At 43.9% G+C, this 139,825-nt stretch overlaps 5 protein-coding genes, 1 non-coding gene and 1 pseudogene across 14 annotated transcripts; 3 read left to right on the top strand and 4 right to left on the bottom strand.

Moving 5' to 3' along the window:
• Nucleotides 1-10,585: 10,585 nt before the first annotated feature.
• Ihh (Indian hedgehog signaling molecule) lies at nucleotides 10,586-16,601 on the bottom strand. Its single transcript, XM_027941956.2, has 3 exons — nucleotides 16,290-16,601; nucleotides 13,726-13,987; nucleotides 10,586-12,064 (listed from the first exon to the last, which is right to left on the bottom strand). The coding sequence occupies exons 1-3, from the start codon at nucleotides 16,599-16,601 to the stop codon at nucleotides 11,406-11,408; spliced, it is 1,233 nt and encodes a 410-aa protein (XP_027797757.1). The 3' UTR covers nucleotides 10,586-11,405.
• A 6,115-nt stretch (nucleotides 16,602-22,716) lies between these two features.
• Nhej1 (non-homologous end joining factor 1) lies at nucleotides 22,717-111,086 on the bottom strand. Of its 3 annotated transcripts, none has more exons than XM_027942000.2 (8): nucleotides 110,997-111,086; nucleotides 108,013-108,189; nucleotides 107,073-107,285; nucleotides 98,873-99,011; nucleotides 98,208-98,266; nucleotides 32,585-32,702; nucleotides 31,759-31,883; nucleotides 22,717-31,304 (listed from the first exon to the last, which is right to left on the bottom strand). In XM_027942000.2, exons 2-8 carry the CDS (start codon nucleotides 108,187-108,189, stop codon nucleotides 31,230-31,232), a joined length of 906 nt encoding a protein of 301 aa, XP_027797801.2. In that variant the 5' UTR covers nucleotides 110,997-111,086; the 3' UTR covers nucleotides 22,717-31,229. The 3 variants fall into 3 exon arrangements, with proteins under 3 accessions (XP_027797801.2, XP_071475708.1, XP_071475709.1); XM_071619607.1 differs by lacking the exon at nucleotides 110,997-111,086 and adding an exon at nucleotides 110,713-110,781; XM_071619608.1 differs by lacking the exon at nucleotides 107,073-107,285.
• LOC114097981 (U6 spliceosomal RNA) lies at nucleotides 85,539-85,642 on the top strand. The gene has a single exon (XR_003583647.1). It is a non-coding gene; the product is annotated as a U6 spliceosomal RNA (small nuclear RNA).
• Nucleotides 111,087-112,148: 1,062 nt separating the features above from the next.
• Slc23a3 (solute carrier family 23 member 3) lies at nucleotides 112,149-120,211 on the bottom strand. Of its 5 annotated transcripts, none has more exons than XM_027941810.3 (12): nucleotides 118,427-120,211; nucleotides 118,144-118,301; nucleotides 117,900-118,030; nucleotides 117,650-117,723; nucleotides 117,281-117,462; nucleotides 116,809-116,932; nucleotides 116,547-116,661; nucleotides 114,925-115,178; nucleotides 114,328-114,433; nucleotides 113,914-114,081; nucleotides 112,794-112,889; nucleotides 112,149-112,692 (listed from the first exon to the last, which is right to left on the bottom strand). In XM_027941810.3, the coding sequence occupies exons 1-12, from the start codon at nucleotides 118,760-118,762 to the stop codon at nucleotides 112,400-112,402; spliced, it is 2,037 nt and encodes a 678-aa protein (XP_027797611.2). In that variant the 5' UTR covers nucleotides 118,763-120,211; the 3' UTR covers nucleotides 112,149-112,399. The 5 variants fall into 5 exon arrangements, with proteins under 5 accessions (XP_027797611.2, XP_027797610.2, XP_027797612.2 ...); XM_027941809.3 differs by having other exon boundaries at nucleotides 117,933-118,030; XM_027941811.3 differs by lacking the exon at nucleotides 114,925-115,178 and having other exon boundaries at nucleotides 116,547-116,592; nucleotides 116,809-116,901; nucleotides 117,933-118,030.
• A 95-nt stretch (nucleotides 120,212-120,306) lies between these two features.
• Nucleotides 120,307-125,676, bottom strand: Cnppd1 (cyclin Pas1/PHO80 domain containing 1). Of its 3 annotated transcripts, none has more exons than XM_027941820.3 (9): nucleotides 125,569-125,676; nucleotides 124,694-124,780; nucleotides 124,146-124,254; nucleotides 123,356-123,437; nucleotides 123,078-123,198; nucleotides 122,865-122,993; nucleotides 122,245-122,306; nucleotides 121,752-121,869; nucleotides 120,307-121,531 (listed from the first exon to the last, which is right to left on the bottom strand). In XM_027941820.3, exons 2-9 carry the CDS (start codon nucleotides 124,760-124,762, stop codon nucleotides 120,986-120,988), a joined length of 1,236 nt encoding a protein of 411 aa, XP_027797621.2. In that variant the 5' UTR covers nucleotides 124,763-124,780; nucleotides 125,569-125,676; the 3' UTR covers nucleotides 120,307-120,985. The 3 variants fall into 3 exon arrangements, with proteins under 3 accessions (XP_027797621.2, XP_027797623.2, XP_027797622.2); XM_027941822.2 differs by having other exon boundaries at nucleotides 125,573-125,658; XM_027941821.2 differs by lacking the exon at nucleotides 125,569-125,676 and adding an exon at nucleotides 125,010-125,078.
• A 442-nt stretch (nucleotides 125,677-126,118) lies between these two features.
• Nucleotides 126,119-131,061, top strand: Retreg2 (reticulophagy regulator family member 2). The gene is made up of 9 exons (XM_027941818.2): nucleotides 126,119-126,467; nucleotides 126,757-126,863; nucleotides 127,474-127,504; nucleotides 127,882-128,017; nucleotides 128,266-128,350; nucleotides 128,660-128,803; nucleotides 128,956-129,050; nucleotides 129,201-129,336; nucleotides 129,574-131,061. The coding sequence occupies exons 1-9, from the start codon at nucleotides 126,199-126,201 to the stop codon at nucleotides 130,203-130,205; spliced, it is 1,635 nt and encodes a 544-aa protein (XP_027797619.1). The 5' UTR covers nucleotides 126,119-126,198; the 3' UTR covers nucleotides 130,206-131,061.
• Nucleotides 131,062-138,291: 7,230 nt separating this feature from the next.
• LOC114097746 (actin-related protein 2/3 complex subunit 5 pseudogene) lies at nucleotides 138,292-138,939 on the top strand (annotated as a pseudogene).
• The last annotated feature ends 886 nt before the right edge of the window (nucleotides 138,940-139,825 follow it).

Raw genomic sequence — 139,825 nt, 5'->3', positions numbered from 1 at the left:
TCTCTCTCTCTCTCTCTCTCTCACACACACACACACACACACACCACTCCTTAAATGGGAGGTCCCCCAAAATAAGTCAGTCAGTTTTCTGTGCACCTTTGCTTCCTACAGCTCCCAGCCTCTCTGCTGCACATTTAGAGGGTGTTTTCCTCACCACTCTCTCCTCTTTTGTTTCTCTGAGAAGGAGGCTACCCTGCTGCTCCAGGTGGAAAAAGACAAAAGCCGTCAGCAGAGTGCTCAACTCTCCTCTTAACAAGTCCTCTAGCACTTGTCACTGCCCTCCTTCGGTCTTCCTTCACACTGCAACAATGGCTGTAGTCTGATTGTTGGATCTGGAATCAGGTCCACATCCAAGGTGTATTTGGAGGAAGGAGGTGGGGTGGTGGGCTCTCTCACAGAAGCTCCTGGTCTCAGAAATGAGTGGGGCGTGTCTTCTCAGTCCAGCCTTGGAGGTGGAAAGTGACAGGGCCATCAGCGTATTCAGGGGTGGATCTAGGAGCATGCACGGGGCAAGGTCCCTGTAGCTGTTGGAATAGGAAGGCATCGAGAGATTGGCAGCATCACCAGCCTGAATGCACTTTTGGGGCACAAAATGAGCAGGAGTTTGCACGTAGATTGCCATATGGCAAGAGAATTCAAAGGAAAGAGCTCCAACCTGCCTGGGGCCACCATAGGGTTTTCTAACTCTCTGAACAAACCCAGCCTCCCTAGATAACTCTACACCTCTATTCATTGTCCTTATAACAGGGTAGAAAGATACAGGTCAACAGTAAGGGAATAGTTTGGAATAAATTAGTGACCATTTTACATATGATCTCTGCATGATTAGTACAAATTAGTTTTTGTTTGAATCATCTCAGCATAGTAACTAAATTGAAAGGATCTGTCTCCAAGGTGGTGCGTTTTTCCCTTAGAATGGACTGACAGATTCTTCTTGAATTTTTTTTTAATAAAGTCCAGATGAGTACTTTAGACACAGCTTCCTACCATTCATATAATTTGCCGTTGAGTTTTGGAAAATTATTAATTTGACTTCACTAAAACTTTGATTCTTCAAGATGATTTAAATATTTAGTTTATCATAATGAAAAAAGTTTATGATTAAACATATGAAAAATTAAGAATAAAAACGGAGAGAAAAAAACGGTACGGGAAAAGGACATGAAATTTGATCTCAGAAGACTCAAGTTCAAGTTCTGGTTCTCGTTTATTTCCCCCATCTTTTTTTTTTTCTTCCAACTTTTAGTATTTGAACAACGTCAGACAAATTGTTCAACCTCCTAAACCCTCCCTTTCCTTATTTGTAAAATGGGGATAAAGGGGGACAGAATTCAAAATGCTTGACAACTAGCCTATGAGAATGATGTCATCTGGTCTTAGAGCCAGAGAAGTGTCCTGTCTACATTATGCTGGATGCCCTCTCAGGCTTTGTCCCTTTACTTCTTGGACTATGGGAAAGCCTGGGTGCAGGGAGGGGACTGAGAAGGCAGCCATGGCAGTGGAGGTCTCAGCCAGTGACTGCTTACCAAATGGTGCCAAGGAATTTCCAGATATTAACAACCAACATAGCTATACTATATTGGTTGCAAGTCAGACTTGAAGACAAATCCCTTCCTCACTGGCTACTGTACACACAATTATTTATTTCCATATGAAGTCCTCCAAACTTGAAGTCTCACCCTTTTGATTATTTCTCATTGGTGCCACCACATCTGACAGCTCAGGCTCATTTCCTTTTAATTTGAGCAGGGCTTTGTCTCTCCAGTAGCTCTCCCTGCTTCTCCTATACCGCCTCCTTCCAGCCTTCCCGCCTCACCCGTGACAGAGAGGTACCAGCACCATGGACAGCTCCAGCTGCCCAGCCCATCCTCGCCCATACCCTTCCTCCTTCCTTTTGCTGGCAATCTCCTCTTCCCCAACACCGCCCAGATGGGAAACCCTGAGATATAAACTGACTGAGGGTGTCCCTGAGAAGACAGTAGAGTGAAGTGGTTAGGAAAGAGGTCTGGAGCCATCAAACTGGATTTGAATCCCAGCCCCCCCACTGGCTACATGATTCTGTTCCAGCTATTCAGAAGGTTGAGGCAGGTGTATTGTAAGTTCAAGACCAGTCTTTATGATTTAGCAAGACCCTGTCTCAAAATAAAAAATAAAAAAAGATGGAGTATAGCTCAGTGGTAGAACATCCCTGGGCTTAATCCCCAGAACATGAAAGCAAAAGAAAAACCCACTCTTCTCATCTGTCAATAGTGGAAACTTTAACAGCTACCACAAAAGTTGTGAGGTTTAAGTGAAATAAGAGACTTAAAGAACTTAGCATAATGTGCGGCTCATTGTAAATTTTGAATAAAAGAAGAACACCAGTATTCTGTGACTTTTCACCCTACTCAATCCCTCCAACCCTCTTCATTCCATTTCTGGTCAAGGCTCTCTTTCAAGTAAAGGTGTTGCATGGTCACCAGCTAGAACAGCTGGCCTCTTTGGACATAGAAGTCACCTTAGACTCAGGTATGGCAAGGGAGCCCACCTTTGACTACTCCATGAGATTGTCTTCAGCAGATATTTTTTCCCACATTTTAAAATTTTTAGTTAATTTTATTTATTTATTTTTATTTATATATGGCAGCAGGATGCATTACAATTCTTATTACACATATAGAGCACAATTTTTCATATATCTGGTTGTATACAAAGTATATTCACATTAATTCATGTCTTCATACATGTACTTTGGATAATAATGATCATCACATTCCACCATCATTAATAACTTCATGAGTTAATTTTAACTGTACAGAAAAGTCACAAAAATGGTGTTCTTTCTTCTCCCATCTTCCCCTTACATTAATCTCTTACATGATCACAGAATGTTTACCAAGGCTAAGGAGTTAACCTTGGTACTTGAAATACTATTAACAAAAGTTACAGAACTTAAAGTTTGACAAATTTTATCATTAATGTCCTTTTTCTCCCAAGTATCTGGCACTTAGTTGTCATTCCTTCTTGGAATCCTCCACTTTGGGGCACTTCCTGAGTCTTTTCTCACCTATCAGCACCTTGACTCTTTTAAACAGTACTGTCAGTAATTTCTTAGAATATTCCACAGCCTGCATTTGTCTCCATGTGATTAAGATAAGGTTTGCATATTGGGAAGGATAACACAGAATTGATAAGTCCTTTTCAGAGTGTCGCATATGAGAGCACATAGTGTCACCATGTGTTGTTGGTGATATTAACCTTGACCACTTGGCTAAAGTGGTGTCTTTCACGATTCTCCACTATATTGTTATTTCCCTCTATGTGATAGATTTTCATCATGCCCATCTTTTGCTAGGATTAAGATCTTGAAACCTTTCCTCTAAACTTTCCTTCATCACACTCCCAAATATTCTCCCAAGCCACATTCATTCCCTATTATCTATGTGGTTGCTTTCCTCTGACTTTTCCTAAATCTAGCATTCAGAGTTTTGTGCATAAGCTAGATACAGAAGCAGAAGGACTTGCAGGTTTATTTGCTTGTTTTGGGTACTGAGGACTGAACTTTCACTGCTGAGCAATATCCCCAGCACTTTTTTTTTAAGGCAAGTTCTTGGTAAGTTGCCAAGGCTGGCTTGAATTTACAATCCTCCTGCCTCTGCCTCCTGAGTCACCAAGATTATAATACCTGGAGTTTCTTAGGGCAACAAGGTGCTTTCTGGGTCATCTTCATAGACCTTCTTAATGAGATCCTACATTTTCTGCCTGTAGGGCACTCTGTGCAAATGTGGCTAGCAATTGTTCTAAGGAATGGCCATCCCCTTTCCCAGGTCTAGCCCCAAACTTTGAGCACTTTCTTCAACACTTGTTGGGTTTAAAAAATCTCTAATTACATTCATTTCCTTTTGGTGATGGATAACTCCTTAATACCCACTAATCCACATCCATGATATCCTTGCTTCCAAAACCACCTGAAGGCTCTTCATTTCCGCTCAAAAATTGATCATTGTAAATCTATATTTCTTTCTTTCTTTCTTTTTTTTTTTTTGGTACCAAGGATTGAACTCAGGGGTATTTAACTACTGAGCCACATACCAACCCTTTTTATTTTTTATTTAGAGAGAGGGTCTAAGTTAATGAAGCTAGCTTTGAATTTGTAATCCTCCTGTTTCAGCCTCTCAAGTCACTGGGATTACATGCATATGCCACCATGCCCAGCAGAAATATATTTTCCGATCTATTGAGTGTGGAGAGATGCGCTCATCTAGCTCTCCCCTTTGCCTCCATCTCTGTCTGCCCCATTTTTTTCCATTGCAGTGCTTTCTCAGGCTGCCCTTTTAGATGTTGAAGGGTATCACACATCCTCCAGCCTCACGAAGCCTCCATTTCTAAAAGTCTTTGTGTCAAATTGTGTTAAAGGCTTCTGGAGAGCCTCAGGAGATGACCTCCTCAGTCCCCATTCCCTCTTCACTGTTTGTCTGGTTATTCATTCCCCCAAAACGTCAAGTTTCTAAGTAACCATTTTATTTTGCTTACGGTTTTGTGGATCTAGAATTCAGAGCATGGCCAGACAGTTCTAGCTGGAGGATCTTTTCCAAATCAGACTTTGGCCAAAACTTCAGCCGTTCGAAGGCTCCACTGATCTGGGTGTCCAAGATGGTACTCCTATGGTTGACATTGATGCTGCCTATTGACTGGGGGCTCAACTAGGTCAGGAACCAGAACACCTATCTATATAGGCCAAGTGCAGTCTTGGGTAGAACAGACAGAAGCTGCATGGCTGTTTCTGACCTAGCCATAGACTGAATTCAAGGCACACCCAGCCTCTCCAGAGTAGGAGTCACCAAGGAATTTGTGGGCCTTTTTTAACTATCCTCACACCCAATTCTGGGTTCCCTGACAGCACCTAGAACCATTATTCCAGGACCACCTTCTCTAACAGAGATCTGGCCTCTCTCAGCCCATCAGATCTTGCATGCCTTCCTGCAGTTCCCCTGGAATGGGAACTGTGTCTGCTGCTGCAGGAGACCTAGGTTCTGATCTGGACTCCACTAATATGTAATTTGGGGAAAAAGACTTCATCTCTCTGGGCCTCAGTTTCTTCATGTGCAAAGTAGAAATTAGAAGCAACCCCACTTTCCAACTTTTTAGGACTAAAAAGGAGTTCCTGACTGTGCAAGAAGTGAACGTGGTCAAGTTGTCTCCCCTCTTGGAGCACAGTTTAATCATCTCTGAAATGGGAATAATAATTCTATCCTACTTCCCTAAGGGATGAAAGAGGTCTTAAATGGGCCACAGAGAGGCCTGTTCTGGAGACCAAACCCTGCCCCCACCTGGTTGAGAAGGCCCTGTGTCTGTATCAGTTGGGGTGGATGCTGCTTGCGTGCGAGGCCAAGGGGTATGGCTCAGGGTACCAGTGAGGGCAGGACTGCTGTCTACCCAGTACAATGCGGCCTTATCAGATTCAGGCCTGGCCTGTTGAACAAAGAGGCTTTGAGAACCAGACTGGGGTGTGGGACTTGCAGCTGAGCCGGAGAGGTACTGACACCCAGGAGCCAGAGGACACCAGGTGGGAAAGCTACCACTGCCAGGAAGGTTTGCCCAGAGGAGGCACCCTCTGAGGTAGGAAGCAGGGCCTTCACTCTGCTTTTAAAGGTCTCCATTGCTGATGTCTGATCTCTTTGAGAGAATTCCTGTTGGAGGCACTTCCTACAAGGCCCTCAGTCCAGTTGGCACTAAGTGCAGTGTCCTTCCTCCTCAGTGTCTCCATGTCTTAGCCTCCCCTTTTGCTACTTCTAGCCCCAGTTACATGGGCTCCAGTCCCTGAGCATGGCCTAAACTTCCCCTCCCTGCATTTGCTCCTGATGATCCATTCAACTACCCTTGCTCAAGTTACTTAGCCCCTCAAAGTCCACCCCTAAATATTTCAATGGATTCCTATGTCCAGTTTCCTCACAGGGGTGGCAAGTGCCTAGCAGGAGGTAGGAAGGCTGAAGGACAGTCACTCTGGGTTCAGCTTTTTCTAACCCAGGGCCTCCACTTGCTTCCAGAAGCCCTCAAGCAAATAGCACCCTAATGAGCTTATGTTGGGGGAGAGGGTGCAGGTTCACATAGCTCTTTGGCAAAGAGCAGTGCTTGGCCATGACTGGAGGAGAGAGAGAGAGAGAGAGAGAGAGAGAGAGAGAGAGAGAGAGAGAGAGAGACTGACTCTCCAAGGACAGCTTGGAGGAGGTTAGCTGCCAGAGGTCCTGGTGCAATCAGGTAGGGGAGTGAAGGTGAACTGGGGCTCTCTTGGGAGGGCAGAGCACCCAGGCTGTTACAGAGACCTCACAACTAAGAAGTTCCCCCACTTTGTATCTGGGACCCAAAACTCTAGTATCAGTATCTTCCAGTCTTCTCCAGGACCTGAGGCCTTAGGTGTAGGTCTTGTAATTTGCCTAGGCCCAGCCATCAGGGGCTACTCTTTAAGTTTTTTCTCTACACAATTGTGAGATATGTGGTGGGGGTGGGGTGCTGTGGTTTGAATGTGTCTATCAAAGCTTATGTGTGAGAAACTTCATCCCCAATGCAACAGTGGGACTTTAAGAGGTGATTAGGACTCGAGGGCTCTGTCCTCAGGAGTGGATTAATGCCTGTATCCTGGGAGTGGGCTTGTTGCAGGAGTGGGTTCTGATGAAAAGACAAGTTTGACCCCCTTCCTTTTGCCATTTCCTGCTCTCTTGCCATTTTTCCTTCCACCATGGGATGAGGCAGCAGAAAGGCCCTCATCTGATGTTTAAATGAGGATGTCGGATACCTCAGCCTCCAGGACTGTGAGAAATAAATGTATTTTTCTTACAAAAGACCCAGGATATACAATTATGTTAAAGCAGCACTAAATGGACTAAGAGGGGAGACAGAAAAAGAGCAGGAGGCTGGAGAGTCCCATAAACCCAGGTAGACCAGCCTTAAGCAATGAGAGAGGATATCTATATGGAAAAGTCCTGGGCATCACTCTTGCAGGTGCAGTTACTAAGGCCAAAGAAGAACCCAAGTCAAGTGTACTGGGGATGGGAGAGCTGAAAGGTGGGAGCTGGGGATGAGAGAGTGGAGTCTCATACTTTAAAACCCTGAAGTTTGCCGGGCTTGAGATTACACCTATAATCTCAGCAACTTGGGAAACTGAGGCAGGAGGATTGCAAGTTGGAGGCCAGCATGGGCAACTTATGGAGACTTTATATCAAAATAAAAAATAAAAGCTAGGCACAGTGGTGCACGCCTACAATCCCAGCAGCTTGAGAGGCTGAAGCAGGAGGATCGTGAGTTCAAAGCCAATCTCAGAAAAATGAGGTGCTAAGCAACTCAGTGAGACCCTGTCTCTAAATAAAATACAAAATATGGCTGTGGATGTGGCTCATTGGTTGAGTGCCCCTGAGTTCAAACCCCAGTACCAAAAATATAAAAGTAAAAAAATAAAAAGGTCTGGGGAGGTTGCTCAGTGGTAAAGTGCCCTTGGGTTCAATCCTCAATACCACCCTCCCACGCCATGAAAAAAATAAAATTAAAAAAAAAAAACACTTATGTTGAATTGGACCCTTTTTACCCTGCTGTTCATCCAACCTGAGCTTCACTGCTGGCCGAATATTCTATTCCCTAGATGTAAATATCTGTCACCTTGTTTCTGACCCCATGGCCATCTCCCCAATCCAGGTCACCTGCTTCTCTGCCCAATTAATGGACTCCCCATTCCACTATTGTGTCTTCTAATCTATCTTCCACTGTAGCCAGGGGAGCTTTCAGAATCCGTCTGGTCACAAACCTGCCCCCCTTCAAACCTTCCACGTACTCCTGGGTGCTGGGGATCCAGGCCAAATCCGTGGAACCCAGGCTCTGGGTCACCTTACTTCTGCCACTGCTTTACCTCAGTTTTTGCCAAGCCGTGCATGCCCCCATGGTGTGGCCACACTGGCCTGATGGTGGTTCCTCCAAGCCTCCAGGCTCACTCCAGCCTCCACGCCTTGAACTTATGAAGTTGTCCCCTCTTTCCGCTCGCCTGACAGCCAACTCCTTCTTGCCCAAATTGTAGCCTCCTCACCTTCAGGAAGACTTCTTAGCTTCCAGCTTCTTCATGGCACTCCCGAAGCCCCTGTGAAGATGCCACTCATGGCACTTAGCACAGGATATGGCCATCCTTGTCTCCCATGCTTCATCGCTGAGGGCAGGCACTGCCTCTTCCTGCATGGGACCTGACACAGAGGTGGCCAGAAAACATTGACTGGGAGTGAGGACCATAGTGGTGGTTGCAGCAGCCTTGGGGCTGGGCTTGTGCCCACGAGGAGAGGACAGGCTGCCTGCTGTGCTTGTGCCTTTGGGATGGGAGGGAATGGAGCCATCACACAGCAGATGTGAAGAAGGACTTTCCAAGCTGTCTCTCCTTGTACCTCTGTTCCCCTCTCACCTCAGATTGGGACCTGGGATCCCTGAAACAGATGTAGGCCCAGGCCCCACACCCCTAAAATAAGTTTGGTCTTTTAAAAAATTTTTTTCTAAGTTTGTTCTTTTGAAAGTCTGAATTCAAACAGTACCTCCCACACATACACCAAATCTTTTTAGCCTTCTCTGTCTGAATAATGGATGTTTTCCCTGAGGAGGTCTCCTTTGCAGAAAGATCCAGGGATGCTGAATGACCCTGTGTCTGCTGGACTCCCATAGAGGAGAGATTTGCTCTCTCTCTCCTTCTTATCTCCCTCTTTCCTTGCTCCATGACCTGAGAACCATCCACCCTATGCATCTGTACTCATCACCTGTCATCATAATCTAATCTCCCAAGCCGAAAGTCTACATGGAGAAGATGTACACATGAGCAGACAAGAACATCTTGATCTTCACCTCGTATTTCCCACCACAAGGGTTCATAGGCATTTTGATATGGTCAGTGAAAATCTGCTGCAGAGATAGGCCCACTCTAGATGTGCTGACAAAGCAGATTTCCAGAACTGAAATGCTGGGAATGACTTTCCAGAAAGGGACCAAGTATACCAAATCATGGCCTTGTAGCAAAACAACAGACCCAGGAGACAAATGGAAGGCTTCAAATCCTGTTTCTGTCACTTGCTGTATAATCTTGGGTATGTTCTCATCTGGAAAATTATAGTATTAAAGTATACACCACATAGAGTTAAATGGGCTACTGAGGATATAGATCTAGAATAATTTATTTATTTATCTTGCCAATAAATAAGGTGGGGGAGACTTGACGGAAAGGGGGGGGGTGGGGTCATAGTTCAGAAGAAGGGACATGGAGGTGTTACTGCAGGGGAACTTGGACTCCCAGGCATACATCCCTCCCCTAGCCACCCTAGCCCAGTGATTAGTCATCATTAAATGAGAGCAGTTATCATTATAGCCTGTGGGAACCTGTTTCCCAAGGAAATGTTTTTTCTCCTGGAGCTTTCCTCTGAGGAATTCATCCCTACCATTTCCAACATAGTAATCTCCGTAAGAGGACAGAACCTGGGCAGTGGCCTGCTTTAACAACTGGCTTTCTGCAATAGGGGAACCTTGATTGCAGCATTTGCCAATTTCCATGGTGTTCCAATGGCCACCATCACCTATTTCTACTGGCCGGACCTAGGATGTCAGCTGATCTATGGTAGTGTATATATATATATACATATATATATATATATATATATATATATATATATTTTTTTTTTTTTTTTTTTTTTTTTTTTTTTTTGCCTTGGATAGAGTAGAGAAAATGAAGGGGGTCATCTCTAGATTTAACAGTGCTTCTCAAAATGTGATACATGTTTGAAATATTTATAAAGTTCCTGGGTCTCACAATGGATGTAGTAAAGCAGAATCCGGAAGACCAGGTCAGGAATATCTTTGAATCAACTGCCGAGTTCATTCTTAGGTTTGACAACTACTTGGTTAAAGGGTCTCTGACGTGGTTAAAAGATCTACTGGCAGGTGCAGTATCACATGCCTGTAATCCCAGCGGCTCGGGAGGCTGAGGCAGGAGGATCATAAGTTCAAAGCCAGCCTCAGCAATAGTGAGATGCTAAGCAACTCAGTGAGACCCTGTCACTAAATAAAATACAAAATAGGGCTGGGGATGTGGCTCAATAGTTGAGTGCTTGAGTTTAATCCCTGGTAAAAAAAAAAAAAAAACAACAAAAAAAAAAACACCCAAATTCTGACTTGTCCAAGAAGTTAGAATGGGCCACAAGATAAATGTGAATTCTACACTCCATTACCAACAGCAGAGTCAGAAAGCCAGGTTCCAAGAAGGACCGCAGCGCATACAAAATGACTTTGATCAGAGCGCAATGAAATAGATCTAGATGTGAAGTAACCGTGGATTAGATACCCCTGTTATTTCTCTGATCCAACCATGTTTAGGGCAAAATTTGGGGGTCAGTATGCAAAGGCCCTGCCCAGTGTGGAGCACAGCTTTCTGCTGAACTTTGCAGAGTTACTGGGCAAGAAAGAGCTTGCAGAGTGGGTGGGAGCTTTGGATGTCTGTTCTTGGAGGAGGAAAGCAAACCCCTAAACAGATCCATCTGTGACTCCAAACTCTGTGTATTGACTCTATTCAGCATCCTGGACTCCATGACTCTAACAACTTAAATAATTTTTATTACAAAAGAAAGAAAAGACCAAAACATCCCCCAAGTTCTCCTGTGGATTTCCCTCTCTTGCCAATAAATAAAATGGGGGAGACTTGACGGAAAGGGGGTGGGGTCATGGTTCAGCAGAAAAAGGAGCTTAGCCTGGGCAGGGTTAGCAAGGACATCCAGCCCCTCTCCCTGAGTCCCAGGTACTATGGTCACATTGGCCAGAACACAGAACTCTGCCCACTGACAGCAACAGTTTCAGGATTTGTCTGGAGGAGTGTGGCCAGTGGAAGGTCACGCCTCAGGATGGCCAGGATGGCTGCCCCACCCCTGTGGCCCTTTAGGTTCTGGGTAGCAATGAGTCCAACCAGCTCCCTGCTGGCTCCCAGGGAATCTAGCAGCATCAACTGAGGTGCAAGCCCGCCTATGGGCAGAATCTTTTCATACTGTGGTCTATTACCAACAATGAAGTTGGAAACCAGGCTGGAGAAAGACTGGAGTAAGCATCCAAAGACAGATGGAATGGTCCTCTGATGGAGAGAGGCAGGGTGTGAAAAATCATAGTGAGAGCTGGCTGGGTGTCAAGGTCTCTAGGGTAGAGGGCTAGCCCACTGCACCTTGCCAGCTCAGCATTCAGCTCTATCACTACATTGGGGGACTTTGGCGGACATTAGCATTGCCCAGTCAAGTCTCAATGGTGTGTCTCCTGTGGAGGAAATAGCAGGGACTAGTCCTCCAGCTTAGGTCCCTTCCAGAGCCACAGCCCTCCTGGCAGGAAGACCTTTGGGTCCAGCATGGCAGTTCCTGGAAGGCAGTGGTGGGGGTTTTTCAGCTCCCTGCTCCAGACACACCCAGTGGGTGGAAACTACCCTCTTCTAGCAAGAGACGCCCCAAGCGGTAAAGCAGCTGAGGGTACCAGTGCACGCCCTCGCCTGAGGTCCAGCTGCCCCATGCCAAGCTGGGAAACAGTCGCAGGGGCCAGAAGGCCAATTGAGCCAGACGGTGGTCAGCCACAGCTGCAAAGCAGGAAGCTACCACATCCTCTACCACCAGTGTCCCGTGCCTTGTGAGTGGAGCATAGGCCCCGAGGGCCACATGTGTGGAGACAGCTGCCACCCGGGCAGGCTGAAGGCCAGGGACCCCCGCTACCAGCACGTACTGGCCAGGTTGCACGTGGCTGGCAAATGTGGCCCGAAACCGGGCTACTGGTTCTGTGTGGTTGTCAGCAGTGAAGAGCAGGTGGGCGGGAGTGAGTGCCAGGCGACGTGGGGGGTCCTGGGTCTCGATGACCTGGAAAGCCCTCAGCCTGTTTGGCTCACGGTCCAGGAAAATGAGCACGTCGCTGAAGGTGGGGTTCCCATCCTCCCCCATAGCCAGCACCCGGTCTCCTGGCTTCACAGCTGACAGGGCCACACGTGCCCCACTCTCTAGGCGCACTTGGGCTCCAGCAGGAAAGCAGCCACCTGTCTTGGCTGCCGCCGAGTGCTCTGTGGGAAGAAGGGACATGGAGGTGTTACTGCAGGGGAACTTGGACTCCTATGCATAGCATCCCTCCCCTAGCCACCCTAGCCCAGTCAGAGCTCCTCTTGTTCCCAGGGAGCCCCCATCTGTATCCCAACCCCTGCAGGTAAGAGCCTACCCCCAACCCACAATGTGATCTTCAGACCCCCTTCTCCCCAGCCTTTGCCAATGAGAGGAGCATACTGGGGCTCCAAGATCCAATGGGTGAGGAAAAGGGCCCTCCCAAAGCCCAGGTGATATCGTCCATATTGGCAGCTTGCCAATGCTGTGAAGGAGTCAGAGAACAGAGGTCAGCTGAGCCAGGCATTGGTCATTTGTGACTTGACCCTAGGAAAGCTGTAGCCTCATAGAGAAGGAAAGTCACTTAGCTCCTCTGAGGTCTAGATATCCTGTTAATTCTCACCCCTTGCTCAGATACTTTCAAAAAATTGCCCCCCCTGTGACAGAGTTGGTTCTTTGAGTCTATGGAAGGGAGAGGAGGGCCACCCATAGGGCAAACACAGACTCCTGGGGCAGCCTCTTAGTAAATGGTCAGGGATGGTCATGGGCAAGAACAAAATCACCACCGTTAGTTCATGTACAGGGTGCTTGTAAGGGCATAGGACTTAGCAACATCAGCAGGTGGGATGAAGAATAGTATCTGGGGGTCAGGAGTAATGATGGAAGTGGCCACTTGGGGAGCTGACCCTGGGCCAGTGTTTGCAGGTGAAGGTGGATATGACTTGAAGTAGACACAGGTGGTCGGGGAGGTGCAGAGCAGAAGAGTCAGGCCGTGGCTGGGGTCAGGGTGAGATCACTGCTGTGAGCCTCAGTAGGGTCAGGAATACTAAAAAAGCAGGCTCCATCTGTGTGCCGGGTCTGTGAGTGCAATTACTACATTGTGCTGGTGTGGAGGGCGGAGCCTGCAGCCAGGGGGTGCAGGCTGGGACTCACACAGGAGCCATGTGAAGCATCCATGACTGGGTTCAATGTAGGTAACAGGGACGCTGGTGAGACTCTGGTGAGGGAGAGGGCAAGGCTCCAATGCATGCCAATTTTGATCAACAAGGCGGCCAATCTGGGAAAATCCACTTTATTGAGTCTACTTTGTTTATTTTGGCACTCACAGCTGGCTTTGCCCCAAAATGTCCAGCTTCGGGGCTCTGGGAGAGAGGTTGGGGATGCCTGCACCCTCCACCCTGGGAGGCCTGACCTGTAGCTGGGTGGTGGGTTCTGAACCTTAGGGCTTCTGGTCAGGCATACTTAATGTTTGGGCCCTTTCTGACCCCAAGCCCCACCACTTCTCCTGCACCGAGGGGGCACATGCCAGCCTGGCTTCCTCCATCTGTCCAGTTTGCTCTGTCTTGTACGTCCTGTGGTAGGCTCTGGACTGTGGACCAGCAGGTCAGCACCCAGCAACACTGGGACAGGCCCTGTCAACCTAGGCTTCTGCCATGACACTACCAGGCATACAAGGGACAGGCAGTCATGAGCAGCTGCAGGGAACGCCGCCGACGTCCTCTTCCCCCAGTTCCCAGCCTCCATCCCCTGGTGGGCATCTTCACCTTCTTGGCCCCAGAGGGTACTGTGCTGTCTGCCCATGCCCTGCGGCCCCGGCCCCGGGTCCAGCCCCCCGGCATTGGCTCACCCGACTTGACAGAGCAATGCACGTGAGCCTTGGATTCGTAATACACCCAGTCGAAGCCAGCCTCCACTGCCAAGCGTGCCAACAGTCCGTACTTATTGCGGTCACGATCTGAGGTGGTTATGTCCACTGCACGGCCCTCGTAGTGCAAGGACTCCTCTGAGTGGTGGCCATCCTCATCCCAGCCTTCAGTCACACGCAGCTTTACACCCGGCCACTGGTTCATAACAGAGATGGCTAGTGAGTTCAGGCGGTCCTTGCAGCGCTGAGAGAGGAAGGCAGAGGAGTTAGCTGGAGGAGCAGGAGGTGGCCAACCTTGTCCCATACTCTCCTACTACACCCGGAGTTGGAAAAGCCAGAAAGATGTCTGTCCTCCTTAGGAAGAGACGGTCCTAAAGTGCTCCCTCCCAGTCTAGCATCCAGGTGCCCCCAGGGAACTGAGACACATTGTGGTACCACAAATATGGGGGATGCAGGATGTATGTGCCTTCAAGGTGCCCTTCTCTGTTAGGTGGAGCTACCCTTCCCTCCAGTATTGTCTCTCCCCTGTTCTGGGTTTGGTCCCTAGAGGTGCCAGAGGAAGAAGTACTAGTGGAGTCTACTGCCTGAGGCTGGCCTGCTAGGCATGCAAAGCCTGAGGTGCCCAGTAGGTGTCACCGCAGCCTCAGGGCTGAGGTCTTGGGATGATTAGCCTGGAGGAACAGCAGGTGCAGAGCGCCCGGTGGGCATAGGGCAGGGGATGTGTTGAAGGGGAATCCCAAGCTTGCCTGGATCCCTCCAGTACCACTGAGCAGTCCTGCTGGGACCCTCTTAAGATTTCAAGCCCACCAGCACCCTCCAAAAAGACAGAGGGGCAGAGAACTAGCAGCTGGTGGGCTAGTGCCCCCCCTGGCCTGATAGGGGGCAATAGGGACTGTCTCGCTCTGCAAGCATCGAGTGAGGTTGACTCCTCTGCATCTTCCCATTGGTACACTGCTTCTGTTTGGAAAAGGGACCCCAAAAAACTGAGCCATTGCTCTCAAGGATCTGGCTCCATATCTTCAGGATCCTCCTCAAATGGGGTGAAGCCCCGCTGAGGAAAGACCAGGAGAAAACTTCCACTGTTGCTACCTCCCTGTTAGGGTCCTTAGAGCAAAAGGGACCATGCAGCTGACTGAGGGAAGAGGGCAAAGGAGCCCAGGCCTCCACCTGTAGGGAAAAGGGCCTTCCAACAGGCCTTGAATCAGAGTTGTGAGGCCCCCACCAAGTGTGGGCCACTCATGCCTCAACCTATCCCCACTCCAGGGGCCCCATAGACCCTTGGACTTGGCCTCCCAGGAGCCAACGGCTACAAACCAAAGTCAGACCCAGCCTTCCCGGCAGGCAGCCTGGCTTGGGACGCTCACTGCTCAAAGAGGTAGCTTTAAGTGTTCCCTTCCTGGCCCATGCCGCCTGGCTTTTAGCCCCCCACCTATGTCCACCCGAGGACACAGCTCCCAGCCTCTCTTTCCCCCAGTCCCCCCTCCCTCGGGTGCAGAGCCTGGGCTCTCGCTGTCAATGATTGCCCAGCCTGTGGCCCGGATCCTTATCTGCATTCCTCGGCGCCCGGCCCGTCCCGGCCACCAGCCAACCTTCGGCCCCGACATCGGCCGACCGGCCCCGGCGCCAGGGTGCATGCTGAAAGCCGTGCTTTAGCTGCTTTCCCTAAAGGATTTAGAAAGCCAGTGCCTGCTAGCGGAGGAAGATCCCGGGACCCTAGAGGAGGTCTCTCCCTTGGCCTCACCCTGCTGCAGGGAAGGGAAGTTTGCACCCCTGCACTGGGTTGGAGCGTGGATCCTGTTCCGAGGACGCTGAGACTTCAGTCATTTCTGTTCCCCGTCTCCCTCGGCATCCCTGCTCCTCTCTTCCATCTCCGCCAATTCTCGTTCCCGCCACCAAGCCCAGGGATTCCCCAAGTTCGGTCCAAGAGCCCAAAGGCCCTGGCACCCCACCCTTTAAGCGCAGCAGCGCCGCTCAGCTATCGGGACAAACACGTGGGGCGCAGCGGGCTCCCTATCCCACCTCCGCCTCCCTACTCAGCTCTTCCCTGCTGTTCCTCAACCCCAGACCCAGCCGGAATAGTGCTCCAGGAGGGGGCAGCGCAGCGAACTAAGAGCACGCGGGGAGGAAAGGCCAGGGGGCCCCTAGCGCCCGGAGCTTCTTCGCCTCAGGGGTACCAAATGGCTTCGAAATGAAAAGGGCGCCGCCGTGAGGAATGTTAGGCCGGGAGGAACTGCGTGGGCCCGGGAGGCAGCAGGGTCGAGGTACTTCCAGGTGCGGCGTCTAGCCTGAGCTGCCAGCGCTCTCGGGCAGAGGGGCCGCCGCCAACCTGCCGGGGAATCTCTTCGCATAGACTCCGCGCGGCTCGAGGATGCCGACACTCCTGCCGGGACCCTGGCCGGCCGGTCTTAGGCAGAAAGCAGACGGGCTTGGTGAGAGGGGCAGGTGCCAGGGGGCGTGCCAGGCAGTCGAGAAAAGGTGCCAGGGGGCGGGTAGACCGGGCAGGTGGCTGAGTTCCGCGGCGCGCTAGGAGGGCGGATCGCGCTCACCTGGGTCATGAGGCGGTCGGCACCCGTGTTCTCCTCGTCCTTAAAGATGATGTCGGGATTGTAGTTGGGGGTGAGTTCCTTGAAGCGCTCCGAGCTGCGTGCGATCTTGCCTTCGTAGCGCCCGCTGGCGCCCAGGGTCTTCTCTGGCACGTTGGGGCTGAACTGCTTGTAAGCCAGCGGCACGAGTTTGCGCGGCGGTCGCCGGCGACTGCCCACCACCCGGCCCGGCCCGCAGCCCCGCGCCGCCGGCACCACCAGCAGCAGCAGGAGCAGGCAGAACCGCAGGCAGGGCCGGAGCCGGGCGGGAGACATGGCCGAGGAGCCCGGTAGAGCAGCGGGCAAGGGAGCCTTGTGGGTTGATGGGGTGGGCGGGTCGGCGGGAGTGCTGTGGGGGCTCAGGCGACCAGGTGGCTCCTGGGGGCTCCAGGCGGGGGCGCCATGGGCGGCGTGGCACGGCTCAAGGCCCGCGGGACTCAGGTGCGGGGCGGGGGCCCAGGGCCCTGGCTGGTGGCGGCGCGCTGTCCCCCTCGGCGCCTCGACTCTGAGCTGCCCAGCTCGCCGGCCGCCAATAAATAGGCCGGCCCGTTTGTTTTGGCAACGCGGCGGCGGCGGGGGGCGGCGGGCGGCGGGGCTGCGGGCCGCCGGGCTGGGCTGGGCTGGCCGGGCCGGCGGGGCTGAAGGGACCCGCGGTTAGCACCCCGGCCCGGTGGTCAGGCGGCTCGGGCGGAGAGGGAGCTGCTGCCGTCTGCGGCGCAGCCCCGGGCCGAATGAGAGGGGAAATGGAAGAGATCCGGGCTCGGGCCCCGTGCAGACCGCACCCTACCCATGTCCCTGCCTCCTGCGCTCTCGACAGCGAACCTGTAGCAAGGGCAGCACAGCCTCCTCCCCCTCGGGCGGGCGGCCCCGACACTAGCCAGCCCTCGTCCCGCGCGCTTCTCGGCAGCGCGTCAGCCTGCCTGCTGCCCTCTGCGCCCCCTGCACTGCCTGCGTTTGCCCTCCCCGCCCGGACGCGCCCCACCCCGCCCTGGCCTCGCCTCCCGGCTCCTCGCGGCTCCGGGGTGCCCCGCCAGGCGCAAACCTCCCGGACAGGAGGTGCCACCCCCACAGAGACCGCAACCCACGGCGCGGCCGGACGCGAGGGGCGGGGGTCACTGGCCGAACCGCACAGCCGCCTACGGTGTCCCCTGCGGGAAAGCAAACCTAAAAGGCAGGAGGCTGCTCATAACCTGGTGCCCCACCCTGGCCCAAGCGGCGCGCCCTCTCAGCTTAGTGGAGCTGGGTTCTGTATCAACCCAAGGAACATCCCACGGCCTGCCGGTGTGAAACTGGGAGTGGGCAGTTCAGCCTTTTGAAGAGGCAAATAGGGGCTTCTGAGTTGGAAACACTGAAAAAAAAAAAAAACACTGTTAAAACAAGCAAGACGAAGTTGCAGATAGGCCGACACCAAGAGCAGAGCAGCTAAAATGAGGACATCCACAAAACAATGAGCCCAACTGCCCAGAGACGCAGCGAGCCACCTCTCAGGAAGAGCAGCTTGTTAAGAATGCCAAAAGGATCCAAAGTTCCTACAAGTACTCTTGGCTCTACTTTAGAAATGAAAAAGGACAGAATATGTAGAGGAAGCTAGAAAAGTGATCATGGGTTATGTATTTTAATAGGACATTCAGGAAAATGTAATGAATTAGGATTTATTCTGCCCAAACAAGAAAGGTAAGTGTTAAAAAACAAAAAACCCATTGCCATCACAATATTAAACTATATGATTTTTTTGCAATTCAATAAAGAGAAATAAAAGGGTAAGAAATAAAATGATTTAAAAACTCTTATTCCAATATTAATACATTTATTGGTACTTGTGTGTCTGAGATACAGGAGCTATTAGATATTATTATACTGCATTCATCTTGCAAATCTAATTTAAACTCACAACAAGCAGATGAGCTATTGCTATCCTTATTTTACAAATAGGGATATCTAAGTTAAGAGAAGATAAGCAACTTACCCATGGCTCAGGAGCAGAGGTTCCACCCCATGTGGATGCAGGGGCCAGCCCTCACCTAGGCAGACATTGATCCCTTTCTCTGTGCAGGTCTCACACATCCAGCACACCTGGGTTGTAGTAGGAAACAGCTTTTCATAGATTCATTCACATTTTCTGGATCAGTTTTGTGAACACAAATTCAGGATTGGAAGGGATTCAAGAGGGCTTAATCCAAGCACTTGATATTACAGAAAGGAAACTGAGGCCCACAGAAGGAAATTTTGGATGATTCCACCAGGAGTGGAATGGTGCCTGTGAATTGAAAACGAAATGGATTACCTCCTTTTCTCCCCTTTGTTGGCACCCCCCACCCCGCCCCAGCGGTGCCATGCTCTTTAGCACTCAGATTCTGTTTCCTAGTCACAGAATGAATGTTGCCTCTTGCCCTTGAAAGTTTTCCAAAGGCTTTAACTTGCATTTTCCAGGGTTCAAGAACCATTCATGCAATATCTTCATCTTTTCCTACGCTCTCCACACCTCTCAGGTTTCTGGGGTAGAGTACTCAGCAGGTCAGTACCTCCTAACCAAAAGGGGCTCTGTTTTTATGAAGCTCCAAAAACAAGCCTCCCTCAGAAGAAACCCCCCCCCTTTACCTATTGCAATGTTTAATAATAATCTAGAGACATTTTGCCTTAAATACATTTGTCTTCCCCGCTCCCTCTCCAATGCAAAATGAACTCTTTTCCTCTTTTTCATGCCTTAGCAATCAAGGCTATTTTCCTGCTTAGTATCCCATATGCATGGTCTTGAAGTTCACTTTCAATCTGCTGTTCTCCAAGTGAAAGACCATTTCTTTAAGATTATCTCAGAGGTTCTAATTTATGATTATTTATTTACAAGCTTTTCCATTTGTCCTCTCTTAAATTGTGATTCTTATCCAGTTGAACACAAATCTGTAAAGATCTGATCAGACAAATGAAATTATTCAGTGGCTACAGCTGGGTGCCAAGAGTGCATCTGCAGCAGCACCGCCTCCTTGGCAGAGATTGGGACTTGCTAAGATCAGACCCTCCTCACTCAGGCCTATCACTAAGAAGCAGTGATGGGGTGTGTACTGGAAATGAAATGAAAAAGGAAAAATATGTAGAGGCAGCTAGATATTCTATACTACATTCTATACTATATAGAAAAGCTATACTCTTTTTTTCTCAGGACACAATTTGTGTTTCAAGATCTGAATCTCAAAAGTAGATTAGTTCAGTCTCTTCTGGTGGAGGAGTAACATGATTGGAAGTATCATGATTTCTATAGCAGTGACCACAAGCACTTTTAATCCAAATAAGGACTAAAGAATCCGGGTCATTGCTTGTATGCCTATGTTCTTAGGTTCAGTAGATGTGGGGTGGCTGTTGAACTGGGCCAGTGCCTTAGACTTTTCAAACAAAGCCTGACTCCTTCTGATCATGCCAGGCTCTGCCAGCAGTAGACCTGGAGAACTAAGGTGACCATTCTGGAGGCATCAACAGTCTGGGACAGCTCCTGACCTAATTGTCATGAGTGAGCAGAGAAGACAGAGCCTCATCAGCCTCATCAGAGCCTCATGTCTGAGTCCTGTACCTATTGGTAAAAATCACTTTCTTCTCTCACCTTTAGATCTCTTCTACCCCTCAGGCATCTCTATTTTGAAAAGAACAAAGAAAAATCTGTTGCTTTGGACAATACAATTAATCTTTGTCTAAAAGCCAAAGTTAGAAAAATAGGCTGTTAAAGGAGGAACATATATTATAGGGTCTGATAATTTAAACATCTGCATAGTAGAGTCTAAGGTGTTATTTTATTATAATTATTTTTGGGGGGATACCAGGAGTTGAACTCTGGGGCACTCAACCATTGAGCCACATCCCCAGTCCTATTTTGTATTTTATTTAGAGAAAGGGTCTCACTGAATTGCTTAGTGCCTTGCCATTGCTGAGACTGGCTTTGAACTCACAATCCTCCTGTCTCAGCCTCCTGGGCGGCTGGGATTACAGGTGTGCACCATCACCCCTGGCTGTACCATGTTATTATTTTTAGTCAGTACAAATTTAACATTACAGTACAAACTTAGAGTACTTGTACTATATAAGTGATATACTCAGATACATTTAAGTGTGTATAAAATATATATAATACATAATATTCACACACACACACACAAACACACACGTGCTACATAGATCTATACTTCCATAGCCAACTAGTCTTTTTCTCCTAATCCTGCCTCTTGACCAGATCAATCCAGCCTAAACCAAAGGGTGCTGCACCATAACTGGACAAGTTTCAGGAATGCAGTTAGTCAAATGTCCCCGAGTGACACAGTGTATGGCAGCCTTGATGCAATAGAAAGAACACTAGAGCTGGAGGTAGCAGATTCATGCCTGAACACTATCTTTGCTACCTTTTATCTGTGTGACCTTAGGCAAGGTATACAAACCTTCTGAGTCTCAGTTTTCTCATCTATGATAACATTTATCTCATAGGGATGTTGACAGTGTTTAAAAATACAAGCTGTCAAGTCCAAATGTTGTATATAAATTTCTTTTATCCTCTGTTGGATTCATTAGGGGTGGTGGCAGTCCTCTGATTCCTATACCTGTCTGGAGGGTATAGGGTGCACAGGTATGTGTGTGCCCTCAGGCAGCACTGGAGATCAGGAGGTTCTACATCTTTCTGTAAGGAGTCTCTACCTTGCTACAGTAGCATAATGGGCACACAGAAAAAGAGAATGCCAACAGCAAAATAGAAGATTTTGTTGTTGTCCTCAAAGAATTTATTATTTAACCTAACAAATATATCATTAAAATAAAGGCAATTACAAAGCCACAAATGCCACTCTAAATGAGTACAGAGTGTGTTAGAAATTAGATAGGTTAACAGATTAGGTGAATTTATTCTGGGAGAATATGGAATTAAGAAACAATTAGCCCAGAGTTAGAAACTTCTTGGATGATATCAGTTTTGAAGGAGGGGGAAAAATGGCTGCAAAAAATGAAAAGGAAACTGAGGGAGAGGGTGTGGGACAAGCCAAGATGAGGAGGCAATGGGGATGAGGGGCTCTAATACCGTCCCACAAACCTTCACAAAAGCCTTCAAAAGTTGATGCCATTATCTCAGTTTTACAAATGAAGAAATGGAGGCTCAGAGCTTGCACATGAGGGAGGAGGAGCTGGAATCCAGGCCAGTGTGACCGTACAATGGCACAGTTTCTCGGTGAATGACTCCTAGTGCAAGAATGCTGGGTTGCTGACCTGTGTTTGAGTCAATCATTTTCTCTTCAAAATCTAGGAAATTGTTTTTGTCTTCAAGAGTTGTTACCTTCTTAGGCTTTTAAGCCTTCATGCTCTGACTGACCACTTCTCCACCTGGTTGGGATCACTGAACTACTGTTGACTTTTGGAAGAGGTTGGTAATTCCACCAAATTTGGCCCATATAGAAGCATGCTTATCTTTCAAGTCTCAGATCTGTCCAGAATACATTTAGAGGTCCAATTAGAGCTACTCAAAAGTAACAATGCTTTGAAAGCTAGCTATTGATCAGAAATGGGAATGTTGAGTTACCTTTGTCCAAACAATAAGCTCATTACAAGGCACTTCAGAGAGGCTCAGGCATTAAAGACCTTGCTTTGATGACTTTGAAAAGGTAGGAAAAGGCAACAAAATTAGTTACAAAAAGAGCATTTGCCCCTCCTGTAAGAGACCAAAGATGGTGGGAAACTCTTACCTTGTAGGCGGATAGTTGCATACGGAAAGACATGTACAGAATTGTATTTTTATGCATTATAACATGTTTACTAAATAATGAGCTTCATTTCTTCCCTAGTACCTCTATTTGAAAAGAAAGTATTTGCTTAGCAGAAAATCTTGGAAACTATTAGTTTAGTGAATTTTCAATAAGGCAAGAGGCTACTATTCTTTTAATAGCCAAATGCCTGACAACATTCTTTGACTGAATTTGTTCTAATCCACTGAGACTCTCACCAGTCCCTTTTGGTAAACGCAACACCCTAAAGATTATGGGATCTGAAGCCAAAGAAAGCAAAAAAGTATAGAGACACCTGCTTTTTAACAACTTGTATTCTTAGTTTCCACAAATAACAAATCCATTCCATTATAATTATTGATAACAAAATGGTATTTAAATCCTATTCCCACCCTATGACAGGTTCTCCCCTTCCTAAAACACTACTTTGGCTTATAACCACAAATTTTTAAAACTACCCCAAGATACTGTGGTATGAGAAGGTGTGTGTGTGTGATTGCATATTAACATTTCTTCATATTTTTACTCCACAAAAACAAAAATTTTGAGCGCCTACTAAATGCCACACATCATTCCAGATGCTTGGGATGTAAGAAGACAAAAAACCAACCAACAAAAAAAAAATTAATAACAAAAGAACAAAGATCTCTGACTTCATGAAGCTTTACTCTGGTGGGGAGGAGTTGGGGAGATTAACAATTAAAAACAAAAATACAATAAATAAAACATAGAATGCATTAAAAGGCAATAAGGGGGGACCATGAGAAAAACACATGAAACAAGATAACAGGATGGAGGGGGTCAGCCAGCTTGTGGGGAGCAAGGAGGTCAGCAGGCAGCTTGCTCCATGGAGTAGTCAATGTAGAACTCTTTGAAAGGGTATAGTTTCAACAAAGACCTGAAAGAGGTGAAGGTTTTGCCTAAGCAGGTATCTAGGGAAAGAAACTTTTAGGCAGACAACTGCGTAGATCAAAGAGACCCTGACATGCTTGGCATGTTACAGAAAGACAAAGAGATCATTTCGATGGAAGAAGATAAAGTTAAGAGAAAAACTGGAGCAAGTGACCTTGACTTTCTACTTCCTGATCACAAGGGTGTTTTCCAAACTTTTTTTTTTTTTTTTTAGTTGTTGATAGGCCTTTATTTTATTTATTTACATGTGGTGCTGAGAATCGAACCCATTGCCTCATTCATGCCAGGCAAGTGTGCTACCGCTGAGCCCCAGCCCCAGCCCCAGCCCCATTTCCAAGCTTTTATAAAACTCCAGTTAAAGAAAATTTAGTCCTCTCCTTTTTGGGGGGCTATGGAGGATTAAACCCAGGGGTGCTTTACCACTGAGCTACATCCCCAGTTCTTTTATTTTTCATCTTGAGACAGGGTCTTGCCAAGTTCCTGAGACTGGCCTAGAACTTAAGATCCTCCTGCCTCAGCCTCCCGAGTTGCTAGGATTACAGGTGTATGATTCCAACCTCGCAAAATAATATACTCTTTAAAGAAATGTATGTTGGGCTGGGGATGTGGCTCAAGCGGTAGCGCGCTTGCCTGGTATGCGTGCGGCCCGGGTTCGATCCTCAGCACCACATACAAACAAAGATGTTGTGTCTGCCGAAAACTAAAAAATAAATATTAAAATTCTCTCTCCCTCTCTTTTTTTTAAAAAAATGAAATGTATGTACTGATGTGTAAATATGGACAAACAGCATAGTTCAGTAAGAGTAGGTAACAAAAGAGTACTTACATATAGGATTCTTTTAAACTTAAAAAAAAAGATGTATTATCATGGCTCTCACTTTCTATTTCATAAACTTAAAATTTGGGGCAAAAATTCTATTCTTTAAATATCAATTTTGTATTGTGTAGGCTTGTGGAACGCGGGGAGTATGTCCCTGTGGCCATTTAGAAAGCAGCAGAGCACCCCTGTTGGTGAGAATGCCAGGGAATAAGCACTCAATCAACAGGATTAAAATTAACGCATGTTTAATTATTCCTGTATCTTGTTGAATATAGGTTTTTAAAAATCTATTACAACAATGCCTACAAACTGGTGCCATTCTTTGGAAATTCATTGTAGTGATGTTTTCAGTTTAGATTTTCCCATTTGCAATTCAAGTGTATGAATAGCATGAGGTTTAACCAACCAACTTGGCTTCTTATATTCTTCTTCTCCTTCAGAAATACAGCCCATCCTCTGGGGCTTCTGTGGGAATCTTTCTTCTCATTGAATTCTTCCCACTCATTACCCAATTGCTTACATTTTGAAATATTTTCCATCATTTTTAGATCATTTGGTATCAGGTTCTCTACCTGCTTCAGTCCCGGTCAACAACCACCATGAAGTTACTTCTGGGATTCCGGTCCAGAATCATGCATATGTCTTAGATTCTCATTTCTCAGAACAGCTTCCCAGATGTACTGCAGGTGGAAAGTTCAGTCCCTGCTTCACCCTGGCTTTGATGAATGACCACACCAGTCCCTGGATCATCACAGAGCACCCTAGTGAGAACATCTGCCAGGGTTTTCTGCTGTAGTGCCACCCCCACGCTCTGGAGACAGATTAATGCAGTTTCATTTGGCACTGTTCTGCGATTTTCATTCTTCAAATCCTAAAAACGCACATACACTTTGACCGTTCAATAGTCCAGAGTGCTGGAGCTGGGGCCTCACTGTACTTCACCTTCTTGACTAGTGACGCCTCCAAAACAGCGTGGCTGCAAGCCATGTCCCTGTGTCTTGGGTTTGAACAGCCAAGTTCAAACTCAAGTTGGCCACTTCATAGTCGGGTGAAGCATCTGCAGGAGGAACTCTCCCAGCCTCTTGCTTAACACGTCACTGTGTTCAATCTCCCCATTCGCAAAATCCAGACACTGCATCTTTTCCATTTTTGATTCAAAATTAACCTATCTTCTCAAACAACCTATCCCTTTTGTCCTGCTATTCCATTTTAAAAATTATTTTGCCATATTTAATTTGTACTTATTAAACACAATGGACATCACCACCATCAGAAAAGCATTCAGGTTGTCTTATCAGTATCACCTTTATATATCATCAGAGTATCAGTAGTAATATTGCTGTTATTGGATTACTGATGACACAAAAAATTCCATCTCACCCAACCAGTGCCTTCCCATTCCTCCCATGGGTGACACAGGACCAACTAGTATTGCTTTGTGCCTTGGAAGCATCAGACACCAGTAATAAATGAAACTGACAATCTCTCCTTCTCACTTGGCAGAGGTCTTTTTCTGTCTTGAATAAAAGATCTCTTTGTCACCAATGATTCCCAGCAGTACTATTCTTGACCCCTGAGCTAAGACTCACACCTGTAGGGCTTCCCTACCAGCTTGAACCCAGTTTATCATCCTCTATCCACCCTTCAAGGCCTTGGAAGAGAGGGAGAAGGCAGGATGGAGTGCCAGTCAAGGGGATCGCTCTTCCCCTACTCCATTCCTGTCTCCTGTCCCGATTTCTGACCAGCTGTCGATCCTATCAGGGGTCCATAAAGCTGGGAGGACTCTGGCCCTAGAGAGGGGGGTAGGGGTTAGGCAAACAGGCCAGGGAGGCAGTTGGTTGAAATTTAACTACAATATTCTTGGTCTCTATTGTTTTGAGTGAGGCCCAATATTTCCACAGCAGGATTATAGGATCTGATTAACCACGTTAGACAACAATGCCAAGCTGGGATGGGCTTCCCCTTCCAGCTGCCAATATGAAAAAGTAAATACAACACCCAGATTTCAGAAGGGACTCCCAGCAGCCCCCATGCCCTACTTCCCTATTCTAACCTTGCTACTATTTTGGACCCCAAAGTGAAGAGGAGAGTGTGGCATTGCATGTTCCTTTAACTGCTGGCCCTTGGCCCAGCAGGACAAGTAATCCTGGCACAATCTTCCCAGGTGAGTCAAAGGCTGTGTGCTCCCCACACCCTGGAGTTCTTTCAATGCCTCTTCCGGGTTCCCCTGGTAGGCTGGTCCAGATTCTTAGGAATCCATGAGAGTTGGGTGCTTAGGGACCAGCACTTATTCAAAGGGGTCCAAGGGTGTAAATAGTGGCAAAAGATCTGTTGAGTTCCAGATAAGAAAACTGAGTGGGGGTGGGAATTACCAGCTCAGAAGAGTGAGCATTTGCTAGAATACTTTGGTGCTATCTAATGACATCCCAGGTACCAGAGTACGGAAAGGAGACCCCTAAAACTGAGGGGATGCATAAAGGATGACCATAGAGAAATTCTCAGGAGATGGAAAGTATACATAAAAGGGTTCTGGGATAAAAGACTGAGAGATGTATTACTTTCCAGCTCCTCAAATACAGAACGAATCCTCAGGGTCCCTGTCCCTAACACACAGACAGGCTACCTGGTACCTTCCTTGCTGGTACACTCCCATAGGGTGGGATCATCTGTGACCCTGGCCACAGATAAGGATCACAGAGGAGACAAGAAAGGGACCTAAAGCAATAGGGAACCCTGGACAGGAATATCCTCTAGAAGCTTCCTAAGGGTTACAGCAATAGGGAAACACCCCTTTAAAGTGTGAGCTTTCTCCTTTTCCCACATTTTTCTCTGTATGTAAGGGCCCAGTATCACCCAGTACAATTTTGTCAGCTCATACATATATGAATGTTGGTAACAGGAATTAGTGACCATGGTTTTTGAGCACTGAGTTTGGTGGCTTCCTTGCAGTATGTTATTTACTCCTTTTGAACACTTTCTTCTTCGGGACAATTAGAAGACAGAAACTACTCCAGGGCAAAGTGTAGAAAAACATATCTGGCACAATCTTCCTAGGTGAGTCAAAGTGTTTGAAAACTCAGCTAACACTTCGTTGTACTATACTGGAATACCATCACAGTATATTTTCTGAGTTAGGTTAAAAACTTACTCTCTTCTCATGGAGTATAAGCTAATGAAAGAAGAAAAACAAAAAAAAATCACAAATGTGCCTGCTAATACAGATTACATTAATAGCACAACAGAGAGGGGTAAGCAAGACAGATCAGAGTGAGCTCACCACATGGGGGTTACTATGAGGATTTAGGCTTCCCTAAACTCTTTGGAGCAAATCTTCCCAGTTAAAAAAGTAAGAGAACGTGAGGGACAAAATAGGAGAAGAAACTATCCCTGGTGACACTGTCAGGAATGAGAAAGTGTTGCCCTACTCCTGCTACCATCTTTGCACAGAGTACACAAGGGCTCCTGAATATCTCCCAACAGAGCTGGACTAGGGAGAAGGGAAGGACTTAGGAAAGGAAGGTTTAAATGAACAGGAAGGAAAGCAAAGGAGTCCAAATGTACCACAGGATAAAAGCAAGAAGCAGTAGGGTTGAGTATCAGAAGAGGTGGCATCTTTCCTTCCCCCAGTGTCCTGCAGCCAATCATGGTAGGTGCCCCATAGCAGGCTGATGGAAGGATCCTGGTCTGACTGGGATAGACTCTGCCATCCAGAGCACAGGAGCACAGATTTTACTCCCTGTTACCTTATGCCCTAGCAATTCTGGGGCTAGTTCCTCAGGTCTCAGGGGAAGATGGTGACTAGAAGCTTCCTTCCTCCATCTCAGTAACTTTACCATACCCTGGAACCCTGATCTGGGAGAAAAGCACTGGCAGGATTATACAGAACCCAATCTGGACTGTGCTTTTAAGGGTTGATGAGAAAGAAGCCTCATGAGGTATGAAATAAGGTGGAGCTACCCAGCTGGGGCATAGAGATGAGGATTTCTCTCCCAGAAAGGAGAATGCGAGTCTTAGCTGACTGCCCTGGGACCAGCCAGCAAGGCCAAGTAGACCCTACAACCTAGGTGGCGCTATTTCTCTACTTTTTAGATCAAGTTGCTGCAGGAACTTCCTCGAGGTCCCAAGTCCTGCTCCTGGTTTGCTGGCTTGCTCATGTAAACCACCTTATATTATTTTTTTTTCTAAAAATACTCCAAAGCAATTGAAAGAGTCCCTTCTCCCACCAGCCAGCCCTGGCCCCAGCCCCGGCCCCGGGGAGCGGGCGGGTAGGCGGGGAGGTGGGCCACTGCTTTATTAAACACAGGGAAAACTAATATTTACGGAATAAAATTTATGGAGCAGCCACGAGAATTCGACCCTTTTATGTGCATTTGGAGTGGGGGTTGGGCCAGGCTGGGGGCCTCAGGGAGGGGCCCAAGCCAGGGGGCAGGGCTGGAATACAGCCTGGCTGGGCCAATTTGTCAAAGCAGTGATTTCCTTGGAAGAATAATTCTCAACCACTACCCCCAGCTTGGGTAAGGGCTCAAGGATACCCAAGGCAAGGCCTCTAGCAGGGATGTTTCCCTGAGGATGCATTTAAGAAATGCCCTTAAGGAGGGAGCAACCTTTGAGAATGCAGGGGTAGTGGACAGGAAGGTTCTCAGGCATAAACTTACTTAACTTTTAAAGTCATGTCATCTTATAAGAAATGAAGAAAGTTATACTCTAAGGATTTTTCTTACAATTTTAGGAAAGTCATAGGCCCCTTGTCCCCCTGATTAAAAATGCCTGCTTGAGACTTTGCTCTTAGGCAGAGGGATTTATCCAGAGTGAAAGAACTCCTATTTTTTCCCCAAGCTTGCTGGGAAAGCCTCCCTTTTTTATGTGGTCTTATATCATGAAAACTCCAAAATCTGGCTACCTGATTTATGCTAAAAGGAAAGTACAGAACAAGGTGACCCAGCTGATACGCTGTTTTCACATAGGTTCCAAATTGCTTTGATGATAGTCATTACTAGTGGGCACGCACTGGGGTGCTATGGTCTGGAGGTAAAGAGAAGTTATCACTAGCAACTGGGATGCTTGGTGGCCCTCTCAAAAGCTGTTGGCAGGAAAAGACAAGGGCATGAGTTCTGGAGTGCGCTCAAAGCTTCCTGCCTTGAAGAACCCACATGGAGGGGAGCATCCCTTGGAAGGAGGCAGGGTCATAGGATAAAGGTGGGTGCTATACAAGATTGGAAGAAGACCCAACAGCACTCCTGGAAAAAGTGTTTCCAGAGCTGGGTGTGATCCCAGCAACTACATCTGTGATCCCAGCAACTACACCTGTGATCCCAGCAACTTGGGAGACTGAAGTAGGAGGATCAGAAGTTCAAGGATAGCCTTGGCAACTTAAGATTGTCTCAAAAAGGACTGGGAATCTAGCTCAGTGGTAGAGCCTCCTTGGGCTCAATCCTAGTACTGCAAAAAAAAAAAGAAAACCAAAAAGACAAGTGTCTTCAGTGTATCTGTAATAATGCTGTTAAGAATTCAGTAGTCCTAGTTCAAATTCTTTTTTTTTTTTAAAGAGAGAGAGAGAATTTTAATATTTATTTAGTTTTCAACAGACACAACATCTTTGTCTGTATGTGTGCTGAGGATCGAACCCGGGCTGCACGCATGCCAGGCGAGCGCGCTACCGCTTGAGCCACGTCCCCAGCCTCTAGTTCAAATTCTTGCTGTCACTTATTAGCTGCATGACCTTCGCTAAGTCACTCAATCACTTAAAGACTCAATTTCCTACTGAGTGAACAGTATCTTCCTCAGATGTTGTGAGGCTTCAATGTCAGGCACTTATTAGACAGACTACTTGATATACTTTAATGGCTTAATAAATGGTAGCTGATGTTCTTATTATAATAACTAGTACTTTATTATTCTTTGAATGGTCCTCCTTCCGTGGGCTACATCAATGCAGAAACATTAACCCAGCTAGAGAGGAAACACAGACAAGGAGGCCAGCAAAAGTAAACACACCAGAAAAGGCCTCTGCATTCTCCCACCTGCTACTGCAGGGTTCCCAGTGAACATCTGAGTTCTACTATGTGTATGTGTGTGTGTGTTTCACTGGGGGAGGCACTGGAGATTGAACCCAGGGCCTTGTGCTTGCTAGGCAAGTGCTCTCTCCTGAGCTACATCTTCAATCCTTTTTACTTCTTATTTTGAGACAGGGTCTCACTCAGTTGCCCAGGCAGGCCATGAACTGATGGTCCTTGAACTTATGATTCTCTTGCTTCAGTCTCTCAAGAAGCTGGGATTCCCAGTCTAAGGCTGACTTTCATTCCTCTGCCTTCAAGGTGAAGTTTAAGATAATGTTACAATTGAGAAAGACCTGGCAGAGAAGGTCAAGGGACTGTGGCAGTCCTGGGGTGTTCAAGAGGTGACTGTCTCAGACTTTGCCTGTTTCCTATGCCTTCACACTCTTTCCTGGTAGGAAAGTTCTACAGGCCAATTCTGTTGTCCTTGGGAACTCTTGGGTCACTTCCTATTCTCTGTTATCCTAGTTCTCTACTTAGTATGTTATCTAAAGTGGAATGAAGAATGAAGAAGTCAAATTCATTTTTCTCCCACCCATGAGAACCTACCTTGGCCCTAGTGTTCAAAGTTCTTTGTAATTTCAACATTGCACTGTGGTTTAACCTGTTGTTTAGATCTTGTAGGCAGGCAGAAAACACATCCAATTGGCAAAGGAGAGCAGTAGCGTATTTTTTTTTTTTTTGGGGGGGGGGTGGTGGTGCTAGGGATTGAACCCAGGGCTTTGTGCATGCTAGGCAAGCACTCTACCAACTGAGCTATTTCCCCAGCCCAGCAGTGTATCTTATCTTGTGCTTATGGAAAGAATTCTGGAGATCAAAACCTCTGAAATGGAGTCTTAGCTCAGACTACAACAGAGAAGCTTAAGATAAATTTGAAGGATTGGACTGAGGACACAGACTTCACCCAGAGAGGACAACAGGTGAGGTGAGGTGAGGTGAGGTGGGTTGAGTTCCACAGATACATATCTCAAACACAAGGGACTGTGCTTTTAATTCTATGCTAAAGAGAGAAGTGGGTCTCTGGGGAGCATCTGGGACTGGCTAGGGACTCAGAAGAGGAATACACAGGCTTCCTGGACACACCGTTCCTTTTTGAAGACTTGCTCTATATCCTAAAGTCTAAAGAACCTCCACCAAAAGAGACTGGCTTCCACTGTACCAGGGAAGGCCAATGCTCTATGGGATGGCACCAAGCTTTTCTTGTTTAACAGTAACCCATTCAGGAAACATGTCGCCATGAGCTTAGTTCTCTTGCTCTGAGAGTGGACCTTTGATTGTAACTCTGTTTGAGAGAAACTGTCATGTGAGCTCCTTTCCATGTGATGTTTGGGAGTTGTTCTTCTGGTGCATCCTCAGCAGCTGAGCTCATGACTGGTTAACTAAAGAGGCCCCGCGGCTTCTTCCTCTTGACCTTTGACAGCTGAGTTCTCTGCACAGGGCCTGAAGTATCCTAGATAAAAAGGAACCCAAGTTAATAGAGGCTTTGAGACAGACCCACTGACATCGGAAAAGGGACTTTCTTCCTCTCCCGGCTCCTGGTTAGGATGAGGCCTCCTTGAAATGTCTGACATGGGTATTTTGAAATCTGTGTCAGGCACTAAATGTGATATAAGACATGTTCTTTCTCCTCCAGGAACAACCTCACAGACCATTACCTAAAGTGGGTTAAGGTGAAAAGGAGTCAAGGTTCATCACTCAGCACAAGAATGGCAGAGAGGAGACAGCAAGGGAAGATGTGAAAGACAAGAACTCTCCATTATTTGGAAGTCTGCTCACAAATATCCCTTAATAATATAGAAACAGCATCAATGAGGCAGCAATTGTAAGGACCACTGGTTCGAGGGCTACAGGGGCCAATTCCTTCAGTGCATGGAATGCCATCCAAGAAGCTACTTGCCACTCACCAGGGGCTCTTTTTCAAGCATTGAGAGGGCTGGTGCTGAAGAGACTGGCTGTTCTGGCTGACTTGGAAGCTGGTTATCAGTAGCTTGAAGGAAGGTGCTGCTTGAGGTATGAGCATCTCCTGAAACTAGAAGGATCAAGAAAGGATAGTGAGAAATGCCGTCTTACTAGAAGGACATTAGCATTTACCAAACATTCAGATAAAGGCCAGAGTTTGGTACTATCAATTAACAGAGAAGCCACAATCCAATTTTCAGCTGACTTTCAGAAGATTCTGTTCTGTTTCTACAAAGATTTCTCAGGCCCACTCTCAGCAGGCAGGATAAGAGTACTCCTAACACGAAAGAGCCAACTGTTTCTCTCTATGTTACCTGATGTCTCTTACTAGGGAAACTAACCTTTCCACTGATTCTCTTGCTCACTCCTAAGCATCTACGCCAGTGCCACCTAAGAGAACTTTCTGCAGTGAGGGAAGTGTTCTGTATCTGCACTATCCAACTTGGTAGCCACATATGGCTACTGAGCACTTGAAATGTAGCTAGAGCATAGGAGGAAATGAAACTTAATTTATTTTATTTTTAATTTTTTAATCATACATGGGCACACTATCTTTATTTTGTTTATTTATTCGTATGTGGTGCTGAGGATCAAACCCAGTTACTTACATGTGGGAGGCAAGTGCTCTGCCACTGAACCACAACCTCAGCCCCTATTTTTATTAAATAAAATTTTAAAAGCCACATGTAACTAGAGCTATCATACTGGGCAACACAAACTTTCACCCCAGCTCTAACCCTAGGCAGACCAGGTATGTCTGAGGCTACTCACCAGTGTCTTGATGCTTCTGTCCCATTTGGACCTCCTGTTTGGTGACTGCCACATACAGACTCTGCAGATGCATGACAAAGGGCCTGCCATTACCAACTCTGCATGCCTCTGGTAGCTTCTACAAGAGGAGAGGAGACACTGTCACTGTATGGCCAGAGAAAAGGAATCTGACATCCAGATGACAGAACTCACATCAACCCTCCCTGAATGAATTTAAATAAAATTGTTAGATCCAATATAGCACATCCATATCAAGCCTACTGATAAGAATTCTTGGGAGACCTTCTCCTCTGAAAGGCAACTCTAGGCATTTATTTCCTCCATTCATTAGGTTTATTATGTTTTTTCCATGAATATTCCAAAGATCTTTAGAATCTTTCTTCCAAAGGAATGACCTCTCAGCTGTTTTAGGAAATCACCTTCCTTAAGTTGTCTCTGAATTCTACAAATCACTATCTTACCTAAATTTACAACCACACTTTCTACGCTAGAAAGAGAAAAAGGACTAAATCCAGGAGAAGGGAGAGGGAGCAAAATGGATTGACGAACTGAGAAATAAGAAAAAATTATGGAGCCATGATGCCAGTTAGAGGAGATGGGAAACGAAGCCGGCACAGCTTTGGAGGGCTGCTTGCTGTTTTATATAATCTATGCACCCTCAGTGGGGGGAAATATTATTTTCATGGTCTGAATTGAATCCAGGGCCTCATACATGCCAGGCGAACACTTTATCACTGAAGTACATCTTCAGCCTGAAGACGAAAAAATTGTTTTTGAGGGATGAAAAAAAGTTACTCTTTTAAGGGATCTTACAAAGGTATATATACGGTAGAATTACAGAGTTTTGGTATAACTGACATTATAATTTCCTGAGAGGGGGTTATTAGGGAAAAAATGTCTTAAAAGGGAGGTGATAAAGAGGAAAAAAAAAGTGGAGAAACACTGATATAAATATATTATCTTTACTTCTCTATGTAATGAACTAGGGATGTACATCCACGGCAAAATGCTTTGCCTAGTTCTAGTTTCATATACTAAGGTGAACTGAGTTGAAGTAATGGCTAAAGACTGAACAAAGTATAATATAAATGAGATGAAAGAGAATGGTATCCAGTGGTTCCAAACCTGGCTGCACTTCAGAATCTTGGAATGGGCCCAGAACTACTTCATCTGTCCCTGTGTACGCCAATTGTCATGGTTCCCAGCCAAGGGAGCAGGTCCCTAAGAGCAGCCATGCCAGCGACTCACATGGGAACCAACCCAAGACTCCTTGGCCCATGAGATTGGCCCATATCTCATGTCAAGACACCTTTTCTGTGCTATAAAGGCATTCATTTCTGAAAATCCCCTGTGGGAAAAGAATGGAAAAAGGGAAGTATGAGAAGCAGTGAACAGGTGCTGACCCATGGTCAGGACTGTAGTGATCTTTCCCAGAGTGGGGTGTAGCTAAAGAAATAGTACGCTCATTTCCATTCCAACCCTACCTCCATAAAGACTATCTCAGACTTGGACTTTCTTTCTTTCTTTTTATTGCAATGTAACATCAGGTTTCAGTAAGGCTTGGACTTTCACTGGAAACCACAGACAATGAATCAGTATCCTTGGGTCTAAACTTTGCCTCTAGCAATAATCACACTATGAGTTGTCACACTAGACATCTTCAGCAGCATTCCTTGAGGAATAATGACCTGAAATGGGAGGAAAACTATCAGGGCTTGCCACCTCTGTCCCACCTCACTCTCCTTCTCAGGTTCAGCTCTCTAACCCCCAAGTCACTTCCTCCTCCAAAACAAGGTCCTCTATTCTATAGGCAGAGAATCCTGGGAGTGGAGAGGCAAACAGCTGCTCTCCTGCCTCCAGTCTCTAGGCTCTCCATCACATTGTTCAAGAAGCCTAGCCTCTCTCAGGGCTGTTCATACACCATTGGGTGGGCATATGTGTCCATACAAATGGACTAGGCAGAATCTAGGAGTCCAGGGCCATTTCCTCCTGCCCTTTCTATAGAACTAATCAGACTCATAAAATTTCCAGGAATATCTTTACCCAGTTCATGTATTTAACCTTAAAATGAAATGCCAGAAGAAATAAAAAATGGCCATTCAAGCCAGTGCTGCCCTGGACCTAAGTTCAAATCTAGAACCTAACTTAGCCCTTCCTGTATCTCTCCTCTTCTCAGAGAGATCTGGTCCTTCAGTTGCTCCCAAAGGTTATCCCAACCAAGCATCTGTTCTAAGTACTAGGAACAGAATATTACTATATCTGCTGAGTACTTACAACATGTTAGGGACTGTTCTAAGTAATTTAAATGTATTAACTCATTTTCATCTTTTCACTACTATTTTCCTAGCATCCAGAGCAACCTTGGAGTGGGGGGTGTCAATAACTATTTATGAATGAATGGGGTCACTAGTATGACCCCATTTGGCTGAGTTGTGATTACAACTAGTAAGTGGTAGAGCAGGATTAGAATCCAGGCAGACTGGCTTCAGGGCACATATACAATCACTCCCCTATTTACTTCTCTTAACAGAAGGATTTTCGTCAAAATGGCAATCCAAGTTCTCCCAGGATCACAACTGGAAACCCTTCACATCACAGTTTATACCATCCCTAAGTTGACAAGAAAAAAAGTGAGCAGATAAAAAGGAGAGAGCTGGTCCAAACTAGAACTCTTGGGGGCTGACAGGCCATACCCTGAAACCCACTGCAGCTACTCCCCAGCCTAACTAATTTCTTGATGTCATCTTAGAATGTGTCATGGAAAAGATGTGGGGAGGTCTGAGCTTGGGAATGAGAAACATTAGTTCCCAGGGCAGGACAATGGTGGGGGCAAGGTGGGGCAGGCGGCAGAGATCAAAGGGACAATGCTGAAGTCAAGACTAAGCCAAGCAAACAGTGTCCCCTGTGGTAAGTATGACTGAGCCAGGAGCACGGTGTACCAGCCACAAGCGGGTCACTGCCCAGAGTGGGAGGGGAAGAAGAGTCAGGTTAGTCTACTGTGTAACCCATTCATTTGATTAAACCAGAGTCAATTTTAGCCAGCAAAAAAAAAAAAAAAAAGTCACTGGATTCTATGTGTGAGGCACTACAGGAGCAGGGGGAGAGGGAATGAATGCATCAGCTGGTCGTTGCTCAGAAAGGTTTGGGTCAATACAAGGATAAATAAGAGTCCGGCCTCTAAGAGCTCATGTTCGCACTCAGGAGATAGGCAGATACATGCTGCTTGGTCTGGTTTTTCAAATAATTTGCTGTAACAAACAAAGGGCAAGAGAAACCCAGGGAAGAAAGTGATAATTTCTGACTGAGAGGCCTGCGAAAAGCTTCAGAGGTGGTCACATCAAGGTAAGCCTTGCAAAGTTAGACTCTGAGTGATGATAGAGGTGTGAAAAGATAGGACATGGATTAGTCTCCTGGAAATGCGACTAGAAGGCTGAGATTGCAAAGGACTTTGTTTTCTAAATTAAGGTTACACCAGGGAATTTCCTTTTATTTTGCAAAGTGACTTTCTCTACCACACAACTGTTTTGCTTAAGATTTTTGGCTCCAAAATAAGTGAAACTATAATGAGGAATCAGGAGCTTCCTCAAGGTTTCCCTTTTTAGACTCTTGGCTACATTTGCTTAAACTCAGTACTTCTTCAATACTGACTTGTGGTATCATGACTTCTCAAAAGCCATAAGGGCTATATTCTGTGCACATCTCTATGACCTATTTTACTCTCCTGTCTCCAGCTCACTGCTGTTCAGGCATATCAGAAACTTTTAGGAAAACCAGAGTTATAGAAATCCTGCAGGGCACTATTTCCTCTTCTTGTCCCTACTGCAATCCATCTTCAACAAGTCAGTCCAGAGGAGTCCCAATGACCACTTTCAACTAATCTGGGGGGGGGGGGGGTTCTGTCTCTCACCCCATGTCTTATCTCTTCTTTCCTCTGAGAATGTTTCAGAAAAGAAACCTTTAGAATCCTGGCTAAGGAAAAGTTCAACATGATATACTGCTCACCTTATGAATATGGGTCTCAATCTGGGAACAGATTTAAGAGACCAAGGGCAAGGGAAAGCAAGTGACCACTGAGTAGGTAATTGGTTCTGGCACAGATCAAGGCCCTGGCACTGACAGTCACAGTATCATGACTTCCAGGACAGGGCCCCAGACACATCGCTTCCCTAAAGGTAAGAAGTCCTCTCTTCCCTCTTGCAAATATGCTGGTCTGGATTCAAACATCCCTCCTTAGAGAGTCCACATATTAGGGTATCATGGTAATATTCATTATTGCTTCTCTTAGGATAGAAAACTCTTCTATGGTCTCAATTGCCAAAGGATTTGCCAAAATAAATAGAAAGGAATAAGAAAAACAATTTAGGAAAAGACTGTTCAAGAAACATGTCCTCCCCTCTGACAACCTATTCAAATTCAACATACATGCACTGATCATTTATTATGGTGTTCAAGACTATGTGGAGACCGGAGGTATCATATAGAGAACCAAAGATAAAAATCCCTGCAGGGAATTGAGGTTTGCATTCTAGAGGGGAGGTCAACAAAAACATACAGCTGATCAAAACTCAATCTCTGTCAGACTGATAGTGCCATGAGGAAAAAATAAATCAGTGAGGGCATTGTAGATTAGGGACAGGAATGTGACTCATTCATTCAATCATTCATTCATTCTGCAGTACTGGGAACTGAACCTAGGACTTTGTGCATGCAAGGCAACTGCTCTACCACTGAGTCACACTCCCCACACCCTGTAATGCAATTTTTAATGGAGGTCAAGCCCTCACCAAGAGAGTGGCATTTCATAAAGACCTAAATGAAAATGAGAGAATGATCCATGAGACTGAGTCAAGTGACCAGATTTCTAGTGTGCTTGAGAAAGTTCCTGTTTATGCTTATTGTTCCCCAATTTAATTATCAATAAAGCTTTTTTTAAATCTCTTAGAAGTTCCTCAATCTGAACAATAAATTAGGTGGTTATCCTGTCAGAGGAAGAGCATGGCAGGCATATGAAAGTGCATCTGTGTGTTTATTTAACATTGTGAGGTAATGTAGCATATTATCTTTTACTCTATAAGACAGGAGGCCATTAGTGCTGATGAGCAGAAGGGTGAAATTATCTGATTTACATTTCAAAAGGATGGCTCAGTGTAAAAGGGCAAGAAAGGCAGCAGGCGAACCTGGCAGGAGGAACCTGGCTACAACAAAAAGGCAGCTGGGACCACAGTGGTAGCAGAGGAGGCAGTGAGGATGGTGAGATTCTGAATGGATCCTAAGGGATTGACAACATACCTTCAAGCTGATGGACTGAGTATAGGACAGGAGAGGAGTCAGGCACAGGTAGATAGTAAAAAGGGATAATCTAGAAACCTAAACAAAATCCTTAAATCAAAGATAGTCTCATGGCCCTGTTCCACAACACAGACCCAGCTTCCTAGTGAAAGGGTGAGAGTCAGAAGGAAACCGAACCAATACTGGGAGAGAGCAAAGAGAAAGGAGAAGCAATATCCAGGAACTGGGAGAGAAATTCTTTGCAAAGAACCAAACAGCCAGGTACAGTGGTGCATGCCTGTAATCCCAGTGGCTTGGGAGGCTGAGGCAGGAGGATAGCGAGTTCAAAGCCAGCCTCAGCAAAGGCGAGACACTAAGCAACTCAATGAGACCCTGTCTCTAAATACAATACAAAATAGGGCTTGGGACTGGCTCAGTGGTCAAGCGCCCTTGAGTTCAATATCTAGTTAACCCCCACACACCAAAAAAAGAACCAAACAAGCTTTAAGTTCTGGCTTTAGAGTCTCAAAAAAATGTGGATTTATAACTAAGGCCTTCTATCTGCTAGCTATGACACTTTGGGCAAGTTATATACGTAATGTCTTATTTTTTGAGAGAGGAGAGGAGAGAAAAGAGGGAGTGGGGAAGGAGGAAGGAGAAGACTGAGACTAATAAGAGGTACATCCCAAAGAGTCTGTGAAAAGATTAAATGAGAGAGTGGGCTATGTATCCAGGAAAGAGATCTTCCTTCCCTTTGCAAGGCATGCCGATACTTTTCTTGCTCGGCCCTAGTCCTGCACCAAGTTGGATCAAGAAATGCCCCAATGACTACATACATAGAGAAACCAGCGGGAGGTCCCAGTGTCAACTTTTCTCCACTGGCATCCCAAAGAATATGATCTTGGAACAATTCATGGACTAATCCAGGCCCGGATCAGATTGGCAGTCAGGAAAAACCTACCTAGTAACTATCACCACTCAAGCTTACCCTCCATCTCCAGCAGAGAGCAGCAAGGCTGCTGTATCAGAAGGCCTGGGTTTAAGTCCTGGTTTTGTCAGTTACCAGCTGTGTTACTAACCTTTTCTAGAATTTGTATGTGTGTTGGTGGTGCTGGGGATTGAACCCAGAGCCTTGTGCATGCATTCTACCAACAAAGCTATATCCCCAGCTATTACTAACATTTTTTAGGCCCTGTTATATCATCAGAAAAATGAAAGGACCAATACCTACTTTCATGACACTGAAGGTTTCATGAGACATTTGTTAAGGGTGCTGTTCAGTGTATGTTATGTCTCCTTACCTCCCCACATCAGTTCCTGTTGCTTCTCCAAGATCTCCTTATTCTCCCACTTCCTTTTTTTTTGACCAGGGATTGAACTCAGGGGTGCTTAAACACTGAGTAACATTTCCAGATCCTTTTTTGTATTTTATTTTGAGACAAGGTCTCGCTAAGTTGCTTAGGGCCTTGTTAAGTTGCTGAGACTTTCTTTGAACTCACAATCCTCCTGCCTCAGCCTCCTGAATTGCTGGGATAGCAGGTGTGTGCCACTGCGCTCAGCTTATTCTCCCACTTCTTAGGACCTGCCCAAGAGGTCGAGGTTTCTCCTTCATTCTCTTCACCCTCCTATGGGGAGAGGGTCAATAGTAAAGAGTAAAGCTACAACTCTTTCCAGAGCACACAAAGCACAGACAGCCTGCTTTCCACAAATTTTCAGCAGAAGTATTCTATGTAGCCCAACTTATCCAACAGTGCTCAACCAGGGTCCTTTCTTACCACCATTTCCAGCTTCCTGCTGTAGCCTGTGGAATGGCTCTGCTGTGTTAGTCCCACTTGTAAATCATATGCACTCTGTAAGAGATATTTGGAGTGTTTGTTTGTTTGTTTTTGGTGTGTGTAGGGGGTTGTTTTTATGTGTGGTACTGGGTGTAAAACCCATGGCCTTCCACATGCTAGGCAAGCACTCTTCCACTGAGCTACATCCTCAGCCCTGGGCTCTTTGAAAAATAGAAAAAACATAACCAGCAGATATATTCTACAAAGAGTTAACAGTCAAATGGTGTTTGATAGAATTAATCTCACAGTGTCCTCGGAGTCTGAGAGAAAAACATAAATAGGACAAAGGACAGTGATATGGCGGTGACATCTAGATTTTTAGAAGATAACACGCTTACTCTCCTTTCTCCTTACTCCGGTTTCCATAGCAGCTCATTGGATGAGCAATTTCTGAGTCTCAGGCAAGGTCCAACTATGAGGGGTCCCTCTGTTTTGTCCCTCTCAGAGTACCCCACTATCAGCTCACTGATAGAAACCTTGGTGATGTGGACGAGAACACAGCATCCTAAGCACACAAGCCATATGCCCTTGAAGGTCTGCATGAAACCCTTGAGACAGCTGACACTGCTCTGTGTTGGGTCTGACTTAGCTTTGTTTGGGTCTGTGCCTGCAATAAGGCCTTCCTGACCACTCTGGCCTGCCACCACTGACCTCCATAATTAGCCAGAATTCCTGAGCATTCACTCAGAGCTGAGATAGAACAAAAAAGAACAAAGAGAAGCCTGAATGTAATCTGTGTTTAGAGAACTTGCAAATTAATGACAATTTAGGGACCTTACAAATTAATTAAATGATGGCCCACCTTGCTCCCCCCAATCTAGAATAAAGTAGGAGAATGGAGGAAAGCTGAATTGTCCATGTAAGTGGGTGTGTCAACAAATCTAAGAAAGTCAACAAATCACTTTCTTTGTGGCCTCCCTTCAGAGTGAGATAATTTTGCTGTCCTGTCTCTCTCTCATAAGGCTGGAAATAGAAGGTTAACTCAGGCAAAGAGTTCAAAATGGTCTGAATGCAGCCCACGTTATTCAGATTTTTCTGGTTCAGTTTGAGGCCTAGCTAGCTCCCAAGATGTACAGCCAGAAGAGCGGGGAAAAGGGAAGATACTATAAAAGGAGTGGACCCAAACAGAAGGCTTAAATAATACTAAAAAAATTACAATTTTTAAAAAATGTGGTGCTAGGGATTTAATCCAGGGCCTCACACATGTTAAGCAGGATCTCTACCACTAAGTTCACCCCCAGTCCCATGATTAACTCATTTTTTTTAATGCTTTCTATGTGCTGGGTACTAGGCTAAGCATTTTAGTTCATTATCATTATTATTAATCTCCATAGTTATTCTACCCCCTAGGCACTAAAATCATCCTCATTTAAACCTGAGAAGACAAAACTCAAAGAGTTAAGTAACTCCACCAAGGTCACAGCAGAATGGAAAAGTTGAAGACCCAGGAAGATGAATTCCAGAACCTCCACTTGAACCACTGACTAGACTGCCTCTCAGAACCACCCCATGACATGTCCATTTCTCCTTCCTGCCACTAGGCTCATAAAGAGGTCAGTCCCTGTTGTGAGGTCTAATAGTACTCCAAAATAGCTCTCACCTCCTTTTGTACATCTCCGAATGGCCTAAGAAGCTGAGAGAGGGAAAAGACAAAACTGCTTCTGGAGAAGGGAAGACTTTCTTAACTCCTGTGTAGCCTCCAAGGGTACCAGAAAATCCAAAATGAATCTCTGGTACAGGGAAGCTCTAGACTCTGAATCTCCTTTTAAAAGAAGCACAGCCCCTCAGAGTCATTGCAGGAAGGCCCCTCAGCTCTGCCCCCAAAGAAAAATAATGGTGAAGGGAGTGGAAGTGGAGGTGGGGGCAGGGGCAGCTGCTCTCATAAGAGCCCTTTGTGGTGGCTGCCTCTGAAAGGAGGTTTTGCTAGACAAGGTGGAACTTCTCAAGGTGACAAGCAAATGGTACAGACTGAGCTGTGACCCTCTGCTCGCTCCATAACCACCCCCCTCCCCTTTGGAGGGCCAGAGCCCAAACTGTCCCCAGAGCCCCACCCAGCCCCAGCACAAACCATGGCTTTCTAGTCTGGAGAGCAGCTAATGAGCGGCAAGGGGCTCGCGGGACGAAAGTGGTTTCCTGGGGGGGATGAGTCTTCAGAACCCCTCAGAATGAGTAGTAGCAAGTCTCATTTCTTCTTTTCTTTGCTCCCACTCCTTCCCTCAGAACAAGCAGCTCCTGTCCCTGTGGCTCAGGGAGTGAACTCTGGCCAACCTAGCAAGGGGATAGCCAGTCTGAACATTAGTTTAGCACCTCTCTCAAATCCTGCCACCTTAACAGCCTTTCCCCAAATGGAAACGAAACAATGTGGTAGACTCAAAAAGAAAAAAAGCATCAGGGTTTTTTTTGTTGTTATATTGTTTTGCTTTTTGGTGCTGGGGATTGAATCCAGGGGCACTTAACAAGTAAACTATATCCTTTTTTTTTTTTTTTTTTTAATTTTGAGATGGGTCTCACTAAGTTGCTCAGGGCCTTGCTAAGTTGCTGAAGCTAGCTTTGAACTTATGATCCTCTTGCCTCAGCCTTCAGAGTCGCTTGGATTATAGGTGTGTGCCGCTGCACCTGGCCATGCATCAGGTTTAATGACAAAAAGAAAACTGCAGCTATGAGGCAGGCATTGTGGCTCTGAAGGCTCTCGTGGTTCCTCCCTGTGCTATCAGCTCTGTGCAGATTTCAATTTTTTCCTGGTTTAATGGAGAAGAGAGGACAGTCAGCTGGGCCTATAGGCACAGAGGTGATTTAGAGGACCTCCACACCAAGGAGATTCTCTTTCACTCCAGATTACACGCTTGACAGCTGGGAACACAGCCAATGGCAGGGTTCAAGGGCTCCCTTCCCCCATGGCTTGCTGCCTGCTTTCTGTAGGGTAACACAGTATCCTCTAGGCCCTGAGAAATCTTGCTCCATAGGGTGACACATCACTTCCCCAAACACAGACAAATATATGCATGCATGCATGCACAATAAGGACCTGATCTTTATGACTGTGGGTCAATAAAGAATTCTGAAAAGGACACAAACCATAAAGGAAAAAACTGATAAATTGGACTATGTTAGAATTAGGAAACTCTATTCATCAAAATCACACAATTAAGAGAGCAAAAGGTAACTTACAGTGTAGGAAAATACAAATAACCAATGAAAGGACTTACTTCCAAAATATATTTTAAAAAACTCTAAAAATCAAGAAGAAAAAGTCAGACATTGTGGCATATACCTGTAATCCCAGTTACTCCAGGGACTGAGGCCAGCCTCAACAACTTAATGAGACCCTGGCTCAAAAACAACAACAAAAAAAAAAAAAAAAAAAAGAAAAGAGAAAGGAAGGAAGGAAGGAAGGAAGGAAGGAAGGAAGGAAGGAAGGAAGGAAGGGCTAAAGCACCCCAGAGTTCAATACCCATTTCTGAAAAAAAGACAAAGAACGTAAGTAACCTAATAAAACACTGGCAAAAGACTTAGTTGTATCTATATTACATCAATTACTTGAAAATGAGTCATTAAGAAAATTAAAACCACAATAGAATATCACTATACAGTCACCATAATAACTAAACAGAAAAAGCAAATAATATCAAATGTTGGAAAAGATGTGGTACAACCCAAACACTTCTATATTGCTTGTGTGAGTATAAATTGACATGTCACTCTGGAAAGTGGTCTGACAGTCTCAACTAAATCTAAAGATCACATATCTGTGACCCTGTCATTCCATTCATTATGCCCATTCCTACACAAATGGACAAACCATGAGATAGTATACAGAAATGAAAATTAATAAATACTGTTACACACAGTGACATGGATAAATTTCATAAACATTTTGTTGAGTGCAAGAAGTCACACACAAAAGAATGTATATCATATGATTCCATTTATATAAAATTCAAAAATAAGCAAAACTAATGATCTTACTAGAAGTCAGGATAGTGTTTACCCTTGGGATGTAGTAGGTACTGGGAGGGAATAGTTTGCTTCTGAGCACTGGAAATTTTTTAGTTCTTGGTTTGGATAGTTACAAAACTATAGTTCTTCAAACAGGACACTTATAATATGAGTATTTTCCTATAGTGTCTTGTATTTTGATTTTATAAGTCTATTAATAAAAGGACTGAGGATGTGGCTTAGGGGTAGAGCACTTGTCTAGTATGGACATGGCCCTGCGTTCAATTCTCCAGCACTGCCTAAAAAGAAAAAAAAATATTAACAAAAGATAGCAGGGTATGATGGCACACTCCTGTAATCCCAGAGACTCAGGAGGTTGAGGTAGGAGAATTGCAAGTTTGAAGCTGGCCTCTGTCTCAAAAAATAAATCACTATAGAAAACAGGCAGTTACTCAAAAAGTTAAACTCAAAAGTTACTACATGACTCAGAAATCCTACTCTTAAGTATATACCCAAGAGAAGTAAAATCATGTATTCACACAAAAATGTGTACACATGGGCTGAGGGTGCAGCTCAGTGGTAGAGCACTTGCCTAGCATATGTTAGGCCCTGAGTTTAATCCCCAATACAGGAAAAAAAAGTGTATGCAAATGTTCATAGCAGCATTATTCATAAAAGCCAAAAAAGTGGAGAGAACCCAAATGTCCATCAACAGATAAATGAATAAACAAAAATGCTGAATATCAAAATGGTATATTGTTCTGCCATGAAAAGGAATGAAGTACTGATATTTGCTTTAATAGCTGGAAAGCATAGTGCTATGTAAAAGAAGCAAGACATAGAAGACTATGTAATAATGTAGGATTCCATTTGTATGAAATACACAAAAAAGGCAAATCTACAGCAACAGAAGATAGATTAGTGATTTCCACAGGCTAGGGAAAGGTGTGAATGCAGAATGACTGCAAATGGGCACAGGGCTTCCTGTTAGGGTGTTCAAATGTTCTGGAATTAGATAAGTGGTTATTGTTGCACAGACTCATAAATATATTAAAACCCCAGAATTGTATACTCTTGATGTATAGTTTTAATTGTACTTTATGGCATGTGGATTATAGCTCAAATTTTAAAAGGATTTTTAAAAAGTCTCTACTCTCCCATTTTCCTTTGCCTATTCTCCTTGCTGTTTGCTCTTAGGAATAGACCCTCAGGCTCTCAAAAGGCCTGAAAAGCTTTTAAAGGATCCTCAGCACCGCATAACAATAAAAAATGAAGATGTTGTGTCTACCTATAACTAAAAAATAAATATTTTTTTTAAAAAAAGCACTGTTTTGTGCTCACCTTAATCTCAGCTACTTGGGAGCCTGAGGCAAGAGAATCACAAGTTCAAGGCCAGTCTCTGAAACTTAGTGAGACCCTGTCTCAAAATTAAATAAAAAAATCAAAAATCAAATAAACAAATAAATAAATACATAAACAAAAAGGGCTAGTGATATACCTCAGTGGTAAAGAACCCTTGGGTTCAATCCCCAGTGTCAAAAAATAAAAATAAAAGGACTGTTTATCTTGTCCATTCAGTGGAGCCTGCCCAGTGACTGAACAGCTGGAGTTAGCATGGAGTGGTGAAAGACCACAGCACCTAGAATCAGACAGACCTAATTTTGAAAATAAATCCACCACCTAACATATTTATTTTATGATCTTGGGCAAGTAACTTAATTTCTTTGGGCCTCAATTTTCTCACTATAAAACTAGTGAAATAATTTCTATGCATTAAGGCTGTCACAAGGGATTAAATGAGATAATATAAGTAACATATTCATTCTACTCCCTTGAGAATCCCAAGCAATCTCAAGTATTTAAAGGCAACTGAGCTCTGCAGTTAAATGGCTAATTCTCAAATCCCCAGGTCTATTACTTCACATCTATAAGCCTTAGTTTCCCCAACTGTATAATGGGAATAATAGTACTACCTGCATAATGCAGTTATTATCAGGATTAATGAAATAATGCACACACTATCATGCCTGGCATATAGGAAGTACTCAATAAATATTAACTATTATTATTCATTCAATCATTAAACAAAATTGTCAAGTATGTCAGATAACATGTTGTGTCCTAAGGATAAAACAGTGTTCACTGCCCTCGAGGAGCTCATAGTCTGGCTAGCGAGTCAGACACATAAACAATCAATTGTTCTTCATGGCCAGCCACACACTACGGTCTTTGATTCCCAGTCAACAGCACCAGGTCTGAGGTATTATGAGACGAAGCTGGATATGTAAACAACAGAGTAGGGTGGGGGTGGCAGAGAAAAGACTAACTCTGATTTGACAGTAGCCCTTCTTTTTCCACAAATCTCCTATAAAAGTCTAGATGAAAAGGCATTCAGACTTCCTCCTTGGCATTACTACTAACGGTCCAGGAACTCAAGGGCATCTCTTTTATCTTTCTCTCTCTACTCTCCAAGTGGTGGGCTTCCTCCCTTCTTTCAGGTCTCCATTTAAATGTTACTTCCTGGGCTGGGGATGTGGCTCAAGCGGTAGCGTGCTCGCCTGGCATGCGTACAGCCCGGGTTCGATCCTCAGCACCACATACAAACAAAGATGTTGTGTCCGCCGAAAACTAAAAAATAAATATTAAAAAATAAATAAATAAATAAAATAAATGTTACTTCCTCTAGCCCAGACCATATGATCTGTAGTATTTGCTCTTATGGTGTTCTACTCTTTCCTCTCAAAACAATTATAACATTTTCAATTAATTATTTTTTTACTCACTTCCTATCTCCCCACTAGGCTGAATGTTCCTGGAGCCCAGGAACCATTGATCCAGCAAATATGTGCTGAGTATCTATCATGTGGTAGGCCTTGAAGTAGGTGCTGGAATTCAGAATGGAGAGACATGGTCACAGCCCTCACAAAGCTTATAGCCAATATTCATGGGACAGCTTTGGGAAGGACATTTATCCAGATCCTGGCTGAGGACCCTATTCTGATCAACCAGACAGATATGAGCCCTTGGCTGCCCATCTCTTCCCAAGTCCAAAAAAAAAAAAAAAAAAAAAGCAAGAAGTTGGAACTCTGGGGACTTCTCAGTTCCTCTTCCTGTTGCCCTGGATGCCCATATTCTCAGCTCAGTGGGGTTTAAGCTAGGGCAGACAATGCAACCTCACAGCCATTTCTTCAAGTTCTTGCCTTATAAATCCATTCATATCAGCATTCTAAGGACACGTATGGTGGGTATCAGGCAAGGAACATACGGGCTGGGGATGAAAGTGGGGTATCAAGAAAGAGCCCCTTTAGTTCTGTAGAGATGAAATATATGAACCTGGAAGGGCTGACCCCTCAGCACCTTTTAACTTCAATGCCCTGAGATTCCCAGATGGTCATTTCCCATAGTTTGAGCTTCTCCATCTTCAAGTCTGACCTCATCCTAAGGCTGCTTCCTGCTAAGCCAACCTGAAGTCTAGGGATGGTGAATTAGAATCTAGTAAATATATTCTGCTACCAACTCTCTGGAGATAGGCTAAGGGAACACTTTTCCAGGGCTGGGAGATAATAAAATTCCAAGAGTTATTGAAAAAGGCTGTTTCAAATTCTTTATTAAGTGAACAAGGGTGTTTGTATGTATGTATGAATGTGTGTGTGTAAAATTAGTGAATAAATCCTTGCTTGCAGGAAATAATGTCCTGAAAGCAGAATCAGAGACAAAGTCTCAAGCCACAGAAACAAACACATTTATTCATTCAAGAAGCACTGACTTGGCACCTTCTCTAAGCCAAATTGTTCTAGGCACAAAGAAATACATGAATGATTATGAGTTCAGCAAACTATGTTCAGTTCTATGATACAGGTCTATATGTAGCCTGCTTTAAGAGAAGAATAGAAAGCAGACAGAATTCTTCATTCATATCAGAAATTTTCTAGCCTTTGACTCCCTACTTTTAACTTGCACCAAAGGGGAACAGAAGCAATGCCATCAAGTAGTTCTGCAGAGTGAGATGAGTTAAAGACTTGAGTAAAAATCAGAGCATACTGAGTTAAGATGGGAGGGAAATCCACAGGAACCAGTCAATCAATATCCCTGTCCATACCACTACTGCCAATGACCTACTAGAATTAATAAAGCGACTAAGAAAGCTGGTGAGGAGACACAGCATCATGTGGGAAGTAATGTTTTATAGGTATGAACTTGCCCCAGGAAAATTACATTCTCTGGCAATCTCTTCACTTGAATTCCTAACTCATCTCCAGGTTAGAAGAATGCATGTCCTCAGCATTAATCTCCCTTGCTTCTCTTTGAACAGGTATTAAACATGCTTCAGTCTACCAGAAGTGATTTGGGTTTCAGATTTTTTTCCAGATTTCAGAATATTTGAATATACATAATAGATATCTTGGGATGGGACCCAAGTCTAAGCACAAAGTTCATTTATGTTTCATATATACCTGATGTGCACTGCCTGAAGACAACTTCAGGCACTATTTTTAGTGTGCCTCTCTGTGTTGGCTAGAACATGTCATATGAGGTCAAGTGTGGAATTTTCTAGATGTATACTGTGTCAGTGTTCAAAAAGTTTCGGGATTTTGGAGAATTTTGAATTTTCACATTAGAGAAGTTCAACCTACATTAATGTTCTACCAGATTATAAATTATTTATTTCAGAGTATTTATCCTCTTAATCTGTAAAGCCTTTGCTGTGATTTCCATAAACCTGCTGTAGAAGATACTAAGAATGTCAAATACCTCAGGGGAGGAAGAAAAGCTGTCCTACCTCTGCCTATATGGCAACACATGACAGGCAGAGTAGTTTATAGGGAGATAAATTAATCTCATAGAAGCCAGACAAATGGTACAGGATGAACAATCAATCATGAAGCCACGGTAATATCTAAATCACTATAGATCTTTAGGTTTAGGCAAAGCAAGGACAAGAGGGTAAGAATAGCAAGGGCCAGACGAAGAAACCAAAGCTGTCAGAAATTTTCCACTTAAAAAATTCATATTAAGTAGATCTTTAAAATTTCATTAATGATGGAAAAACTATGGAGGATAAACTGTGACTGAATACTTTCTTGTCACAAAAATAACTCAGGATGGTTGATGCCTAAATTCTCACTGGATAGATATCAATCTGGAGCCAATTCCGAGGAGAAGGGAACAGAATAACTCTCAGGATTCTCCAGCTGCTCTCTCTACTATGTTTAATCCCCCTAGGGGCAAACAGGAAAGGGACTGAATATTTAAAGATGCACTGAGTGGTGGGCATACAGTGTTTATTATTCTTATACCTTATATATGCTATGTCTTGTCTTTTGTATGTATTAAATACTTTAAAGCCAGGTGCAGTGTATGTGCCTATAGTCCCAACTTGTCAAAAGGTTGAAGCAGATGGAGCTCTTGAGCCCAGTCATTTAAGACAAGCCTGAGCAAGATAGCAAGACCCTGTCTTTAAAAAGTGAAAGAGGAAAAAAAAATGTAGGTTAAAAATATTTTAAAAGACAGTAAAAACCAAATCAATTCAAACATCCAAATAAAAAAATGAAACTGTTTAATACATCAGCAATGACTCCGAAAGTCTAGGTATTAAAAAGTCTGGTGAGGAACATAGTCTCCAGATTCATACCACTGCCTGGGACCACTGGACTCCAAGTTTAAAGACAGGCAAGGTTTCTGAGGAGTCTGAGGTTCTAGGAAAAAATATTTGGATACAAAGTCACTTTCCTGAAGATCCAGAAGACTGGCAGGTTATGAGGTAGGAAGCTGAAGTGACAGAAGGTCTGAGTTATCTGCCACCAGTTTAACTCAAAATGCTCATTCTCAGCAGGGCCTAACCTATGGCTGGGTTAGGAAGACACAACCTAAAATTGATCAATGATGACCCTAACTCCAGTGCCTAGAGAAAATTAAACAGGTCTAACTAAGCATTAAAGAGATCCCAGAAAAAGAGTATAGGGAGAAATAAAGTGGAGGTTAAAACATATAGACATGTGTTGCTTAACCATAAGGACACATTCTGAGAAATGTATCATTAGGTGAGTTCATCTTCTGTGAACATCATAGAGTATACTCACAAACTAAGATGGCTGCAATGTCACTAGGTGATATGATTTTATGGGACCATTGTTTATGTGGACCAATGCTGACTGAAATGTTATGCAGAGCTTGACTATACTTCAGTTCAGACCTCAGTTCAGGACAGTAGTGTGGTGGTACTATGGGAGAATTGTGGGTGGGTGCTGGGAGAAGGAGGCTGAAGAAAGAATATGAATCTGCAGAGGAGTCAAGACAAACCTGATGAGGAGGAAATTCTCTGAAAGAGATGTGATCAGGCTTAAGGCTAAGAGCAATTTCCTGGGACTTCTAGTTCTCTGGTTCAGAATTTTTGCATCCCTGTCCACACATCTGGCTACAGTCCAGGTATTCTCGAATGCCTAGATCACCTCTGCTCTGGACAGTACATCTCACACTCTTCTGGATCCAGGTTTCACTGAGGAGGAGAGAATGCCCTGGTTACTTAATTTAGCATTTCCTGATAAGCTCTCCACTTCCTTTCAGGAAGCCATAGGCCTGTGGGTGTAGGATTCCCACTGAGTTTGCTAAACCCCTATCCTCAGGGTCACTTCAGAGGCAAGAACAGGCAGCTCTGACACCAGGCTGACCCTAGGCAACAGAGCTGCTCCCCGAGGGTTCATCCCCAGGTGAGGGGCTGAAGGAAGGACCAAGTCTAGGCTCTAGTTACAGGGCATCTAGAACACCTGCTGATAATAAAACACTATCTGTCAAGGCTTTGGCCCTCCCACCCACCAAAACAGAGGGAGAGGGTGGGAGGGAAAAGTTATGCCCTCTGATTTCTACCCCAGGGACTCCAGACCCACTCTACCCCAAAGGCCACTAGCCAGAGTAGAAGAGCACCTAAGGAAGCATGCAAGAAAAGGCTGCCCATGAGGTGTGAGCAACTGTGCCACACACCCTTTCAGAAAGGCAGGATGAGCAGCAGACATGGGAGAAAGGCAAAGGATCCGCTGCCAAATCAGCCATCTTCCCACTTCCATTGAGCTTATCTACTGAGGTATCTTTTGTATGATCTATGGGAGAATAAGGCAGGGAAGAGAATGAAAATAAAAGCCCATCTTGATAAAGAGACTGATGCAGAGTGTGCAGAGCCAAGATGCCAGTTCTTGTGTTGAGGTGTATATCTTTTACTGGTGATTGGTTATTTGCTCACCAGTAGTCCTGACTGTTGAAAGATCTCAACACCAGTTCTTGACATGTGTTTCTGGACGATATAAGTGCAGTATTTTACAACTAATGGTCACTTAACAGCTGTTCCCTCCCCACCTTGTGTCCCCTACAATCTAAACCTTAAATAATTAAACCCCTTAAACTCTTGCCAACTCCTTGTGCCCAGGCCTGATCTGGTTCAAGAACACCCTTACTACAGGGATGAGATCTAACGCCCCATGGGGATGGCACTGTCTACAGCAGGGATCAGTTAGTTCCTTGACCAAATTCTTAATGATCTGGAATCTGATTCAGAGAGAAGGAATATGGGCTGTATGATAAATGCAATCAGAGAACTAATGGGCAGGTTTCAAGGTAGACAGGAAATAAGAACATTTTCAATGTGGTAATGGGGATTAAAAGCCACGGCTACACACACGCACACACACACACACATTAAGCTATATAGAAAATTCTAGTAGAATTTTATAAGATTAATCAGAAGCAGAATACCTAAGTAACCAGGTGAAAAAGAGTTTGTAATGACTGGGGAAAGATCCCACAGGTATAAGGTGCTATGGAGATTTACGAAATGACCACTCTATGGACTCAAGTTTTCATACATGCTCCGTAACCATGCCTAAAACTAGGTGAGTAGTAAATCAACACAAACTTATTGAGGGCCTACTATGTTCCAGATACTGTTCTTGGCTGCTGAAACACAAAGTGAACAAAACATACTTAAATATCTTAAATTGTGGAACTTACATTTTAGTGGTGAAAGACCATCAATATTAAATTGTATATCATAGAATGTTAAATGTTATAAAAAGAAAAAGTAGAGTAAGGTAAGGAATTGGGAATGCATAGATGGAAGGGAAGGGTGGTACCTTTCAACTGGGTAGCCAGGGCAGGCTTCTTGATGAAATGACATTTGAGCAAAGATTTGAAGGAGGTGGGGAATTAGCCCATGGACATGTGGTGGGTAAGCGTTGGAAGCAGAGGATCTAGCTAGTTAGTACAAAGACCTGAGGCAGGAGTGTGCCCATTGTGTTCAAAGACTAAAATGGCCAATGTGAAGTAAGGGAGAGAAAAATTGAAGGAGAAGAAGAAAGAGAGGTTATGATAGTCTGAAGAACTGGACCTTGTAAACCATTGTAAGGACTGTTTTTATTTGGAATAAAATGGAATCCACCATAGGATTCTGAGCAAATAAGTGAACTGACTTAGAGCTTTAAAGGATCACTATAGCTTCCATGCTGAGAAAAGACTTACAGGAGAGCAAGAGCAGAAGCTCAGAGACCAGTGAGGAGGCCACTACAGGGCAAGCAAGGGCAGGCCCAGTCTCCAGTGAGAACACTGCAGTTGTCTAAACAAGAAACACTTGTGGCTCAAATCAAGGTGCTGGAAGCAAAAGCAAAGTTTGTCTGTTTCTGTTTTTGGTACCAGGAATTGAACCCAGGGGCACTTAACTACTGAGCCACATATCCAGCCCTTTTTAATTTTTAATTTTGAGACAGGGTCTCGCTAAGTTGCTTAGAGCCTTGCTTAGTTGCCCAGGCTGGCCTTAAACTTGTGGTCCTCTTGCCTCAGCCTCCTGAGCCACTGAGATTACAGGCATGTATCACCACACACAGCCAGAGTTTGTATTTAGAAGGAAAAGCCAACAAGAATCTCTTCATAGATTGGATGTGGGGTATGAGAGGAAGAAAAGACAAACATGACTCCAAGATTTTCCACCTGAGCAAATGGAAGGATGGAGTTGCCATCAACTGACGAGAAGGTGATGAGAAGAGCAGGCTTGGTATAAGTGTGGGGGATCAGGAGCTCAATTTGAGTACACTGAGTTTGACACATCTTTTGGATTGCCAAGTGGAAATGCTGCTTAAGCAGTCGATACACAATTCTGGGATCTGGGAGAAACAAGTGGGCTAGTAATGAAGGCATATGGTCTTTAAAGTTCTGAGAATGAACGTGATCACTAATAGGTCAAATGCAGGCAGAGAATAGAAAGTCCAAGGGCTGACCCTTTGGAAGGGGCACAGAAGAAAAGAAATCAGCAAAGAAGGGTGTGAGAAAGCAACTGACAGAATAGAAAATAAGGTCAGGAAAGTATACAGCTCAGGCAGCCAAATAAAAAGATCATGCCAAGGAATGGGTAACCAGCTGTATCAAATGCTGCTAGTAGTTGGGTGCAGTGGTACATACCTGTAATCCCAGTGACTCGGGAGGCTGAGGCAGGAGGACTGCAAGTTCAAAGTCAGACTCAGCAACTTAGTGAGGCCCTAAGCAACTCAACAAGACCCTGTCTCAAATACAAAAAAGGGATAGGGATGTGGCTCAGTAGTTAAGTGCCTCTGGGTTCAATTCCCAGCACCCCTCGCCCAAAAAAATGCTGCCAGTAGACCAAATAAGATGAGAAAGTGAATTATTTATTACATTTTGCAATGACAAAGTCGGTATAGCCTTTTCAAGAACAATTTCAATGGAGTAATAGGTGCCAAAACCCTGCTGAAATGGTTTTAAAACTAGAAGATAACACAATGAAAAGAGAGAGCTCTTATCAGAAGTTTTATAGCAATGGGCAGGGGTGTGAAGAAGTGGGGTGAAAACTAGTGGGCAAAGTGGGGTATCACAAGGAAGACTTTAAAAATGGAAACTCATGGCACATTTATATATCTGATAAATCTACAGAGAACAAAAAGTTAGAGGAGAATTAATTACTGGAGCAATTCCTTGATAGATGAGACGGAATATAATGCACAAATAGAAGGCCAGCTTTTAGTTAGGCAGAGCTAACTTACTATGCAAATAGGAGGAAGGGCAATGTCTGGGGTACCCATGTTTGCAAGAAATAGAAGTAGTGCCAGGCATGGTGGTGCATGCCTATAATTCCAGCTGCTCGGGAGGCTGAGGCAGGAGGATCTCAAGTTCAAAGCCAGGAACTGAGCAAGGCCTTAAGAAACTTAGTGAGACCCTGTCTCTAGATAAAATACAAAATAGGGTTGGGGATGTGGCTCAGTGGCTGAGTGCCCCAAGTTCAATCCTTGGTACGAAGGAAGGAAGGAAGGAAGGAAAGAAGGAAAGAGAAGTAGTGGTTTAAATCTTCAAAAGTTCATTTCTGACGGATTCTCCCCCCACCTCCCACCACCACCAGGAAAAATAGGAAGCAAAGTCACGGTGATGTGAGTCAGGGTGATGTGTAGGAAAGAGGCATGGGTTTGAAACTGTGATCTAAAATGACAGCAGAGTAACTAGATTAGGAAAATATAGTTTGATTGTCTTATAGTATTAAGGATGCATTTGAGAGGCCAGGTCAAGAATTTAAATCAAAACTAGTCAGCAAAGTTGTAAATTTTGTTTGATTTGTTCTGGTTACACTTGGCTGCATAAGCAGGTATGGAGGAGGTGGAAAAGTAGAGTTTAACTCTACACAGCACAAGAGATGGGCAATAGAACCAGGAATCTAAACAAGGAAGGGATTATCATGATTGACCATGGAAGCTGGGTAAGAGAGGGAGTTAAAACATCAAAGGAGTTAGGACAATGAAAAGGACGCTAACATTATGGAATGGAGTTCTCTGTGATTAAACAAATGTCGGTCAAGGCAGAATAAGAGAGGGAAAAGACAGGAGGAGGAGTGCTCAGAGGAGGGTACACAGAGATTGTAGAAGAACTGCAATCACTGGTGATGACAAGGTCTAGAGCAGACTCTGGAGCTGGATTGCTCAACAGAGGCACTGCTGACATGTGGGGCTGGACAATTCTTTGTACTCCAGGGTGGTGAGTGGTGTCCCTGGACTGTACCCACAGAGTACCTCTCAAACAATGACAACCAAAAATGTCTCCAGATATTACCAAAGATGCTCTGGGGGCAAATCTTCCCTTGTTGAGAACTACTGCTATGAATACATCCAGGGAAGAGAGGGGATGAAACAGAGCAAGAGTCAAGACAATATGATAAGTACCAGAGAAAGTGGTGGTGAGTCAGGAGCTAAAGTCCTCACAACAAATATGAATGACTCAGTCAGTGCAGGACAGCAGCAATGAAGAGGGCTGGGTAATACGACCTGAAAACAGGAGATCCAAAGCTAGGGGAAGTGGGTACAGAAAGCAGCAAACAGAAACAGCCCTAATATTCAGTGGTAAGAGGACAATGAGAATGAACAGCCACCATGTGTGAGGGCCACATCAGGGGAAAGATGAGTTTCTGACTAGGAAGGAGAAACTAATACTCAGAGAAGAGACTGAAGATAGAAAAAGAGTTTGATGATAATGAACTATTAATTCCAGAAGACAGATGGAAGGGCTCAGGAATTGGGGAAGGGCAGGAAAAGAGACAGAAGGGGAAACAGTCAGATGTATTTCTCAAACTGAAAGGTGGGATACAGTGGGAGGTCCCCTGAGGAAGGAGTGGTATGGTTGAGGTAGGTCTTTAAAATAAGAGACTGAAGGTTTCTGTTATTTTGGCAAGAAGATGAACATAAGGTAAGAATCTGCTGGGGATGTGATCATGCCACTAGGAATGACACCATAATTACCAACCCTAGACTACAACTCGTTTGGAATAAGTTGGTCATTTTCTAAGCTTCACCAGCTTTACTATTAGGAAGTCAATCAAAAAGATGTAAATCTATGCAGAGGTGAGAACAGGTTTTCAATATCCAGGAGGCATGGAAACCTTCAAGAAAGTAACGATTATGTGAGGTTAGTACAGTAGGCATAAAGCCCTAGGTATACTTCTTGGGGCCACGTAGGAAAGTGCCTTATTCAGAGAGGATCAGAAATTAGACTATTCTACAAGAGGCAGAGTGGCTCCAACGAAGAATGAAATATGACCAAGACTCCAGAGAACTGAGCTAGTGTTTACCTTGGAATCACTCTGCAGATTCCCAGAGGGACCAAGAATCCCACCAAGCCAGATAAGTGTGAGGAAAGGGGCCTGGGTAAGGTAAGCCAATTGAGTTAAGAAATGGAAATGGACTCTGCCAAGATAAGGAATTGGTGCAGGGTAAAATCAGTCATTTATATTTCTTCCTTTATGGGCATTTTAGAAAACTACAAAAAAATTACCAATTCAAATGTAAACACAATGGAAATAATGTAAACAAAACTAAAAGACCTCTTTTTTTTAACCTCCAACCAAATCCTCAGAGAAACCCCTTTGAACAACTCTATGTATATCCCATCATTATTCTTGCACAAACACACACATGCACAAGTGGTTTTCCTCTCAAATGGAATCATATTACACATATTCTCCTCCCCCCAGGACTGAAGACTGAACCCAGGGGTACTCTACCACTGAACTACATTCCCAGCCCTTTTTATTTTTTATTTTGAGTCAGGGTCTTGCTAAGATGCTCAGGCTGGCCTCAAACTCATGAATCTCTTGCCTCAGCCTCCGAAATAGTTGAGATTGCAGATGTGCTCACTGTGCCCAGCACATTACATCTACTCTTATGCATCTTGCTTTTTTGGCACAACAGCATATCACAGCCATCTTTTCAAGGTATATACGGTTTATTTCATTTTTTTAATGGCTTCATTGTATTATGTTATATGGATAAACCATAATTTATTCATTTTTCCATGACAATGGACATTTCTGTTTCTAATTTTCCCTACTCTAAACAATAAAGCTTTGAACATGCTTGTGCAGATGTCTTCACACATGAATAGTTCTACAGATTACCTTTCTACCTGCTCAGTAAAAGGATATATCTGATATCCTTAAACAAATGCCCTCTGAAAAAATGTACCAATTTACTTTCCCACCAAAAATGATCTAGAATACTCAATTCCCCATCCTCTTGCTAATGCTATAACAATCTTGGTGTTTGCCAACTGATAGAAGAGGATATTGTTCTTGGAACTTTAAAAAAAATTTTAAATGGATACAAACTTTTTATACCTTTATTTTATTTATTCATTTTTATTTGGTGCCAAGGATCGAACCCAGTGCCTCCCACATGCTAGCAAGAGCTCTATCACTGAGCCACATCCACAGCCCCAGTTCTTGGAACTTTTATTTGTTTATTTTATTTAAGTGGAGAATGCATCAGTTTAAGAACAATGAAAACAGTTTTCAAATTCATTTATATGCATAAACATTTAACCAGGAAGGTACCATTTTCATTAAATAGAATGATTGCTAAATGGAAAGAAACCTGAGAATAAACAACATTATGCACAACTATTATTTCTGGATGCTTTTAATACACCAGAAACCAAGTATAATACTTGTTGAGCTCACACAGCCCTACAGAAAGCATTATTCCTATTTTACACAAAAAGAAACAAGACAAATTAAATAACTTTCTCAAAGTTAACACAAGTAGAGCCAAGTTGTGAACCTAAGTCATCTGACTCTGGAGCCTGCAATTAAACAAGTTAATTAACCTGCTTAATAGAGTAACAGTAAATGGTACAGTCAGGATTCAAACCCACAGGTGCCTAACTCTAAAGCACACCCATGTGAGGTGTTTGTTTATTTTATAGAATTTATGTTATCTATATTAATAACGTAATGATAATATTTGGAAGAACTTATTACTTCCAAACATTTTTTTGGTTCTGGTTTTGATATTTTGGGTTCTGTTTTGCCTAGGGTTTTTTTTTTTTTTTTAAATATTGACATTGCCTTGGTTGAACTAAAGTCAGGGCCACTGCACTGCACCACTCCCTCAGCACCTGGGGTATGTGAATGGATCCCCTAAAGTTGTGCAGTTCACAACCTGCACATCTCACATGGGTAATCCCAAGACAGATGCAAACTGCCTAAAGGAAAAGGGAGGTTTCTGCCCACAACTAGACTGAAAGTTAAGAGTGTCCCCCTAGTGGTGAAAATAGTATTGACAGAGATCAAAACTTTCAGAACCCCAATAGCTGTTAAGGTGAGTTGGGGAGACAAGAAAACCTTCACTACTGTTTTCATTACCCAGGTTGGTCCCTTACAAGAAATTAAAATATATATCAATACTACTCTTTGAGAATCAATGGTTTCCTGGGAAACAAATGGGAACAGAGGATAACTATACTCACAACTCAGGTCTCAAGAATAAGATGCCTGCACAGTAAATGAAGAGAGAACAACAACAACAACAAAATGATTATCACTACATGAGAGAAGATGGTAGGGAAGGGGGATATACAGAAATAGACTGAAGACTAGATAATCAGTCCTGGAAACTTCTCAGTAACCTTCCAAAATTCATTCCCCCAAGCGGGGGAAAACACTAGAAAATTAGGAAAACCTTGAATATGTTCTCAAGGGAGAAAATGATGCTAAAAGAAACCCAGATGTGGTGAATATAAAATGAATGGAATTTTGGATTCATTCCGACTGTCAGCCTCTCTTAGAATTGAGGCAAAGTCAATTGCAGACTTGGGAAGAAAGGCTTAACTTGACCAAATTAAAATGGCCTAAAGCCACAAAAAGACCATGCGTAAAACAGAAACACACATCAATAAGAGCACAAGATAGGCTCTGAGAATCAGCACAGTGACTGAAAGAAACAGAGGTGATTCAACCAAGGTAAATATGATCACGGCTGAGTACTGATCACAGCTTGAATGAGAGGGAGATATTCTGGTTAACCATAGTTCTATTTAATATTTACCATTTGTTTCTCATACAGATTACCAACTCTCAAAGAATTAGAAAGTTTGTTATGAAATAAAAATAACACTAAAATACAAAACCTCCCATAATCTTTCAAAAACATAGGGTGTTCATTTAAAAGTATCAATTGTCATGACTATCTAAGGTTTGTGCAGAATCTGGTCTCAGTTATTGGCTAAGAAGAAATATCTAGAAATACAGATGGCACCAAGAAAGGAGGTAACAGTGCCCAGATAGGAAAGAGACTTATTGTTCAAAGGATTTAGTATAGTACAAAGCAATGATACATGATAACAGCAATGAGATGGGGCAGATGCCACACTGATTTTTTCAACTTTCCACACTGCAAGATTTCTAACAGCAAGACTTTTTTGGTTGTTGATCTATCGCTGCCTTCAGAACAGTGAGCAGCATACAGTAGGCATTCCAAAATAGTTCCTTGAAGAAGAAGTAAGTGCTATTCTATTTAATGTGTCCTTTCCCCATTCTTTGAAAACTGTTTCTTAAAATAAAGAATAAATGCTGTTCACTCTAATATTTTTTCTCATTCTCTAATTGGGAACCTCTCATCTTTCAGGCTCCAGCTCAAATTCCTTCTCTTCCTCAGTCGTCTCTCATCCCTTCCTGCTGCCCAGAACTCTGCCTCCTTCAAAAGGCCAGAATTAAACCTTTGTTCTTTTCTCCCACAGCATATTGCTTGGGCCTCTCACCTCATTCTGTGTTGAACTATACTTTGGTATTTACATGTCCAACTCTTCCAGGGTTGGCCTATGAGCTTCTTGAGGACAAGGTTCTCATTTCGGTTAGTCCCCGGTTACCCCCATCTTCTAACATAATAGTGAATACTTAAAAGTCTCCTAGGTTTAATAAAATAGAATTATATCCTTGGTGTCTAATAAAATGTCAGCATATACTAAGTAAATGTTTGTTACGTGAATGAGCTGCAAGAAAGAAAATACCAACACAACCAAGTTGTCTTGAATCCCAGGCAGGGAGGCATGATGCCTTGAAGATAGAGAACTGTCTCTTTCTCTTGGCTCTGAGGAGACCTTGCCTGGTTCCTGTCCCCACTGTCGGGTACTCTGGCATCAAAACTATACAGATAAGTTTGAAGGAGTTCCAGAAAGAGCAGCATAACTGACTTGGAGTGAGGGAGGAAAGAATGAAAGAAAAGCGATTAGGGGCTCCTCTGAGGCAGATGGCCTAAGTGACCTCTGCGACTAGACATGACAACCTTCTGCTTACATCCAGAGAGTAAACACTCAAGAAGGGAGGAATTGTTTAGCCTGGTCCACAAGCTCAAAGCTGGAGGAGGGATGAAACCAAGGAGGAACATCAAAGTACTGTGACAGGAGAGCCAACTAAGAGACACACTGCCCTCCTTGGACTCTGAGAAAACAAGGCCACAAACATTTTCACAGATATCAATAAGTGTCATTATCCTCCTAGTCAGGCATAAAGGAGACCTGCAAGCACACAAACTATTAAAACTAGAATAACTGAAACCTAATGCAAAGTGTCTGTGCTGGTACAGTCCTTTCCCATTATGTACAATGTAGCCCCATCCCCAGAGTCATTGAAGCAGGGTTAAAAAACCCATTGGGTCTGAGTACATTCATTAGAAAAAGCATCTTCAAGTGGAGATGAGGAAAGAAAAAGGAGAATTAAAGACCAGCAAAACAGTGGAACTGGAACCATGTGCTGGACAACTGGGGAAATCTCTCAGGTGTCCTCATTTGCTATTTCCCATTTTACTCAAACAAAGACATCTCTCAAAATGGGGTTTTCTGGAAACATACTCAATTCTTCCCATTTCCCATTCCACTTCCTGCCTTGCATGCAGTAGGTTCTAGTAGGCTTCAGTGGTGCTGCCAACACTGACAGTGAGTGCTATGTGTGATAGGGACATGGAAGACATGGTGTCCTGCTTCAGAGAATGGTATTCAGTATTCTATAAATAGGTATATGAACAGTTACAAACAGTAAGAAAACAACTGCCAAAAAACAAATGATACATGCAAGAGAAAAATAGGATAGACTATACATAACCTCCGCGAAGGACAGGGGAGAGAAGACCACTGCTGATTGAAGGAGGGCTTCCTGGCAGGGAGGAGTTTCCTTCCTCAGGAGGAAAAATAGAAACTGATTGACTGAAATCAATTTATAGTTTACAAAAGGTAGAAGGAAGTGTAGGGTGTCTTCTCTCAAAAATGCTTCTTTGAAAGATGAATTAAACAGAAACCAGACAACTTAATATGAAATAATTGGGAGAAGTAGAATTCAAATCAAAGTATTCCAACTTCAAATCTGGACAGATAGATGGTGGGAACAAATGCTGAGACAATAGAAACAGCCCTGTGAGAGAAGGTAAGCAGAGGGGCTTGGCTGAGAGAGAGGGACCAATTCACAAAAGAATGAGAAATCAGCCACCCAGTCTACTCCCAAATCTTAGTGGTTCCCTCTCTTCAGAAACACCCACCATACTTTAAATTAGGGGCCCTGCAGGATTTCTATTTTGCCACCCCAAATACTCTGCTCTGGGACCTACTCTCCTTCTAACCAGATGCCTGGCAGGTCCTAAAGGCCCTGGAAGCACCAAGATTCACATATGGCAAAACTAACAGAAGAAGATACTCCACATATGAACTTCTGATTCGGCTCACAGCCCCACCTTCCTCCTTTACCCCCACCAACCCTGAGGAAACCAGATGTACAAATGGTTAACAGGAGAAAAAAAAAAAAAATCCCACCCAGACCACTTGAAACGCGGCTAGTCTGGCTGGGCTTCCAGTCTGCTCAGAGACTGCTTCATGACTGCTATTTATAGCCTCTGGGTGCCCAGCCCAGCTTCCAGGTCACTAATTGTGGCCCAGCCCGGCCAATCACCACACCTCCTCTCCTGCCCTGCAAAAGGGAACAAGAAGCAAATCTAGTTTTGTTCAGCTCAAGAAGAACAGCCAGAAGTGAGATCTGAATCCAAGACCCTGTGTTATAGCCTCACAGAATGTATTAAGACTGTCCAGAAGGGACTGCCTGCACTGGATATCTTGAAGTGCAGAGCTGTGTCCTCCTTCTATAGCAGGCTCCTGTCTTGAATTCTTTAAGTGCATTAAAAGTTAAACTCTTGAGTTCAGTCTCACCAGGAAAATATTAGTGAGGAGATGTGCAGGTATTGGTTAGCAAGGGTACCAGTCAACAGTTCCCTAAAGAGCTTATTCCTTTAGTGTCTAAGTATCCATGGATTTATTTGTTTGCCTCCTCTTAGGATCTATCTATTAGATTATCTATTCATTTTTTATACCCCTATTCCAGTTATCTACAAAAAGAAAAGTACTCAGGAAAAAGGCATGCTCAGAATTAAATGTCTCAAAAAGTTTTCCTAGCATCCACAGAATATATTTTAAACTCTAAACCTTCTGAGTTTCAGATAGAGGTATTGAATATCGAGTTTTATGAGATGCTGAAAATAAGTACCCCCAATTCCAAGATGTTATTATTTGAGCTGTATTCTATAATACTACTTTACTCCTAGAGATACAGATTACTAAAATGGGCAATGACCATTTTTTGGCACTTGAGGCTTTATGAAGTTATCCCGAATGAAAAAAAAAAAGTTGTTTTTTTTTTTTAAATAAGGCATAGGAGTAAATGGCAAAAATCCCTGGCACAAAGATTCTCTGAGGCTTTTTCTCTAGTTCTGTGTCCATGTTACATATGGGTAACTACTACCAGGCCACATTCTCCTCTGTGAATTCTATATCTGAACCCTCGGTCCCATCTCAATTAAACCTGACCATTGTCAATGATGTTATCCCCTTCCTTCCAATGAGATATCCCCTTCCTTTCCCAGGGTCTCAACACCTAAATTATGGTTACCATTCTTCTCAGACAGTGCAAGAAGCTCTCAACCCACTGTAGCCTTAAGACTACCCGTGCTGCTTAAGACTACACATCCCAACATTAGTCTGCTCCTTCTCATTTAGGGGTTCATTTGGACCACTGGATGATATGGCAGGGATTCTAGTTATTGGAGCCAAAACTAGAATGTTGCTGTGCTATCTCATCATCACCCACAAATACCAATTCTCAGTCCCAAATGGTCCCAAATCTTTCCTCCCAAGACCACAAGGGGAAAAAAGTTTCCAAATTAAAAAACTAAAACTGGCAACAAAGGTGCCCCATGGCAGTAACCTTTAAAACTGGCCATTAAAGTTTATAAGTCAGACGGGCACCAATGTGAATGATCAAGAAGAGAAAAACAGCCCCCTCCCTTGGGGACCTGGAGCCACAGCCTTCCCCCTAAAGCCACAGAGCTGATGTCACAAGAAGCACTTGCAGCCATCAACGGGTCTCTGTATCCCAATTACAATCAGTCACAATGTAGGCCGCCCCTGTGTGTCTGGCTGAGAAGAAAGGAAAGGGGAGGGGCAAGGAGGCATGGGTTGGGGTATATATGAGGTAAGGAAAGGTGGGAAAGGAAGAAAACAAATCTCCTAGCGGGACGGCTGCCTTCAATTCACAGGCCAGGAGGGAACAGGCCCTCTCAGACTCCCTAGGATAGTGGTTCTCAATTTTTTCCTGCCCAACACACACAAGAATGCCACAGATTCCCATCAGTAACTATGTTCATTATGCGGAGGCTCCGAACTAGCCTGATGTGGAGGAAACACAAATCAGAATTTTTTTGGTAAAGGTGTGAATAGTTTGGAAAGGTCTCCAAATCATTCTGACCATCTCCCCTGAGGGGTATTACCCCCTAGGAAGAACCACGAGTTTAGGGAGCCTACTTCTCCCTCCCTCCCTTCCTTCCTTCCATGTATTCAACAAATACCTTTGGAGAGCTTATATGTGCCAGACATTGTTCTGGGGGTACTGGGGAGACAGCAATGAATACACAGACAAAAATCCCTGTCCTCAATGAGAATCCAGATCTCACAAGGGAGAAAAACAACAGAATGAAAAAGCAAGACCTTTGGAATATGGATTGTGATAAATGCTAAAGAGAAAAACATCAGGGAAGGGGATAGAAAGCACTTGTGGGGTGGGAAATGGAGCTGAAATTTTAGATAGGGTAGCCAGGAAATCCTCAATTAGAAGGTAGTGTTTAAAAAAAAAAAAAAAACCTAAAAGAAGAGAAAGAATGAGCAATCCAGATATGTGGGGAAAGAACATTCTCAACAGAGGGAGGGAACAGTAAGTGCGAAGGTCCAAAGGTGGGGCACACGTTTAATACCACTGAACACAGCAGTGTAAGGAGCTGTGCTGGAACCCATATGCCATTGGTTATCACAGAGCTCCTTCTCCACCTCAGATCCTACAGCTCTAGCAGTTTGGGCTGACTGCCTGTTGAACTAAATGTCCAGGACAGGTTCATACTAACAAGTAGAAAGAACTTAAACAGCTGGTGGATGGGGATATTGGTAGATAAGGTGAACTCAGTATTAAAGTATTTCACTTTACTTAAGTAGTTCAAAGTTTTGTTAAATAGAATCTCATCCATTCTTACAAAATCCTTGTACAGCAAGGATAAGTCATATCCCTTAACTATTAGACCAGTAAGGCAGGAGGATCATTTTTAAAATGATTTTAAAACTAGAGCTGGAACAGGATTTGTTCTTAATTCCCAGTTCAGTGATCTATTATTCATAAAATCATAGAACAAAATCTACAGATTATCTTATTCATTCCTTTCATCTTACTGAAGAGCAACTCCCAAAATTAGAATTCAGGCTTCCTGGATAAGGGGTTAACTCTCCTTAGAAAGCAAAGCAGGAGGATGGTACAGCTTTTGAAAGAGGGGTCTAATTTTATCAAATCCTGAATTCTAGAAACTCTCCTGGAAGGAGAAGATATGGTGATGACATCAGGATCACAAAAGATTAAGCAGAGTCCTCTGTCCCCTGACTGCTAGAAAGTCTAGTTATCCCCCTGTGCTAGGCCTGCTGCCCTTTATCTAGCTCCCCTTCAGCCCCAAATGTCCTTTGGTACACAAGAGACTGCCGGAGCCAGTGGACTGCATGTTGTAAAGACCAGAACTAAGTCTGTAGCATGAATATAGACACACACACACACACACACACACACACACACACACACACATACAGTCGGTGGGAAGGAAGGGAAAAGGAAAGCACACACAACACAACACATCAGGGCAGCTGCAGAAAACAACTGCTTGTTAAGTTAAAATTAAACTCTGCACAAATATTGACCTTTGGAGGGGACCGAAACTGGTCCCATATTTACCAGCTTTATAAATGGGACTGACCACAGCTGCCCCACGCGCTTGGCCAGCATTATGGCAGGATGGGGTGAGGCCACACTTTGGGGGTGGGAGATGAATGAGAGGCGCAGGAGACATTTTAAACACTCTCTAAAATGTACTTACTACTGGTAGGTCAAAGTTCCCAAAAGCCTTAAAAGTGGAATTTCTAGGAAAGCAAATAAGGTAGTCTCTGAAAGTGGGGGGCCAGAGAAATAGGAAAAAGGAGGAAAAAGGAAGTGTCCAAAATTTTTAAAAATTTCTACGAAGAATGAGAAGCATAACCGAGATAGAAACAAAAGAACACTGGGAAGCTTATCCTTTTGAACCCTGGCCCTTGGTCAAACCAAGAGTCATAAGGTAGAAGACCAGGTGACCAATTTAAGCAACCTAATGGAACAATCTAACTGACCTGGTTTGAGTCTTGGCTCTGCTTCTTACTTGCTATGTAACCTAGGGGAAACTCAAGGACTTCCAGTTTCCTCATCTGTAAAATAGGGATATAATACAAAAATATTGACCTAATTCATAAAGATCAGAACCAAAAAGAAAACAATGTAAGTGAAAGCACTTTGCCAACAATAAAGACCACACATATATGAATTATTATTAATTCTATCCCAGATAGTTGTGCATCTTTATGCTCCAAATTGTAATCTCCTTATAGGCAAAGTCAGGGACTAGTGGGGAGAGCGTGAGCTTGCCCTGAACTTGTTAAAGAGCACACCTCAAGCTTCCACTTGCTGTAGAAAAGGGGGAGGCCAGCCTACTGAAATTGCCCTCAGAGCTAGACTCAAGGCTGCCAAAGGACCAGATATGAAAGCGAAGAAGGGACTCAGATACCATTTCCCTTCAAGATGAACTCTGGCAAGCTAAGGTTTTCCTGGAACAAACACCATCTGGGAAATAGTTTTGTTCCAAACCTCTGCTGCCTTCACCCTCTTTTATGTCCTCCTTCATGCTCATGACTTTCATGATTAATAATGATAAGAATATAGTAGAGTATGACACACACCCCTATCCCCACTGTGCCACAGAGAATCACAACTATGATAACATTTCAAATAAAAGTACATGAAGAGACTTTGTTAAAATTAGTTGCCCAGTGTTACAGAATGCTCCTGTGCTTGTAGGTGGTTTATTGTTTATACTATACATCTTAAAACCATGGTAGACAAGCAACTGTCATTTATGTATATGTAAAAGGTGGTGACTAAGTTAAAGTCCTTTATCTCCTCAGTGTTAAACAAACACATGCTGCTAGTCTCTTTTGACTCTGTTTCACTTGTTCAATGTTTTACTTAATATATTACAGTTTATATTGTTGAACGTGTGTCACAAAATATAAACAATGTACAGCAGAACCATGTCAGCAATTCAGGAAGAATTTCCAACGCTGCAGTCTCTGTGGTCACAGGGCAGGAAGATGTTTTGCATTTGCTGCACCAAATACCTGCTAAAGCAGAGACGCAAAACAAATCAAGGAGGGAAGGAAAGGGACAGACAAGGGGGAGGAGAAGGGAAATTATACTCAGGTGGAGGAGCAGTTTAGATCCTGATCCAGAAACTTATCTTAAAATGTAATCATTATAGTCTCTATCACCTTTTTTTCTATGGCTTTGTCCTTCTTCCTAGGCCCCAGATAAGTGATAAGCCTCCAGGTTCAGCCACTCAGAGACTCTGGAGCCTCTGTTATGGAAAAGAGCCCTTCCTCACCCCACTTCCATCCTTCTCATGAGCAACTGGCTCCCTCTCCACAGGTCTTCCTTCTCTTTTCTATAAACTATGAAGAAATCAACTTAGCTGATCTTCTCTATGAGCCTAAGATTCCTTGCCAAATCTATCAGGCTGTATAGCGAGAATTGGCATTTCAAGATATTCCAAACTTCCAGAAAAAGTAATATAAAACTCACCATAAGTAAGACTGTCACCAATTTAACACTCCAAAATAAAGTTCACCCCTTTATTCTCAGCACCAAAGCTAGGAGCAGCCCTTAAGAGAGTTCAGTAGACCACTCTCCAGGGTCCTCCTCCCACAGCATTCTCATCCCAATAAAGTCAATGGCTAGGGCAAGTGGTTCTAGGCTAGAAGAATGGGGTAGGGTCTGAAAAAAGCATCTTCAAGAGCAAAATATTCTTAATGAAAAGCTCAGGGCTGGCTGGGGATGTGGCTCAAGTGGTAGCACGCTCGCCAGGCATGCGTGCGGCCTGGGTTCTATCCTCAGGACCACATACAAACAAAGATGTTGTGTCCGCCGAAAACAAAACAAAAAAAAAAAATATTAAAATTCTTTCTTTCTCTCTCTCTCTCTCTGTTTTTTTTTTTTTTTAAAAAAAGCTCAGGACTTTGATTAAGCTAAGTAAATACGGAGAAAAGAATGAAAAAGCCCACAATAAGACAAGTGATCATCATCAGACAAATAGATGTCATATATCCAAGGATGCTTTGCCTGTAAGAGGTCTCTTTTTTTTGTTTATTTTTATGTGGTGCTAAGGATCGAGCCCAGGGCCTCACATGTGCTAGGCAAGCACTCTACCGCTGAGCCACAACCCAGCCCTGTAAGAGGTCTCTTGTCTCTGCAGCTCCATCTGTAAGAGCTTGCTGATCCTCTTCCAGACTGAATATGGGCTGCCTGAGTTCAATATAATTCAGCAAACTACCACCGCCATAGGATTTCTAGTTTAAAGCACTGTTGTTTTAATGATCTCCTCTTCTCTCCTGGCCAAGCCGGTAGATGGGTGTCTCAGAAAAGTCCCTAAGCAGATCATGTGCCAGGGCTGATTCTTACTTAGAATTTCTTGGTCTAACCAAGCAAAATGTCATTCCTGGGGCTTCAAACACTTTAACATTGAAGATGACTATAACATAGGCCTACAAAGGACTGTGCTTATACAGGCTTGAGAAGTATAAAATGGAAACCAGAGTCTTAGAAAAATGTTTGGATGTGACTGAACAATAAGGATAAAAATCCACAGAAACTGGATAGGGCCAGAAGAGTGAAGGCACAAAAAGAGGCCCACAGACCTGGAGGACATGTCTACACACAAGCACCCATCTATTTAATATCTGAGGCCCAGATGTTACATAAGTTTCTAATTGTGTAAGAACTGTCTGTAATCCAGAAACAACTAAATTTCCAGCATATTAGGAAGCACCCCTCCACTGTAATCTTTGAAGCCCCTAAAGAAGCAAATAAGGAAACACTGCTACTGGGTACTAGTGAGCACTACCGACTCACCAGCTCTAGGAAACAGAGACTCAACAGAGTCTTATTCAAGCCAAGGGAAAACGCTGTTAAAACATACAAAACTCCTTTGACTAATGCGAGAGGGGAAAAGAGCCTCTATAATTAACAGAAACTGTCACAGGCATTGGGGGCCTCCGATCTGTTCAACACAAACCACTTAAAAAGACCCGGTCTTCTAGGAGAAGGCTGGAGTTTGTGAGTGGGGCTCCAAGAGCTGGGGACAGCATGTCCAAAAGAATCCCACCATATTAAAAAGAGAGAGAGAGAGAGAGAAGAAAAAGGGAGTAGGGTGGGGGGAACTCAAACCTCAGCTTAATGTTTTTCCACCACTGGAACTAAAAAGCAAAAAAGAAGTCCAAATGCAACCAGTTTTCAATTAGGGCCTAATTAGAAAGAAAAGTGGCACTGCTATGACAGATCTGTGGGGGAAGAAATGCAGTCAATGACTTTCGTTGGGGCTGAGCCATCCACTTGAAAGCTGTAATGATTAGAGGGATAATTTATGGTGAGAGATGGCGGAGGAGAAGGGAGGATTAGAAGAAGAGAGCCTGGGGCTGGCTGATTATGCAAGCCAAGGGCCAAACAAGATGGTCAAAAGCATGTATTGATCAGCCACCATTTGCAAAGCATTATGGAGAGAGCTGCAAGGAGAAATAAAGATCACAACAGATATCACCCTGACCCAGACAGGCTTATAAACACTATCCCTGCAATAAGATGCACCACGTTACAATCAGCCATTGTATACATATACACAAGTCTTCGGAGAAAATTTAACCTCAACTTCTTTCTATATACAAAGTCCACTCTGACAACTCACATGGCCTCTCTGCATTTTTCCAAGTTCTCTACTAATTTCCACACATGACACACAGATGCCTCACAAGAAAAAGATGCTATCATCAAATATAATTCCTGAATGAAGTGATCTGGATTGCCCCAGCCCTCAAAAGAAGCCAAGTCAGGCCTATGCCCTCAGGCAGGCTGAGACACTACATCGAGAGGAACCTCAAAATGGCTAGAAGGACATTTTCTTCTCCCTTTATGATCCCAAAGGATTTGGGTCCATTTTCTATGTTAAACGCCATAATAACAGAGAATAAGCAGAAAGGAGGTGGGGATGGGCACCCTAATATAGGACTATAAGAAGGAATCAGCTGGTTCCATACAGTACTTGCAATCAACAAAGCAGTTTGATTGGTAGAGGAATGGAATGCTTTCTTCCCCTTGCTCTGGGGTACCTTCTCCCTTGTTGATTTAGTTCAGGCAACTTGGAGGAGGGACAGGAAGGGCTAGGGCAAACATGTCACAGCCTGTAGTGAATAGGGCCAACAGAAAGAAGAGGCAAAGAACAGAGCTAAGGGGAAAGGAAAAGAGGAGAGGCCTCTCTTCCCATCCCACAACCTGGGCTCCATCCAACACAAAGTTAATTTCTAACCTCGGCTTCACCACCCTGCCCACTACTTACATGATTTATCCCCCTATCTGCCTGCATCGCCTTTACAAGCCTCCCAGCCCTGCACACCATTATAAAAGCTGTCTGTGCTGCTAGCTCGACCTGGCCTGGCCCAGGCTCCTGCCACAGTAACCCTTCCCCACCCCTTCATTTTACAAGCCTTCCGCCATCATGGAAATCTGAAATCCCACGAAAGAACAGTAAACATCACAGGAGAAAGAAAATATCTAGGCAGGTCACTCTGGACAGCAAATTCACAAATAGACTGATGTGTCTAAGCCAGGGATGAAGGCTTCTAGGCAACAATAGCAAGCTACCTTCTTGCCTGAGCTCAGATGGACAATAACAAAGAGATGCACACAGAGATGTATCAGTCCTTTATGGGGCACAGCCAAGCATCCTTTGTGCCCAGGAAATTCCCAGGCTCAAGAATCAACCAGCATGTCAGGGAAAATCACAGATAAACATGGATATTGAGTTTAGAGAACCACGTGGAAATATAAAATGTTAAATAATGGAAAGAGACTAAATATTATTCAGACCACAGACTAAGAAGCAGCTCTTCTTATGGTCTCCATAGGGAGGCGGCATGGTTTAGCAGAAAGAACATGGGCTTCAGGTTTGGCTAACTGGGTCTGAAAGCTGGCTTCATAATTTATTTATTAGCTATGTGACCTTGGGCATCTTATATTTTCTGAATCTCTTTTGTCTTTGTACAATGTGAAGATATCAATTCATAAAAAGGTAGTAAAGATTAACAATAAGATTTACAGCCAGAGTGCCTAGCACTCAAAAGGTACACAAAATAGTAGCTATTTTGATAAGCTGGGGGTTAACCATCTGAAAATAGAGGTGGAGTGGCAGGTCCTATTCCTTCCTTACGCAAATTCAGCCTCTTTCACAGGTTTTTCCTTTACTCTATGCAAACTTTCCTTTTCCAAACCAGATTCCACTATTTGATCTGGCCAGAGAATGAGCCAAAGGGAGTTCCTTAGGGAAGTATTCTTTCTTACTCTTGAGTAATCTGGTCCCTTCATCACTCTGAACTCTTAAATCTAATCTAGTTCTGCTCCTGATCTTCCTCACTAGGGCCTCAATAGCTCCTCCAACTTCAGTGTAAAAAGTCTATTCTTTCCCTTCCTGTGCCTCCAAAAACCTGCTGGCACCCACTGGGCTCCGGTCTCCCCAAATGTCCTATCACAATAGTGCCCAAGCCCCAAGAGCAGACATTCCCCCAATTAGCTCGGTGGAGAAGGGACATGAGGGAATTCCTAAGGGACTCTCAGAGTGCTCTGCCAGCGAGGCTGAGTGTTCCCCGGAGCTCTGCTACTCACTTGGGAGTAAGCAGCGGGAGATGGAGGCGGAGGGCGGGGAGGGCGGGGAGGGCAGGGAGAGAAGAGAGCCTTGATTCAGGGACAGACTGAGTCCGCTACAGGCCGGGCTCCACTGAGGTTTCTCGGGTGAAATAGGCCTCTGTGGTGGCTATGTCTGTAAAGCGGATGGAAATGCCCATAAAGCCATATCAAACCCTGTGCAGAGAAGGACAGGGATATATATAGAACCAGGAACCAAGGGGGCCACAGGGAATTCAGGCGGACAGCTCCGCCCAGCCCTTAAACCCGCCCCGGGAAGGGGGAGGCCCAAGGAACAAGCTCCAGGAATGAAGGTTGGAGACAGCCCGGCGGGTTTGGAAGGGAGTGGGGAAGTTAGGGGCGTCAGGGACAATGCTGGAAGAGAGCTAATGACTAGACTGTGGGAATCAATCAGGGTCAGGTTTGGGGTGGAGGTGCTGCTCCAGCTCCAGAATGCTGGGGAGCTTTAGCTGTCCTGAGGTGACTGACAGCCTGCCTGGGATCCCACGGTCTTGACAGGGCTCTGCTTCCTTCTCAGAACCAAACAGCCTCTGATAAAACTTATTTCCCTATCTTCCTCATCCTCCCAACCAGCACCTCCACTTTAAATTAGTCCAGGGGCTGGTTACACCACTCCTCACTCCCTTAACTCATTCCCAGCTTGCCAGAGCAATGAGTTGGGGGCAGGTGAGGAGGTGTCCCTAAATAAGGGAATTCCCCATATGAAAACCTCTCAAAAGACAGATACAAACTCACAGAAAGGAAAATGCAGCTCACAGAATGAGCCAGAGCCTCAGAAACCATGGCATCTGGTTGAACCAGGCCCTGAAGGAGACAGTCCTACCAGGACAGAAAGTGACTGAGCTCATCTTCTGCTCTGATTTGCTAGGATCCCCCTCTCCACCAATCTTCTTGCCAAATTAGCATACTGAAGTCCACAGCTTGGTGTTGGGGCTAGAAGACCCTAAATGCACCACAATTTCTTACCTGAGCAACAGCCAGGGTAGCCATTCTTCCCATCCCTAATGCAAAACAGAATCTTTTTCTCAGTCCCAGTTCTTTTCCCCAGCCAGCACAAGTGTGTCAATGTTTTGGCGCCACCTGCTGTCCTTTCCTGACCATTGAGGAGGCCAGATCCTTGAACTGGATGGACCTCAAGTTTACCTTCCTTAATTCAGCATAAGCTCTAAGGAAATGGAACCCAAGAGAAAAGAAACCACAATTTCTACCAAAGGGAACTTTCCTAGGGAGTGCTCTGGGAAAAACCAGTGTTTTATTCTTCTCCTGTTTCCCAGCTCTGATGTCTTAGAAACCAATTAGCTAGAACTTTCTCACTGGGTTATTTCTAGTATTAAAACCATTAGTTTGAGAGATTCCTTCTCCTTGTGGATTTGAGAACAGTGAATACCCAACAAGAATTTCTCTGGTTAATAGAGTCCAAACAAGTTAACTTATTTCTAAAGCACACTGTTTGGTTTTCTTGGTTTTAGGTAGAAATTCTAATTTGTACCTAGATGACAATGATCTAGTGTTTGTCATCACAACATTGTAATGGAAGCAGTGTCACCCAACAACTGATGACTCAGATATTTTATACTGTTCTATAATTCTGATGGCCCTCACTCTGGGTAAACATTGTAACAAACATGTGATAAGTTTTTTTTGATAAATCACCTTACAGATACAAATGCTTAGTTCATTCATTTACTAAGTATTTCTGTAGCACCTTCCATGGACCAGGCACATACTGAAGTGGTGAATAAGACAAACAACATTTGCTCTCATGGAGGTTACATTCTAGCATCCTTCACCTGACTCATTTAGGTAATGCAGCAATTCCTCACTCATCTTAAGAGCCCCTGATGAAGCAAAGATGAAGACAAAAATATAAACAAATTTCATAAAGAGACAAAATGAAGAAATATAAGAAGAAATGTAGAATGGGGGCAATGAATGAGTGTAGTATATAAGAATTATTCCTTCAAGCTAAGTTTTTCCCCTAAAGCCCATTCCTGGACCTAAATCTAGGACCTGCATGCCAGTTTCCAAGGCCAGCTCTCCTCAGCTCTCCAGAGTTACAGGTCTTTAGTAGAAAACATGGAGAAGTGGCATTTGTTCAATACCTGGGACCAAATGCTTCAATTATTTGCAAATATTTTCTCGAATGTCACCAAAGAAAACAGATGGGACTCTATCAAATGTATTTCCATCTTGTAGAAGAAATAAATTTCCACAGGCTGTACTATGAGCCAGGAAAACAAAGTCAGCCTTCGAATCTTAAGGTAGCCATGCCCTCTCCTGATCTTACTCTCCAACTGTTCCCAAGTGGGACCATGCTACATTGGTTACCACAAAATCTTAAAGAATTATAAAAAAGAAGGTTCCAAAGTTTCTCTGATAACAGAAACTTTTTTTTTTTAGGCAGGTTAAAAAAAATCCTTCCCTTTACTTCAACCCCATTCTTATTGTTACAATTCAAATTTATCCCTTCTTGAGCTATTTTGAATGAAATGCCAAAAAACTATTGACCATATTACATGTGCTAATTTTTCATGAGCTACCATCCAATCTACTGTCTGAATGAAATAATTTTCTTGCTTTGGGGTTTTTCTCTTCTTACTGTATGTTCATTCTTTTTATTATTGTTCTTATTTTCCTTTGGGCACTAAGTCCCCCATGCATCTTTCAAACAGAATACCAAAATTCTAAAAGCCCAACTAATGCTAAATACAATTGGTCTGGGATCCATATGCTATTTCTTTAATTATATAGTATCCAGACTATACCAAAGACTATCACAGTTGGGTGCCCTTACTAGTGAAATCTTTCAGGAAAGAGAGAGAGAAAGAGAGAGAGGGGGGGGGGAGGGAAGGAGGGAGGGAGGGAGGGAGGGAGAGGTGGGGGGGAGCAGAAAGGAAGGAAGAAAGGCAGGCAGACAATATTTCCCACCTAAGGAATAGAAGTGTACTTTATAGGAAAGAAGTTCTATTAAACAAGGTCTGAGAATAGCTAAAGTATCTGACAAAGGTAGAGCAACCACAGCTGATAAGCAGGGAGCCCGAGATATGGGCTCAATGACTTGCTGAGGATCACAAAAGAAGTCACAGAAACTTTTACTTCCTTTCCTTAGATTCCCCGACCTCAAAAGAACTGCCTGGGACTCTTTCACTAATTTCCCCACAGAGAATGAGTTCCTCATTTGCCCCTATTAGGCCCTGTGTGTTTTCTTTATGCAGCATTCTTCTTTGGATAGACACCTGTCTGGCTTCCTTTCTGAGCCACATGGAGGGCAGGGGTCATGTCAGGCATCTTTGTATCTCCAGCACTCAACAAGTACTTAAAAATGCTAGCTTCCTACCCCCTACTACCTGTGCAAGAACCTAACCCAATAAGGACGACACATAACAGCAGACATCCAGCATGACTGCACTAAGCTGTCAGACCAGTTTGGGATATTGGCAAGAAAACTTTCTCTTGGCCCAGACGTTTACTCTTAAGGTTTCCCTCCTCCTCAAGAGACTCCAGGAAATAGGGTTAGTTTTAAAGTTCAAGAAACTCCAATCTTCCCTGTTTTCTCCAGGCTGAGGGACTGAAGGAAGACTGCAGATACCTCATGAATATTGATGAGTCCCTGTGGTCACATGAATATTAACAGCACCCTGTGGCTTTCGGGAATAGCAGCCCAGCTAGAAGGTCTAATATTAACCTTGGCTGGGCCCAAAAGGTAGGAAGAGCATATGCCCATACATCCCCATGGGGAGTAACGAGTGGACAGCAGAGGCCAGTGTAAGGATCTGCTATTTTTTGGCCCCTATGCAAACATGGGCACGTGGGCAGTTAAGCAAAGACTAAACATTGTGCCCCATGTCCCTGGCACTGGGGGCTCTCTGTTGGATGCTACCAGGGCAGGAATCCTCAATTCTCAAGCCTTGCAAAAGTTGGGATGTACAAACAAATTCATGTGCAATTCCAAAAAACACCGGTAGGGCTCTACTGACCTAGTTCAATTGCTACATCAGAGGAGCAAGAAGTCCAACCAGAACCAAATCATAACACTGAATCAGGCAAAAAAAAAAAAAAAATATATATATATATATATACACACACACACACACACACACACACACATACATTTTGAAGGTCACATGTTAATAATAGTGAAAGATCTATAAACGGTGTAGTTTCCAGCCCTATACCTTTCATGAGACTAGCAGACACAGGGAGTAATGACAGGTTTAAAAAGAAAGATGTTCTAGGGTTAAAGCAGTAAGAGATAGAAAGTACCAATTTCTATTTGTACCTATAGCTGTAGGTGTAGTTCCGTGATAGAGCTCTTGCCTGGCATGTGGGAGGCATGAGGCTTTGGGTTTGATCCTGAGCATCAAAATAGATAGATAGACAGATAGATAGACAGACAGATAGATAGATAGAAGGTATAATATATAAATAATATATATACAGATATATCTTTTAACATCTACAGACTTTAAACCCAAGAGACATCAGAAACAATGATCACTATTATTTAAAAAAACAAAAAAAGTAGTACTGTGAATCAGAATCAACCAAAGAAATCCATATACCACTAGCCTTGAGTATAAGTTTAAAACCTACTTCTGTGCCATATGACAGTGCTGATAAAAGGAAAGGCAGGGTAAGGTTCCCATGCAGTGGTCAGAATTAATGCTAATAACGAGATTACTGCTATACTCACACACCAGGACAAACTACTCTTAAAATTAGAAAAGTGCCTCTTCATTCCTCTAACCCGATCCTACTTCAAGGCCTTGACCTTTTAGCTCGGCCTGAAAAGCTGACCCAGCCCCCTTCATGCACACTCAGGAGGAACAGAGACGCCTGTGGACCTCGCCCAAGCTGAGGTGGTAAGAGGCCACACCTAGGAAGAGGGTGGGGGCTACTCACGGGAGCTGTGTTCTGTCACACAATTACCATATTATGTGGCTCTAATAAAAAGAAATACTTGAAGTTTTACTAGTGCCATATAATAAAGTATTTATAGAATCTGAGGGGGTGGGCGTAGAATGGGGGAGGGAAATAGGAAGAATCAGAATTGTTAGCAATAGCCTGGCAACAACTCCTGTATTGACAGGTAGACTGCAGAGCTTTCAGCCTGGGACAGCCTGCTACTCTTATTAACCTGGTCCAAGGTGGTTTAAGTTCACTCCTCTACAATAGTATGTCTCTAATTTCTTCCTGGCTAAGCAAGAGTGAGATGAGAAATTTGGAGGAATAGGCAGGAGAAACTAGGAATGCCAGCAAAACAGTGGGCCTGAGCCTCCAAAGGCTAGGGAGCAGAGTAAAGGGGCATCCACTGAATGAGCAGAATGTCTGCTTTCAAAGGTTCCATTCTGGAGTTAAACTTCTAGCTCACACCATCCAGCACAGCTGACCATTTCTAAATCTGCCAGGGTTTTCCATCGTTACACAGCCCCTTCCACACACCTCTCACACTCTCCACTCACCACCCCACACCTACTCCAATCACACAGCACACGCCCATGGCCCCTCCCCACACACAGTCCCAGCCACAATGCACACACACAGCACACTCGCCACAACACACTCCTTCCAAAGAGCATGGGACGCCCGCCTTTCCTGGGCATCATCCCAACAGTAGACATCTGAGATAAAAACATTTTCTGCATCTACAACCCTCTTTAACATTTCAAATTTTTCTAGTACCCAAAAAATCTCCCCAAAGAGAAAGAGAGAAGTGAGGGCTGTGGCATTATTACAGAGGAGACTATAAACAGAACAAATATAGAGCTGCTTTATTACAAGGCAGTGTGGGGTTGGTGGCTGGCTGATTACAGGGACACTCCCCAGAACTCTCTGCAGTCCCAGACCTCAATAAAGGCAAGACTATGACTGTGTTCAACTGAGGGGCAACTGGATCCAGGGCACCCTAGAATCCCTTCAGATTCCAGTCCAGGATGTGATACCTGCCTTAGTTGAAGATAAGGAAGAAAGCAAACACAATCTAAGAATGACCTGCTTGGCAAAGAGCACCAGGCCATCTTCTCAAAGGCAAACAATTAATGTGCCTTGGGTTTCTTAAAATCAAAGGCTTCCAAATTTCATACAGAAGAGAAAAAATGTCTAGATAAATCAAGAACACATTGATAGATTTAAAACCTGTCTACATCGGGGACAGTGTAGAGAAAGGGGAAAGAACGGATTAGAAGACAGAAAGGGAAGTAATGCAGTTTGAGTGACTAAAGCAACCCTTGTTACGCATAAAATCATAGAAGGAAAGAATGGGAAATCCACAAGTCCTCTCTCTCTTCTGGGCTCTGGGCACACGGCGTCCCTTCCTGGGTGACTCACAGTGGGATCACCTTCACCCCCTGCTTCATGTGGTGAGGCCCTCTTTATAGGGAGACACACCGCGAGCCTTCTCCTCCTCCACGCCTGCGAGCCAGGGCCATTGCGTCACTGACCTCTACACATGCTCACTCCCTCCTCTTTCCAGCAGCCACCACACAAGGGATCTTGTCTTGTGGTCCCCGCAATCCTTTCATCTGGGCTCCAAACCCACTGTCACCTTGGCCCTGAATCACTCCCCAAGAGACACAGGGAAAACAGAACTGGACAAGAGTGTCTGGGTCCCGTATGGCTAGAATTTACTGATCCTTGCTGGTGAGAGAACCAGGGCTATGCTCTCTCTCCTCAGCCCAAAGAAAGGGCACAGGAATAATTTTGAACCTGGCTCTGTGGCCAGCCCTGCCTACAGACTAGGCTTCTAAATTGGGCGATACCCATTCACCATGGCTCCCAAGAGCTGAGGGACAAAAAGGACCAAGAGGTAGCCCTACATGTTCTAGCTCCTCTACCTTGCTTGTTGGATGGCTGATGAATTGTGAGAGGTAGAAGAGGGTCAGAAAGAGACTCCCACCCCCCACCCCCGGTTCTTTCCTCATCCCTCTTGGCTAGTCTGTTCTCAGGGCAGCCCCAAGGAAAACATCAGGCTGCTGAAAATGTCAGTCCCTCTCAGATCTTTCTCCAGGACGGAGGATTCCCTCCAACTCTGTCTCAGCTCATTTCCATGTTGCGTGGTTCTAACAGTTTTCTTTGACCTTCTATGTGGGGATAATCCACCTTGGTGTTTGGCCATTTTTCTCTAATTTTAGAACCTGCATTTTAATGGCAGATTTAAGATGAGTTACAGGACTGTTTTCTTACTCCCTACATTTTCTTCATTCTCAAACACATTTTATTAGAACAGAGCCTCAAACACAGTGTGGGAAGAGTGGGGAAAGCTCTGTACTAGAAAGTCAAAGACGAGGTTCTGGTTTCCACTACAATTACTTTTGGAATTCGGGATCAGTCAATTTCTTTGAGCCAATCTATCACATCTCCTCAGTCTTAAGTGGCCCTAAGGGGCTTTAAAAAAACAACAACAATAACTATAACTTTGTTCTTTATTTTTTTATCATTGTTATTGTTGTTGTTGTTGTTAGGTACAAGGGATTGAACCCAGGGGCACTTTATACCACTGAGTCATATCCCCAGCCCTTCTTATATTTTATTTAGAGAGTCTCACTAAGTTGCTTAGGGCATAACTAAGTTACTGAGGCTGGCTTTGAATTCATGACTCTCCTGCCTCAGCCTCCTGAGCTGCTGGGATTACAGGTATGGCCACCATGCCTGTGTATTTTTAGTATTTTTTTCTGGGTAGACGGTCAATATAATTGTGTTGCCTTTTGCTCAATGAAGCCTGCCTACCTCGCCAGGTCCAATCAAATCATAAAGGCTAAAGTCCTCTGCAGAACACATAGCAGCACAAAACTATACTAAGTGCTTCCCATGCAGGAGAAAAGTTGAACAACATACAATGTTCCTGCTCTTGGGGAACTTGCCATCTAAGGGGGGATACAGAAAAGTCAGTAATTATAGTACAGCATTGAGATAGCCTACAACTGAGCTTAGTAACACATGAGAAGGACAACTAAACTGAACTCAGAGTGTGTGTGTGTGGGAGGGGTGGCCAAGTACAAGCATGGGAAATAAAGTTGGAGACCTGAGTAGAGGTTGGATCATAAAGGGCCTTGATAGTTTGATTAGGGAGTTTAGACTTTATCCTAAGGGCAATAGGAAGCCACCCAACAGTTTTAAGCAAGGACATATGACCAAATTTACTTTGATCAGTAGTTTCCATCTGGTTTCCTTTCCTGACTGCAGATCTCTAGGGTTAGTGGAGCATTAGAAAAGAAGCAGAGGTTCAGGCTGGGCCTAGTTATTTTCTTCCTATTCTTTAACATTTTGGCTTACTTCTCTCTCTCTTTCTGTCCCCCACCCCACGCTCTCTCTCTCTCTGTCTACCCCCACCCCCCTCTCTCTCTGTCACAAGCACACACAACAGAAAACCTTTGATTGTATGGCTCATCTTTCCAACCAGTTGTCCTATTGACCTAGGCTTTTAGCCTTTCTTGACTATTTCCCCATTATCACCACCCTCCAAATAGGGCTGTCAAGTAACCCTGCCAATAATCCACATTTCTAATCCAAGGTTCATTTCTTATCTCCCTCTTGAATTCCACAACTCTGCCACTATTTACTTTTCTCCACCATCCTAGATCTCTCAACCTCTAGAAACAATTTGGTGGCCTCCTAACAGAAGATTAAGATAAAGCTGACCAAACATAATCAATCTGCATAAGAAAGACCCCAGAGGCCTGAAGATGTAGATCAGTGGTAGAGCTGCTTGTTCAGCATGCAAGTGGCCCTGGGTTCAAGCCTTAGCACTGGGGAGAAAATGAAAAAAAGGAAGACCTCATATCTAGATGATAATACAAACAAGAAAGTGAACTATATGAAAGCATCCACTCCTTTTCTTTTTTCCATGCCTCACTAAGTCTTCTAGAGTGTAGTTTAAGGTCTAGAATCAATACCCCACAGGAAAATCAGCATAGTCATTAACTTTACCTCTTGACCTCACACCATACCTTCTAATCACACAACCTTGGCACTGGGAAAGAAATCATATTTATTTTATTTTTCTGGAACCGGGGACAGAACCAAGGGATGCTCTACCACTAAGCTATATTCCCAGTCCCTTTTTTTGGTTTCTATTTGTTTGTTTATTTTTGATACCAGGATTGAACTCAGGGGCACTCGACCACTGAGCCACATCCCCAGCCCTATTTTGTATTTTATTTAGACATAGGGTCTCACTGAGTTGCTTAGCACCTTGCTTTTGCTGAGGCTGGCTTTGAACTCGCCATTCTCCTTCCTCAGCCTTCTGAGCTGCCGAGATTACAGGCATGAGCCACCATGCCCAGCTGTTTTTATTTTTGCCAAGACTGACCTTGAACTTGCAATCCTCTTGCCTCAGCTTCCCAAGTTGCTACAATAACAGGCATATGCCACCACATCATGCTAGGGGAAGAAACTTTAGTCCAGCTTTCCACCTCACTGTCAGTGCTCTTTAGTATGAGAATCAATGTTTCTTGCTGCCTGAAATCCCCTTAAGAATTCCTTTTTCTATTCACCCCCACTGAAGAGATTTAGGGTAAAACCACTAGATCTACTAGGGACTAGCTCAACTAGTTAGTTTTAAAAGTTCTAGAACAATTCTTTTCAAAGTGTCATCAGAAACCAGGCACTGTGACACATGCCTGTAACACCATCTGCTCAGGAGACTGAGGCAGGAGGATAGTAAGTTCGAAGTTGGTTTGGGCAAAAATAGCAAGGCCCCATCTCAAAAAACAAAAACAAAAAAGCCCACAGGCAAAGTATGCTCAAAGAACTGGTGCTGGTCCATGAACTCTTTGCAATGAGCCCATGATGATACAATTATAGAAACTGAGTGTGAGCATTTGAAAACTTAGTAACCTCGTATTGTCAGGACACCCAAAGTTCGGAGGACTCACCCCAATGAACAAGGTACAAAACCGTTTTATTGCTAAATGTATACAGTAAATCACCATGGTAAATGCTGCACATTGGTTATACATAGTAAGATCATGTGTCAGATACTTTGAAAAATACTGTTTCAGAAGATTTCCATGTGAAAAGAAACCAGTAGGTCCTGGGGTAGGCTAGCTCTTCTCTTTTCCCACTCTGGGTTCAATGAAGAGTGAATGTGCTGCCTAAGGATGAGGAACAGGAAGCTGTTCCCGCTACGCCACTGGCTATATGGGGTGAAGAGGAGGGCAGGAGTTAGCGGCCAGGTTATCAGGCAGTAACAAACTCAGCATCCAAGCACGCGACTTCCAGCAATGCAAGGAGCTTCCTTTGTTTTGGGAAAACAAGAGCTGCAAGAAGCTTCTCCTTGACACGTTCTTGCCTGGCCTCGGGAGGAGCCCAACCACCCCTGACACACAAACAGGACAGTCTCAGCCAGTGACAGACAAACCAGTACCCTGACCACAGCCCCTGTTTGCTTTTCCTTTTCCACCACTTCCTCAGTTGGAGGGCCACTGTGGGGCCATAGGTAGCTGCCAGCCTAGGTCACATTCAAAAACTTCACCCCCAGTGACCTAGTACTATCCATATAACTCTTCTACTGCTCTCAGAGCCTATATTCTCTCCCCAATATGGACTTTTGGTCTGAGGCCAAGGACTTCTGGATCCTTCTCTGAAGTTGTATGTAAGGCTAAGCCTTAGAGTACCACTCTGACAAAGACCATGGTATACTCTAGCAAACTAAACCCAAGATTAGCATCTATTCCAATACCCAAGAAGGACAATATTTGAGGTTTCACCAGAATATTCTAAACTTACATTTTTCTGTTACCCAAAGAGTCACTTGATTACATTAAATCCTTATCTTCCAAAATCTAGTTATCACCACAACTAAAATATATAAAACAATTAACCTCTTCATGATGTAGAATGTCAAAACAGAACTTCCAAAGAGTTATCTAGGGAGCTTTGGACAAAAGATTAAAAAAAAAAAAAAAATACAATGACACCAGAACACTTACTCCTGAGGGTACACAGTAAGAGTCTCAACCTAGACCAATGATTGTAGAACATTTTCTCCAAAAGCTCTGAGAAGCAGGGCTAGCACATCAAGAGCCTTGGAGACCAGCAAACCTTCCTCCTTCTCTGATTTATCAAGGAAGCTTACTTTTTACCCTGAGGGCCCAGGAACCCAAGTTTCTATGAAGACTCATTTGTCCAGTAAGGGGCGGGGGCGGGACTCCCCCCCCACTCTGGGCCTCCTTCGTGCCAAAGAAGGAGGAAACAGAATAAGCAAAATAAAATTCATAAAGCGAAGCAGTAATTATGGTGTGGTCAACAAGAGGCTGCTCCTCAGGCCCATCATTATGTGGCTAAATTTAACGCCCTGTGCGGCCAGGGGAGCTGTGCGCCCAGGGCACGGTGTGTCCACACAGACGCCAGCTCCGCCACCTTCACCCGCTTGACAGCCACCAGGGCTGCCAGAAAGCAGGTCACAATTTTTTTTATAGTCTGTTTACCAAGATGCTGTTTTTACTGCCGAGGTTTCTCTCGTTTTATCTCTTTTTCCCTTTTCCCCAAACAGACTGGCCTGTATTTTCTGTCCCTTTTTTTTTCTTTCTCCCTCTCTCAGTACTATTTTCAGAACTCTAATTTTATATGGTATGTCCCTTTTTTTTTTTTTTTTTTTGGTAAATATTTGCCATAACTAAGCCAGGCACATCCAGTTTAAAAGGCTCCATCCCACAAAACATGAGGCCTTTAATGATATGCATCTCATTAGCTTGCCCCATGAAAGGGGGTATAGAAAAAAAAAAGCAACTTACAGACTCTCTCACTTTTTATATCTAGAAAAACCTATATTTATATATAAGGACAAGCTAAAACCCGGCATTCTGAGCCCCAATACAAGGCTAGTACAATGGTCATTTGATTGAAGCTTCTAGGCCCTAGAAGTAGTTCAGGAAAGATGGGCTCTGAATCTGTTTGTCATTGCTGGTCCATACAGGTGATTCTGAACAGGTCAATGCAGGAAGATCCTCAGACTCTGAGGTACTAGGGCTTTCTAGATGAGGCAAACAAACTCTGGGGAATCCTCTATTCTAAATTTCCCAAAATGGCATGGAGAGTTCTCTCTTTCTCTGGCCAATAAAATTAAAGAAAAGAAACTGTGAGTTAAGAGAGTGCTCAGAGATCACCTCCAAGTAGGAACTTCTACACCTCCTACATACAACCCAAAGGGCTTCTCCAGGCAGGCAAAGCCCCAACACTGAAGGCAGGGTTTCCTACTATATGTGTTAAGTTCGATGAAAGGAGGTCTGGAGTCGAATCTGCTTAGTGCACTGAACAAAGGGCACAGCATCCAGTAAGCAAACTCCAAATACTTGCTGTGATGCTTTTAAGCCCATATTAATACTCTCAGATGGTGTTAGGGGAGGTCTAGCACATAGTGCCTTCAATAAGAAATATAGGGAGAGGGGCTGTGGTTGTGGCTCACACGCTCGTCTAGCATGTGCAAGGCCTTGGGTTCAATCCTCAGCACCATATAAAAATAAAATAAAGATATTGTGTCCAACTACAACTAAAAAAAATCTTTAAAAAAAAAAGAAAGAAAGAAATACAGGGAGAACCATGCATGGCAGCACACACCTGTAGTCCCAACTACTCAGGAGGATGGGGCAGGGGGATTTTTTGAGCCCAGGATTTCAAAGGCCAGACCAGAGAACAGAGTAAGACCCCATCTCTTTGAAGGAAAATACATTTGGGAGAAGAGAAAGAGACACGAATTGAAAGACTCTGCCTGGCTGTTCAGGCAGCTTCTCTTGAGGAGTCTATGCTCTATAGAGGTCACCTAAGGCCTAGTGTGTCAAACTTGGTTTTCATTAGTTTATTTAAGGATGATCAGACTCTAGAGAAGTGAGTGATACCTACTAAAAACCATGAGAGGCAGGGTGCCTAAAATCCCAGCAACTCAGGAGGGCTGAGGCAGCAGGATCATAAGTTTAAGGCCAGCCTGAGCAATTTATTGAGATTCTGTCTCAAAATTTAAAAATAAATAAAAGGGCTGGGGATATAGCTCAGTAGTAGAGCATCTCTGGGTTCAATTCCCTTACAATGTGGGGGGTTAAGCCCTTCCAGTGACTGAAATCTTTTTTTTTTTTTTTTTTTTTCAGTAATAAGGATGGAACCCAGAGCCTTGTACATGCTAGGCAAACACTCTACCATTGATCCACACCCCCAGCCCTTTTTAGCTTACTTTGAGACAGGGTCTCACTAAGTCACCCAGGCTGGCCTCAAACTTGTAATCCTCCTGTCTCAGTTTACCCAGCAGCTGGGATTACAGGTGTGTGCCACCACATCCAGCCTGAAATATCTTTAGCTGCTTTTTCCAGGGAAGTTAAATAAACACATTAGCACTATTTGTTAAACACAGAAAAAGGGTGAAAGAAAAAAAAAGACAAATGTTTGTATGGAGAGTTTGTGTACACTGTACAAGGTGGACAAGTATCTTGTTTTCCTACATCATTACTTTGGGATATTCTAGACACATTAAAAATTTGTTATTGTTCCTCTGTTAATGTATTCCTCAGAAATCATGAATTAATACACAATAATTTTCTTAAATTGCTTATAAGTGCAGAGAGGTACACAAGTCCAAGAAAGGGATGTGGATTAGGAGAGGAGGCAGTACTTGGGGCAGGTTCTCTAGCTTTGGATCACCTCCTCTTTTAATTATGTTAGGCCTTAACACTGCATACACCTTGGTCTCAGACCTGCCTACCTCCCACATAAAGTTCAAGCATAGCCATGTAACATTCGGCAAGGCAGTAGGACATGACAGAAATATGCTGAATCCAAACTTCAGAGCCCTGGGCCCTGCTGTTAACTTCTAAAACTGTTTGTCTACACTACAGTTCTCTTACCTTTGTAGACCTTCATTCCCTCATAAGTAAAACAAATTGGCTTGATAAATCTTTAAACTAAAAAAGTCTCATACTGCTCATAAAATTCTATGACTGTAAAGTTCTGTATGAGATATTTTAGATGTCACAATTTCCCTCATTGAGGTATTTGCCTAGACCCTTGAGATTTGTAAGACACACACACACACACACACACACACACACACACAATGTGCCACTCAATGAGTGACTTCTGTACATAGCTAATTCCATCAATCTTAGATTTATTGTCACTTACTTCAGTATGAATGGTTAGCCTACATTGGAGGAATACTCTGCTTGAGGCTGACATTTCCTTATGACCTCACTAAATTCAGCAATTTCACTTTGCTCTGCCCCCCAAATCCTGCAGCTTCCACCAGCTGCTCCTTTTTCAAACCAAGCTATATTATCATGCTACCATCTCAAGGTATCATCACTTTCCTAGTTTTACCCACATCACTCTGAAGGGATTCCTCAGAATAAAATAGTCTAAGAGGACAATGTACAGCATCAGAATTGCTCAAGCTTTATTTTTTAGATCAGATTTAATTTTCATTAGAATTGTTCAAGCTTTAAGCATAAGACTAACAGAAGCCAAAGAGCTTTTGAAGGATTCCCTCAAACCACTACACCTATGGAGAGTCCCAAGGCGTAACTGTATAAACTACCTAGTTGTGACTTTTCCATTGACAGCCATTCACCACACAAAATCCTCCAAACTCTTAGCTCAAGACTCACCTCTTCCAGCAATACCTTATCCTAAGAATCCTGGTATGAATCCCAGATCCCATCCAGTGAGTCTGTTTCTTCTTCCTCTCCGGGGACAGACACACACACACACACACACACAGTATTTAGGATATTCTTCTTGTGCTTGCGTTGGCAGACATATACTAAAATTGGAATGATACAAAGAAGAGTAGGATGGCTCCTGCACAAGGATGGCACATAAATTCATGAAGTGTTCCATATTAAAAAAAAAAAAAAAAGAATATTCTTTAGATATCAGGGATTGAACCCAGGGGTACTTAACCACTGAGCTACATCCCCAGCCCTTTTTATGCTTTATTTTGAGACAGTGTCACGCTAAGTTGCTTAGGGCCTTGCTAAATTGCTGAGGCTGGCTTTGAACCGGCCATCCTTCTGCCTTAGCCTCCCCCATTGCGGGATTATGGCGAGTGCCACCATGCCCGGCAAGAATATTCTTATAGATATTTAAATTCTAGTGGTCTAATCTCCCTCAAAAGTCCATCTTTTAAGGGCAAAAAAAAATGTTTTAACTTTTCAATGGTGTCTAATAAGTTCTGTCCACATAGAGTTTAAACTTCTAAATAGAAACTATTTTTAATAATATTTTCAATGGTGTCTAATAAGTACACATAGAGTTTAAACTTCTAAATAAAAAAGCAAATAGATCTTCCACAAAGAATTAAAAATACTCTTTCTGGACCTTCTGGCAATTTCTCCCTTGAAAATTCCCTAAAAGGAGATGAGGATGCCCATGAAACCTGCAGTTTCATTCCCTAAACCCTGGACAGCTAAGCTGCCATCCTAAAGGACTCAGTCTCTATAGAACATTCTTTTCAATGTGGCGCACTAGTCAAAATAAACATCACCCATGTGTGAAGAATATGAGAGAGACTACTTTAGGTCTTGAGGTATACAAGTAAACTTATAAAGCCAACAGACCAGGTGACACTTAAAGGTACGTTGATACTTTCATTTTCTTTTTCCATTTCTATAATTAGAGACAATATGCACCAATGTAAGAGAATCCCTGAATGCCAGGCAAAATAAAATGTGAAGTTATTTTTAAGTTTAAGTTACTACCACTGACTGTGTACTTCTATCTACAAGGCACTGCAGTGGGTTCAGAAAAGAAAACCACCAGATGCAGTGGTGCAAACCTGTGATCCCAGTTATTCAGGATGTTGAAGCAGCAGGATTGCAAGTTCAAGGACAGCCTGGGCAACTTAATAAGACTATATCTTAAAATAAAATTTTAAAAGGAGGGTGGACTGGGGATGCAGTAGCTCAGTGATAGAGTCTCCCTCAGTTCAATTCCCAGTCCCTGGAAAAAAAAGAAAAAAAGCAAGAAAAAGAAAACAAATGAGCAAATCCATCCTTCCCTGAGAACTATAAAAACTAATGGAAAATAAGTCTAGAAATTCTTACAAGGCAAAAGTGACATAGGAAAGATACAAAGCATTGTAGGAGTTCAGAAGAAGAAAGAAATATAGCTTGTGTTTTTACTCCTGTTCATTTCATGATTTCTGTCATAACAGAAAAATCATGTATCATTTGTGCTCCCTCCCCATTTTTTTTTGGGGGGGTGGGGGCGGGTTGGAGATAAAACTCATGAACCTCTTGTGCATGTCTCTCTTTAAGTAAGGGAAATTGAATGCCCTTGGAAAGGACTTTAAAATCACTGGATAAAAATGTTACAATTCCTGGGCGGGGGGATGGGGGTGCGGGGAAAGGCTGGAAGTATGCAGAAATCCAGTTATCCATCTTCAAACTATTGCCCATCTTTTCAAACCATCCATAAATCCCAGAGGAAGAATGAAATTCTTTCCCTTAGCTCAGCCCTATAGATCCTTGCTCTCCTACTGGCCCTTTTCCCGCCTTCTTATCCACTGGCTACTCTTTGGCCTTCAAATCCATATGTGCCTTCACATTTTATTTTGCCTAAGCCACTGGCTTTCCAGCTGTCTCTCATTTCCTTTATGTTATGCAACTTCTCTGATGAGAGTTCTCCACTCATTGTCTCCATGGCCTTATCCATTGTCCTTCTTTAACTGCCTGCAATCACAGAGACTGCTCAAGATCCCTAATTGCCTGGTGATCTTTCCTATCAACTGCCCATTCTCTTTGATCTTGCTTGTGCACATGGCACTTCAGATCACCATCCCTGATCATGTGAAGTGCACAGGATTTGAATCAAGACAAATATGAATAAATCAGCTGACTGACCCTAAGCCAATTACTTCATCCCTGAGTCTCTACTTGTTTATCTTTAAACTCTTTTTTTTTTTTTTTTTGGTTGGGGGGGTGGTGTACCAGGGATTGAACTCAGGCACTCGACCACTAACCCACATCCTCAGCCCTATTTTGTATTTTATTTAGGGTCTCACTGAGTTGCTTAGCACCTCGCTTTTGCTGAGGCTGGTTTTGAACTTGTGATCTTCCTGCCTCAGCTTCCCAAACTGCTGGGATTACAGGCATGCACCACTGCGCCCAGCTTGTTTATCTTTAAAATGAAGATAATCTTACCTGCTCCTAGGGTTATTGTAAGGATTAAAAAGTATAACTTATATACAACACCTAACATGGTGACTAGCACACACATAGTATGAACTTAATGTTGGTTAGTTTCCCTTTCTTGGCTAATCACTACACATTCCTGATTGTTCTCACATTTCCCTCACTGACTCCTACTTATTATTTCTTCCAATCAGAATGGTTCCCCAAATCTCAACTACTGGGTCTTTGTTTTGTTTTGGTTTTTTCCTTTTCTTTCTCCATGCTCTTCCCAGAAAAACATGTATCTATTCTCATGGTTTCAGATATTGCTCTTTGGCCAGAAGATTCCCAAATCTGTTTCTATAGGGCCTTTTTTCTTTTCTTTTTTTTTAATATTTATTTTTAGTTTTAGGTGGACACAATATCTTTATTTTATTTTTATGTGATGCTGAGAATCGAACCCAGCGCCCGGTGCATGCCAGGCGAGCACACTACCGCTTGAGCACATCCCCAGCCCTCTATAGGGCCTTTTTTCAACTTAAGCTTCAACCTTATTTTTTTCTACTCTTTCCTGAGCATTCTCAATTGTATGTCCTATAAACAATTTAAATTCAGCATAAATATGAAAAGTTCTTTTTTATTATTTTTATTTTTTAAATTTTTTTTTTAGTTGTAGTTGGGCACAATACCTTTACTTTATTTATTTTTATGTGGTGCTGAGGATCGAACCCAGCTCTTCCATGTGCTAGGTGAGTGCTCTATTGCTAAGCCACAACCCCAGTCCCTGAAAAGTTCTTAATCTTTTGTTTTTTAATTATCTTTATAAAAAAGTCATTGTTTTTTTTTTCCCCCTAGTTATAGGCTAAGGCATTGTTAAACTGTCACACTGTAATGAATGGACTTTTAGGAAACTCTTCATTAGGGTAAAATGGAGGACTATGTGAATCTTTAAAAAAAAATGCTCTGGCTGGGGTTATGGCTCAGTGGTAGAGTGCTGGTCTTGCATGTGTGAGGCACTGAGTTCGATCTTCAGCACCATGTAAAAATATATAAAGGTATTGTGTCCATCTATAATTAAAAAATAAATTTTAAAAAAGGTTGACTTTGTTAAAAAAAAATGCTCTGGGGGTACATGAAGAAGCTTATAGGTTATAAACTTATAGGCCTATAAACAAACCTTATAGATCAACAAGGCCATCTGATGAGAGTTTCTACAGATATTTGTCAAAAATAAGACATCAATCTTGATGGCCTGAACAGATATCTCAGACAGGAGATTAAAATTAAATGAGAGACTAACAGTGTATTTGGTGGAGGTAAACAGAAAAAAAAAAAAAAGTTTTAATTTTAGGAGAGTTGGTAACGTCCTCTGAATGCAGTAAGACACACAATCCCCCCATGAGTGTCTATTAAATTGTGCTAGCCTATCTGGATCAGACACAGAAGTACTTGAGATTTCACTTCCTACAGGCCCCTACAACTCCCTATTGTTTTATATCTGACCCAATATACATATTGTCATATATCCCTGGCTGCTGAAGCCATCTCAGTTTTAAATATCTAGTTTTGAGTGTCTTAGGATAAAAAGTTTGGCATATGAGATTGCCCTTCACTATTGGGATTCTTAAAATTAGAAACTTATCCTTTGGAAGTGAGTAATTTTGTCCCATTTTTATTTTTTATATTGATTTCCTTTTTATTTCCCCTCAAAATTGTAATATATTTTCTGTTAAAAGTATAGGCCCTGGGCTGAGGTTGTGGCTCAGTGTTGGAGCGCTTGCCTAGCACATGCAGGGCCCTGGGTTTGATCCTCATCACCACATAAAAATAAATAAACAAAATAAAGGTATTTGTCCATCTACAACTAAAAAAAAAAAAAAAACAAAACTATAGGCCCTTATAAAATCTTGTAAAAGGAAAATAAAGTGGACTTTTATCCATTTTGGGGGCCAAAAAGAAAAGATGATGGCCCCTGGTAACTAGGTTACTTTTACTATAGAAATCACAGCAAGAAAACCCCAAATAGAAGGCAAAAGTCAGAAGAAACATAGATGAGAAACATATGCAATCCCCACCCCCACCCCAGAGATGATTTTCATTCCAGAGCGCAAATACTGGTGGATTTGTGTTTGAAGCAAAGAAAACCATTCCTTTATATGCCCAAGATTAGATTTAATTGAGCCCCACCCATGATTTTCCCAGTCCCTCAATGGCACCACTATTCTTCAGAACTCTCAGGCATACCACTGACAGCCTGACCCTCCTAAAAGATCACCTTCATATGTCAGTTCTCCAGTCGAAAATTTCAATGGCTTCCCACTGTCTACCACAGTAATTAATAACTGCAAGGAGGAAATGCCCTAACTCCTTCCTAGATGTGCCCCAGTTTGAGAATTGCTGCACATAACTGATGTTAATATGAGGACTAAAATGGCAAATAAATGTTACAGGAAGAAAAACATTGAGGAACACCTTCAGAATAAAATACCACTTCTTCATCATAGCATTTTTAAGGCCCCCACAACTTAGCCTCATTATTATCTCACTGACTTCATTTTCTACTAATCCTCACCCATTTTTATTCTTACTTTTGCATCTTTGCCGGTGTGCTTCCTACCTAAAATGCCATCCACATAGCTCCCTATCAAAACCTTAACTAGAGGCTGAAGTTGTAGCTCAGCAGTATAGCACTTGCCTCATATGTGTGAAGCACTGGGTTTGATTCCCAGCACCACATATAAATAAAATAAAAGTCTATCAACAACTAAAAAACATTAAAAAAAAAAAAAAAAACAAACCTAAACTAACCATTAAAATTGAGTTCAAGTGCTGCTTTTTACAGGAAGCTTTTGTAAAATCATTCTACCATCGTGGCCCTTATAAATCACTCACTAAACACTGTGAGCCTATTGATGACAATAATATCATACCTAATGATCATAAAACCTTGTATAATTCATGTGTATACTACTGAATATGGAGAGAATAAATTAACTGCAGGTTTCCTCAGGTCATACACAATAATAGAGAGTATATTTTAATGCATTTAGACTTATCCTCTTCATGATGCTCATGAAGATTCTGAAAAAACACACTCAGAATGCTTACCTTCCTCCATATATTGAACAGGAGGTATATGGTAAAGGGGAAGCTCCTCTAACTGTGGATGTAGAGCCCTTGTGGTTCTAGGAGTAATTTTCTTTCCAAGGTTTTGTGAGGTTCTTATTCCTCTAGTTTTTTGGAGGTAGTCATCTTTTAGCTGGTTCTAAAAATAGATGTCTGTAATCTCTCAATAACAAAAGAGTCAATGTTTATACTTCATCCCAAAGTTCAGAACACCTCCCAGAAAACAAAAATATTAAGGAAACAAGGCACACAGCAAAAAATGGCAAGCTAACTGGGCTACTTGCCTATTTACACATAGGGGTAAGCTCAAGACTCCCAACAGGTGATCACTTGATGGCCTATTCATAAGATGGGAAGACATGATTCCTTTATCCTCTCACCAAATATTTAATAAATGTCTACTCTGCATGGAGGCACTGTTCTAGGCACTTGAGATAGACCAGTACACAAAACAAATCCCTATCTTTGTTGAGCTTACATTCTAGCAGTGGGGTAACAAATCAAAAACAATAAGTATAATAAAATAAATAAATTTTTGGCAATATATTGGATGATAACTACTAAAAAAAAAAAGAAAAAGTAGAACATGGTAAAGTGAAATGGGAGTGCCAGGAGCAGAGGAACAGGGATGTGGCTTACAATTTTAAATAGAATAGGCAGGGTAAAACGCTAGTGGGAATGTGAAATGTGAACACACATGCAATGTAATCCGCATAGGTATGTCCCCAAATTCTTTGACACAGCTCCACTTAAAAGGTAGAGCTTAATGACCCTCTCCTAGTGTAATATGGACCTGGTGACCTCACTTCTAATGAAGAGAATACAGCTAGCCAATGATCAGATGTTACTTCTGAAATTAGGTTATAAAAAGACTGTGGCTCCACTTGGTCTCAATCTTGCTTTCTTGGTTTTTCTTTTGGATCACTCACTGCCTTTGGAGGAAGCCAGAATCAGGTCATCTGAGTAGCCCTATAGAGAGGCTATGTGGTAAAGAAATGGCACTTCCTGCCAAAAGCCCCATGAGAGAGCTTGGAAGTGAATTCCCCAGGCCTTACAATGACTGCATTCCCAGTTAACTTCATGACTGCAATTTCACAAGAAACCCTGAAATCGAATCTCCCTGCTAAGCTCCTACATTCCTGGAGTAGCAGCAAGGATACCAATGAGGTGGCTACAGCCGAAGCACAGGTAAGAGATGATGGTGGCTCAAACCAATGGTAGCAGCAGAGGTAAGATTATGGGTATATTTTTTTAGGTAGGACTAACAGAATTTCCTGATGGACTGAATGTAAAATGTGAGAAAAGGATGAGAGTCAAAGATGACTCCCAAGTTTTTGGCCTAGGCCAGTGAAAAAATGGATAGGGGCTGGGCTGCTGAAAAATCAAATTTGGGAATAAGATTCAGAGTTCAGTTTTGGACATGTTGAGTTTAAGATGTCTAGTAGACATCCAAACGGAAATATTGTACAGGCAGTCTGGAGTTTTAAAATAAGGTCTATAATAAAGATTAAATCACCAACAAGATGGTATTTAAAGCCATAAGACTGACAAAATTAAAAAAGTATGTAAATTTAAAAAATAAAATAAAGTCATAAGACTAGTTGAGACCAATAAGGGAGTGAGGGAAATAAGAACTGAGTCCTAGGGCACTCCAACAGTAAGAGGTAAAGGAAAAGAAGGAACAATCATTGAGGCAGGAAGAAAGACAGAAGAGGGTATGCTGTGAAAGCCACGCTAAGAAAGAATAATGATGAGAAGGACTGATAAATGCTATAATGAAAAAGCCTAAATGGTCAGACTGGCAAACTCAATTGTCTCTCCATCCCTAGCCTTCCTGTTCTTGTGTCTTCTTGATGACAAATGCTCAGGCAGAGGTTTGTGCAGAAAGCTATAGGAATAACAGGATACCAATACCTGGAAGAAGAGAGCAGACTGAGGGAAAGGAAAATTGTCATGGAATACACACATGAGAGGCAATGTCCACATAGAGTTGGAAAGGTTAAACAGGTAAGAGGAAAGAGAACACCAGGCAAATGAATTGAAACAGAAAGACAAGCAGGAAGCTGCCAAGACTTTAGGATGAGGGAAGTTCAGGGTGCTATAATGCAGTGACAGACGATGAGGCTGAAGGGTCAGCAGGACTAAACACAAATGATCTTTGTGGCATGCAAGTCTGAACTTTATCCTGTAGGCCACTGGGAACCACTAAAAGGCTTTAAGGAGGAGAGTGGCATAATCAGCTGGATGTGGTGGTACACACCTGTAATCCAGCTACTGAGTAGGCTGATGTAAGTGGATCACAAGTTTGAGGCTCAGACCCTGTCTCAAAACAAAATAAAAGGGCTGGGGATATAGCTCAGTGGTATAGCACCCCTGGCTCAATCCCCAGTAGTGAAAGAAAAAAAAAATAAGTTGCTAAGTTAGGCTTTCAAAGTAAGGACATGTGGTGACTCCTAAGTTACCAGCTTAGAAAACTGAATAGATAGTGGTAGTTTCTCAAGAGAAGGAATGTAAAAAGAGAAATAGAGTTGGGGGACTACATAATTCATTTCGGACATGGTTAGGGTGTGCTGTCTATGGAGCACCCCAGTGGAAAGGTCAAGGATGCAAAAAGAAATACAGGCCTAAAACACAGTGGAGATATGATATTGGTACTCAGTAGCATACTGATGATGTTGACATTGGGGTTTGGAAGAGACAACCCAGAGAGAAGAGCAAAGGGTGAGAGGATCAAGGACTAAAACCTGGGTAAAACTAACATTCAAGAGGCAGGTAAAGGCTGGAAAGCCAGCCAAAGAAACCAAGTAGAATCTTTGGTGAATAAACTTAACAGGATAGCAATTGCCAGGTTAAAGATCTCCCAATCTCCCTCAGGTGATTCTGATATGAACTATAGATTCACCAGGGCAGCAATGAATATGTTCACAGCATGAAGTATCTGTTCTAGAATCTGCCTGGAACCAGAAAGGGATGAAGATATTAACTAAAACTATACAGGATACAAGGACCACGGCTACATTTAGGATGCTGAGTCAAATCAGTGTTACCTGTAGCCTCCAAATTTCTTGGTTAATGTATTACACTGAACAGATTGTTTAAGCCTTATAAGACAATCAGAATACAACAATGGGAATGACTGCTATTATGAATATCATCATATAAAGACAGAGAAGGAGAAAATTGCAAAATATCTATCTCTACAATGGGCCTCCACCCAGAGGAAGCCAACTGCACACAGTTGTCCAGGTTTTGGTGTCAGGGGTTGATTCTTGGCCAGAGGTTGCCAGCTGCAGAAGGAGGGGCTCTATTTTAGGCTGCCTGCTGTCCCTGAGCCTGTCCGCATCTGGTTTGAGCAGCATGCAGCCCCAGTGACTCACACACCCATGCAAACCGCCTGTGGCTCAGTGGCATGGCCTCGGAATGCTAGCCTTAGGCCAGCTCCCTCCTCACCCCATTACACTGGGATAAATAAATAAAGAGCCCGCCAGCAGCCGCATAGCCTGATAGCAACCAGATGGAGGGAAAGAGGCACAGATGGGGCCAGGAGAAGAAACTCCCTCCAGTGGACTAGATGGAGAGAAGGCTACAGCAGCCACTCATCCTAAACTTCATCTTAAACTCATTTACAACTGCTGTCATAACAGTGCCCGATTCCTTGACTTTTCTTCCATTCCAAAAGATACCTCTTAGGCCTAATCTTGGGAAATGCTCCATATGGGGATCTTGCCCTACATGAGGATCATGCCAGCAGTCCTCTCTCCCCCAGCCTTGATTTGAATCAACATTGCCAGTATTCCTGCTTTAGTTAGGCTGCTATCAATTGGCTCCCTTAGGTTCCCTAGAAATGAAAAATCAGAGGCTCTTGAGGGGAGGAGAAAAACAAAAAGGATCAAATATGGGAAAGTGATCCCTGTTCAATCCTTCAATATTTTTTCTAATCTTATATCCAAGAAACCTCCCTATCCCACTGCCCCTGCACTCTGTCTACAATCTCTTCCCTAGCAATATTTCCAATGAGAATAGGAGTGACCCCAAGTACTGACCGCGTGGCCCTCTGACATCAGCCTGGCCTCTCCACGCCTTCATCCCAAGCTCTCTCTCTGGTTTGTTTATCTTCCTATCCCATGTTGCTTATTTTGATGGCACATCCTTTCATTTCAGTCTTGGGTGACCCCATGACCCTTCTGTGTCCTGTTTGCAGCACCCCAGGCAAGCACAGTAACTGAAAAGATGCAGTAGCCATATGAAGCTCTATAGTCTCAATAGTGCTCTAGAGTCCTTTCAGTCTAGCAGCTATGCAGAACATTCTGAGGACAGTGCAGTGAACCCACAGTCATAAGAATTCAAATTACCCTATCCTTACGTCTCCTCAGCTGGTGTGCACAACAAGTTAAAGTAGAGAAACAGAATAGGGATACATTTTAGACTCTGAGTCAAGAAATGTGGGAAGTCCTAAACATACAGATCTTAGGTAAGTCATTTAACCTCTGAGACTCAATTTTTTTCATCTATAAAACGGAAAGCTTCAGCTATGTATCTCTATATGACCCCATATATAAAACTTCTACAAGTCTATGAGGCTTGGCTGCAATCCACCCAGTGCCTAGAGGACCAGAACTCGTAAAGTAATTAATTGCAAGTACCAACACCATCCCTGAGTTAGCACCTGGATTATATGGCTTTCTCATTCCATTCTACAGGGATGGAGCCCTCCCCCAGCAGCATGAAAGAGATGAGCCTCCGATTTTAAAAATGAGAAAACAGTGGCTCTGAGAGAAGTGATTTATCTAAAGCTGCAAAATAAACCATGATAATAACTGAAGTCCCCAAATACAGCCCTTAAAAGCAACAATGTATTTACAGGCCACACTGCCACAAAATTCACACAATTCCCCCTGGCATAGATTTATCAAAATATGCATACACAAACTTATAGAGAACCTACTTATTCTAGGCACTATAATCCATGCTGGGAAGACAGAAATGCATTCAACATCCCTGCCCTCAAAGAAACCAAAGATCAGCAACTCAGGAGGCTGAGGCAGGAGGACTGCAAGTTTGGAACAATTTAGTGAGACTCTGTCTCAAAATAAACAGGGCTGGAGACTTAGCTTAGTGGTAAAGTGCCCCTGGGTTCTATCCCCAGTATGTGGTGGGAAGGGGAAAGAAATCAAAGATCAGCAGCAGAAAGCTACAGTTTTGGAGACATAAAAAAAAAAAAAAGTATAAACCAATGCACTCTAATAGCAGGAAAGGATTATTTTTATAATGAGAGTCCAGAAAGATCTTCCAAAGAAGCTGAAGCTGTCACTTAAAAGATGAACAGTTTACAAGGTAGATAAGGCCAGCACATTGGTCATTCTAGATAAAGGAAAGAATGTTATAAAGACATAAAGGCAAGAGAAAACAAAACAGCATCTGGGAAAATCAAAAGTCATTTCTTATGGCTGAAACATAAAGCACATATAGTAAAACGTTATGGAGTCAAGTTGGAAAGCACATAGGCGCTAGACCAGCAGAGAAGGCTAAGAGTTAGCCCTGAACTCTAATTCAGGGCCTGAGGCAGGTAAATGGTACACCAGCTCCAGGCTGTGTTAACACTCCTTAATGCCCAGAGATTCACATACAGAAGCCATCTGAGAGAAAAGTGGCCTAAGAAATCTCTATCACGGGCTGAGGTTGGGGCTCAGAGGTAGAGCGCTTGCCTAGCATGTGTGAGGCCCTGGGTTTGATCCTCAGCACCACATAAAATAAATAAATAAAATATATTGTGTCCATCTATAACTAAAAAATAAATATTTAAAAAACAAACTTGAGTTTTTTAAAAAGAAATCTCTGTCACATATTTAGGTGTAACAGTCTCTCTTTCCCCAAGAATTTGACATTAATTATGTTTCAGGACTTAGCAATGCAAGCTTTCCTTCTTCTCCAGAGTTAAAACTGCTTCGGTACATGGCTGAGTACTCAGCTCCCCCCACTTTTTTTTTGCTCCTAGTGTTAAGACTTCAAGTATTAAATCTCAGTCAATGAACAGAAAGAACAGAAGGTTCCAGATCAAGAACACCTGCTTTACGTCTAGCCCCTGTGAAAAGTGTTTATTTCAGGTTCAAAAGATCTGAGACACAGAACTTATCCATAAGAAGCTTACAATTAGCCTAAAGGACAAGACAGAAATATGAATAATCTGTATATAACAATATTATAGTAGCATTATTTACTTACATAGGAACTTGGGTAATATGTATAATTAGAAAATGGGGCAATAATACTAAGATACTAACTGTATAACCAACAAGTCCTTCTCTAAGAATTAGAGAAGGAAAAGATCAATATTGACTGGTATTATCAAAGGTCACCATTATTAATACTCCCACTGTTTGGCCTTCAACAGATGTTTCTTTTGGCCAAGCTTAATCCTTAGAAGGGAAACTAGGCAGAAGCTTCTGACAGGCCACAATTATCTACTCCCCATTCATTCCTTTGCCAATCCCCTTGTATAAACACTGTGATTTTCCACGGCCTGCAGCACCCACAAGACAGTCCCCAGATGGTAGCCCTAAGCTTTTAACTTTCCTCTACTGCTAGATGCTGAAGGGACTGGACAAGTAACGATGACTACACTTCTACTCCACAATTCAGATCTCAATAAGCACAAGTTAACAACTGGCCACTCAAGCTTCCCAAGGTTAGAGAATTCCAAATGAAATTCCCAGGTACTTTAACAGAGATATTTTATAATTGTTAATTAGTCTGCTTTTGCCTTTTGTATTCATCCCCTTTCCTTCCCCCATTTCCCTATGTACATCTCAAGCTTTATCAGATTTTCTATAGCCCTTCAGACAAAGGGCTTTCCAACCATACAAGCCACCTACCACCCAAAATGCAAGTCACCATCCAGGTTCTTTTTTGTGGGGAAAGGGGTGGCAGGAACTGAAACCAGGGACACTTAACGATTGAGCCACAACACCAGCTCTTTTTATGTTTTATTATGAGACAGGGTCTCACTAAGTTGCTTATGGCCTCACTAAGGTGCTGAGGCTGGCTTTGAACTTGCAATCCTCCTGCCTCAGCCTCCTGAGCTGCTAGGATTACAGGCATGCACCATCATGCCCAGCACTACCCAGGCACTTTAAGTGCTCAAATTTGAAGAAGAAAGGAAATAACTATCCTACCTCTACCATAAACTGTTCCAAGAAAGCATTTTCTTCAAATGGCTCCGTCTTCAATCGACCTGTAATAAGAAGGGCCAAAGAAAAAGAAACATGATCCTGAGGATGAGCTTCCTACCTGTTGGATGAAAAGGAACAGAGTCCAGAACAGAAAGATGCCCTCCCAGAGATCCCCCCTAACCAGGTGAGAGAAGGAGGATTGAGAGTATGTGGGCAAACACAAGGAGGAGAGGGCAACTGGCAATAAATGGCAGTTCAGGGGCAGCAGTTGCTCTATGAGATCCTCCTGCCATTTCCATTGACAAAATGGCATGTCAAATGGAATTTTTACTTTGAAGTTGGTGCTTTGCAAGGTCCTAAACTCCCCAAGTTCACCTTGCCCTAGTACAATTTTGTATAGTTGTTGGCTCCTTTCCAAAGCCTTCCCTTGTCATTTCCTAGGACATGTCTGTCCTTTATAGCTTCCACTGGCCACTTAGGCACCAGCCAGGTACTCAAGGTAGAAAAAAGTGTCATCTACTTACTACCAAGTCTCCAGTTCCTAGTCAGGACCCAACACTCACCCCAGGGGAAACAATTTCCCAATGCACATGAGCCTCTCCATTCTCTAAGACCTTTGGACTACCTGTCCCACTCCTTACCCAATTCCTCAAAGAATGTCCTCTCACCTCGGCTCAGCATAGCCCCACTCTCCTGGTAGTCCTGGATCTCTAGATCTTTCATCCGAAGCAATGTTGACAACTCCTTCACGTGGCCCTGCAAGGCCAGACTCATGCCCATCAAAGGACGAATCAAATGTTGGGAGACCTTTGATGGAAAAGAGATATCAGTTAGCCAACAGATGCTTCCAGAGTACTCTCTGCATTAGGTACTAGAAGAAAACACCAAAGAATATTTTCACAAGCATTTATAGTTTCAAAGGCAAACAATCCATTTATATTTTTTTTTTAGAGAGAGAATTTTTTAACATTTATTTTTCAGTTTTCGGCGGACACAACATCTTTGTTTGTATGTGGTGCTGAGGATCGAACCCGGGCCGCACGCATGCCAGGCGAGCGCACTACCGCTTGAGCCACATCTCCAGCCCCAAGCAATCCATTTAGATAAGCATAAATATAAACGTAATAATTAAATAAATTTATTAAAGAGGCTCAAGGATTGCCTTTATGACCCAGATAGAATATGGATAGATTAACTTAAGAGTTGTGATTTAGAGACAATGATGTGATACAGTTGTGATACAGTTGCTCAACTCTCAGCAGAGGTTAAGAAATAAAAGCAGAATATTCAAGTAGCCCTCAAGAGAGTAAGTGTGGTAGACAGACATGGTAGCACATGCCTATAATCCCAACAACTTGGAAGGCTGAGGCAGGAGGATCGAAAGTTCAAGGCCAGCTTCAGTAACTTAGCAAGGTCCTAAGCAACTTAGTAAGACTGTACTTCAAAATTTAAAAATAGCAAATAGGGCCTGGGATATGGTTCAGTGGTTAAGCACCTGTGGGCTCAACACCTGGAACCAAAAAAAAGAAACAAAGAAGGTATGGCTAGTGGCTAAAACAGAGTACACCAGCTGGAGTATAACAGAAAACAAAAATTCAACAGAAAGTTGAGAGCTCTGAAGTTCAAGTTAGATCATTTATCAAGTGCCATTTCAGGGCTGATGATAGCCCAGAATTTCAATCTGTTTCCACAAATGCAGCAGAATCTCAGGTTGTTGTTATAATAAAAGCATGTCAATTTCTAAAAGACTTGCCAAGAAATAAATAAAATACCCACTCAAATATACCTTGCTTTTAACAAGAAGTAAGAAGGATGCTAGCACAGTATGGAAATTCCTTAGAAAACTTGGAATGGAACCACCATTTGACCACCTATCCCACTCCTCAGTCTATACCCAAAGGACTTAAAATCATCATGCTACAGTGATGCAGCTACTTCAATGTTTATGGTAGCTTGATTCACAATACATAAACTATAGAAACAGATTATATACCCTTCAATAGATGAATGGATAAAGAAACTGTGGTATAAATACACAATGGAATATTACTCAGCCATAAAGAAAAATGAAATTATGGCATTTACGGGTAAATAGACGAAGTTGGAGAATATCATGCTAAGCAAGTAAGCCAATCCCAAAAAAACAAAGGCCAAATCTTTTCTCTGATAAGTGAATACTAACATAATGAGGGGAGCAGGTGGCAAGGGAAGAATGGAGAAACTTTGGAATGAGCAGAGTGGGGAGAGGGAAGGGGAAGGTATGGCGGTGGGAGGTGGTGGAATGAGACAAACATTATCACCCTTATGTATGGGTATGATTGTATGAATGGTGTGACTCTGCATCATGTACAACCAGAGAAATGAAAAGTTGTACTCCATTTGTGTAAAAATAAAATAAAATTAATAAAACAGAAGGATGCTAGCAGAGCCATACTATAGTGCAGCTATAATGATGCTCTCATATGATAATGTAGAGCTGTACAGAATAATCATTTAATTCACCCATGCAAGGTGTCCATTAGCCTCTCAAAGAAAATAACTAGGGGCTGGGATTGTGGCTCAGCAGTAGAGTGCTCGCCTAGCACGGGCGGGACCCAGGTTTGATCCTCAGCACCACATAAAAATGAAGGCATTTGTTGTGTCCATCTAAACCTAAAAAAATAAATATTAAAAAATAAATAAAGAAAATAACTAAGTCAATCACCTATTTGTGGCTTGGGGATGCTACCAGAGTTCCTTTCTTTTTCCCCTGAAGGACACAAATTAAAGAAGGAACTAAGAAGTGGTACTCCAGATCAGGGGTCAAGAAGATTTTTTATGGAAAAAGCCAGATAGTCAATATTTTCCACTCTGTAGACCATACAGTCTCTGACACAACTACTCAACTTTGCTGCTGTGGCACACTAAAGCAACCCCAGACAATATGTAAACAAAGGAGATGGCTGTGTTCCAATATAACTTTCCAAAAAGAGGCAATAAGCTAGATTTGGCCTGCTGGCCACAGTATACCAACCCCTGTCTTAGTCCTAAAAGGGAGCAATTTAAGACTAGAGGTGCAGCTTGGTGGCAGAGCACTTGCCTAGCATACATGAGGTTCCAGGTTCAATCCTAAGCACTGAAAACAAAATACAATAAATAAACAGGAAGGAAGACTTTAGACAGGATACCCCAACACAGGCTTGAAATGAAGAAAAGGTACCAGAGATTCTCATAGGATGTGCAAGCCAGATTAATCTGAATCAGGACCAGAAGTCTGAGCTCTTCAGACTCTTGTGTTTTCATTTTCCATTAATTTTTCTAGGTAAAAGTTACCACTAAAACTTCTACTTGTGTTGTGACTCAAATTATATGGAAAATACTTTTTTTCCACATTTCTCTAATAATCAATTAGGAAAGACTGGATGTGGGGAAGTGGGCAGAGAGAGAGTGGTGCTGGCATAGGGTGGAAGGTCAGAAGCCAAGTCAAACTCTAGATGTTCGTTATTTCTTTCTATCACACAGCACACCCCAACCTGGCACTGCCTCCTAACTCAGGTCTTCAGGACATTTAGGTCTCCAAGAAGTACTGCTCAGAATGTGGCGGAAGTGCAGTTTGGGGGAGATTTTTATGCTCTAGACCCAATTCTCTTTCCTAGAAATAGTTTTGTTAAGTTTGGTCCTGGTTAAAGTAGATCGGGAGGGATAAAAAGTTGAATATTTGTTAAATGCCAGGCTAGGTTTGGTGAGTTGGGTTGAAAATAATTATCACTGCTGAAGCAACCACACCATGCATTTGGTGGCACCACTCAAATAACAGGTACTCCTAAAGTTAATAATTAGCCTCTCTCAGGGAGTAAAGGGACACCTTAATAGCAATCTCTCCGAGTGGTGCAGAATATATCATGAAATATGGTAAGTTTTAATCAATGTTATGTCTAATTAAATATGATAATAATATACCAGGCTACTCAAAAGATCTATCAGACCCTAATGTCTATATAGCAGCAACAGCAACAGTTTAATCAGTACATATTTCATCTTTTCATCTGCTCGAATAATTTCATAGGGTATACACCTATAATCCTAGCAACTCAGGAGGCTGAGACAGGAGGATTGTGAGTTTGAGGCCAGCCTAGGCAACTTAGTGACATCCTGTCTCAAAATAAAAAATTTAAAAAGGGTTGGGGATGTAACTCAGTGGTAGAGTGCTTTCCTAGCATGTGCAAGAACCAAGGTTCAACCCTCAGGAAATAAATAAATAAATAAATAAATAGTAATAATTTCATAGGATTGTGTTATACCTTCTGAATTACTGAGGTATAATTACTTTCAAAGTTAAATGAACACTAAAATGATTTCCCTTAAACCAGATAGCTTTGCTCTGTTCTGGATAGAAATCTTGAAAATATGTATCAATGGTCATAAGAAAGAATGGTGCAGAGGCTGGAGTTGTGGCTCAGTGGTAGAGTGCTCACCTGGCATGCATGAGGCACTGGGTTCGATCCTCAGCACCACATAAATGTAAAATAAAGATATTGTGTCCACCTAAAACTAAAAAGTAAAAGAAAAAAAAAGGAAGAATGGCGCAAATGTGTAAACAGATCAAAGCAAATGCACAGACATTACAAGGAAAAATCCTGATGTGCTTTAGGAGGTCAGGATACTCCCCTTCACTTACAGACAGCAAAGGATAAAGAGATGCAGGTCACAAATCAATTCAACCAATACTTACCAGGAACCTAACATGTGCTCTGGGACCTCTGCTCTCCAAGAACGCCCAACAGTTAGAGAGGTTAGGAAGTGCGGTAGATACAGAGCAGAAGTTGCCAATCTTCAACCATTTAGAATTTCCCCCAACGTCTTCTGATTTCCCACAGAAATGCTCACAAGGCAGGAGACAGAATAGCAGTTTTCAACTCCAGATGAATCATATCAGGTGACACAGTGAAATGGGTAACAGACTAGAGAGCAGGAGACCTAGATTCCAGTCCTGACTCTCACATAACTTCAATATGAAAATGTCTTGACTTCAACTACTTTCATGGTCCTTGTCTTTTTCAAAAAGAAAAATTATGGAGTTAACTGTTTGCTCTCACAGATACAATGTAATACTTAAAGTCGAGCAATGTTACACATATTTTCATTTAATCCTTACAAGTCTGTAAAAAGATTGTAATTGGTATCTCCATTTTATAGCTAAAGAAAAAAAACATAAATGGTGAAATATGAAAGTGCTGGGATTAATTACAAAATCAAGTCAGCTGGTTCCAAAGCCTATGCTTTCTACCACTAAAAACCTTGAGAAATGACTCCTGGGATCATAAAATGGTCAAAGGGGTGACAAATTTGAAAGGAAAAATATAGAACATTAAGAATTATATTAGATACTACAAAGAGCATACAGTAGGAAGGAGGAAAAGAGATGAGAAGTTCATCACAAGTAGAGACCAGCTCAAAGTTATAAAGCAGAGACCCCAAACCTCATATGTTCCACAATATCCTGCAGCAACTTAAGAACCATTGAGTTGTTATTATGCACACATTATGTGGTAGAGGCTGTAGGTAATTAGGTATTCTCCTACTCTTTCTATGGCTGGTAGGACTGAAGGTCTCTGGAGAATACTCTGGCATTGGTTTAGCAAAATTAAAGATAAAAATACTCCTTGCCCTGGCTGTTCCACATTCAGAAATTTACTTATGCATTTATACACAGAAAAAGTAAATATAGGGTTAGTGATACAAGTGCTTGCCTTGCATGCAAAAGGCCCTGGATTCAATCCTCACCACCACAAAAAAATAAATGAATAAATAAATGTAAGGATATTCACAGTATATAACAAAACACTAGAAATAAAAAATGTCTACTAATAGCAGATCAATTAAATACATATTGATAAAACTATAAAATACTAAGTTGCCATTTAAAAATATTATACAGGTTTTCTAAACATATTGACATGAATGATCTCTATATAATTAAGTGAAAAAGTCAACACATTGAGCAGTGTACAGCATGATGCCATTTGTAAAACTATACATGTATTTGTAAATATGTATTTGACTGTGTATGTACATAAAACACACACACTACATAGAGCTTTTTTAAAGAATTTACAAGAAGCTGATAAAGGAATATCAGCAGTTGCTTTAAAGAAGGTAAATGAAGCTGGGTGCAGTGGTGCAATCACGCCTGTAATCCCAGCGATTGAGGATGCTGAGGCAGGAGAACCCAGATGCTAAGCAACTCAGTGAGACCCTGTCTCTAAATAAAATAAGATCATGGCATTTGCAGGTAAATGGATGGAGCTGGAGAATATTATGCTAAGTGAAGTAAGCTAATCCCAAAAAACAAAGGCCAAATGTTTTCTCTGATATGTGGATGCTGATCCATAATGAGGATGGGGGCGAGCATGGGAGGAATGGAGGAACTTTAGATAGGGCAAAGGGGAGGGAGGGGAAGGAAGGGGGCATGGAGGTAGGAAAGATGGTGGAATGAGATGAACACCATTACCCCAAGTACACGTATGAAGACACGAATGGTGTGACTCTACTTTATAGATAACACGACATGAAAAATTGCGCTCTATATGCGTACTATAAATTGAAATGCATTCTGCTGTCATGAATAACAAATTAGAATAAATAAATAAAATACAAAATAGGGCTGGGGATGTGGCTCAGTGGTTGAATGCCCCTGAGTTCAATCCCTAGTAACCCCCCAACAAAAAAAGGAAGGAAAATGAGGGACTGAAGAGGGGCAGAAAGGAGACTGTTTTCTCACTGTAAACCTTTAAATGCTGTTTGAAATGTTTGACTTTGGATGAATTACCCATTCAAAAAAAAAAGTGAAAACTATCACAAGAATGAGTAATAAACAAAAATTATAACCGCATGACCTCACAGACACACACACAGAAGCCTGAAATAGCATCTGCCTACACCCTTGCCAGCGCCTGCGGCTATGACTCTTCCCTATAGTTCCCCAGGCTCGGGGGTTTCCCTGGAATGACATTCCTCTTTTTTTAATGATGAGTATTTTATTTTCACTTAAAATACAATTGTTAATCAATTGTTCAAAGCAAATTTCTGCCCATAGCCAATCAAGGCTCACCCACCTAACACATTTTTTTTTTTTTTTTTTTTTTTTGGTTTCTTCTCTTACTATAGCTCCTCAATTAGAATAGTGTACTAGTTTTTCTCCACATATTTCTTTACTTATAATAATATTAAACAAGTGCTCTTTTATTGTATCCTTTTAAAAATTATTTATTTATTTTTGTGGTGCAGAGGATCAAACCCAGGGCCTGGCACATGCTAGGCAAATGCTTTACCATTGAGTTATATCCCAAGCCCACTATATTCTTTGGAAAGAAGAAACTGTTGGAGTCCATCAGCCTCCAAGAAGAGCTGCCTCCAAAGTCACACTATCCTGTGTGTAGAACCATATAAAGCAAAGTGAAATTAGATATCACTTAAGATTCCCAAAGGCTGTGGAAATATTTGGGTTCATTCTTGAGGGAACAGTGCCACCTGGTGTCACTTAGAAAAAGTCATGAGGGATTTAAATGATACAGGTAAATTCTATATCTAAAACAGGATGGAAAATTTCACAAGAAGTTCAATTAAAATCCACAAATTTGACTGACTACATGCTAGGCAATATATTGGCCTTAGAAATACAGAAATGAGTGAGAAGTAGTTCTCTTAGCACTCAAGTCAAGTTTTACTGGGTTCCAGTTCATGAATAAACATCAGTGAACAGTTTATAAAAATGTCTTTTGTTCCATTCATAGTCATATAGGGATGCTAGAGCATCATTCCACCTGTGGGAGACTAAACACATAGGCTGGGAAATGATGCTTACTTTCTGCAGATCCCTCTGTTGAGAAACTTGTCCCCTAGTCCTCCCACAGAGAACACCCTGACCTCTAGTGCTACTAAAATAAGCCCTGTTTGTTATTCATGAAAACTAGTTTTCAATGCTCAATGCTTAATTTCTAATAAAAGCTCTTAGAGCACGAAAGCTACAAGTGAGCAGAAGATAATGACTCTCCTAGTCCCTAAAGTGGGCCTTCAGACTTGACTGATCTGGAGTTCAATTTCTAACTCACTCATTTATAACCTGGATGACTTTGGACAAGTTACCTTCAATCTCAGTTTCCTGCTCTGGAAAATGAGGACAGTAATACATATTTTGCTGGACAGTCATTAGGATTAAAAGATCAGACAATGTTCAGAAAATAACTAACATCAGCACTTAGTCCACCGTTATGAGCAGTCCTGATAAAACACAAGTAGAACCATGTAAAAACCCCTATTTTAAATCCACCCCATTTCTCATGCCTTCCTATCTATACTACGGTTATAAAGTTCCTGAACTCGGTCCACACTTACACATCTCCATACCTGTTTGCTGAGAATGATTTTTCTCTTTATTTTATCCCAAATCATCATCAAAACAACTCAGAAATTCACTTTTCAAAGAGGTTTTCTCTAATCCTCAAGCCATTTGGGGCCTGTCTCAGTGACAGAACTTAACACACTTTATCATAATTTCCTTTCTGTCTCCTCATTAGTATAAACTCCAGGAGGAAGCCATATACATATGTATACACACACACACACACACGTTTTGGGATACTCAGTAATAAGCAGCACATAGGTAGTTCAATAAATAAACTAATGAATAAAGTCCCTGAATAAAGTATGTAGGTCTGACCCCTGCTTATACCAGTCAAAAATCTTTCTTATTTGCCACTGTCTGGTCAAGGAAAGTTTTCTGATTGGAGAAGAATTTCAAACAAGGTTTACAAAAATATAAAGACTCCTAAAGCTGCATCTCAAGCAGCTGGCATCCTGACGTCCACCCCAAATCTGACTTGAACTTACCAGGGAAGGACTAGCTAGAATGCAGTGGAAGTTCCAATAGAACGGGAGACCAGAAAGCTCACTCCGCACCCGTAGAATCAATGCCTCTGCCACACGATCACAAGAGAAGGTCGCTTCACTAGGGTGAGCAATGTCCTTCAACAATGGGCGAAGCAGATTATCCAAGTGACAGAGAAAAGCCGCAGGGGGAGCAGTCAGACGCTTGTTCAGCTCCTGAAGAGACAGTAGTTTTACACACTGAGGGTGCTAAAAGGAAATTAACTCCCTCTTGAGCAGTAGCAAAGGAAAGCCCTGGTTAATGTGAAGACAATGGGCATGAGAGGAAGGGAAAGGAAGAGAAAAACATCACAACAGGAAAGAAGAAAACAAAAACAAGAGTAACAAGAGTCACAGAAATCAACTGGCCTACTTCAAAGTTCTGTGTTAGGCAAGATCAATTTACAGAAGACCTGTATGGATTAGACAACATAAGTCACATTATGCATTATCATGCTACAGAAACACATATACTATACCTTCCTTCTCTCTCCCCTTCCTCCCTTCTCCCCTCATCCCAGAAAGATCCCACAACTACAGATAGAAGTGTAGGACATAACTGGTTGAACATTCCTTGGAACAAGAAGTGTTCCATATTTCAGAGTTTTGGATTTTGGAATGTATGTATAAGAGTTTACCGGTTGAGCAACCCAAATTTCAAAATCTAAAATGCTCTGAAATGTGAAACTTTATAAGTGCCCTATGCTCAGAAAGTTTCATATTTTAGATTATTTTGAATTTTGGATTTTTAGATGAGGGATGCTCAACCTGAAACTGGAATTGTATCAACTCATTTCAATCTTCCTTGCCAACATACAAGTGGTCAAGCTGGTTGACGTTAACATCCCCTGATCTTCACTAGGAAAGAACACATCCCCACAATGGAACTTCTCTTTACACTTACCTTGGCTCGCTGGCTGACCACACTAGTATCCACCTGTTCATGCCACACCTGGTGAAGATCCGAAACAAGCAAGGTATAGCCCTGCTTGGTGATATAAGCCTTGGCCAGGAGGGAGTTCTCAGCAAGCTGTAGCCAAGCCCATGGCTGCATCAACAGGCCTTGCTCCAATTCCTCCATCTGCAGAAAAGGCCTAATTTAGCAAAGTATCTCCAGAGTAATGTAGGCCTAGGAGGGTGCTCAGACAACTATGCATCAACTACAATCCTGTGAAAATCCTGACAAAATAGGAAACATGGATTTACATTCTTCTTATTATTATTGAACCAGCTGAGCACCAACCTTACTACCACTTAAAATCTAGTTAGAGGGGCTGTGGTTGTGGCTCAATGGCAGAGCGCTTGCCTAGCATGTGCGAGGCACTGGGTTCAATCCTCAGCACCACATAAAAATAAATAAATAGAATAAATGTATAAAAAAAGTGTTGTATCTGTTTTTTAAAAATCTAGTTAGAATCTTTTTCCACATAAAGTTCCTAGAAGGTAGAGAATAGTACTTTCTTCCATAATATTTAAGCTTCAGCCAATTGGTATGTTTCCACTCTCTCATAATATAGTTTAATGTGAAACCCAAACCATTCTTGTTGCACCTTTACCACAATAGAAATCCTAATAAATGTCAATGCTATCATTTCCCAGAACTTTTAGAAGAGAAAGATAGTTCCTGTATTGTAAAACATCATCAAGTCTTGTCAGGGGCAGGATATACAAATTATTTCATCATCATCTAAAAACAAAACTCTAGAAGCTCTCAGGAATTTTTTTTAATCTCTAAAACAGAGCTTCCTAATGTAGAGCTTATACACCCAAATCTTCTAGAATTATATGAAAAAGTTATGCATATATGTGCATACAGAAGCAGTCCATCTCTATAGTCAAATTCAAATTTTTTATTAAACCAAGGAACATTCACACGTAGCTCAGTTCTGTATGCACAATAATGCATAGTGTGATCCATCACCCTCCTGCACTTTTATTTTGAGATATGTCTTATTAAGTTGCTGAAGCTGGCCTTGAACTTTTGATCCTCCTGCCTCAGCCTCATGAGTCGCTGGGACAACAAGCATATGCCACTGTGCCTAGCTGTGGTCGAATTCTTAGAGATTAACAGCACAAACATAGAAAGGAGCTAATAAGCTCTGTGACCAGGAGCAACAGAAAAGACCCAAATCCACTTTTTACAAATGACCAGGAGGTCATGAATATAAACCACAGCACACCACAGAAGAAGAGATAATTAACTTCCACTTAACTCATATCCCGACTCCAAGGCACAGCCACCAATGACATCATACTCTTTGCACAGCTTGGAACTCTTGGAAAAGTTTGGAAATCAACTTTTCTATGTAGCCTTAACCTAGTAGATATTCAGTAAAAATGACTGCTTAACAGAGCTTATTTTTCCTGTGTGTGGGGGGAATAATATAGTTTCCTCCATTATTCCAGTCTATAAATACAAAATGAAGAGAAGTACCAGGAGGTGAAAACTTAGAATATAAAGAAAATAATAAAATTCCTGTTACATTTCATTAACACAGTCATTTCCAACTTAGTCTAAATCATCATTCTTTCAACCATAACCTAGTTTTCAAAGAGTGACCTTGTGACATTATTTAATTTGCACTGTAACTAAAGAGTCATGCCACATAATAACATTTCAGTCAATGACAGACCATATGTATATGACAGTAGTTCCATAACAGTATACTGCTAGTAACATTGCAGGCACTTTAGTTTGCATTTTCATACACTCTATGGTGTTTGCACCACGATGAAATCACCTAATACTGTATCTCAAAATGTATCAATCTTAATGACCCATGACTGCATGACTTACTACTATATGGTGACTTATCTGCAGCAGCCAAGGCGTTGTTGGGAGATGATGTGTCCAGTCACATCACTCACTGCTGTTCCTACAGGGCAAAAATGACCTTGGAATGATTAAGCTAGTCCTCATTGGACAGAGTTCCAATGAGCTCCATACCACCTACCGCCAAAGATCACAAATGCAAATTAAGTTGCCAAACCCTTCAATTTCCCTTATAGAAATTCCCCAGTGTTCACTTTTTTTTTAAAGAGTCACCAAAATGCGGCTAATCATTCTAGTCCGTCTTTCTGAAAGCCAAGAACCTCAGAACCCTCAAAATGATGGTTTTTGTTTGATGAAAGTGTGTAGTTTAAAATGTGGCTAGGGTCAACAGGCCCTGTAAAAACGTCGGAATATTTCTGCAACAGACCCACGTTGGCTTCTCTCACTAGCCAGGCCCATTCGAGACTGAGGCCTCTAAATTTCATTCCTCTGTTTTCTTCAAGGCCGCCTTTAACATTCATGTTAACTATATTCACCCGTTTAGTACTCTTGTCTGAAGAAGGGGGGTGCGAGGGTTCCGCCCCTCGGCCAGCAGACCCCTCTCAGGGCAGTTCCTCCACTACCCTGCAGGGGGCAGTAAGCCCTAAAGAGATTCAAGCCGGGCCACTCCTCGTCCCCTGGGAGAGGGCGAACCTTGAGTCCAAACCACAGCCCACCCCAGGAACCCCGCCTGGCGTCCAGTTTCCATCTGCCCCCCCCCCCCAGAAGAGACTCCGCGGTCCGCCTTTCCATTTCTATAGCACCGGCTGCACCGAGGCATAGTCAGAACACCTTAGCGGGTAACCCAGTGAACACCTCCGGTTCGTAGCCCGGCTACACCAAGTAGCAGGCCTAGGAAAAGCCTCACTCACGCCCCCAAAACGCCGAAGTACGGTCGGAGGGCGCTGCGCACGCGCAGCCCCGCCTACTCTTGGAGGCCTGCCCAAATCCCCGGCTGCGCGCTGTCCATTCTGGGAAAAAGCGTCCGTGCCGGGCTCAACCCGCAGAATCCGCGCAGCTCCACGGCGCCCAAACCGGTCTAGACCCTGGCCTAACTTGAGCTCGATACCACCTACCGTCAGCTCCTCAAGAACTCACACCCTCCTCACGGCAGGCCCGTCCGCCCGCGGAAACTGAAAGGCGTAGGGTAGAGACCGATACCCCCCACGGAGGCGGGTCTTGGACGCGGAGGCGGTGTCCAGGCCTGGCGGGGGCGGGGCTTCGGGTTCACTGAGCAACTTGTAGGAGCGCGGAAGGACTGGAGGGCCACGGCAGCCCTTACTAGGGAGGTTGAGGGGTAGTGGTCTTTCTAGGAGTCAGATCAGCAGCGGAGAAAGAATACCAGAAGAAATGTAGGCGAGTAGGATGTGGGTTTGAATTTGTCAAACCCAGATTACTTCTGTTCCCACCCATACTGTCCAGACTTTTCCTTTTTTAATAAAATGAAAGAATTGGATTTCACCATATCATCTCTGGAGTCTTGGCCGCTAATAGAGCAGTAGAAGAGAGGAGGCTCCTGGGCATAAATTCTGATTTCATCCTTTACCTCCTCTGCATCATCTCACCCTTTATGCACCCCCATACTCATAATCTATCACCACTTGTTAGAGTCTATAAACAAGTCAAAATAACACCTGGCATTTTGCCAGGGGAATGTTAGAGTTAGTAAACAAGTCTGGATGGTGCCTGGCAAAATGCCAGAGGGAGTGGTTTGAGAAGTAACAAAAGCGAGCCATTAAGTGTGGAGATTCCTGATTGGTTGACTGATGTAATTAGATAAGCTGTGTGGAATGTATAAATACTGCTCCTGTCCTTGCAATAAAAGGCTCCTACTCCTGCTGTATCAATCTACACAAGTTGTTCATCACCCCCCGGTTATTTTGCTGCAGCCAGACTGCGGCAACCACTGAAGACTTGAAACCCCTCATCAGTACTTTGTACAACTCATGCCTTTGTTCACGCTGGATTCCTGAGCCTGAAAATTTCTCATCTGTTTTCCAAAACCGGAATCCTTGCTTGTCAAGGTCACCCTCAGCACTGCTGCTTTCATAAAGCCTTATTCCCAGATTGAACTACTTCTTCCTCTGCTCCCATGGTATTATTTTTATTACAGATTGCCTTCTGCTTTGCATTTTAATAAGAAATTACATATATCTTTTTAAACCTTAAATACCCGGAGAGGACAAGGACCCCATCATATTCATATTTTAGTTTCAGAACCTAGCACATGAGAAGCATTAATATTTATTAAGTGAATGCTAGGGTTCAGATGACATTAATAGTTTATAGGAAAAATCTCATTCATTCATCATGATCCACTAAACCATGGCCCCTGCTCTATAATAGGCCTAATTAAGAGAAGAAAAGGCAACCCATCCTACTGGGAAATGAGACCTCTAGGTGGGCCCATGACACATACACAGTCCCTCTGAGCCTGGGAGCTGATTCTCAATGAAAGCAGAAAGAGGAGTCTTGATAATTACTTTGACCTAAATCCTTCTCTGCTAGATGCAGGGCATGACTCCCCACAGCCAGGCAACAAGTCTGCGGTCTCTCCTGGCTCAGATGGCGCTCCTTCCTCATCCCCAAGGTCTTCAGGCATTGGACAGAGGAAATGAAGGGGCTGGGGAATGCAGGGACACATGTCTTGAATGGGGAAAGGAAGCCCATATTCTTGAGCAGCCTTCTCCCTGGACTTCTGAGATATTTGAGTCTCTTGGGCAACAAAAGAAGATAGCAGCCCCTGACTGAGGCCCCGCTCAAGCCTTGTACCTGCGGGGGGGGGAAAAAAAAGTTTGTCAGGTTGTGCTCAAACCAGGGAGTGATAACTTCCTGGCCATGCCCCAGGCAGCTAGGGCCTGATGTCAACTTACCAGAAATAGTGTTCTCCAGAAGAAAGCCCAAGAGTCCAGCCAGAAAGATGGGCTCTGCCAGCAGAGAGCACAGTAACACATCCAAGGGGCTCCAGCCTACAAAGGGTTAGGACCAGTCAGGAAGGGAACTCTAATACTTATTCAGAGCCAAGGAGTCTTATCCTTCCAGACTTAAACCTAAGTCTTGGACTAAAGACAGACCTTTCTAAATTGTCATTATACCTCCCTTATCTTTTATCCCTCTACTCTCCATTTTCCTCACTGAGGCCCTTTCTCAAGGTTCCTTGCTCAACACCCTATCTCCTGAGCATCCATACAACCTTCACATATGCTTAGATATGCTTTGATTGTTCCAGGCTTCATTTCTCTGGGATTTTGGTATTAAAATCCCCAACCTTATCTCCTATTCCTTATGCCTGCTATATTTTATCTTAAGTCTCCCAACCTCTGTACTATTGGCTTTTTGAGCCAGATGAGGGACTGTCCTATGCATTGAAGGATTCTTTTTTTTTTTTTTTTTTTTGGGGGGGGGGGGGCGGGTACTGGGGATTGAACTCAGGTGCTCTACCACTGAACTACATTCCCAGGACCCTCTTTTTTCATTTTGAGACAGGGTCTCACAAGTTGCCCAGGAAATATAGCAACATCTCTCCCTGTACTAATTGCTAGTAACAATACTCCCTTCCCTCATTTGCAGTAGTCAAAAGTGTTTTCCCCAACATTGCTAAATGTTCCCCATAGGGGAAAAATCACCCCCAGTTGAAAACCATTGCTCTAGATAAGCTAAGCTATTGGCTGCTCTCCTACTTCTAAGTCTTTGTTTATCATCAAAAATGATCTTTTTACCAAATATGTTTACCATCCTTCAAGACCAGCTTAATGTTACTGGATCACCATTGAGCCACAGCTCTTTATCTAAATCTTTCTTGTTATTTTCCTGCATACCTCATGTCTTTTACTAGACTATAACATCTAGAATTCCTTTGTATCCCAAGTTGCTAGCATGGTGTTCAACAAATGGATAAATTATTTATTCCAAAGCCCAGAGAAGATTGTGGGGCCAGGAGTCCAAACAGTACTTTTCCACTACTGAACAACTCCTCTTTCCCTCTCCACCTACCTGTGTTAAGTGGGACTGGGGCTTCCCGAAGCCATCTTGGCAGCAACAGGGCCATAAAGATGGAAAAGCCCACAATGAAGACATTCCGTCCAGAGTCAATGTCAGCTAGGTGGAAACTGGAGAATCCAGCAGACAGAACCACAGCCTGGGTCACCCCTAGTACCCCACCTGTCTCATATAGAAAAAAAATCAAGAGGGTTGAGAGAGGGAGAGGACACAGTGTATCGTGGGCAGGCAGATTATAATGGGGGGACTACCAAAAGGCCTTTTTCAGATTTTTCAGGAGTCCCAAAAGTCCATTCAAGAAACCAAGATGTTGGGTCAAAACAATGAGGGCAGCTGACACATGTTCATATCCACCCATCCAGGAAGGCTATTTAGAGAGAAAGGATGCCTGACAATACATCCACTCACCAAGCACAGGCAGCGGGATTGTAGTGAGGAACTGAGCCAGCCTAGGGGAGAGCCCAAGCCCCATGCAGAGCAGCCCCACTATGTGGGTCACTCTCTGAGATCCAGCCTGCAGGAAGAGATACTAGAAACAGCCACTTCCTTGGACTGTCCCAGATCCTTGCCTGGCTGACTCCTTCTCATCATTTAGATCCCAACTTTAATGTTACCATCCAAGTAGCATTGTAACCACTCTCTGTCTAAAGATGCCTTCTCTGCTCAGCCACTATTCCACAACTTTGTTTTCTTAATAGCACTATCACTCTCTGAAATTACCTTATTTACTTTATTTTCTTCTCCTGAGGAAGTCCCCAAGAGAGTATGACTTTATCTGACTTGTTCTTCACTGGAACCCCAGCCTTGGTAGAGTGCCAGCTGTCTCTGATGTGGTAATTTGTTGTCTTGGCCTCATTGCTAGCCTCTTACCACTTCTAGGTACAGCCCTAAGTGAAGTCATTAATGTGAACTGCCTAAGTGCTGGGCACAGCTGGCAAACAGTCAATGTGTTCTCTACTTTCTACTGAACCTCCAGTTCCCCACCCCTGTCCCAGGTTCCCATACCTGGAAAAGACTCACTGTGCCCACATTAGGGAAGCTGGATGCTGTGCCCATGGGGCTCCCCAGCAGCCCAGCCAGCACACTGCCCAGCCCCTCCAGGCTCAGCCCTCGATTGCAAGCATGTGGAGGTGGAGGAGGCAAGTGCAGCAGCTGGCCACACAGAGCATAGCAGCCCAGGGAACTGGTGGAGGCTGCCAGGGCCATAGAGATGCCTGCAGTCAGAGCCCTGGGTGTCAACAAGGGCCAGTCCCATTCTCCTGAGGAGGGAAAGGAGCCACCTTAAGGCCAGACTCAATTCTGGAACACCCCTCTACCTACAACAGCCTGTGCCATAAGAATGCTAGAAGCCATTGTCTTTGAAGATATCTTGGGACAAAACCCCTGAACTCTAAGGAGAAAGACCCATCTCTTTACTGTGGTCTACAAGACTTTCTTTGGTTTGACCCTTAGCACTCTCTAGCCTCATCTGCCAAACTTCACCTCAGTTTCCTCACCCTAGACACACTACCTTTGCTTTAGGCCCTGGACTTGCAGTGCTCCTTGCCACCACAGTGTGTTTGTACATGCTATTCTCTTCATCCACAATATTCTCTCCTGCCTCCTGACAGTTAGCTCCTACTCATTTCTCAGATCTCTGCTCAATGACCACTGGAAGAACACCTTTCCAGACTTTCCTGATGATGTCAAATCTCCCATTATTAGCTCTCACCATGCAATGTAGCTCCTTTTTTTCCCTCTCAATACTGGGATGGAATCCAATAGTAGAGATGGAATCTCTACTACTGAGCTACACATCCCCTCACCCCCTTTTTAAAAATATTTCTTTTTTTTAGTAGTAGATGGACACAATACCTTTACTTTATTTATTTTATGTGGTACTAAGGATCAAACCCAGTGCCTGACACATATGTGGCAAGCACTCCCCCATTGAGCCACAACCCCAGTCGCTAGCCCCTCTTTTTAATTTTTTATTTTGAGACAGGGCCTCCCTGAGCAGCTCAGGCTGGCCTCTAACTTGTGATCCTCCTACTGCAGCCTCCTGGGTCACTAGGATTATAGGCATGTACCACCATGCCTGGCTAGTGTAATTCCTCTTGAGTATACTTACCACAATTGCAATTCCACATTTACTCAGGTCCCTATTTAATTAGTATCTATATTCCCCAATTGACTGCCAGTCTCATGAAGGCAGATACTATGTCATATTCATCACTATGTCCCCTGCCACATGCCTAGCACACAATCAGCACTCAAAAGAGCCTTATTAATTGATGGGCCAGGTTTGATCCCTAACAGTACAATAGGTAAATAGATGAATGAGGACATTTTGCATACTATGCCTCAAAAATAATCTTTCTACATAGATCACCAGCTGAAAAGCCCTTGGAGCTCAGTAATGTAAATGTGCAAGTTGGGTAAGGAGTGAGCGGTGGAGCTATATATGTCTGTCTCAACACCAACCCCAATAAAATGCTGCAGGGAGGGGCTGGATTGCCCCTCAGGCTGGCAATTTCTCTTTCCTGTGTGTTTTAAGAAACACAAGAAGTGAAATCCACCAAATCTAAGTTCAAAGAAATAGATACCTTGATTTGAGTAAGAGGACAAGGGCCTAGGAAAGAACCTACCTGGGTGAGGCAGCCAAAACCATGGTGCCTGGGTGGGGGCAGACAGCTGCAGGGGGATGATGCTGAGACCCAGGAGGGCAGAAATGACCCACACACAGGCCACAGGGATCAGCACCTGAGGGGCAAGACTGAGACAGGAAAGAGCTCCTCCCCCAGAACCTTGTGAACCAGCTTTGATTGGGTAGACAGAAGCCCAAAACTCGGGGGCCAGGGAGCATTCTGTGCCAGCCCTTCTAGCCTCAACTACCCAGCCCCCACATACCGAGAGGAACCGAAAGGCAGGGACATGAATATGAGTTGAAAAGGTTGAAGTTGGCCTCCAGGGACATGGGGGTACCTGGAAGGAGCCCAGGTGCTGAGAACAGACCACCATGAGCAGGATAAGCCTAGAAAAGAGAAGCAGCTTTAGGGACAAGAGGCAGCAGAATCCTGAGGGATGGCAATGAAGGTGGGAGTGAGAAGAATATCATAAAAAGGGTCCTAGCACCACAAAAATAAAGGGGGTCCTATCAAAGAAAATTCCATGAAAGGGGTAGAGAGGTACATGGGGGACATGAAGAGACAGTAAGATTCTCAAGGAGACTGGATGAATCAAGAAAAAACCTTGGATTTGAAGTCTAAAAGGTGGTGTCCCTGCCCAGACTGTTGCTGATTCTGATAGGGCCAGCAGCTCTGTCCTCCCCCAGTCCCGCACACCCCACTAGGCACTATCCTGTGCCTCAGGACTCACGTACAGCAAGGCCAGGCCCCAGTGAGCAGAGCAGAATTGGGCCACCTCCCTGTGGGCAGAGAGCCCTGCCACAACCAGGCTGGGGGCCAGCACCAGGGGCCCACAGTGTAGGAACAGGCGTCCAGGGGCCCCTAGCAGCCCCAGCATGCCTTGCAGCAGCCCAGATACCACCACTGCCCCTGAAACCTGGTAGAAAAGAGAAGATGAAAAAAAAACTTTCTGCTCAGTAAAGTTAACCTCAGCCTGGATTTGCTAACCTCAGGGACGGGACCCTGCCCCAACTTCTTTCCCCAGAGTATCTGCATAATGGAAATGAGAACCTCCCAGGCCTGGGCCACCTTAACCCTCCTGCTTCCCATCCCTAGGCACTCACCTCTCGAAGAGAAGTGTTCCAGAGCTCCAGGCTGTGGCAGCCAGGCCTCCTACACAGGTGCAACACAACGGAGCCTGGGAATAGTTTAGGGCATGAAAAGGAGAAAAGTAAATGGGATGGAAACCCATGGCTCTCCAGTCCTCACTGGTGCCTGGCACAACTCCAAGACCCTAAGCGCCCAGAAGTCCCACTACTGCCCAACCTCAATCCTGGGCCCAACTCTCCATGTATGCTCAGATGAGCTCTCAACTCCCCTGCACCATCACCCTTGCTCTGTACTCACTATTTCCAGGTGTCTGGATGGCCAGAGGTAGCTTCTGGCTGGTCAGCACCAGAGCAGGGATAAGGAACTCTAAGGATGGAGCCTGGACAAGAGGCAGCCTGTAGGAACAGGAGCCCTAGCAGCTCTGGAAACATGTGGCAGCCAATAGTACTCCCCCCTATGCCTCTCCTCCCCCTGGAGCCATCACCCTCTCTCCAAGGGGTTCCCTCACCTGCTGCCCATCCCAGTTTGTAGGACTGTAGACACACCACATGAAAAGAAACTGGAGGCCAGGAGCTGAGCAGGGGGGTAAGAGAGTCCTCCTGGGGGAAGACTACGAAGCAGGAGCAGGTGGGAGGCACAGAGCAGAGAAGCCAGGACCAGGAAATGCTGCAGGTGGAGGAATGGGGAGGGACAGTCTTCGAAATTCCTATTTCTAGAGGGCTTTCATGCCACATGATTCTCCCCAAGCACCCCCTTCAGCTAGCACCAACTTCTGTACCTCTACTTCCTACCTGCAGAGCCAGAAGACAGCTGAGGCCCCAGGTGGGAGGCCCACATGGAGAGGCCCAAGTGTGGGAAGAGGAATTCTGGGGAACAGCCAGTGGCCGTGGTAGGGAAACTGGGGCATCCTGGGAGCCCACAGAGTGGAGTGGAATGGGATGAAGGTGTGATCGGCTCATGCTGCCCTGAGCCAGAGTTAAGTACAGAGTAAGAGGTAGGAGTTTGGGTGAGGTTAGTTGCCAGAAGTGGGGAGGGGGTGGGGGTTTCAATGAAGCGGAGCAAAGGGATGAGGGTTTTGGGCTGGACGTGGCCCTTTCACCTTTGCCCAGTTCTTGTGCAAATTCCATCAGCCATTAACTGGGGAGCTGAGTTCTGGACCCCTCCCCCAAGAATCTTCATTCCCTGCTCCTAGACCAGGCTCTGGAAGGTAGGAGAACATGGACAACTATCAAAATAGCCTGGAAAGGTTTTGCAGACTATTTCCTCCCACAACCATTTATAACCATCCCTATTAGATCCACACTTTTCAGCCATATCAGGACAGGTCCCTGGATCATCTCAAAATGAAACTCATGAGCTGGATGCAGTGGAGCACAGCTGTAATTCCAACAACTTCAGAGGCTGAGGAAGGAGGATCACAAGTTAGAGGCCAGCCTGGGGGCAAGTTAGGGAGACCCTGTCTCAAAAAAAGAAAAACAAACTGGGGATGTAGCTCAGGGTTAAAAGGCCTCAGGGTCCAATCCCCAGTACTGGGGGGGGGGGGGGGAATGGCAAAAACCTCATGGATAATATGCCCCAAATCACACACAACTATGACCCAAACTCCATGTTATATATTCTCTGTAAGAAATAAATTTATAACAACATGTATTTTAATGCCTAAAAGCTTGGACATGGATAAACCAGAAGACAACGGAGCATTCCAAGTCCCACACCCATATGTAGAATCTTTGAGGATGTGACAGCTACTGTGGCAGCTAATAATGGGACTTAACTGGCAACTGAGTAACTCAGATGCTACCTTCAGTACTTGATCAAGTGGTGACTTGATGTCGCAAAGTGGCCGACAAACTCTTGGTAAAGCAATGAACATGACAAATCTGTTTTAATTTTCATAGAAGTTCATACCTGACAAATCAAGTCTTCTTCAAAATGTACAAATTCATGTTTATACATAAAAAGATAGTTCCAGGCTCAATAAGGACTTCAACATGCACAATAACCATCTAAGTCATCCAAAATTTGTCTTGGGAATTCTTCCTAGCAAGAGATGTCTTGAGTATCTGAGAATGTCTAGCATCCTGCCCAGGCCGACTAAATGCCCCATACATCCCCCCTTAAATTCTTGACAACCAAAAAATAACTGATATTGCCAAAATGGCCCATAGAGGGCAGTGCCACCATGTTGTTCATGATCTTCAGCAGCCTAACCTGCTGGGCCACCACCCAATCTGTTCTTCCAATGACAACCTAGCTTCAGCATTCTTTTAGCAACACCTTTCACCATGTCAGCCAAGTGAAGAGGCCGTCAGCACCAGCACAGAAAGGTATCCTTGGAGTTGCCCTCAAGAAGCTTAGGGGACTGCTAGATACTTGGTCTCACAAGGGTAGTGCTCACATGCCACAGACAAGGCCAACCCTGGACATGGGACAGCCATCATTTGTGTCCCATGGCACCCCAAGTAAAGCAGGGCTAGGGCCCTAGGGTGCTGGAAGCAGGGTCAAAGAGAAGTTTGAAATGGGAACCTATGACTCTCAAATGATACATTAAGTAAACTGGGGTTCAAGGAAAACAGCTGCAAGATGATGGAATCAGAAAATAGGGAGGCTTGGAAGGCAAACACAGGAGGAAAGATCTTCAAGGCTGCCGCAGAAGGAAAAGTCCAGGCCATGCAACTGAAACTGTTTATTGAAATATCAGTTCTATAAAAGCATGAAAAACCCAGATACAAAGCAATAGCCGGAAAGGCCTGTGAAGAGAACACCTGGAGAGAAACTGGAAGAGAGGGAGTTACGGAGCAGGGTACTAAGAGGTTGGAGACAGAAGGTCAAAGTTGAAGGTCCCAGCAGTCTATGGGTGTAGAAAGGCTTTCCTGACTCACCCATCTTTCCCTAAGCAGATTTCACCTTGGTCCCATCAGTCCCTGGCTCTTCTGTCTCTGGGACATCACACAAGCCCATGTGGACATTTCCTTTCTCCCCTCGCCCTAGTTCCCCCATCTCCCGACCTTTTCTTTTTCACCCAAGGAAACTCAAAAGCAAAAGCCTAGAAGAGCCCCAGCGACCCAAAATGGGGGCTTCTCCTCTGCCATTTGTGACATGCCCGTGGTCACCAAGCTGAAGTTTTCCCTGACACCATCACTGCCCTGGGCCAAGCAGCCAGCCATTAAGGTCTGGGAGAGTGAATGACCTCTTATAGCCTTTCTGCCCCTCAATCCCCTAAGCTTTTACCCAGGAGGACAGGGGATCAGCCAAAGACCCAGAGAGGTAGCGAGGATTTAAGTCAAACTTCCCTCTCCCAGGTTCTCAGGGACTCCCAAATCCTCTTAATGCACTCCTCAGAGCTCTACCTAGCCTGGGAAAATGAAAGACTTGAGACGAGCCAACTCCATGACACTGAAAAGGGAACACTGCTGGGGATGGGTGAGCGGAGAAGCCATTGGGCTCCAGGGCCAAGGTGGAGCCAGGCCATGGGTGTGGTACCAGGGGCTGGGAGGCCTAGCAGACACCGTGCGATTGGGGTGGTGGCAGGCACGGCAGGTTGGAGGATCTCTCTGGACATTCTGGCAAAGGCGGCAGTTATGGAGAAGTGTGGGTGGGGCAGGGGGATCTGGGGGAGGTAGTGTTGGGGGGGTCAGTGAGGCCAAAAGACTGCCCCAGAGTGAACGTAGCCCTACGTCGCCTTCCATGCAGGTGGAGATGTTAACAGAAGACGGCAGGCACTGTGGCACAGAAGTTGGTAAACAGGGCTCCAAGAGGCCCTTGGAGGTCAGTCCAAGGTCAGGAGGGCCAGGTGGGGGACTGCAAGACAGCCCCAAGGACTGGTGTATTACAGCCACTGATGCCACAGCCAAGGCCACACTGCTCACATATGCCATGGCTAACAGACAGGAGAACTGCAGGAGAGAAGGCAAGAAAGCACCAGTTTGCTTATTTTAACACACGCACCCATCTTCTATAAAAATATTTTTTCAAATCAGAGCTCTCCAAAGCTCCTCTAACTTCCCCTCACTCATCTACTCCCAAGCCCCATTTCCTAAGCCTTTCAGTGTTTTGCTTTACAACACCTACACATCAGCCCATTCAAGATCCCTCTCCTTTCTAACCCCTCCTCACCTTAACCAGCCTCTGGCAGAGGGAGCCCAGAGCCAGCTGCCAGGTTGGTTGCTCCAGCAGCACACACAAATCTGTGTAGGTGTACCAGCCCCGCCGTCGACCCTGCTGCTCAGCCACACTGGTGGGAGAGAAGAAGAGAAACAGAGTCTTCAACTCTGCTGCAGCTATACTAGGGACACCTTCTTACCCCTCAGGACCCACCAGAAAGCACTGCAGAACTCAAATTTAAGTGCTCAGATTCCAGAAGCAAAGAAAAAGACCAAAATCTGTATTTTATTTTTATTTTTGCAGTGCTGGAAAGGTACATATTTCCAATAATCTACTCTCAGCCTCCTAAAAGAGGGCAGGCAGGTTTAGGAATCACCACCTTGGGCAACTCTCTTATTTGTTTCCTTCCTACCCCAAGTCACACAGACCCTCATTTCTAGATTCTATGGGTTAGGCCTTAGCTTCTCAATCCCTCAAGCCTTTCTTTTTGATTCATAGAACATACCAACTCTCCAGCCAGCTCAGCACCTCAAAGATCTCCCTTGGGTCAGTGTACAGACTCCAGTCCTGTGGGCAAGAGGGAAGAGCATCAAACCTGACTTGGATGTGAGCCACAGTCATCTGAGAACATGAGCCATGGCAGAAACTACAACCTCTACATAGCTGACATTTACTCTGTATTTACATTACTGTCTCAAGAGCTTTTACATAAGCTGATATAATACACAAAATACCTACTTTCACATTATACCCTATATTAAGGGCAAAGACAGAAAATAACCCAGAGAATGGTCCATGTCCACAGAGCTTAGAGTGTAGAGGCAGAATAAGTTTGGAAGCAAACAGTCAGAGCCCAACATGACAGGTCTGACTCAGTGTGCCCTGTGGGGTCCTAGAAGAATAAAGGAGGGAAGGAAGTACTCTACTTCTGGCCTCACCACTCCAGGAATTTCCTAAAGGTTAATCCTGAAAGGATAAGAAGGTAAAACAATTAACAAAAAGGCACAAAGAGGACAGGCAAAAAGAGAAATGAAAAAAACAGCAGAAAACTGAGAGAGAACAAAGAACGAAAGGAAGGAACAGATGGACCAGGGGAAAAAAGTGAGAGACAGAATAGCTACTTGCCATGGCACGTAGGAAGCTCCTCTCCAAGGCGTTGAGAGTGGGCACAGCCACACCTCCAGCAGCTCCCCATTCATCATTGAAAACCTCCTCTTCCTCCCCTTCATCATAGAGGTACTTACTGGCCACCATCTGCATAGGAACCAGAAGTGGCATCAATAGAGCTTGTGCCAGGTTCCTGGCTCACCAGAGAGATGAAGGAGAGGGGCACCTCACCATGGAGATCAAGAACAAGTCCGAGGATGACACATGCTGCAGGTAGTCCGGGTTTCGGTGCCGGAGCCGCTCAATGTATACCAGAGCTAGCATCATGGCACACGGGGAAATGCACGCCTCCCTAGGAGGTGGAAAGAATCAGTAACTAAAGCCAAGGGTCATTCGGCTCTCACAATTCTTACAACACCCATCTCTACATCTTCTCTTTAGAGACAATATTCTCCCCTTTATAGGGCCCAAAAACTCTCATCCTAGTTGATCCTCAGTTCCTGGCTCACCGTGACACATGAGCTACATATTTCTTCTGGAGTCGGCGAATAGGACTGGGGGCTGCTTTCTGGAGCAGTTCTACTGCAATGTCTGTAAAGGGAAGAAGGAAGACAAAGTGAACAAATGACTCCCACACCAGGCCCCACTGCTATCAGTAAAAACCCAGGTCTATGTTATCTGAGGCCTTGGGTACAAAATAGAGAGCAAATGGTCTCAAGATGAGACAAAAAGCCCTAAGTTTGAATTTCAGATCTTTCCAGCAGGAAGGCTAATTCCCTGTCAATTCAAATGGATCATATCTGTCTTTTGCTGATGTTTGTCTAAGAAATAGACATACCCAAGGGAAATCCCTAGAAAACTAAGTTTCTGATATATGAATGCAAAGAAATACCAGGGTGGTGTAGCTCAGTGGTAGAATATGTGCCTAGCATGTGTAAGGCTCTGGATTCAATCCCCAATACTACACACACAAAAAGAGCAGGCCTGGGTGCCTGTTACAAGTCCCAGATACTTGGGAGGCTGAGGCAGGAGGATGACTTGGGCTCATAAACTGGAGACCAGCCTGAAGAACAAAAAAAAAGGGCCCCATCTCAAAAACAAAAACAAAACACTGGCTGTGAAATGTTGTTTATTCTCAGGGGCTAGAAGAACATGAGCTATAACCTGCATTCTTGAACCAAGTACCAATGAGCTAGCTTTGATGAGACAGTATACAGCTCTGGGAGTAAACTGGAGGTATCTGGGTGACTGCTGACAGCCCCTCTCTTACCCTCATCATTTGCCCAGTCATTGCCTAACCTGCTACAGGGCTAGAGAGCTCCTCCAGGTTGCAGTCAGTCTCCCAGTCCCAGCCATAGTACAGTCTCCTTCGGATCCGAGCATTCAGCTTCTGGTGTCCTGGGAGGAACTAAAAAACAGGGCAGGAGGGGGTGGAGAGTGAACTGTAGAGAAGAGTATAATGAAGATCCTGGCTCTCCTTAGGTGGTAAGGGTCCGCTTTGCTGCTAGGGGCCTTATGCCCCACTCAGTTCCTAGTTCTTTGGACTGTCTGCAAATGGCAGTCTGTGCCACAGGGGAGGAAAACACAAAGCCCTATTGAGAGCTCCCCGGTGACAGTCTCCAAAATGGGCCCCTAGTCCAGCCACCCCCCCCCCTTCTTGCCCCGCGGCTGTGCCTCAGGGCCCAAGAGGCCGGGCCTCGAGTAAACACTACTCCAGCGGCTGCCGCCCAGTCCCGGGCACCGAAAGACGGTGAGCTTTCGGTCCACTGGAGGCCTGAGGGGAACGCCCAGCATAAAAGGCGTTGCTGGAGAAGGGGGCTGGAGAAGAGGGCGGCCTGCGCGCTCACGGTGAAATCTTGAAAGCCGGAGAGAGAGAAGGTGCCTTCTTCGTCCAGCAGGAGCCCGGCCAGGTCCATCGCACCGCCAGCCGCCGCCTTGCCAAGGTGGAGAAAGAAAGGAGTTGTAAAGGGCCCGCAGAGCCGTCCTCGCCGCCGATTCACCTGCCCGCCTGTCTCCCCGAGCGGGCCGCAGCCCTCGCCCGCCAGCCCCCTCCCCTCGCGGCGGCAGCGGCAGGCGGAGCCCGGGCAGACCGGCGCTTCTTCCTGTTCCGCCCGAGCGCGGCGCGGCGGAGCTCCACGACCGGGTGCCTGGCGCGGCGCTCACCTCGCAGTTAAGAGACGACCCCGCAGCCCAACGCCTACTCCGCCGTGCCGCGTCCGCCCAGCGTCTAGAAGCCGCGCGCGCGACGCCGGCGAGTCAGAGGCCAGCAGGAAATGCCGCCCCGCCTGCCGGGGAGAAGAGCCCCGCAGAGCTCACAGAGCCGGGCCAAGGGGCAGAGCTGAGCCCCGAGGACCTTCGTCTCAGAAATGGGGACAGTTCTTAGGAGACCACGCCGCCGAGGGCGAACCAGCCAGGCGGACCTTTCCGTGTCCCTGTGTTAATGTGAATAAAGCAGGCAGCACCGAGCTGCCCCACTTGTTTAGAAGAGATGAACTCAGTCAATAATGCACACAAAAGGCGGCTGCGAAAGCACACAGAAACTTCCTGTGGGAGCACTACGGGCAGGTGAAAGGGACACTTTAGCTTTTCACTGTATACCTTCCAGTACAGCTTGACATTTTAAGCCTAAATGAATAAGTAGTTTTGCTGGGTTACTGCAAACAGTGATGTTTGTATGTCTCCCCACCAACAGCTGCATCTCTGGTTTTATTTTTAAACTCACCTACCGCCCTCACTCACGCAAGGCGATGGGGGAGCAAGGAGCGCCAAAACGTGGAGTCAAGAAAGAAGTTTATGGAAAGGGGAAAAAGCAACTTGTTTTCAAGTCTGTCGAGTCACGCGCTAGTGTTTGTTTACCCGCTGAGGGGAGGGACCTGGGAGGGCCACTAGTACGTAGGGAGTTGAGTACTGAGACGGCCGCCGCCCTTCCCGAGCAGCAGCAGCAACAGGTCCTACCCAGGATACTGGGCGCCCGGAAGCCCACTTTCTGCACCTCCAATCGGGGTCACACCTGTGATAAGATCAGCTCTAGGCGCCTCAGTCTCCCTGCGGACACTGAGACAAGAACGCGAACTGTGCGGAAGGGACCCCGACCTACGGTCACGAATACCACAGGAAGAACTACGCACCTGCGTAGGTGCCGGGTCAACGCAGCCGCCTGCGCGCACGCGCGGGTCGCCCATCCGGGCGGTTGAGCCGCGTCACGTGACGGCCTCGGCGCTCCTTCGTCACGTGACGCCAGTCCGCAGCCTTTGCTCTCCTCGGCTTGCGCCCCCTTCCGCCTGACGCGCCCCTGGCGGCGGCCGCGCAGCCCTGGCTCCTAGTGGGCTCGGGCGGCGGCTGCGGCTGGGTTATGGCGAGCGGAGGAGGCGGTGGTAACACCGGCGCAGGTGGGGGGCCGGGGCTGGGCCTGGGCCTAGGTCTGAGCCTCGGCATGGGTGAGGCCACCTGCGAGGCGGAGGAGGAGGCGGCCACGGCCGAGGCGGTGGGACGCCTGGCCACGACACTGTGGCTGCGTCTCCGCGGCTGGGAGGCAGTGCTGGCGGCGGCGCAGCGGCTGCTGGTGTGGGAAAAGCCGCTGCACAGCCTGGTCACGGCGGCCGCGCTCAACGGCCTCTTCTGGTAACGGCCGCGGAGGAGGGGGGCGGGGCCGGGCTGCGCGGGAGAGCGGGGGCGGAAGGGACCAGGAGCACCTTTCTCCTTTCTGGGTTGTCACTTGGCATGGGGAAATGATCCATCCCCCAGGTTTTGAAGGCTGACGTCCGCCTGGGTTGCTGCATTCCTCTATCTCTGGGTGGCGAGTTAGGCCTGCAAGTGCTGTACCCGCATCTGTGGGCGCTTTTCCGCCTTTAGCGATGAACGCAGGAGCCACTCTCACCCACTCCCCGTGGGGTGGTTCTCTCTCTCAAAGGTTGCTGTCCTCATCGTCCCTCCGGCCTTTCTTCCTACTCAGCATCTCACTTTTGGCCTACTTTCTGCTGGATCTCTGGCAACCTCGCTTCCTCCCTGATGTTTCAGGTGAGTGGTTCTTCATTGGGCAAGCACCTGTTTATTTTTGTGCTTGATCTCCTGGATGGGGATGAAGGTAACATATAGCAGGCATTTCCCAAAATTGATGTGTCTGTGGATGTAGTGGTTAAGAGTGGATTTTGCAGCCAGCTTGCCAGGGTTTCATGCCCAACTCAGTAGCACTTACATGTGTATAACCTTATAAATAGTCTCAATTTCTGTCTCAGTTTTCTTATCTCTGAAGTAGGGATGATAGAATTTAACATCGTAACAAGATAAGGATTAAATGAGTCAACACATGATGCATGATTATGGTAGTGTTTAACTTAACGGTATTTGTACTAGTTTGTTGGGTTGTTTTTTTTATATTTAATGTGCATTTTGGAGCAAGAGGTGTCAGGCTGTGTGAATTGTGTGGGATATGAACAACAATAAGATGTGGTGTCTGTGTTTACAGGGTAAAGTTTAAAAAAGGATATAGAGCAATGTGTAATACCTACTGCAGTTAATATTTGAAGAAAGTTTTCTGGGATTGCAGAGGAGGATAACTATTTCTGCCTGGGGAGTGTCTGCCAGTGCCTCTACCACTTAATAATTTGTTACCTTTCTTTCTCCATAGCATCATCCCCTGAGGAACCACACTCTGACAGGTGAGTACAGACCATCTCCTGAAGACAGTCTGCTTCTTGGTGCTGATGTCACCACAAAGAAGAACAGTGCTGCAGCTTCTACAGGCACAGCCCGAGCCAAGTGAAGGGACTGACAATAGGCCGGAGTTTTCTTGGTCCTAGGCTCCTGTGTTGGTGTTTGTACAACTGCTGCTTTTGACGCAGAGGGTTGGGTACCCTGGGCTTTGCTTATACCCAGGACTGGGACAGTCCCCCTTCTGGAGGTGGGTTTTGGTTTTTTGGGTTTTTTTTTTTTTTAACTTCGTTAGACTGAAGATCTCATCAGCAGTCTTAGAGGGAATTGAATGCCTAGGAAACTGGTGTCTGAGGCCTCTAGGGGTCATGTCATGTCTCTCCAGTGAGGGTGCGGGGTCAGGCGCCCGGCCGCACCTGCTGAGTGTGCCCGAGTTATGCAGATACCTGGCTGAGAGCTGGCTCACCTTCCAGATTCACCTGCAAGAGCTGCTGCAGTATAAGAGGCAGAATCCAGCTCAGGTAACTTTCCCCACACCCTGTAATGGTTTTTTGAAGGTGAGGGTAGGGTAGAGCAGAAGTGTTGTGAGCTATCTGTTGCAAACCTCCTGAATTGATTGTCATGGGCATCCTGTTGACTAGACTGGATCACTGAACTTCTAGTGGAAATACCCATTCTGTCACAGCTGAGCAGTAGTTTGTTAACCTACATGAGTTGGGCACAAAGCTCAGCAAACTCATCTTCACAGACCTTGTATTCTTCTCTGCAGTTCTGTGCGCGAGTCTGCTCTGGCTGTGCTGTGCTGGCTGTACTGGGACACTATGTCCCAGGGATTATGATTTCCTACATTGTCTGTGAGTAAGGGCCAGCCCTGCCCTTCCCATAGCCCTCCTCTTTTCTTTCCACAGACCAACCTAGGGGGAGGACTATGTTTTCTTTGTTCAGTTCCCCATCTGTGGAGGTTTCCAGGGATGCTATAGAGCATTCCTGTTTATAGTAGAAGAGTCGTTTAAGGAGGAAGACAGTAGATTTGGGGCAAAAAGGGTAGCACTACTTGGGAAAGGACCAGGATTCCTTCAGCTCTTCTTACTTAGAGACCAGCTGAATGAAGGCTGTCTAGGAAACTGGCCTAGAGAACTCTGAGTGAACTTTCTAACCCATAGTGCTGAGTATCCTGCTGTGGCCCCTGGTGGTTTATCATGAGCTGATCCAGAGGATGTACACTCGCCTGGAGCCCTTGCTCATGCAGCTGGACTACAGCATGAAGGCGGAAGCTGATGCCCTGCATCACAAACATGACAAGAGGAGTAAGGGACTCTCTCAATCCAGGAGGGTGAAGGGGGGAGGACCTGGATTATGGCTTGAAATGCCCTGGAATTTAGATCATCTCCAGTTCCTTGGCCATGTTTGTCCCCCACTATTGTCCTTGCTTGGACACTGCCTTATTGCTCTTCTCTAGAGCGGCAAGGGAAGAACGCACCCCCAGGAGGTGATGAGCCACTGGCAGAAACAGAGAGTGAAAGCGAGGCAGAGCTGGCTGGCTTCTCCCCAGTGGTGAGGTCCAGGGGAGATGGGGATGTCAAATAGAAGGCTGGGGAAATCTGTATGCTTTAGAACTGCCACCTCTCAAGGAGGTGGGAACCCTACAGTTTGGGAGCACGGTGCTCTTATCCCATTGTTGTGTTCATCCTGGTTCTCCTGCAGGTGGATGTGAAGAAAACAGCACTGGCCTTGGCCATTACAGATTCAGAGCTGTCAGATGAGGAGGCCTCTATCTTGGAGAGTGGTGGCTTCTCTGTATCACGGGCCACAACTCCACAGTTGACAGATGTCTCTGAAGGTATGGGAAGCCTTTTGCCTCTCTCAATCTTCCTTTTTTCATTCCATGGGGTGCTGGTTGTGCTCTCTGGCTTCCCACAAATCATATTTCCTCTGGGGAACGCACCCTCTGATTTAAGGTCCCGAAAGATCTTAACATAATCCCTGGCCTAGCATCCATTTTTTAAGTTTGTGTCCTTGAACTTTTGACTATTGTGGTCAGAGTAACAGCCCCATTTCTAACTTTTTCTCTGCTCAGACTTGGACCAGCAGAGCCTGCCGAGTGAGCCAGAGGAGGCCCTGAGCCGGGAGCTGGGGGAAGGAGAGGAGGCAGAGCTGGCCCCTCCTGAAGATCTGCTAGGTACCCCACCAGCTCCCTTAAGGCAAGCCCTGGACTTGGAGGAAGGGGAGGAAGATGTAGCAGCCAAGGAAACCTTGCTTCGGCTGTCATCCCCTCTTCACTTTGTGAACACGCACTTCAATGGGGCAGGGTCCCCCCAGGATGAAGTGAAGTGCTCCCCTGGAGGACCAGTGGAGACGCTGAGCCCAGAGGCAGTGAGTGGTGACCTCATGGCTCCACCCAGCACCCTGTCACCCCCACTTTGCCTTGTTGAAAGTGACCCAATCCCCTTCCCTTCCCCCTCCATGCTCCCTCCTCTTCCCCAGGACTCACCCCAACCCCTGTCTGCCCCTGAGGAAGAGGAGGCACTTGCCACTGAGGACTTTGAATTGCTGGATCAGGGGGAGTTGGAGCAACTGAATGCAGAGCTGGGCTTGGGGCCAGAGATACACCCAGAGCCCCCTGATGCTCCACCCCCTCCTTCTTTGGGGCCAGATACCCATTCTTTGGTACAGTCAGACCAAGAGGCACAGGCCATGGTAGAGCCATGAGCCATGGGGAAAGAGCTGCAGGCACAGTGGGCTTCCTGGCTTGAGGTGTTCCTCTTTTCTCCTTTCCCTACCACTCTAGGGTGGGGCAGTGTGTGGGGAAGCTGGCTATCAGTTGGTAGCCAGCCTGCCTTCTGCCTGCCTGCCTGCTGTCCTAGGCTTGGTGCAGCACCTGTGCCTGGGATGGATTTTAAGTCTGTAAATAATTTTTCATTTGGGTTAGTGGATGTGAACAGGGCTAGGGAAGTCCTTCCCACAGCCTGCACTTGCCTCCCTGCCTCATTTCTATTTTCATTCCACTATGTCCCAAGCCCTGGTGGTCTAGCCCTTTTTTCCTCCTATCCTCAGGGACCTGTGCTGCTGTGCCCTCATGTCCCACTTGGTTGTTTAGTTCAGGCACTTTATGATTTTTCTCTCCTGTCCTGCATTCCCCTCAGCCTTGTTTCCTTGCTGTGTCCTGTCCTTAGCAGTGCAACCCTTTGACATCTCCTTCCCACAGGTACTGGCCAAGCTTTAGTGTGGCTCCTGGTCTGGGAGGTAAAGAGTAATCGTGGAGTGATGGGAAAGGCCAGTAGTTCTGCATTTAGGTTGCTGCAGTCTCTAAAAGCTCCACTGTACCCTTGCCCTAGTTCAGCCTTTTCATGATGCAGGAGAGCAGGGTCCCACAGCACGGGTGTCAGTGCTGGGTGGTAAGCATGTGCTCTTGTCTTATTGAGATAAGAGGCTTCCTTGCTGTCCTAGGGAGGAAGAAGGAAACCTGCTCCTCTGGGCCATGGATGGGACCCCATTGGGGTCAGGAGGTAGATAGTAACATCTGTGCAGGTGTCATTTGGAAAAATAAAGTGTTGATTGGCTAGAACTGCTGCCTGCTTGCCTGCCTGCCTCACTGTGAGCTGCCTCCCACACTGCGTGTTTTCCCCTCCTCACCCTTACACCCTTTACTCTAGTCTTGCTTCTGGCTGTTCATTCATCTTGGTGCAAAAGAAGGCCAGAAATGAGGATTACCCTGACACCCTAACTGCCCGTCAGCCATTTTCCTGACCACCATGTGATATGTTTAGTGAGACTTAGCATGCGTGAATAAAGTGTATGCAGGAGGAAATTGCCTTGTCTTCCCAATTAGTAGAAATTTGGAGCCATAAAACTTGTTTTTTTCCATGTTGCTTACATCCTTAACACTATCCTCTTAAGAAGTCATCTACATGCTAACAGCTTGCTCAGTCCTGATATATGTATACTGGGCAGGCCAAACAATAGTGGACTTATACATACCATAGCAACTGACTGAAGGCCAAGGAATACTAAAGAAATAATATCTTACAATTTTTAATGATTTATATATGTTGACGTGTTTTTTTCCTCACAACTCTTGAGATATATCCTGTTATTACTCCCATTTTACGGATAGGTTAACTTTGCTGAAAGTAACAAGGCCCAACAAATGGTGGAACCGAGATCCAAACCCACATATTTTGGCTCCAGCAGATACAGTTGAATAGTCAGCCCCTCTCTATCAACAAGATACAAATAGGAAGATGCTCAAAGATGAGGGAACTATAGCGTAAATCTGATACCTTGGCTTTACAAAGGTTAGACTCGTGACAATCCCCCCTCCTTTGGGAAACAAACTGAGCAGCTGGTCTCTATATGAGTTCATGTCCTTAGCCTTCAGCTGCAGGCACCATATGGCAATGCTGTTTTTTTGAGGTTGACTTCTATGCCTCATCTCTTCTGTGAGAATTTTCCATTTGTTTGGTATTTACCATCTTTCAGGGTTGACTTGAGACCTTGTCCTATGTCACTGAAGAAATAAACTCATCGTTATCTATAGATTTCAGAAGAAAATGGAAATCAGTTCTAATCAACAGGCAATTCCAGATTAGAATTAACCAAAGTCATTACCTAATGCTCCACCTTAACCTTTTTCCTTATTAATCTTGGAGTTCGAGACTGGAACCAGAAGCCTGTAACTAGATCAAAACATCTCTGTAGGTTTGGAGTTCCTTAAGGGTCCATTATTGATGTTCACCCTGGCCTGATGGTTGCTACATATTGTCTATTTTTTCCATTATCAGGTGTCCTGGCCATTTTGTGTACCATGATGAAAAGCACAAGAAGACAACTTTTCCTATGAATGAAAGTGTGAAACCTATCATTAGGCTAAACAAAAATCAACCATGGAAGTACAGGCTTGGAGAAGAAGGGTTGGCTTCGTGTTTATGTTGGGGTAGGAAGCAGTATTCCTAACTATGTATCCAAACATCTAATGGTGTAACTTGGCTGCTCATAAATTAATTTAGCTTTAGTCTGCCTTAATACAATTTTAGTCTTCAGAACAAGGAAAGTAGTAACTTCTGTACAGCACACAAGTGAAAATACTGCCAGAGGAGGGTTTGCTATGCAGTGTGCCCAGTTGAAAGAATTGGGAAATGTTTTAAGAAGAGACTTGAGTTGGTCATGTTAGCTGCCTTCAGATTGTGATGATTTGTAGGGTTTCAGAAGGCAGAAATTAAAATCTTTTGAGTAGATTGATAATAGAGTTTAGTTTTCTAGACAAGGGATACTACAAAACAGATTTATTTTTTTTTCTTTTTGTGGATCTGGGGATTGAACCCAGGGAAGCACTGTACACTGAGCTACAAGTACCCCAGCCAACAAATGATCTTTAAAACACAATGGTCAAGGACAGAGATTCTAACAATAATCTTGTGGAAGAACACTACATCACCATGTCGTTTTTCTTTTAGTATCTATCTAAAGTCTGCTCAAACTTCTCTCCCTCCACCTGTTTCCTTAAATGTTGGTATATTGTTGGGTGTCAATAGTTGGCATTGCACTCTGCTCATTCATCCTAGGCAATTTCACATATTTACCTATTGGTTCCTACTTATTTGCTAATAATATCTAAACCTTAGCTCCTTTCCCAGAATTTCCAACTAGACATCTCCACTTGAATGTCCCACAGGTGCCTTCTGCTCAACAGATCAAAACCAACTAATTCTCTTTCCATTCTGCACTCTACTCCCCACCTCCCTCAAACACAACATTCTTCTGAACTTTTCATCTTGTTTGTTGGCACCATTAACTATGATAGCCTACTTCTCCCTCATCCCACACCCAGTGTATCTCCAGTTGCTGCCAATTTGGTGTTCTAATCACTTTTTGAAGGCTACCTCCATCACAGTTCTGTTGCACATTCTCCTCATCTCTGGACAGTTTTCCTGCCCACAGTCTTGTCCCTGACCACAAACCCTTACTTAATAAAATGTCTGAATTATTATTAATTTTTGGTGTCAGGGACTCAACCTAGAGCCTCAAGCATAGTAAGCTTGTACTCTACTACTGAGCTACATTCCCAGTCAATAGAGTATTTACAAATAATAGATTTGATGAGCTTTCTGTATTTAATATTTATTAACCAAAGGCTTATCTACAAGGTTATAAATTCAAGCTCCCTGAAAGGGTTAGGAAGTCTGAAGCTGGGTACAGTGGCTCTTGCCTCTATTCCAAGCAGGTCCAGAGGCTGAGGCAGGGTGATCACAAACGCACGATTGCCTCAGTGATTTAGCAAAAACCCTCAGCAAATTAGACCCTATCTCAAAATGAAAAAAAGGACTGGGGACATAGCTCAGTGGTAAAGCGCCCCTTCCCCACTGCTCAGCTGTGCTGCTCACTTGCTCCACATGCATATACTTATTTTCATGCCTGCACAGTGCAGCATCTCAGCTATGGCATCCCCCACCCTACCCCTCCAGTGCTGAGGATCAAACCGAGGTCCTCATGCATGCTAGGCAAGTACTCTGCCACTGAGCTACATCCCCAGCCTCTCACTTTTTTTTTTTTTTTTATACTTGGGATTGAACCCAGGGGCACTCTACCACTGAGTTACATCCCCAGCCCTTTCTGTACTTTAAGACAGGGTCTTGATAATTTGATGAGAATTTCACTAAATTGCTGAGGTTGGCCTCAAACCTGTGATCCTCCTGCCTCAGTATCCTGAGTTGCTGAGATGATAGGCATGTAACACTGCACCTGGCCCCTTTACTTTTTTTTTTTTTTTTTTTTTTTTGGTGTATGTGTGTCTGTGTGTGTGAGAGATGCTGAGAATTGAACCCAGGGCCTTATGCATGCGAGGCAAGCACTGTACCAACTAAACTATGTCCCCAACCTGGCCCTTTACATTTAAGATATCTTCAGGTCACACTATATCAACAAACCTGCCCTGATATTCCATATCATACCCATTCCCATATCAGTCCTGCTCTTCTAGTGTTCCTATGGTATCTTAGGCATACTTCTTTCCACCTATTACATAGAATTTTCATATGTTCTCTGTATGTATATGTATCCATAACTTTAAATGTTCATTCTTGAAGGCAGAGACTGTCAATTCACCTGAATATTCCCAAAATCTACCACAGTGCCTGACACATAATAAATGCTCAATAAATGGATATTGGACTAAAGTGCACTGTAATAACTAGTTCCAACTTTTGAAGCAGACAATATAAATAGAGTTTGGTGGTGGGTTTATCTGTTGAAGGTAAATATTTTGTTATTGTTCCAGAGTTGATAATAGCTAAATTAAAATAATCCACAGATAGACTTGTGAGTTCTTTGTTTCTGCATTAGGTTAAAGGCAATGAAAATTATCTAGATCTGGAGAATTATATTTGCTGGTTTTGGAGCTAAAGATTTTCTGAGTTTAAAGTAAGATTGCCCAATTAGCTTGAACCATTATGACTGCATCAAAATATTATATTATTTGGAAAATAATTTTGGCTAAAATATTTAGACTCAGATATTTTAATCATTCAATCTAGTCATGTCTGGGCATTGTGGTGCAAGTCTGTAATCCCAGCAACTTGGGAGGCTGAAGCAGGAAGATCACAAGTTCACATCTAGCCTTAGCAACTTAAATGAGACCCTAAGCAATTCAGTGAGACCCTGTCTCTAAATAAAATTCAAAAAAGGACTGGGGATATGGCTCAGTGGTTAAATGTCCCTTGGTTCACTCCCCACCACAAAAAAAAATAACAATAATCATATGTAGTAGGACTTACTTTAAAAAATTGAGCTGCAGGTTAGGATTGTGGCTTATTGGTAGAGTGCTTGCCTAGCATGCCTGAGGTACTGGGTTCAATCTTCAGCACCACACAGAAATAAAATAAAGATATTGTGTCCACCTAAAATTAAAAACTAAATATTAAAAAATTGAGCTGCTACTCAGTAGAAATAAGATTAAAGAAGTTGATTGTTTTGTTGTTTGCAATGCTCAGTGGTACAGTGCTTTCCTAGTTCATGTGAGGTACTGGGTTTAATCTTCAGCACCATATAAAAAATAAATAAAGGTATTGTGTCCATCTACAACTAAAAAATATATATAAAAGCTGGGTGCAGTGGCACACATCCAGCAACTCAGGAGGCTGAGGTAGGAGGATTTTAAGTTCAAGGCCAGGCTCAGCAACTAAACAAAGCCCTAAATTACTTAGCAAGATCCTACCTCAAAATAAAAAGGTCTGGAATTGTAGCTCAGTGATAAAGTATCCCTGGGTTCAATCTCCAGTACCAAAAACAAGCAAACAAACAAAACCAAAGAGACTGACAAATACTAAATGTGATCTTGAATTGGATGCTAGGTGGAGGGAAAAGAGCTGCTACAAAGGACACTACTGAGACAGTTGGTAAAATCTGAATATGTATATCATACAAAAGAGTATGTTGAGCTTTATAGCTCATTGCTAAAGCCCTTGCCTAGCATATATGAAGCCCTGGAATCAATCACCACAATACTTGCACACACAGATTGTATCCAGGTCAAATTTCATTAATTTAATAATTGTGGTATAGTTATATGAGTGGATATCCTTATGTTTAGGATACTGAAGAATTTATATGTACAGTTCTCTGTAAATTTTATCAAATAGTTTAAATTAATAATATATGGGGTGTGTGTGTACATGTGTATATGTGTAGAAAGATAGAAAATGATAAAGCAAATATAACTACTGGTTGTGAAGGAATACATAGATAAATATAACTAGAAGTTTCCTATTCATTGGATAAATACATGTGATATATTTAGATAACTAAATAGAATGAACAAACTAGAAGTAGACACAAAATAGGTGAATTTTATAAACAAAATACTAAGCAAAAGAATAAATACAAAATGATATATATGATTCCATTTATATAAAATGAAGTTATACTGGTAGAAGGCAAGTTAGTGGCCACCGTTGGATGTGGAGGGAAATGAGTGAAGGGGTCTTCTGGAATTCAGTAATCTTTTTTTTTTTTTTTTTCTTTTTCTTTTTTTGTGCTGGGTATCCAATCTAGGGCCTTGCAAATGCTGGGCAAGTGCTTTACCACTAGAAGAGCAGACACATAAATGAGAAATAGAAAAGGATCAATCATTATCAACACAGAAAACCCATCAAATCATAAAGATGAATAAGAGAGGAAGAACTGAACAAAGACTATTCAACTAGAAGCAAATCAACAAAATGATAGGCACAAGTCCACACCTTTCGTTAATAACTCTGAATATAAATGGCCTTAATTATTCATTTAAAAGACACAGACTGGCCAGACATGGAGGCACATGTCTCTAATCCCAGTTACTCAGGATGCTGAGGCAGGAGGATCACAAATTCGAAGACAACCTGGACAATTTAGAACTTGTCTAAAAATAAATGTTTTTAAGACTTAAACTGGCTGAATTAAAAACAAGACTCAAAAATATGCTGCCTACATGAAACTCATCTCACCAATAAAGATAAGTGAAAATAAGTGAAAGGATAGGGTCTAAGCAAATGGAATCTTAAAAACAATCAGGAATAGCTATATTTATAGGTAAGACAAAAGCAGTATGAAGAGAAAAAGATGGTCACTATATAAGAGTCAAGGGATCCAGGCTGGGGTTGTGGCTCAGTGGTAGCATGCTTGCCTAGCATGCATGACGTACCAGGTTTGATTCTCAACACCACATACAAATAAATAAAGGTCCATCAACAACTAAAAAAAAAAAAATCAGGGCTGGGGATATAGCTCAGTTTATAGAGTGCTTGCCTTTCATGCACAGAGCCCTGGGTTCAATCCCCAGCACCACAAAAAAAAAAAAAAAAAAAAAAAAAAACTAATTTTGGGGCTGGGGATGTGGCTCAAGAGGTAGCGCGCTCGCCTCACATGCGAGCCGCCCAGGTTCAATCCTCAGCACCACGTACAAAGATGTTGTGTCCGCCGAAAATTAAAAATAAATAAATAAATACTAAAATTCTCTCTCTCTCCCCCACTCTCTCTTAAAAAAAAAAAATCAAGGGATCAATTCATCAAGAAAATATAATGATTATAAATCTATATGCACCTAATAACAGAGCACCCAATTTTATAAAACAAACATCATTTAGACCTAAGAGGAAAAGATAGGCTCCAATACAGTAATAGTGGGGATTCAGTACCCCACTATCACCAATGGATCATACAGACCCAAAAAGAAAAATCAACAAACTCAAAGTACACTATAGTTCAGTCTTTTTTTTTTTTTCTTGTGGTGCTGAGGATTGAACCCTGTGCCCCGCGCATGCCAGGCGATCGCGTTACCGCTTGAGCCACATCCCCAGCTATAGTTCAGTCTTAATAAACATCTCCAGAGCACTCCATCCAACAGCTCCAGAATACAAATTCATCAGCAAATGGAACTTTCTCTGATATAGACCATATATTAGGCCATGAAACAAGTCAACAAATTAAAAAATATTGAAATCATATCTTGTATCTTTTCTAATCACAGTGGAATGAAATTAGAAACCACTGCAAGAGAAACTTTAGAAATTATACAAATAAGTGGAGACTGAACAACATACTTTTGAATGAACATTAGGTTATTGATGAAATCAGAAGGAAATTTAAAAATCCCTTAAAGCATGTGAAAATGGAAACAACATATCAAAACCTGTGAGATACAGCAATAGCAACAATTGAGAGGGAAGTTTTTAGTGATGAGTGCCTACAATTTTTAAAAAATTGAAAGATTTAAAATAACCTAATGGAGTGGATTTCTGCCGGGCTGGGCTTGCTGATCTAGAGGCAGCAGCGAAAGGAGGCCTTGGCCACGGGTCTGGATCCGGGATGTCGAAGAACACGGTGTCGTCGGCCCGCTTCCGGAAGGTGGACGTGGATGAGTACGACGAGAACAAGTTCGTGGACGAGGAAGACGGGGGCGACGGGCAGGCCCGGCCCGACGAGGGCGATGTGGACTCCTGCCTGCGGCAAGGAAACATGACAGCTGCTCTCCAGGCAGCTCTGAAAAATCCCCCTATCAACACCAAGAGTCAGGCGGTGAAGGATCGGGCAGGCAGCATTGTCTTGAAGGTGCTCGTCTCTTTTAAAGCTAATGATATCGAAAAGGCTGTTCAATCTCTGGACAAGAATGGTGTGGATCTCCTAATGAAGTATATTTATAAGGGCTTTGAGAGCCCATCTGACAATAGCAGTGCTATGTTACTACAGTGGCATGAAAAGGCACTCGCTGCTGGAGGAGTAGGGTCCATTGTTCGAGTCCTGACTGCAAGGAAAACGGTGTAGTCCAGCAGGAACTGGATCCACAACAGGAGTGGGAGTTGCTGGTACAAAGACCAAAACAACCAAATGCCACGGCTGCCCTGTGGGTAGCATCTGTTTTTCTCAGCTTTGCCTTCTTGCTTCCTTTTTCATATCTATAAAGAAGAAAATTACATGCCAGTTTTCCTTTCATGAAAATTGGGATAATGTGGAGGAAATTTGGTTTCAGCAGGATTGTTTCATCCTCTGGTAACCATTTCAATGATGTTTATACCAGTCTGTGCAGAGTATCATGTACATTCAAATTTAATTGTGCAATCTTAAACCCCTATCAGCTGGTTACTGTGTTGTTGGTTTGTTCGCCCCCCCCCCACCACCACCCCGACTAATACGAGGGATCTGATCAGAATTTGAGGCCAGTTTCCTAACTCATTGCTAGTCAGGAAGTGATCTTTATTAAATATATATATATATATATATTTTAGAAACTGGCAGCTATTAACATTGCAAAACTGAACCATACTTCCCTTATTTAAGCAAAATGTGTTTCTGGAACAAGTGGTGGGTGAAAACCATTACTAATTTCCAATTTTATTTCTCCTTGTCTCCAGATTATGCTGTGAGTTTTAAGAACGCTACTTCCTTTCAACATTCAGTTATCATGGCCTCTTGATTTCTTTGTGGTCACCCAGGGTCCTGAACAAGGAGTCTTGTTCTATACAGGTGTATCTATAAAATATCAGAGCCTGTTTGGCTTGATATTAAAGCTTTGGTGTGTCAATAATGTGGCTCCCTTTGGGGAAACTACTCCAAATCAGAAAGGATGAAGAAACTATGATGTAGTTCAAATTCTGGGCAGTCTCTGAATGAAATACTATTTCTTTAGAAAAATAGTAGCTGCCTTAGACATTATGATGACATGTATGAATATTTATTATACCATTTAGTATGCCCTATAAATGTCCTCAGTGTTCTTCAGGGTAATTGGGATCTCAAAAGATTTGGTTCAGATCCAAACAAATAACATATTCTGTGTTCAGCTCAGTATTTCTTAAAAAAAA

This window comes from Marmota flaviventris, chromosome 11 (genome assembly GCF_047511675.1).
Source record: "Marmota flaviventris isolate mMarFla1 chromosome 11, mMarFla1.hap1, whole genome shotgun sequence".
NCBI classification, from domain to species: domain Eukaryota; kingdom Metazoa; phylum Chordata; class Mammalia; order Rodentia; family Sciuridae; genus Marmota; species Marmota flaviventris.
The sequence above is the reverse complement of the archived record's forward strand: the minus strand, read 5'-3'. Positions and strand labels throughout refer to the sequence as shown.

Coding starts and splice junctions, on each gene's coding strand:
- Ihh (XM_027941956.2), bottom strand. CDS start 16,601: ATGTCTCCCGCCCGGCTCCGGCCCTGCCTGCGGTTCTGCCTGCTCCTG. Junction 13,988..16,289: donor CCGACCGCCTCATGACCCAG/GTGAGCGCGATC, acceptor TTCCTCTCTCAG/CGCTGCAAGGACCGCCTGAA. Junction 12,065..13,725: donor GCATTGCTCTGTCAAGTCGG/GTGAGCCAATGC, acceptor TTCTTCCCACAG/AGCACTCGGCGGCAGCCAAG.
- Nhej1 (XM_027942000.2), bottom strand. CDS start 108,189: ATGGAGGAATTGGAGCAAGGCCTGTTGATGCAGCCATGGGCTTGGCTA. Junction 107,286..108,012: donor TGGTCAGCCAGCGAGCCAAG/GTAAGTGTAAAG, acceptor CTGTCTCTTCAG/GAGCTGAACAAGCGTCTGAC. Junction 32,703..98,207: donor TGGAACAGTTTATGGTAGAG/GTAGGATAGTTA, acceptor CTCCTCTTGTAG/AAGCTACCAGAGGCATGCAG.
- Slc23a3 (XM_027941810.3), bottom strand. CDS start 118,762: ATGGAATTTGCACAAGAACTGGGCAAAGGTGAAAGGGCCACGTCCAGC. Junction 118,302..118,426: donor GCTGTCTTCTGGCTCTGCAG/GTAGGAAGTAGA, acceptor CTCCACCTGCAG/CATTTCCTGGTCCTGGCTTC. Junction 118,031..118,143: donor CAAACTGGGATGGGCAGCAG/GTGAGGGAACCC, acceptor CTGTTCCTACAG/GCTGCCTCTTGTCCAGGCTC.
- Cnppd1 (XM_027941820.3), bottom strand. CDS start 124,762: ATGGACCTGGCCGGGCTCCTGCTGGACGAAGAAGGCACCTTCTCTCTC. Junction 123,438..124,145: donor GCTCTCTAGCCCTGTAGCAG/GTTAGGCAATGA, acceptor TTCCCTTTACAG/ACATTGCAGTAGAACTGCTC. Junction 121,532..121,751: donor TCTGCCAGAGGCTGGTTAAG/GTGAGGAGGGGT, acceptor TCTCTCCTGCAG/TTCTCCTGTCTGTTAGCCAT.
- Retreg2 (XM_027941818.2), top strand. CDS start 126,199: ATGGCGAGCGGAGGAGGCGGTGGTAACACCGGCGCAGGTGGGGGGCCG. Junction 128,351..128,659: donor TATGATTTCCTACATTGTCT/GTGAGTAAGGGC, acceptor TCTAACCCATAG/TGCTGAGTATCCTGCTGTGG. Junction 129,051..129,200: donor TGGCTGGCTTCTCCCCAGTG/GTGAGGTCCAGG, acceptor GTTCTCCTGCAG/GTGGATGTGAAGAAAACAGC.